This window comes from Lissotriton helveticus, chromosome 8 (genome assembly GCF_964261635.1).
Source record: "Lissotriton helveticus chromosome 8, aLisHel1.1, whole genome shotgun sequence".
In the NCBI taxonomy this organism is placed as follows: Eukaryota; Metazoa; Chordata; class Amphibia; order Caudata; family Salamandridae; genus Lissotriton; species Lissotriton helveticus.
Genome location: NC_136069.1, coordinates 1,387,448,214 through 1,387,592,392, shown reverse-complemented (window position 1 = coordinate 1,387,592,392; position 144,179 = coordinate 1,387,448,214).

Genomic DNA, 144,179 nt, shown 5'->3' with positions numbered 1-144,179 from the left:
GGAGTGGTCTGGAAGTGGTGTAAGGAGTCACCAGATCTCTAAAGATGGGGGGGGCTTTCCCGGTGAGAATTGTGTGCGTTAGACAGAGCGCCTTAAACTGCACTCTTTCTGTGACGGGCAGCCAGTGGAGCGATCTTATGGCTGGCATTCTTGTAAATACAGTGCATCCCTGCGCTTTGAAACTGGCGGAGCACAGCGTTACAAATTTTGGCTGAACACCGTGCTCCGCCAGTTTCTAGTCTATATGCCCCATTGTGCCTCTAGTATCAAGCCTCAAAGGAGAGTGCAAAGAACAGAAATGTGTTCTCCAGATCCTAGCAAGGTGTTCATTTAAGGTCTCATTCTGAGTGTCCCTGTGAAATGATGCCTCAGTACAGTGGGGAATACAGATGTCGCAAACTTCAATATTTCACCTATTAGGACAGCAAACTATTAGGACAGCAAATTAAAATAGGTTGTTACTATTGAATAGAAAAAAAACACAGGCAAAAACAATTCCCAGACATCTCTCATACACCTGTTCTTTTCACCCCACTTTTGAATCCTTTTTTCGCCCGGAAAATCCATTTCCTTTCTCTGCTTCCTTCTATTGCTTTCCCAAACGTGCTTCAATATCCTTGCACAACAGCTTGCATTCCATTATGCACTAGGAGCATTGCCATAGCTACATGCAGGATGTCGCTTTCCAATTTCCTTCATCATCATCAGGGTGCAGGTTATCTGGATTATGCGCTGCGAGGTTTGCTGAATATAATTGGTGTTTAGCCATGGGAACAGCGCCGCTCGAGGGCACACAGATGGGCTCCCACCAGCCTTAAGACAGTGAGCCTTGTTCTACCTGCAGGCAGCAACGCAGGTGCGTTGTTCTGATGGTGACGCTCCAAATGGAAAATACCACAGGTGATATTAATTAAGGAGTGAACGGGTACACAAAAGGCGCTCATTTGATTGCTGATGGTATGGAGCCAAAGGTTAGTGAAAGCCGAGTTTTCTGCTGGCCCTGGGCAGATAAGAATACAAAGGGCGCCGGAATGAATTTGAATACAGCACTTATCTGGGTGGCTTTTAAACTGCATTATGCTGCGCATAATGGCGTGCTTTTAGAAGTAAAATTGGGAGTTCACTCATGAATGTACTAATTTATGAACTTCAATTTGTGCCCCCATTTAGACTGTTTTCGTCTGTAGTTGAAAAAAAGAATGACCAGATAGGATTAGGGCAGTCTTAAGTGAGCTACAATTTAAATATAGTTAATTTGTGTGCTGCTCGAACGATTTCATATTTTGTGTGCTATATTTAATTCTTTCCATTATCAGGGAAATGTCAGCTTGAGTGAAATGGAAATGTGTAGAGAGCCGCGGAAATGGCTGCATAATCACGCTTCAGCGTTTTAAAATGGCGCCAAATAAACCCACCCAGATGTGTGCTTGTAGTTGCTTGTATTAAAATGATAGCATACAGAGTTCTAGAAAATGTAGTGTTTCCACAACAACAAAATGAATCATTATTTAAGGAACTCAGATGTTTGCGACCGGAAAATGTTAATAATGTTTAATATACTTATTTTAACAATAGCCTGCCGAAAATAAATAGAGGAAGGACAGCACCATACAGACTGAAAATAGAAAAACAAAAAAGCTACTCTACCTAGAAGACCTAGAAGCAAAACTACAGCCTTAAGCACAGGGGTATATTTAGTTCAAAACAAAATATCAACACGACATCTCCCCCCTCCATGCTGCTGGCAGAGTCAGAGATAACTGTCTACTATCCTTAATGCAATTATTTGTTTGCTTTGTATATATTTAATTGATTCATATTTGCCTAATTTGTTGAAATACAATCTTTGTTTAACTATATTAGCTCTTGCATGTCCAGGTGTGTTTTTCCCTAGCAGCCACTTCCTTTCAAATAACATGTTTGGCTATGTGGAGCTACCATGTATGTGCAGCAGCTCTGTATAGCGCGTGCCGGCAGAGCTCACATATGTACTCTTGAACCTGCAGCTTTTCAGTCAGGACATTGAGTACGTCCTTGCAGCCACTTCCTGTATCTCATGCCCAGGCCTCCTATCTCAAGAAGCATTTGTAAAAAACGCAATTTGTTACCACTTGTTGCAATTTGCCCAGTGGCGGCTGACTCAGATAAACAGTGTGTGTTTGTGTGTGTGTGTGTGTGGGGGGGGGGGTAATAATAAATACATAATGCCCATCCTATGTGTTTTACAGGAATTAGTCACAAATAATCACTTATCAGCCTGAAAGTTATCCATAACAATAAATTCAAGATTGCCATTACCCTCACAAACAAAAATCATCTTTGTGTACCCTAAGTGAAACAAAAATTCAAGCGTGTTGCTAACAATCAACAAAACAACCAAGTACTAAACAGTCTATAATTCCTGGATCAAGACTAGATTGAAACGATAAAATCTTGTAAAGACACATAGCAGCAGATCATGGATAAAAGGTAAAGTACTCAGAAGGTAGCTGCCACAACAATAATCATCCTATTCCAAAGGAAACTGCCCCATGGCTCCACAGTACTCTTAAATCCTCATGGAGACAGAATTAGAAAGGGTGGAAAGAGAGAGAAAAGAACAGAAAAGAGATAGATAATGTGAAAACCACAATGTTCATCTTGGTCACATAATGTTATCAGATGACCAAAAATAAAAATAAAAGTAATGATTACAGTATAACCCTACTCAGACAATTTTCCCAGATGTACATGTATCGCTTAATCCTGGTTGAGACCTCTGGGGTAATGACTGTTCAACTGGATGATATAGTCTGATTCAAGCAATCGCAAGTTGCAGTCCCAGTCCCTGCCTCGTTTGTTCAATGTCACCCTGTCAATTCCAAAAAAAGGAAATTTCGTCAGTGACCAAGGAATGCTGTCTGTGCCAGTGTCGTGCAATTCGATAATTGGGATCTTTATTTCTGATCACCCATTCAAGCATTCTTTTCTTCACAGGGAAGATATACTCCCCACATAATGTAACCCACAAAGACATACCAGGACATAGTTGACAAAACTTCTTTTGCAGTTGATACATTTCTTTATCTTCACCTCCCTGTCTGTGGGTAGTGTGCATGTCTTTTTATTTTTACTGTTGTGCATGCCCTGCAATTACCACATCTATAGAAACCTTGTTGTTCCCCAAGCCAGGACCCTGTACTCCCTTGATGGTCAATGAGGTAACTGTGTACTAACATGTCTTTGAGGGACATGCTTCTTCTGTATGTTATCTATGGACATGGGCTCAAGTAACATTGATGACATCATCAAGTGAGTGTAAGTGTTTTTATGAGTTTATGGGTGTTAAACATATATTCTAACCTACTATAAAAGTTAACTTAGTATACTAGGTGCACTACTACTGAGTGATACTACTTCTAACATATATTATGAGTGTGACTGTATGTATCCTTGTGTGTATGGGTGTGTGAATGGCTGTATGGGTGTATAAGTGGGTGTGTGAGTAGCTGTGTGTGTGAGTGAAATACTGTGTGAGTGGATGTATTGGTGGGTGAGTGAGTGTATCAATGGCTGTATGGGTGATTAAGTGGCGTTTTGATTGGCTCCATGGGTGGGTAAATGATGTGTAGTGACTGTAAGGGTGAGTGAGCGAGTTTCTGTATGGACTGTATCAGTGAGTGATCATCTGCTCATGGAAAGGAGTATTATGTCTTTGTCTGGTGTACTCAATCCCTTATTGCATTCACTAATAATCAAGTCCACAGGCAAGCTTTCTTTGTAAAAAGTTCTGTATTTTATTTGCAAACATATATTTTTCAAACAATTCGATCCAAGAACTTGTATGACATAAATTAAATCAGCCTACGCGTATCGTCCACATTTGGACGTCATGAGGGCTGAGAAAAAAACTGAAAAAATATACATATCAGTTTAAACACTCTTACTTGCTCAATACATTATTCAATTCCATTGAAGAGAACATTAAAATGTATAGATATCTTAAATCAAACAATTACAGAAAACTGCCTGCCTATATCCAATCTTCACAACTATCCTGAGCCCAAGATGTTACTTAAAATTCCTAAGACATCATGTTCTCATGTCATGTAACACTTGATTAATTACATAGACCAATTTTTATTAATATCATGTAATTCCTGTTATGGAACACCCTGTCTGTCCCCATTGTCCTTCTATTTTAGCGCATTTGACGTAATCACCAGGACTCACATCACTTTTCATAAATACTCCATACAGTAATTTGACATACCCCAATATTTATGTTATGTCAATTCTTTCCTTAAAAATATTCCTCAGTTGTTCTGCTCCTCCCAATCATGGTGGATTATTTCTATGTAAAATACATATTTTAAAAAAGGTTTTACCTTTCGTGGAATCATCCCACTGTAACACATTTACACCTGAATATTGTGTTCAGGTTAATCAAAAAAGCAACCACTTGGTTACCATTGGGTTCCTGCAGTACTGTATCCTGAACTGCCAAATTGCTTAAACAGTACACTTATTCCAATTATAGTACAAAAATATATTACCAGGCAATCCCTAACAGTCCATGCCCCCTGTCAAGCAGTAATTTCAATCCGCTAATAGTGAAACCCATGTTTGTAGTTGAGGGAAAAATGTACCATCTCTTTCCCATATCTAACTTCACAGCAAAAGTATTTAAAAAACGATCTAATAACACAATGTCACTCCCCATGCATGGCACTCTACCTAATAAGAATTAACAACTTGTGAGGTTTCTTCTGCGTTTTTACGTGGATTTGACCATTGTCGAGTAGGGCCAAGTCATGATTGGTGTAAGCGGTATCACATAATTGGCAGGCCAGGCCCAAAAGACAGGCAGGTCAGGCTAGCAACGGATTGGCTCACACAGTTAACTTCCTGGCATGTAGCAAGAAGAGAGGAATCGCTTCCGTAGCATACATGTTCATGAAGAACATTTCCTGTGGTGAAGGCTTATAGAATATGTTCTGATTGGTTAAACATAGAGGAGGACCAGAGTAGAAACCACGAACCGGGTAGGATAATGAGGTGTTCTCAAATACCGGTTTTTGATTGGTCCCTGATATATTTAAATAAGGACCAATGGCGGGAGATAGGCACACAGCGGGATTTATCAGACCGGCTGCGGCGCTGACGTGCAGAATGGCTTAACATGATTAAAGAGGTGACAATAGGACCCCACAAAGGTTTAATTGCCACTGCCATTTCTTGTTAATTATGCTCCGCTTCGAGCGAGCAAGAGCATTTATTTTGCTCTTGCTAGCTAGAAGCAGAGCGTTTGCATTTGCTTGGCAGGAGGGGTAAAACTCCAGCTAAGCCACAGCAACCTGCTGTGTCCCGAAGTTGGCACCCTGGGTCATAGCAGGAGCCGGCCCTGGGGGTGGCAGTCCCCAAGGCCATCTATGTCAACAGGAGGGGGCCTGTGCAGCCCTCCTCCTTTCTGATGGTGGGCCTTCCCCATGCAGGTAGCAGTCCCCGGGGCTGAGAATAGCCAGAGAGAGGGACCCCACAGCCCCTCTGCCATCTATATAAAAAAGAAGATGGCCCTGGGGAGGTGGTGGTCCCCGTGGCCCTGGGGGTGTCCCTGAGGCACTCATCGCAAACAGATCATGGCCCTGGTGAGGTGATAGTCAATGGGCTAGGGGGGGTCTGAGAGCCCGCCATAACAAAGGATTAGCCCCGGAAAATGTTGGTGGTCCCCGGGGCATTGGGTCTCCAAGAGGGCCACCACAATTTGTTTCTGACATGTGACCCTGGGGAGGTGGTGGTCCCAGGGTGTCTGAGAGCCCCCCATTTTAAAACAAAAAAGGCCCAGGGAGAAGGTGATTCCAAGGGCATTAATGAGACCCAGGAGGGTGAGCCCAAGCCCCCTCTCTTATTATCAAAATGCCCCCGGGATGTAGCCCACCCAGGGGCCGATCACCAACAAAGCGTGTGAGCCCATTCTTGGTTTGCGATTTTTTTTCAACGGGATCAATGTTAAAAAGCTTATTTGGCCCTGCAGGGTCCTTGTAGACCCCCACCCCCCCTCCAAGACGTCTAGGGGGTCAGGATATTTCTACTCTGCCCACTTTTCGTTTTTTAATGTTATTTTCTGGCAATCAGCTCAAGCTGAGTCCAAAGATGGCTGCCAAGACTTTCTGGTTTGAAGTGTTGGCAACCAATCAGGTCTCACAAAAGAATACTCCTGTCAGACCTATGTAATTTTTCTGGTGGCCTACAGAGGGCTCAACAGTAGGGCTATCCCACAATAATAAATCTTTCCATACAGGGATATACAAAAGTTAAAAAAATTTGATTTAATCATTTATTTTTTATATTCTTTTTGTAAGATCTCAATTTATGAAAATATTAAAATTTCTTTTTTGAAGATCTCAGTTTATAAAAACATATACAGACTTATGATGGACATTTAATTTTCTATCTGATATAATTGTCATGTACAAAATATATTATTCACAGATAAAGACATGGAAAGACATATACATGTATTCTAATAACGCACATCCGACCAATGAGATCTCAACACGAGATCGGGAGGGGATGCGGATCCTCCACGTCACTATTTATGCAATTGGAAATTTTGTTCAATAACTATGCAAAAGGTTCAGCAGTTCAGGCTGTAGCCATATCTAAAGTTCATATGGCAATGAACATGGGGAAAATGCATTTTGGAACCCCTTATTTTTCTCGGTCCCACTTGACAGATCACCCCGAAACTTTCAAGACTGTAGCTGAAGTGAGTGACACACTAGTTTTGAAAATTTCACGATAATTCATCAAACAATGCTAAAGTTTATGGCAAATGAAAAAACGCTTTTCCTATGGAACATACATCCTAACTATAACTACCTACTGGCGATATACATATATTATATATTATATATATATATATATTCATAAACAAATTCTTCCTGTAGTATTGCGCTCTTTGGCTCTTTGCACAGCTGGTGCTGGTGTCAAGGGTGGACCAGCCCTGGAAACATATGTCTTCACAAAGATATAGAAACACCACACTCCAGGAAGGTAGTTTTTTCAGCAATAATGTATTTACCAAGTACACTTCTCAACATCACCACCACCAACGTAATTCAACCAGAAAGGTCTTGCTCCCGGTAAAGTGAGTCTCTTGTCTATTTGTGCTTTTTATAGTCTCTCCCATTTCCACAAGTTATGAGGCATTATGGGATCTGTAGTTAATACATTTCTTTATAAGAATTTCAAAAAGACAGAAAAATACACAGAATTCCCAGGTAGTGGACCAGAGTTCATTATCCTTATTTGTATCTCTTATTTCTGCAAGTGGGCTGTCTGGTTATGGAAGGCCAGCATGTCCGGGCATTGTCTAAAACGAAATGCAGGAAAATCGGAGATTTTGCTTTTCGGTAGTGCACAGACAATTTGGGACAGTAGCTGGTGGCCCCAGGCGTTAGGCACAGCCCCTGAACCAAGGCAGGCTGCAAAGAATCTGGGCATCATCTTTGATGATGCCCAGATGATGCCCTATCTATGCAGGATCAAGTACGTTCACTGTACGGAAAAGGCTTCGCCACATTAAAACTCTTTAGAAGACTTTTTCTCTGGATCCCTTTGAATTGTAGGAAAACGGTGGCACCGGCACTTCTTCTGAGCAGGCTGGACTATGGCAATACACTTTATGTGGGCATGGCCGACTATCTTTTCACCAGACTCCAGGTGGTTCAAAACACTGCTGCTAAACTGATCTGCAATAAAAGTAAACACAGCTCAGCATCTCTCTGCATGAAGGAACAACACTGGCTACCAGTACACCAAAGAGCCAGTTTTTTTTTTTTAAATCTTTTTATTGAAAATTAAAGAAACAAACAAGGTAATAAACATGATACAGCAGGATATCAGTCCGAATGAGGAAGGAAAAAGCAATACTGCAAGGTATACAGACAATATTAGGGGAGGGAAGCAGGGGAGAGACGAGCTCCAGACAAAATATGCATAATACAATACAAGGAATGGCAGGTCAGGGGGAAAGTGGAACTTCAGGAATATCCACAAGAGGAGGAGTGCAAATGTCTTCACTGTAAATGTTCCAATGGCCCCCGATCTTACCCCATTTCCTGGCTCGCCCCCGTGCCACATAGACCGTCTTCTCCCTAAACATGCACCAATCCATGTTTTCCATCCATGCCTCGACCGTGGGCGGCCTCTGGTAACCCCACAACTGCGCTATGTCTCTCTTAGCTACCATATTTCCCAGGGTCGCCCACTGCATCTGCGTTACATCATAGTCAGTTGGTTCCCAAACATTCAGGAGACAACGTCTGGCCTCGGGCAGCAGGGCAACACCGGTAGCTTCCTCCATCTTATTGTGTATCCCAGTCCAAAAAGCAGCTACTTCAGGACACTCCCAAATTATATGCAGAAACGTCCCAAGCAGCCCACAACCACGCTTGCACAGACCGTCCTCTGAATAACCCATTCTAACCAAACGGGGGCCAGTCACATAAATTCTGTGTAGGATTTTGAGCTGCACCAACGGGAGACGGGCCGAAATCGCGACCTCCTTAGGAGAAGAGATCGCAGACTGCCAATCCTCATCATCCAATTCAAGGCCATCTCAGGTCCATACGTCACGGAGCTGCACCAACAGATCAGTCCTATCGTTAATCAGTTTTTTGTAGATCAAAGAGATAGTACTATCTGGCATATGACCATCCAGTATTCTATCCTCAAGCGGAGAGGACTCCGGAATCTCCACACCCTCAGGAAGAACAGACTGCAAGGCATGGCGGACCTGAGCATACCGAAAATATTCCCTTTCATTCAGTTGGAACTCAGCCTTCAATTCCTCAAAGGTTTTAATCTTGCCCTTAACCCAGAGGTCACTCACCTTACTAACGCCAATCATATCCCATTTCTCAAATCCTTTCGTTTTCCACAAGTTACCCAGCTTCTCGGAAGCAAAAAGCGGGGTCGCTCGGGTCAGTCGATCCTTCCAACCCATTGCACTATTTGCACAGTTCCATACCCGTACCGCAATCTTTGTGGGCCCTGAGAGCTTCCCTCCAGCCAATCTCGAATAGAGTGCTCTATAGTAATCGTCCCCCGGCAACAACCACCTGTCCATTGCAAAAGCGGGGTTCAATTCAGCACCATACATGCCATGATTAATGGCCCCCAATTGAGACGCCCACTAATATCGTTTGATGTCAGGGAGAGCGATACCACCATCATACCATGAAAGCGTCAGCTTGGCGAGGGCGATCGCCCATCCCAGATCAACTTCCTCTGGAGACCCTCCACTGCCCGAAAATAGCTTGCAGGAATTACATCAAAGGTGTTCTGGAGAGCATACAGAAAGCGTGGCAATGACATCATCTTAAAAAGCGCCGCACGGCCAAGCGGCGAAAGCGGCAGCTTGCGCCAGCCCACCACGTCTAGCTTCAACCGGTTTTAGCGGTGGGAGCAAATTCCGTTCGTATCGGAACAACCGGGTTCAACGATACATAAACCCCAAGACACTTAAATCCCGTCTGTGTAACCTGGATGGGACAACCACGGGGCAAAAGGGGGACATCTCCCGAGAGGAAGTATAAGTAAGATTTAGTCCAGTTAATAACTAGGCCAGAATTCCTACCAAAAGAGGTGAGGACATCAAACAAAACAATTAACGATTTCCAGGGCGACGTCAGGTACAACAGTATATAGTCTGCGTAAAGCGAGATACGATCTTCAAAGTCTGGGGTCCACTGAATTCCCCTCATCGACGGTTCCAATCTAATCCAGGCAGCAAGGGGCTCAAGAGCAAGGGCAAACTGGAGCGGCGACAAGGGACAACCCTGTTGTGTACCTCTCCCGAGAACGAAAGGCTCAGAGACCCGACCGTTCACTACAATCTGCGCCAACGGGTCCTCATAGAGGAGTCTCACCCAGCCAATGAAGCCAGGACCGAAACCAAACTTGGCAAGTACGGCCCACAAATACGGCCACTCCACAGTATCAAAAGCCATTGTGGCATCCAAGGAAGCCAAGATGGCCGGCTCACGCAATGACGCAGTCCTCGCGAGGACACCATGCAAACGTCTCAGATTCAGGGCCGTATTCCGATGCGGAATGAAACCGGATTGATCCGGATGAATCAGTCACTAATCACCTTTATTATACGATTGGCCAATAATTTAGCAAGAATCTTGGGTTCCGCATTAAGAAGTGATATCGGCCTATAGGAGGCACAGCGGTCTCTTGACTTCCCTTCCTTATGAATCACCACAATGGTCGCAAGACGCTGATCACGGGGAAGGGAGCCCCTATCTCGCGATTCTAGGAACATGTCACAAAGATACGGCGCCATTTTGTCAGGGCGCAATTTATAAAGTTCAATGGGGAGACCATTAGCACCCATCGCCTTCCCCGAACGAATGGAACGGATAGCGAGAGCCACCTCATCAGCAGTTATTACTGCATCCATCAACTCTCTATCGGAATCAGACAAACTGGGCAATGGAATGTCGTGCAATAATAAATGTGAATCTTCCTCCGGCCTATCAGATACGGGGGGAGTATACTTCCTGGAAATGCTCCGCAAAACTCTGGACTATCTCCTCGGGTTCAGTCACACGCATACCATTCACTCTCTCAATCACAGGAACCACACGACTCGCCCTCTCTTTCTTATCCAACCATGCTATCAGTTTACCCGCTTTATCCCCGACATCATACAATCGGCCCTGCTGCTCCCTGCACATGACTTTCGCAGCATCCGTCACCAAAGCCTTGATTCAAGTTGTTTAAGACGCAAAACATGCATCTTCCCACGGGTGACCCCCAGTTCCAGACCACGCTCCAGTTCGGCAATCTCTGCCTCAAGGCTAACCACCTCATCATTCTTACTCTTCTTAGCGCCAGCAATCAATGCCAACGCCTGACCCCAGATGACCGTCTTAAAAGCTTCCCAGAGCGACACCGCTGAAGACACTGATCCCTCATTCTCAACAAAATACTGGTCAAGGGATTTGACCAACGCAGCGCGGGTCTTAGGGTTACGGAGATACCATGGATTGATCGGGGCTACTCGCCCCTCTGCACCTACACGCGACTCCATCCGAAGCCACAGTGGGGAGTGATCAGAAATTCCCCGAGCCAGATGTCGAACCTCAGTAACGGAGGGGGCCTGCGCAGCTGGCATCAAGATGTAGTCAATCCTGGAAAGGCTACAGTGTGCACCCGAGTGGAAAGTGTATTGGTTCTGTGCCGGATGCAGCAATCTCCAACAGTCCACCAACCCCAGTGTATCTATAAAACCGCTAAGCCAATTCTGTGACCCTGTGAGGTCCCTGGGCGGGTGTCGATCTTCCCTACCAGAGAAAACCGAGTTAAAAATCTCCGCCCATGACCAGAGTCCCCTCAGGAAGTCCCAATACTACTCGCCCCAAGTCCGTAAAAGTTGTCAACTGTAAACCCGGGGGAACGTAGACAGAGAGGAAGGATACAGTTCTACCCCCCCACCGTCCATTGAGAGCCACGTAGCGCCCCCTATCATCCAGGACTGTTGCATCTATTTCCAAGGGGAGAGAACTCCTAACTAGGACACCCACCCCTCTGGATCCAGAGGAGAACCCCGCATGGGCAACCAGACGATACCCTCTCCGGTTCATGGCATGACAGGTGTTACCAATCAAATGTGTTTCCTGCAACAATACCATATCAGGGGAAAGCCGTTTCAATAGTTGTAACACAACCCCTCGTTTTATCCTGTCCCCCAACCCATTCACATTCCAACTCATTAGTCTCAATTCCCTACCCCCATCCCGAAAGTGAAAGCAGATCCAACCCCCCTCGGAGCTCAGCATCCAAATCAAATGATAGAACAATACGTTGCCTTGTACGGAAACAAAACACACCCAAATGAACACCCCCCCACCCCAAAACCAGAAACCCGTTCCAAACCCCCCCACCCTGCACCCCTGCGTAAGACTAAGTAGCCACCCCAACTTGCAGTGTGCCTGTCGCCCTGACATCAAACTAATCTACAAAAAGAACCCCAGAGGAGGAAAGAGTCCCACCAATCGCCCCGCCACCCCTGGGCATGACACATCAAATCACACAATAAAAGTCATCAAACCACAGTCAGGGCTATCGGCTAAGTTCAGAGACCGGAAACCATGCTCCTATTCCTGCTCCATCGGACCGCCCTACGCTCCTCCAGAATGTTCCTCACGGCCACGTTGGTGAGGCAAAGTGTCGAGCCAGTCTCCCACCACCTCTGGAAGATCAAAGAAATATGTCCGTTCCTCGAATTCAATGCGCAACTTGGCTGGAAAAAGCATTGCGTATTTCAGTCCCATCTCCCTCAGTCGTCGTTTAACACCCAGAAATCCTAGTCTTTGCTTTTGGACTGTCTGTGTAAAGTCCGGGTAGAAACTTACAGTGGTGTTTTCGTATTTCATGGGTCCACCCACCCGCGAGACCTGCAGGATAGCGTCTCTATCCCTGAAGTTAAAGATTCTGGCGATGATGGGCCGCGGCGGGGCACCCAATTTCGGTTTACCACCCGGTACTCTGTGGGCACGTTCAACTGCAAAGAACTTGCTCAGTCCTTTAGGTGCAAGTTGCTTAATTAGAAGATCTTCAACAAAAAGATCAGATGCCGGATCCTCCGACTTCTCCGGGACCCCAATAATGCGTACATTGTTACGCCGGGCCCTACTTTCAAAGTCCTCCAACCGGCGGGCAAAAAGATCACTGGAGGTTCGCATGTTGCGGACCTCTGTCTGCAAGTCGGACACATCACCAGTCAGGCTGGAAGTCTTCAGATCTAAAGATTTGACCTTCTCATTAGTGTTTGATAAATCCGTGCGGATCAAATTGACATCGATCGAAACAGTGTCCAGCTTGTGGGCAAGAGTCTCAAATTGTTGGCCGATGGAGGCCTTCATCCCGTCAAGGGCGCCCATGACGTCTTGCAAAGTCAATTCAGCCGATGAGGCCGGGTCCTCCCTAGTACCTTCAAGTGATCTACTCGGTCCACCGTGAGATCCTTTAGATTGGGCATACCGATCCATATTGTTTGCTTGGGTATAACCACCTCGCCGAGTGGTCTTGGACTTTTGCTTGTCTCCATCAAGTCAGGCCGCCATCATGAATAAGGAGACCCCCAGAAGCAGTGGGCAACGTGAGAAAATGGCCGCACTGGGAACCGCAACCAAACTATCAGCGGCAACCAGAGGGCACAGCCCATCCAGGCCCAATATACACACTCAGGACAGGACCCATGATCGCCACGCAGTCCAGTAGCTTTCTACTCGCATAGGCACGCTCTCAGACAGGATCAGACTGGAGCCTCAAAAGCGAAAGTGAAAGTCCAAATCAGTACGACAGTCCGTATCCCCTCAGGCCTCTGTTGTTCAACTTCTGCCCGGGCACCATGCCAACTCGAGCCCCGGGCAACTCCAAGGGGCAGGCCGCAATATTCAAATCGTTGTTATTCCGGTTCCTGAAGTCTGATTCAAATTTGGACAACGGTTACTGCCTCAGCTATGTCTCGTCTTCAATAACCCGTCAACGTAATCAGGATAATTGTCAGGATAGACGCGGGAGGTTGCGAGGGTCTCGGGAGCCCTGTGCTCACGCGGCCATCTTAGTTGCGCACGAAGCTCCTCTTCCAAAGAGCCAGTTTTAAGCTCATGTGCTATGCACATAGAACTTTACATACAAAAAGGTCCACATATTTTGCGAGGCTAATTATATTTTCATGTACCCTTGCTCAACCTAAGATCGTGCCATCAGGCCTTGGCAACAGTCAAACGTAGGACTAAAGTCAGGATGGGTGACCGTTCTTTCTCGAAATCGGCAGCGGTCTTCTGGAGCAAACTTCTACTGGACCTACGCCTGACAGATGACCATCTGATGTTCAGGAAAAAGTTAAAAACTTTTTTATTCCCTAGATACTGACCCACCAAATATTAGTCTTACAATAACCTGCACTGCGTTCAGTCTTAGCGCTGTGATATCCCCTTTGGGATGAATGTCGCTCTTTATAAATACAAACTGAATACATCCTGGGGTGGCTTCCTGTGAGCTTGCTCCCAGCCATTGTTCTCCAATTTGAGAGGTCCTCTCACACGGTGCACATACAGAAGTTCAAAAGTGCTGAAGTCAACCCCATTCTGCGGAACCTCCCTGTAGGCAAATAAAAGGCTCGGGAAGAGGACATCCCACTTACGCCTCATGGTTTCAGAGAGACCCATAATCATGCCTTTGAGAGGACTGATTAATCTTTCAGGCAACCAATTGGTTTGGGGGTGGTAAGCAGTGGAGAATTGCAATTTCCTATTATAATGACCAGAGAATCTGGATTTCATTAAAGACTCGGAGGCTAATATTATGCCTATTCTTTTAATGCAACTTCAAGTACAGCCACTTAAAAGTTACATCACAAAAGCAAAGCTCTAGAATAAACAAGTGCAACTAGGCAACAGCAGTACAGAGATCAGCCTCTTTAAATGCAATGAGAGTAAGGTAAAAGTTCTTCCAGAGGTAACAAAGTTAAAATCCAGGAACTGGTATCATGAACGAAGGAAAAGTCCTTGGTATCGAGGAAATAGAGGAATCTATAGTTGCTTGCAAGGGGTCGCGGTGGTGATCCAATTAAAAAGAAAAATCTGAAAAAGAGAGTATTAGGAGGTTTAACTTAATGCCCTATGTAAGGGAAAGAAAAACATTGGTAATGTAAATGACATATAGTCAGGACAAAATACAGTCAAAGCTGAGTTATAAAATAATTAAAGCGAAACAGTTTTCCTCGAAGGAAAAAAAGAGAATAACAATGCCATGCTGCGGTCAACTAACCCAACCCTCCCCGGGAGGGAGTCTGGAATAATGTTAGCCTCTGATTCTTTAATGAAATCCAGATTCTCTGGTCACGATAATAGGAGATTCGCAATTTCATTACAAGACCGAAGGCTACATTATGCATGTTGGTAGTCAAGGAGAACTGCATCAAACATGTGTTTGAAACGTTTACAGTAATGTTTTGCAAAGGTATAGGAGCTAGCCCAGTCTGCTGCTTTGAGAATGTCATCCAACTTACCTCCTTTCCAAAAGGATTGGCTAGCCATAGCCCCTCTTAGAAAATGAGCCTGAAACCTAAGGAAATTGATGCCTACTAACTGCATAGCCAGTTTGACCCATCTAGCTATAGATGAAGAAAAGACTGGTTTGAAGGGCTTAACAAAGGATATGAGAAGTTGGTTCAAACCAGGCGTGTGATGAGGATCCATCCTTGAATCATATTCTTTCATGCAATCCACAACACATACCTTTTTGCAAGCGTCGAATCTAGGGTAAAAGATCATATCTGACATGGTTTTAGTTCTTTTGATAATTTCAAATCTGACACCAAAGGCATCAAAAGATCTATTGGATATTTCCAAGGCCTTAACGTCCAAAACTCTACGGCAGGAAATTAAGCAAAGGAGAGAGGCTAGTTTGATGGAGAGTCTCTTATTATCGAGTAAGATATTATTGGGCCAATTACAAAAAAGATTAAGTAGTGGTTTAACATCCCATAGGGTATCGTATTTAGGTTTTGGAGGTCTTTTAAGTCTGATACTTTTCATAATTCTACAAATTATAGGTTTTAGTTCCAATAGTTCTACCATTTAAAGGGGAGTGACCCGCAGAGATGGCAGATATATAGCAGTTAATAGATCTATAAGAAGACCTCTATCAAATTGTCCGACAAGAAAATTGGCTACATGCACGATAGAAGCCTCCACAGAATCCAATTTCCTTTCCAGGCACCAACGAACCCATCTTTTCCAGATGCCTTTATATCTATAGTGTGTTTTGAGTGCCCAAGATTCTTGGAGGAGAGAAGAGGCTTGCGGCGAAAGACCAGAGATTTCATTTACTCGCCTGACACTTTCCAGGCAAGAAGGTTCACAGTCCCGTTCAGAAGAAGGGAATGAGCCAAACCATCTATGTCTCTTAGGAGGCCTGGTGAGGCAGGAAGTAGAAAGGGTATTTTGTAAGTTAATTCCAAAGTCGTTGGAAACCAGGCTTGGGACGGCCAAAAGGGAGTCACTAGGACTATTGAAGAACGCTCTATTCTCAACTTCTGAAGGACGATCTGGATCATTGCAAAGGGGGGAAGGGCATATCCCCGAATGTCTTTCCAATGTTGGAGAAAGGCGTTCACTGCCAGAGCACCGGGGTCTGGCATCCAACTGAGGTAAGTGGGGAGTTGGGAGGTGAGTCTGCTCCCGAAGAGGTCTTCTTCTAGGGGACCCCAGAAATAGTCTAGACTCTTGAATACATTTTCGTTTAATTTCCAATCGGTGTGATCTACAAGGAATCTGGAGTTCCAGTCTGCAGAGACATTCCTTAGGCCCGGAAGGTATTTTGCTCTTAGGGAAATTTGGTGTTCCAAGCAGAACATCCAAAAATTTCTTGGCTAGGTTGGAGAGGTCTGGTGATTGTGTGCCACCTAGGCGATTTATATAAGCGACGACTGACATGTTGTCCATCTTTAGGACGACTGACCTCCCCTGAAGAGATTGTTTGAAACTCATTAGGGCATAAAGCTCGTCGGTTAATTCCAGAAAGTTTATGTGATGCAAACTCTCAGAATAGGACCATAAAGCTCCCGTGTTCTGATACTGAAGAAAAGCACCCCAGCCATGAAGGCTGGCATCCGATTCCAGAACGTAATCCGGGGAAGACCCAAAAATGGCTTTCCCGTTCCATGCATCCAAGTTCTCTAACCAGCAAGTTAGTTCTGTCTCGGCTTCTGAATCTAAGCAAATTTTGTCTCAGTACCAGAGTCTGGAATGGAGGGCCCTGCCCTTCAGTCGTTGGAGGCTTGATAATGTAGAGGGCCCATAAAAATCACTTGAATAGAAGATGAAAGGAGGCCCAGTAATCTGGCTAGTTCCCTTAGGGTTAACAGATCTGATTTGAGAACATGACGTATCTCTTTCCGAATCTTAAATATCTTTTTTGCTGGAAGCAAATTCATGGACTTCACCGTGTCTAGCATGAAGTCCAGGAATTCTAAGGACCTCGAGGGAATCATGATAGATTTCTCCCTGTTTATGACAAAACCTGTACTCTCTATTAGGTTCATGGTGGTGTTTAAATCCTTCAGAATTTGAGAGTGGTGTTGGGACATAATAAGTATGTAATCTAAATAGATTATGAGACGGATGCCTCTTACTCTCAGGACTGAGGTAATGCCTTCATTACCTTGGTAAAGCACCAAGGGCCCGAAGAAAGACCAAAGGGGAGAGCTTGAAACTGGTAAAGATGGTTGTTCAAGGTAAATTAAAGAAAGGGTTGCGACTCTTCCGCCATAGGAATCGTGAAGTAGGCATCTTTTAGGTCCAGTTTCACTAACCATTCTTTTTCTAACAGCATGTCTATGAGAAGATGGATACCCTCCATCTTGAAATGATTGTAGGTGAGATATTGATTCAAATCTCTTAGGTTCATCACAGGTCTCCAACCTTCGTCCTTCTTCTCTATTAGTAAAATGTTGCTCAAGAAACCTTTGCGCTCCCAAGGAACTTCTACAATCGTGCCTTTCATTAACATAGAATTTACCTCCTCTGCAACAATAGATTGTTGTTCTAATGTCAGGATTAACGCCATGGGGGTTGAAATCTGAATGGGTTTTTCCGTGAAATCTATTTTGAAGCCTTGAACGGTTTGCAAAATCCAAGAAACGTGAGTAATTTGTTTCCAAACATGTAGAAAATGTTTTAGGTGACCCCCCACACACCGAGTTAGAAGGAAAAAGGGTACTTACTTGAGGTTTTGGAGGGGTTGAATCCTCTGCTTCTAAAGCCTCTTGAGCGGGAAGATTGACCTTATTGGGGGAAAAAAGAAGCGTTAGCCTGGAATGGGCGTCCTAAACCTCTTTGTCTTAGGAAGGGTCTCTGGAAGGGGTGGCCGGCAGAACAACCCCTTCTGCCGGCCCTGGCAAAAACACCTGAATTGAAGTCTCTGTGCATGTTGGTTTGCGCTTTATCTACGGCTGTTAAAGTTGCCACATACTTTCCCAGGCCTTTAATCATATCCTCGCCAAAAAGGAGGCCATTCGGATTGTTAGAAGATTCTTTCTCTGCCATATCGCAGAGCTTGGGGATGATTTTGGACAACACAACTTTCCTTCTCTCATTGTTAAGAGAGGCATTAACGTTGCCTAGGAGGATTAAGGTTCTTTGGCTCCAACCTCGCAAGAGGTCGATGTTGGGTTGCAACCCGTTAATATAGCTTTCCTCTATTAGATCAATCATGCGGCACAATGGGCCGAGCATATCAAGCAAGCGATCTTGACTGCATTTTAGGGAGCGTTCCATGCCTTTCCTAGGGTCTCTGCCCAAATTGAATAGAAACTTAATGAGTTTGGGGTCCAGGTTGGGTGTGAGGCTGTATTTATCCTCGATGACAGGACGTGGGTATTCGTCCTTCATAATGTTTCTCGCTTCTCTTTCAAGAGGGTGTTTGACTCATCTTTTGATAAACCTTGCCACGTATTGTTGTGGTCACCAGTGTGAGCTCCTAGGATGATGTATGTTATATGGGGAGACCATTTCCCCGCTGAGGGGATCAAAAATAATCTCCTTGGGAGAGGAAGGGAGTTCCTCCTCTGAGTGGTCGAGGTCAATGTCATCATCCGTTTGGTCTAGGTCAAGATGTATTCATTTAAGGGCTCATTTGAATCATCCTTAGATAAGATTGGACCCTTATTAGCACTCTGGTATTGTGAGCCGCGTAGGTCATCCAAATGGAATGTGCTGTTATTGGCATGCAGTCTTGTTGGTGCGCATAGGCCTCCCTTATTAATTGAGGCGCTTAGTCCTCCTTCAGTTGTTGAGACGCGTGGACCTCCCAATACAAACGAGGTGCTTGGACCTCCCATAGTGCTTTCATTATCTAAATTGTTGCTCTTTCTCATTTTTTTACCCCCACTCCTGATTATGTCAGTGGAATGCCCACTGAGGGGTGCAGATGGGTTGGTGGGGTTGGGAAGAGCTTTTTTCCTGTCAACAATCTTACGAATGGTCTCCCTCATGCAAGAATGTAATTCCTTGTGAATTATTTTTTTGATAAGCTCCTCATTAGACTTGGGAGCGGGGACCTGGGTCTGAGAGTCGTCGGACTCGACATCAGACATGATGGTATGAGAGTAATTGTCAATAGTAATTAGTTATTGAAGGAAGGAAAGGGTTAGCCCAGGTATATCAATATATATTTCAATATAATAAATGTGTGAGGAAGAAAGGCACGCAGAAAGAGATGGAAGAAGCCTGGAGAGTTGTCAACTGCCGTAGCGATCAGCTGTTATGAAAAAACGCATGCTAGGCAATCTAAGGAAGTATAATGAGCTCAGACATGATAGAACTCATTGCCAAGGGTCTTTCCTCTAATGTGAGCCCTTTGATCACTTCGCTTCCTCTCTTTACTAACTTTAAAAAAAAATTATAATACACTGAGGCATAGCGGGACACACAGCTGGTATTAGCGATGTGAGGGGGTGCGACGCGGCCCGCACTCTGTAAATTGGTTCGCGAGGTATGGCCGCAGCGCGCCCTGAGTAAGCATAGCGTTTGTCAGGAGAGATCGTGTAGCATGACCCAGCATGAAAGGTACTGAGCTAGGTTAAGCAATCACAGGGTGTAAGCCGAGTGGGGAAAGGCCAGTTTAAGGGCACAGCTGGTCTGGGGTGAAAGGTACCGGAAAGTCAGGCGAGCAGGGGGGTGCGAGCCGAGTGAGAAGAAGGCCATGGAATGGCAGAGTGAAATAAGGACGCTATTCGGAAGGGTAACGTTATTAAAGTAGATACGGAAAATGGGTGCCTCGCAGGTATGGTGAGCAGGGACCAGTGGTAGGCAGTATTCTGGAGGAATAATCAATAAATAGTAAGAAAGTGAGTATAAAGAGAGGTAATATATAATACAAGGTTACAGAGCATAAGAAAACACAACTTACCTATCTTGAAGCCGCATTTAAAAGAGGCTGATCTCTGTACGGCTGTTGCCTAGTTGCACTTGTTTATTCCAGAGCTTTGCTTCGTGATGTAACTTTTAAGTGGCTGTACTTGAAGTTGCATTAAAAGAATATGCATAATGTTAGCCTCCGGTCTTATAATGAAATTTGTAGGTTACTCCACATGCATTCCAGATGGCCTTCATGTTCAAGGACATGAAGTTGTTACCGCGATCAGATGCCACCACCTCATACTTCAAGGGATACACGCTCTGCGTGTTTTAACAGACTAGAACCTGGCTCCAAAAGTGCTAAAAAAATCAAAAAACACTCGCACTGGTTACTACACACACTTCCATATATGTGTGACACTTGTGTGCTCAATGGTTAACAAAAATCCTTACCAGCGCTGACTAATAGTCTTGCTGCACCTTCTTGGATATCGAACGCCACTGAAACAAGACTATGCTAATCAGTCCTGTACAAACACCTTACCTATGAAAAGAAACTATCAATCACAGGCATGTCTCCTTACCTAAAAGCCAAAGTACTTCAGTTGCGCGTTCACCAATAAACCAAAATCTGTCACTCCCGTTCCACACTACACTTTCTTTGATAGGCTTCGTCTGGGGCGTCTCTGGAACAAAGATACACTCTCAGTCTTACATCTACCTCCAGTCTGTTGAAACACGCAGAGCGTGTATCCCTTGAGGTATGTTATGGTCATTTAGACACTAACATACCACATAAGAGGTTGATATATTTTGAAACACTTGCAATAATCAGTGCACGTTTCTCTGATCTTTTCAGCACTCACTGAATTCAATGTTTCAGTTTGCGGAAACGCGCACAGCGTGTATCCATCAAGGTACGTTTTGGTAATGTAGAAAAATAGAGAATTAAGCACACCTTTTTTCACATAGATATATCAGCATGATTCTCATATTGCTCTTTTCATTTTGTTGAGCCCCTCTATCGAGTAGAGAGACTATCCTTTATATTAGGTAAGCAGAAATATATTGGATTATGTTGTTATTGGTGATGGTTACAATTGGTGGTCTTCACTTGACACTTGATTGTTCATTTGGTGCACTACATACTGTTGGGATTGCATGCTGTGGTTGACTCGCACATTGAGGCACTTGGCGCCTGGCATGCACAAGGGTGCTGGCACAAGCTGAAATCTGAGTGTTATGGTGTTTATGAATTACATTGTGTTATGTATGGTTATTGAAAATGACGCACATTTATATGTTTTTACAGATTCTCCCCTGACAAAGGGACAGGCGTCCCAAAATGCATTGGACTTGATTTACTTTGGAATTATGCATTAATTTACATTATTGAGTTTTGAGATTGTAACGCACATGGAAATGTTTGCTATTTGAATACGTCTTTTGTTAAAATAACATGACATCATGCAATGATTAAAATTGTATGAGGTGAATGACAAATTGTGTTTGTATTGAACGTTGTTAACTGTGAATATACTGATTCCTATTAGTATTAACCCCCCCTACTGTGCTTGTGTGTGTCCAGGCCGCCTTTTTGGGATCTGAACACTTCTGATTTTAATTCACATGTTTGGCTAACATTAGGCACAGGACGCACGTAAAACGAGTTAAACAAACAAATACTCAGGAAACCACAAGACACATTAAAAACGGTGTGCAAAATCCACACTTCTTTTTTCAAGAAGCACTTCATGAGCCATACCCAGTAGGAAGGTTCTGAAGTACTGGGGTACCACCAGCACATGGGCTGGCCCAGGCTCAGCAACCTTAGACTTGTTATACAAAAGATAATTCTCCCAATAGATCAGGTGACTTCCAGAGGTGTCACCAGCTGCCTGGGCATGCTTCTGAAGATCCACAAGAGTAATAATGATAGGATAATTTTTAAGCGCTTGGTTACACCACAACGGTGTGTTCACATGCTGGACCGTAGATCAAACTAGAAGAGGGGAACCCACAAAGGAAAACAACAGAACAGAAGACAGCGGACCTGATTAGAATTGAGCGAGATTGCTACAAAGCCATGTTTTCAGTTTTTTTCCTGAAGTCCGTTTCCGACGGGGAATCTCTGAGGGTCCTGGGAAGGGAGTTCCATAGTTTAGCCACTATGTAGGCAAAATATTTAGCTCCATTGCTCGCCTTCCTGATCTTGGGGTGTATGCCAGATTGGCATCAGAGGATCTGAGGTTCCGAGTAGGGACATAGGTTGAAACCAGGGAATAAAGGTAGCTGGGACCTTGTTTCTTTAGGTTGCGGTGGAATATGCATAGAGCTTTAAAGCTGATTCTTTTAGTTACTGGGAGCCAGCGTAGTTGGTCGAGGGCGCTAGAAGCTGACGATCTTTTGGGAAAATTCAGAATCAGTCTAGCTGCCACATTTTGGACTTGTCTAGAAAAAATGGTAAGGGGTTCTGTCCACCTCACCCTCCCGTACCTGAGCAGGAGACATCCAAGGATGAAAAAGTAGAGAAAAAATGGTACTGAAGGGATCAATTCACTTTTAATTATCGAACAAGAAACAATTAATTATCTTGTGATTGACGAATTAAACCAAGGAAGAGTATATATTAATTCATATACACATATATGAGCGGACAGCCAGAGAGGCACAACAAATAACAGTTTATATACAACACATCACATGTACATTATATACAAATATACAACACATTTACAATATCAAAAACACTTCTATGTACCCTCAGGACAAAGAATATATACAAATATATATATACACACCAATTTACATATGTACCTCCTCTTAAATTAGAGTGGAGTATACAACAAAAAGGTAGTCCCAAATGAAAAAGCACCAGGGGGTTAATACATCAACCCGGCCTACATTTGTGTTGGTGCATCTATGAGAAAATCAAATCTTTCTTGAATTTAACTAGGCGACTCCGTTCGAAGCAAGCGGTGTCGACGCAGTCACGGTCGCGTTTCAGCCAGATGATATAGGCTTCATCAGGACATGGGTACTCTAGTCTTCACGGCCCTGGCCCAATTTAGGGCAAGTCTCATCGGCCCACCCACACTACCACCCGGGGGGGTGGGGTAGGTGCCACCGTCTCGGCTCAAGTCTCGAGAACTCTCAATATTATAACTGTGTCCGCCCAGAAAGATATATAGAATATGTGTGTCGGAAGTGGCTCAAGTCTCACGATCTTCCTTAAATATCCAGCAGGATCAGCAACGCATTTTGGACTTGTTGCAACCGTCTGAGTTTCCCTTTAGAGGCACCTAAGTATAGTACATTCCCGTAGTCCAGCTGGGGGGTATTGAGTGCATAAACTATGGTTTTCCGCGATCTGGAAGGAACCAGATAGAGGATTTTCCTCAGAGTCTTTAGCGTGCCAAAACATTTCCCTGCAGTTTTTCTAATTTGATCTTCAAAGGTTAGTTTTAAGTCACAGATTACTCCCAGATTCTTGGCCTTATGTTTAGGGGCTGGGCGTTCCCCCAGGGACATTGGCCACCAGGCTGATGCCCAAATTGAGGGAGTTCTTCCAACCAGTAGCATCTACGTTTTACTGGCATTCAGTTTTAAGCAGTTGTTAGTCATCCAAAGATGCAACATTCCAGGGTTCTCTAATTCCGGAATCCTGAAGCCTTTGGATCAATATGTCATGTGACACCGGGTCGAAGGCTGCACTCAGATCGAGTAGTATCAGAGCAGAGATCTGGCCCATGTCGGCATTCTATCTCAGTGTTTCCTCAGGTAGGAGGAAGGCATATTCAGTTGAGTATGATGCCCTAAAACCAGATTGCATAGGCTCCAGCAAGTTACTGGATTCTAGGAAACTAGTCCGGCAGTTATTGACGTGCTTCTCTAATATTGTTTCCCCAAACGGGAGAAGGTAGATGGGTCTTAAATTGTCTAGTACTGAAGCGTCAATTGAGAGATTTTTCCTAATGAGGATTACCATAGCATGTTTCCAGTGTTTGGGTACAGTGCCAGATCTTATGGATAACCTCAGAAGCTCTTGCAGTAGAGGGGCTATCACTGATATCCCTGACTGCAAGATTCTGGATGGAACTGGATCGAGTGGCAAACCCGATTTGATGGATGAGTAGATCGTGCTAACCTTGGCTATAGAAAGGATAAGGAGATCCATCAAGTTACATGGTTGTTCTCTACACGAATCTATACCATCCTTCCTTAACCACATTGGTGCTAAGGCAATTCCCGCTGGGTGCTGATATTTTTCAATTCCCATTGTTCATGACAAGGTCAGCTCGTCATTAGCACAGCTCCAGTGTGCCTCATGACGAGCTGACCTTGTCATGAGCATGGAAGGGGTTAAAGATTTTGAAAAGGTTTCATAGATTTTAGGCACTTTGTTGGAAAAGACAGTAGCAATATCGTTACATAGTTCTCACAATGGAGAGATATTAGCTGAGGTGTGTTCAGAGTTTGTCAGAGATTGGAGGAGGGCAAATAGTTCCTTGGTAGGATTTTGAGCTGAGTCAATCATCTGAGCATCGTACTTCTTGCATTCTAATCTTATGCATTTATGGTAGGTTTTCAGGGCCTCTTTCAGGCGAGTGTGGCTAGTGGAACAATAATTCTTCCGCCATTCGCGCTCAAAACATTTACATTGTTTTTTCAACGTGGCCAATTGTTCATTATACCAGGGCGCTGAGAGTGACGCCCTCACATTCTGTCTCTCAGCTAGGGGCGTCAAGAGATCAATACTTTCAGTGAGCCATGCCTCATATTTTAATGTGGCATTAGCCTTCTGATCCGCCTGTTCAATGTTAGGTTTGGTTTTTCCCAGGGCGGTTTTAAATTTCTCAGGTGTAATTTTGGCCCAGTTCCTTCTATGGACGGGTGGGGCTAAGACGTTGACCAGGTGGCTGCTTATGGGGAACGAGAAAGGGATCAGGAAGTGGTCCGTCCAGGGTAGTATCATGGAGTCTTCCACCAGCATGGATGGCTCATTAGAGAAAATAGGATCAAGTGTATGACCTTTCTCATGAGTGGGACCCACGACTAACTGAATTAGCTGGAGAGTGTGTAAGTCTTTAGTAAGAGATAGGGCTGTCTGACATTCTTGAGATTCAAAATAAAGATTAAGATCCCCTAATATGATCAGTTTTTTATACCTCAAGGCCAGCAAAGTGGAAAGCTCCATTTGCTTGGAGATGAAATGCGTAGCAGGACCTGGAGGACGGTACAGCAGTAGACCGGTAAGAGACTGATTGCTGGATACATTCATTGAGAAATACGCCTTCTCACTACCCAGAGAGTCCATTTTTTTGAGGGAGGATTTCCAGATTAAAAAAATAATAATAATAGCAATTACAACCCCCTTTTGCCCTACTCGGTCACATCTAACAATGCTGTAACCCAAAGGTAGAGCATCCAGAATGTTCGGCTCAGAGCAATCACGCAGCCGTGTTTCTACTAAAAATAGTTCATCCGGGGTTTGCTCACTTAGTATGCTAGAAATATCAGCTTTGTGTTTCGGGAGGGAGCGACAGTTTAGCAAGAGACCTTTGAAACAGCCATTTTGCACACTTGATTTTACTTTGTATCTGGTCTTCTTAATCCCGCTCAGATCGATAGAGAAGTTGCAATGGCTACATTGTGCTTTACCTTAACTTACCTAGGTGGAGCCTTTACAGGCCTCTTGGGTTAAGGGGGTCATGTACCTAAGAGTGGCGAGGAAAACTGCCTCCGATGGCTACTGTAATGGGCATGGCGACAGGCCCCTTGCCCCGGACGGCCGCCGATGGGCGCAGATTGGCTAGCCTTTCGCGTGCCTTCAGCACATTGGCCATGATCAAATAGTCTCGTCAGAGGAGGCAAAGGGAATCCGGCCAATCACAGGGAGGCGTGCCGACCACAGAGGCAGGCGCCACCCAGCCGTCAGAAGAGCAGGTCTCTCGAAGCAGTCTTGTCAAGAGTGGTAAGGCAGAAAAAACAAGGGGGGGCAAAAAATCGGAGCCAGGAACCTCCCAATCACCCTAGGTGCCACAAAGAAATCAAGCTAGGGAGAAGAGAGGAAGGAGCTACGTGCCTGGGCAAGATGGCCGCGTAGACTCTTGGCTCCTCCGAGTCTGTCCACCGGCCCCAACATCCTGACTTTCCTCCTGCCTGCTGAACCCGGAAAACTGCAGCGGAGGGCGAGCGTTGCGCCTGGGGCTTGAGCTGGGGCTCCGGAGCGGCTCCATCCAAAAGTTATGCCCATTTAAAGAGTCAGGCCTGCCAGCAGCGGAGACCGGGGGCTGGAGTAGTGATACCAGCCGCCCCGGAGTTCATCAACACCGGGGACCCGAAACCAGAAGAGTCTGATCTGGTCCCCCTACAGACGGCACAGAATCGGCGGAGGTGGCGGACTGCACGGCCGGTGGGACGGCCTAGTGCCCCCCTCCTTGGCGGAGAGTTGAGACGGCCCTGGGCATCTGGAGCGGCCGCTTTTCGGGGGGGCGGCGGGGGGAAGGAGATTGGCACCGGGATATCGTTGGAGATGAATGTGTGCTGTGGGGCCAGCGCCCCCCCTTCCCTGATTGACTTTCTGTGCTCCGGAGTGGCCCTGTGAGATCGGGGTGTGGTGGTGTTGCACCCCCCGGTGGACTCCGGTGCACCACCTGTATTTGTGGAGATGCATTGAAGGGCCTGGAGTTGGCGTGGCTGGCCCGAAAGGAGAGAAGCGTAGCGGTGGATCTCCCAGACCTGGGGCACCCGGATGCAGCAAATTGGCTGGATGGGACTTCCCGAAGCATCAAACTAACCCCAGGGCGCCTGCATGGAGTTGCTGATGGGGAGCTGAATGCTATTGTACTTTAGGGCACTGCAGAGCCGCTTGGGGAGCCACCGTGAGGTTGACTGGGCACTAGACAGCTGGCGAAATGGCGTCTAGGCAGGAAGGGGAGAGACACTCCTCGAGAGTGCAGAGTCTTGAAGCCGATACAAACTTATAAACTGGACCGCTACACCCAGCCCCAAAATTTGCTATCCGGAGCTGGGTCTCCAATGGCGGCTTCTGGGACGCACTCGGACAAAGAGGGTGAAGTCACACTACAAGACATTATGGGTGCCATAGACGGGGTCAAAACCTCTCTGGGACAACAAATGGAAACTATGGATGCCAAGTTGGATACGGTCTCTATTGAAGTGAATCTTATATGGGCTGATCTCACTAAGGTGAACAAGAAGGTTAAAGCATTGGACATTAAGACATCCAGTTTGGTGGACGACGTTGCCCAGCTCCAGCAGGATGTACGCGTGCTCCAATCTTCCCATGAACAGGCGGAACGCAAACTGGACGAGCATGAAAGAAGGGCCCAGAGAAATAATATACGAATACTTGGAGTTCCTGAAAGATCAGAGGGGCCTGCTCCTGACCTGTTTGTGCAGGACCTAGTCCTCAAACAGCTCCAGCCCAAGGGCCTCAGTAAGCTTTTTACCGCCTAGCGGGCTCATAGGGTGCCCGGGGGAAAGCCGAAACCCGGGGCCCTGCCTCGCCCGCTGATCACTAGGATACTGAACTTTCATGACAGAGACCTTATTCTTCAGACGGCCAGGGTTGGAAGGCCTGTTTGTATTGAGAACGCTACCCTTTCCTTTTTTCCGGACTTCAAGCAGGCAGTGTAGAAGCAACGTCGAAATTTTCTGGCAGTTAAAAAGAAACTACGGGATAGAGGTCTGAAGTATGCCATGTTGTTTCCTGCACGCTTGAGGGTGGAGGATCGGGGGAAGGTTTGGTTCTTTGACAACACGGAGGTTGTGTCTGAATGCCTGGGGGATGAAGCGGAATCGCCGAACCGGTTGGAAGAGGAGGCGGGTCTGGAACAGGAGTGACACGCTTTTGGCCCCTCATGTGAACCTCTAACAGACCAATGTGCCTTGGGATGAACGAAACTGGATGGCTACTCGCCCTTCTTGAATTCTGTGGGTTGATTTGACTTGGGGCTCAGGGGGGACTTTGTTGTTGGGTGGGGTTCAGGGCGGGTGTGGTGGTGCGGGATCCTCCTCCATCGTTTATTTTCTTTCTTTGAAGTGTTGGGGCGGCAGGCACTCTGCAGGTTTCAGTGGGCAGTTTTGAGCCCCATGGGCAGGGCAGCGGGGTGGGGGGTAGTTAGGGGGTAATGTTCATGGTTAGTATTGTTCGAATTGTAGGTATCATCAGCATCAAGTATCGGTCAAATGAGCAGGATGTGGGGGGAGGCAAGCGGGGCTGGGTAGGCGATGGGGGTAGTGAACTAAAAGTGTTGAGTTGTAATGTAAACGGGTTAGGGGAAAAGATTAAACGTAGTGTTGTTCTTCATTTTCTCAAGAGGCAGGCACCAGATGTGGTACAACACTAGGGAAACTCAACTGGTTGACAATTCATGTAAGGCACTCCACAGAATGGGTTATAAGCTGATCGCACATTCAGGGTTCACCTCGGGTTCGAGAGGGGTGGGAGTGCTGATCCGTAACGCATTTCCGCTGTCTGTTGCCTCCGTATGGGAGGACCGACAGGGTAGATATGTTGGAGTTTCGGGCTTGTGGGAGGGTCACCACATCACCTTTCTTTCTATTTATGTTCCACCTGGGCTTCCAGCCACAACTTTCGCAGACCTGGGGTCGGTCCTCCTGTCTCTCCCGGAGGGTTTTTTGATTTTGGGGGCGAATTTAACACGGTTGTTTCAGGTGATATGGACAGACATCCCCCTCGGGAGTTGGGGCGGTTGGTGAGATGGCTATCTGACTTTATAGAGGCAGTGGGTCTGCTGGATTGCTGGAGGATATTGCATCTGAGTCAGAGACAATATACATTCCATTCTGGGGCGCATAATAGTCTGTCGCGACTGGACTATTGTTTGGTCCCTGCCGTACAGTTCTCGTATGTGGCGGAGGTCAGCCATTTAGCTAGAGGGATTTCAGACCATTCTCCATTATGGGCCCATTTTGTCGTACATCGCGGTTCACCATCTGTGAACACGCTGCTCCTGAGGCGACTAGCCGGGAGAGAGCTACTTTTTAAAATTGTATCTGTGTTATTTACTTGCTTTTAAAATTGACTGCACTCACCTGAAGCCGCTGATTTAGACAAGCGGAGCCCTTGATAAGTTCTAAACGGCGTGTAAAACGCCAGCGCCTCGAACCACCGGCAGGCCACGCCCCCCTGGGAGGCCACGCCCACCGCCCACAGTATAAGAGGGACGCTGATCACAAGCGCTCCCATCTGTGAACACGCTGCTCCTGAGGCGACTAGCCGGGAGAGAGCTACTTTTTAAAATTGTATCTGTGTTATTTACTTGCTTTTAAAATTGACTGCACTCACCTGAAGCCGCTGATTTAGACAAGCGGAGCCCTTGATAAGTTCTAAACGGCGTGTAAAACGCCAGCGCCTCGAACCACCGGCAGGCCACGCCCCCCTGGGAGGCCACGCCCACCGCCCACAGTATAAGAGGGACGCTGATCACAAGCGCTCCCATCTGTGAACACGCTGCTCCTGAGGCGACTAGCCGGGAGAGAGCTACTTTTTAAAATTGTATCTGTGTTATTTACTTGCTTTTAAAATTGACTGCACTCACCTGAAGCCGCTGATTTAGACAAGCGGAGCCCTTGATAAGTTCTAAACGGCGTGTAAAACGCCAGCGCCTCGAACCACCGGCAGGCCACGCCCCCCTGGGAGGCCACGCCCACCGCCCACAGTATAAGAGGGACGCTGATCACAAGCGCTCCCATCTGTGAACACGCTGCTCCTGAGGCGACTAGCCGGGAGAGAGCTACTTTTTAAAATTGTATCTGTGTTATTTACTTGCTTTTAAAATTGACTGCACTCACCTGAAGCCGCTGATTTAGACAAGCGGAGCCCTTGATAAGTTCTAAACGGCGTGTAAAACGCCAGCGCCTCGAACCACCGGCAGGCCACGCCCCCCTGGGAGGCCACGCCCACCGCCCACAGTATAAGAGGGACGCTGATCACAAGCGCTCCCATCTGTGAACACGCTGCTCCTGAGGCGACTAGCCGGGAGAGAGCTACTTTTTAAAATTGTATCTGTGTTATTTACTTGCTTTTAAAATTGACTGCACTCACCTGAAGCCGCTGATTTAGACAAGCGGAGCCCTTGATAAGTTCTAAACGGCGTGTAAAACGCCAGCGCCTCGAACCACCGGCAGGCCACGCCCCCCTGGGAGGCCACGCCCACCGCCCACAGTATAAGAGGGACGCTGATCACAAGCGCTCCCATCTGTGAACACGCTGCTCCTGAGGCGACTAGCCGGGAGAGAGCTACTTTTTAAAATTGTATCTGTGTTATTTACTTGCTTTTAAAATTGACTGCACTCACCTGAAGCCGCGGATTTAGACAAGCGGAGCCCTTGATAAGTTCTAAACGGCGTGTAAAACGCCAGCGCCTCGAACCACCGGCAGGCCACGCCCCCCTGGGAGGCCACGCCCACCGCCCACAGTATAAGAGGGACGCTGATCACAAGCGCTCCCATCTGTGAACACGCTGCTCCTGAGGCGACTAGCCGGGAGAGAGCTACTTTTTAAAATTGTATCTGTGTTATTTACTTGCTTTTAAAATTGACTGCACTCACCTGAAGCCGCTGATTTAGACAAGCGGAGCCCTTGATAAGTTCTAAACGGCGTGTAAAACGCCAGCGCCTCGAACCACCGGCAGGCCACGCCCCCCTGGGAGGCCACGCCCACCGCCCTCCTACTCACCTTTCTACAAGTATGTGCCTCCCCAGGAAGCGCAGCGGACGAGCGCAGCGGGCGCGACGATTGCGCGCCGAAGGCGCGCCTAAGGAAAGCCCGTCTGCGCCCGTCCGCGACCGACCGAGACCAGAGGCCATGCACCTTGCTGGCCCCATCCAATACTCTCAGGCGCAACTCACTACCCTTCAGGGCAAGTGGACATTACCGGCCGATACATTAGCTCGCATCTCCACTCTTGGACTACTAACTACGCAGAATCAAGTCTATACCAACACCCATCCCGAGGCCCCTTCCCCCACAGCAATTACTGTTATATATCTAAATACAAGATCGGCAGTTAAACACCAGCTCGATCTTTTCACTCTGCTTGACTCCCATAAACCAGATTTATTGTTTCTTACTGAGACCTGGCTCTCGGACAGCTCCCTCCCCGCCCTGTTAGCGATACTCCCCCCGGCCTATTATGCTATTCGAGCAGACCGCTCCTCTAGCAGGCCCGGTGGAGGGGTCGCTCTGATCGCCCGCAAGGAACTCACTTTCCAGCCTCTGGTCTCCCCCTCCATGGGAATCTCAGACTGCCTAGTGGTTCGCTCTCTTTCCTTCACCCCCCGCTAACTTGTGTCCTTGTGTACAGACCCCCGTCTTCCCCCCTAACTTTTCTCCCCAGCTTTCAAGACCTAATGGCGACCTTGGTTGTTAACCATGCCTCCATCATGGTCCTGGGAGATTTTAATTTCTGGCCTTCCGACCCCGCGGAATGCGCCACGTCCAAGGAGTTCTCAGACTCTCTTCTGTCGCTCAACTTCACATCGGTTGTCAATACCCCCACACATAGGTTGGGACACATCCTGGACCAAATCTGGCAACGCGACTGCCCGGTCAATTCCCTTTTGATCTCTCCATGTTCATGGTCAGATCACTCACTAATCACCTTTTCCCTATCCCCTGTTCCACCACTCAAGCCCACTTCTGCTAGGAATGTCTGGGCGCGGTCATGGAATCGGGTCGACATCAAAGCTCTATCGAACCTCCTCTCTTCCTCTAGCCCTGATCTGACCGCGTTGCCTTCCTCTGGGCAGGCAGAAGCTATTACCAACTGGCTCCGGGTCGGGTGCGATGCCATTGCTCCTCTAAAATGCATCACAACCAAACGCCCCAAAGATGCAAACCGCTGGTTCTCAGACGACCTAAAGATCAAAAAACTCACTCTCCGCCAAGCAGAACGACAATGGAGACGGAACTACTGCCCTACTGCTAAAAACCGTTATACTGAACTCCTCACTCAATACAAAAAAGCCATACTTGACACAAAGAAAAACTACTTCTCCTCTAAAATCCAACTCGCGGAGAATCGGCCAAGAGAAATTTTTTCTATCATCCAGGATCTTGCCTTCTCTGATAGAGCGTCACTCAAACCATCACCCTCTCAAACATTATGTGACTCGCTTAACCATTTTTTTCTGGACAAAATCAATAAGATCAAAAGTAAAATTTCTTCTCCATCCCAGACCTTCACTGACCCCCGCCGTCCTCCAGCTATTGCCCATTTGGACTCAATCCCCCCCCTCTCGACCGACTCATTTCTTTCCATTCTCCCGCTGGTCAAGTCTGGCTCCCCACGGGACCCTTGCCCCGCCTACATCCTAAAGCAGATTTTCACTTACTGCCCCTCTCCGCCTTTAGTGCTTCTAAACAGCTCGCTGGCTCAGGGCATTGTTACCCCGGTACTTAAATCGGCAGTGATCGTTCCGATCCTAAAAAAAACCGGCGCGGATCCCTCCGATCCAGTTAACTTCTCCCTTTTGCCTTACCTGGCTAAGGTATTGGAACGGCATGTGGCAAAAACCCTGAGCGAGTTCGTGGAAAGTCATGGTGTGCTGGCCCCAAGACAGGCCGGATTCCGCCCGGCCCACTCAACTGAGTCGGTGATAACATCGGTTTTGGACAATCTCCGACAAGGAATGGATACCAATCAACACCAGGCTTTGATCCTTCTAGACCTCTCCGCCGCATTCGACACGGTGGATCATACCATCTTACTTTCACGTGTCGAAGCGGCGGGAATCAGAGGAACAGCCCTATTATGGTTATCCTCCTTTTTGAGCGGCCGGACTCAAGCGGTTCGTCTGGGAGAGTTCTCTGCGGAACTCAAACCCATTCACTGTGGTGTCCCCCAGGGTTCTTCTCTATCTCCCCTTTTATTTAACCTCTACATTGCCCCCCTTATTTTTGCTTTACAGCAGCGGGAGGTCTCTGTGTATAACTACGCAGACGATCTCCAGCTCATTTTTTCCCTCTCCTCTACCCCGGAGTCTATGTCCAATGTTCAGTCCACTATGACCTTCATCCAGGACTGGATGAATTTCAACCACCTGAAGCTCAACCCCGATAAAACGGAGTTGGTGTTGACAGGTGGTTGTTCCAGTCCCTGGACCCCCTCCTTCTGGCCCCCCTCACTAGGTTCCCCCCCCACTCCTGTATCCTCTGCTAAAACCCTTGGATTCAAAATCAACAACGAACTCTCTCTGCATTCTCAAGTTGCTGCTGTGGTTTCCTCAGCTTTTCTTTCACTCAGGACTATCCGCAGAGTCTCTCGATTTTTCGCCCCAGACGCGCTCAAACTAATTCTTCTAGCCATGATAACATCTCGCCTAGACTATGGCAATATCCTTTTTCATGGCATGCCCGACTACCTCATGAGACGTCTTCAGCTTGTTCAAAACCAGGCCGCTAGGCTGGTTTTTAACCTTTCTAAGTCACACCATGTAACCCCTCTTCTTTTTTCCCTGCACTGGCTCCCGGTCCGGCAACGAGTCTTATTCAAGCTCGGTTGCACCATTTTTAAAGCCCGGACAGGCTCTGCCCCTTCCTTCATTAACTTGGCCATTCAACCCTACACCCCCTCACGAGACCTTCGATCCTCTTCTCACCACCTCCTTCTGGTTCCCCGCTTCAAACGGAAGAAGTGGGGTGGTTCAAAATTTGCTACCACAGGTCCAGCCTTCTGGAACTCTCTCCCTTTGGCCCTCAGAACCTGTACCCAGTACCCCCAATTCCGTAGAGACCTCAAGACTCTCCTCTTCACCCAAGCCTTCTCATCCTGAATGTTCTCCTCTCTCCCCGGCCCGCGTCGCTGAGTAGCTGTTGCCAGTAAGCGCCAAGAAACCGCCAGGTGCACGAGCGCTATACAAATCCTTTCAAATTCAAATTCAATTCAATTCAGCAGGGAGAGTGGCCTCTATAAATCCTTCGTATTTGCGCAGTCCCAAGATTCGTAAGGACCTTCTGGCTCAACTATAAGAATATTTTGTCACGAATGAGGGATCTGTCTCTTCTTCGATATCCTTATGGGAGGCGTTTAAAACTGTTGTTAGGGGTCAGGCTTTGTCACTGATAGGGGGGACTAAGACGGAGAAGCAGAGAGAAGTGGTGGAACTGGAATCTGAAATTGAGCGCATGGAAGGAGAGTTGGAGCAAGAAGTGACGCAGGCTAGGCTTCATCATCTAAGCTTTAAACAACATGATTATAAGGTGTTAGTCATGGATAGGGCGAAGGCACTTGGCAGGGAGCAACAGGGCAGGCTCTATGACCTGGGGGACAAGGCAGGAAAACTTATTGCTTGGCTGGATAAGAAGGAACTGGCTAGCCGTCTTGTCCCTGAATTGATCACGGAGGAGGGGGAAGGACTTACAGATCCTCAGTCTATTGCTGAGGAGTTCGCCAAGCACTTCCATACTGTCTATACCTCGTAAGCATGGGCGGATTTTGCGGATTGGCAATCCGCGAACTTGCGTATTTACGGATTCGCAATCCGCGAAGATCCGCGAACTCTAGCGGATTTGCGGATTTTTCCGTTTTTTGTGTTGGCGCGTGTTCGCGCCGATTTTGGGACAAGTTCGCAATTGCGAACTTACTTTTCGGCTTGCAACGGCCGCGACTATGTTGTTTCTACGTCTGGTTTATCATCACAGGTTCACAGCACCCTCTGTTTCACCACTGCCACCCTCTGGGACACCCATGCCACCCTCTAGTACATCCTCACTGGCACCTATTAGGTTTATTTATCACTGTAGATTATGGTGGTTGAAAAAAGCAAGCACACCTGCCCTTCTTCAACTGCCATCAATTAATTTGTGTTTCATTAATGTGTCAGTAATTTTGAAAGTTCCAGTCTGGCTGGCACCTGCTTCCTTCCTTATCTGTAATTTGCTTTTTGTTGCAGTGAAATTTTTTTTTCACAGGACCTTTATGGTGCTATTCTATGAGCCTGCTGTTTGGGTCATAGCAGGGTCATAGAATAGTTGCAAACTCTGGAGGGGCCCATCAGGAAGCACTACCTTGAATGTTACTAATGTTAAGTTTGAACTTTTGCACCTGCTCATTGCTTTCATTTTAGCTAAAATCGTTTTTTCTGCAATTTCGCGCGTTTTTTGGGGCGCGAATCCGTGCGAGATCGATTTCGGAAGCCGCGAATACGTGCGAATACAAAATTGTTTTTGTTGCGACGTGTATGTTCGCGTGATCTTGCGCGTGTTCGCGAGGCGCTTCTAGCTATACGTTTGCCAAGTTACCCTATCGGTCGTACACGGGCGCGGCCATCTTGTTGGCGTGACGTAATTCCGTTTCCGCCCGCTATGTGTAATCTCGCAAAGTGTGCTGCTCGCTAGTACAATTTCGCGCGTACTCGCAAGGAAAATCTCGCGCGAACTTACCCACGCGGTCGTGAACGGGCGCGGCCATCTTGTTTCTCATTCATTGCTATGGTTCTGGGCATGCTTTCTCTATCCTCTCTCAATCTCTGCCATCCTTTGCTTGTTTGAAGTTTTTTTGATCTAATTTTACTTATTATCTAACCCTCTATTTTTCTAGCTCTATATTTTTGTGTTTTCTGCAGCTTTTAGTTACTTTTAAACTACTTTTTTAAACTCTTTTCTTTTCTTCTTCACTATTCTATTTCTTCTTTATCATTTAAGTTTATTTCTGCCCAGACCATGGTAAAGGGAGCCGGGAAGCACCCTGAGAAGGGGAAGGGTCCCGCACCCCGTGCCCGGCTCCCGTGCGGGCGTTTAAGGGGGGAGCAAGTGGTCCCGAGGGAGATCTTCAGCGCGGAGGAAGTGGCGGCACTGATCTTCCACGTCCAGCGCCGCCTCCCCAAGACGATCCTGGGAGGCGGCAAGATCGCGACCGGCTATGGCATCCGGGAGCGCCGCCAGCGGTGGGAGAAGGTGTGCCGGGCCATGTACAAGATCTCTGGGGTCCGGCGCACATATAACCAGGCCACCCACCGCTGGACCGATGTCATGGACCGGGAGCGGGACTTGCTGGACGCGCTCGGCGTAGAGGTCCCCGGGCTTGGTGAGTAGTAGTAGTAGTACATTTACTACTCTGTTTTATCCTGCTCTGTTATTTGCAAATCTTTGTTCTTTACCAAGAACAATAATGCTGCCGATTACATTGAGGTAAATTATATTTCAAAATCTTCTATGCATTTCATTTTCAGGTGCACTGCTCTCCTTCTCAGTAGCCTTGCTTGCTACTATGCTTCTTTGTTTTGTATGTTGTGTTCAGAAGCATTTCATTGGCCTGAGAAATTATGTATGAGTGTACTGTAAAGAAAAGAACTGCGTAATGCTAGACAGTAAGGGTCATATTTTCAATTACCGGCGCATCCCTGCAAAGTAGCAGGGATGCGGCAGTAATTGTGTGCCATGCCACCACCACCCATTGGCCCAAAACGTCACAGAAGCCTTACGCATCTGTGCCGTAAAGGCAGCGCATTGCTGGAGTTGCGTGCCAACGATGGCGCAGCTCCAGCAATGCTCTGGGGTACCCTATCTCCCCAATGCTGCATCAAGCCGTACGTCGGCTTCAAGCGCGCAGGGTTTGAGTCATGCATCATTGTCCTAAAAGTGACTGATTGACATCTTGTAGATTTCCCTCAGCCACTTTTAGGATTCGTTCCTGCGCAGGTACGCCCTCCCTTGCGCCGGAACGCCCCCTGATGGCGCAGGGCTTTACAACGTGATGCATCGCCCATATGCCCATATGTGTTTTTTTTTTTAATATATACGCCGCACCAACACCATGGCGAGTCTTTTGTTCTGCCGCTGCGTCAGAAAAGGCACGCAACAATGGAGGAAAATCAGCCGCAACTTCCGCAAGGGACTTATAAATCAGCCCCAACAGACTGAAGTCCAGTCCTTCCTTTAGACAGTCACATGGCTATCAGAAGAAATAGTGGCGGTGGTGGCGGGTGGATTGATAGTTTGAGTATTCACTGATCTGCAAGCAGGATGGACTTTGTCTGTCACGTGTTGCGCACTGCTGCCTGCAGTGCCAGGCCTAGGCAAACCTCTTTAGTAGTCTGTTTATTGAGTTACATAGGAACTTTCTAAGTCAACGTTCCGCAAATCAGGCAATACGAATAACGTAGTATACCACATGAGATAGATCCCGTGGAATAGTTGTCTATCTATTTGCTATTTTTCCAAAATATGTTGTTATTGTTCTTTTGAAATGTTTGATTTGGTTGAAAAATCTCATCCATGTTTTCTGGTTTTTCTTTCTTTCATGTTGTACATCAGCTCCCCCCAAGGGCAAGAGGACACAGGAGGAGGGTGCTGAGGATGCAGGCCAGGATCGGGCAGGCGAGGGCTCCTTTGCTGGCCCCAGTAAGTTTACATTTTAATAAACAGTACATATTTTTTCCTAGCGTTCCTCATTCGATTTTTTCTAAATCGTCTTTGATCTTCTTGTAGACTGGATATAAATTCTTATCCTGCCTCGAATATGACTCCCTGTGGTATTACTAGACTATTCTTATTAGTCTGTCTGTGTAGCTAACTAAGATTGGACATTTGGCAATTCCATTGGACTCCCATTATATTCAGCAATACCACTATGCACTGTCTCCTTACTGACTAGATAGTGTGGCAGAGTCATTCAGCTCCCGAAGTCACCGATTATAGATCCCCAATGATCTCTAGATTATCGTACGCAGGACAAGAGAGTAGTACGGAGTCACAGCACAGTCAAGAAGTGTCAGAGGCACTCATGCTTGCAAAAATTCCAAAACCTTTAGCTCATCCACTCTAGTCTAGAGGAACAAAAACCACAGAGTCTATTTAAGTGTAAAAGCTTTATTAAAAGTAAACACATTTATTAAAATCTACTTTGTCATAAAACTATTTAACTGTAAACGGAAAAGTGGTTAGTGCTGACGATTAATTGGACACATTTCTTGTGGTCGAGCCGAACTCTCACCTAGTTTGAACTTGATCCTGGTCGTGTTCTTAGGACTCAGGAGTCAAGCTTCTGTCTGTAAGGAGAAAAAGTGGTGCGTGTTAAAAATCAAAAGCAAGCATTCATCAGTTGTGCATAAAAGTGCAGCAAGACAACAGCCTTCCCTGGAAAATGGGACATTTTTACTATGGAGTAGACAGTCACAAATTATTACATTGTATTCTGTTTTTTTAACATTTCTCCTAGACCAAATATTATATAGTAGTGAGTGGTGTATTCTAACATTCTTAAATGTACTTTGTAGGTGTAATATCTGGTGACGGGGCCAGAGCGGAGGTGGCTGTGTTGGACTTGGACTCGGAGGCCTCTGGGGAGGAGGCGGCGTTAGAAGAGCTGGTGGCCGTTCCTGTGGGGGATCAAACGGTGGTGGCGGAAACAGGTAAGCTATATATTCCTTACTTATTGAGATTGAAGACTGCATAGTGTGCTTTCTGCACGGGTGTATTACAATTACAAATCAACCAGGTAGTAGCCTCCTCGAAATGTACTTCGACTTAGCTGTGAAGTTTTTGGTGAGAAGAATCCCAATAAGTTCTTAGACGAACGTGATGGATGGGATGAACGAAAAGCGAAAGAAGGGTGTAAGTAAGTGGGACGCGAACTTGTATGATGGCTGGCAAAGAAGAACGATATGTGTTTGCTTGGACCCAGAGGTGGCTGGGAAGGAAAGAATATGGTATGGTGCATGGCTGGGTCAATGATGAAGCAAGGATGGGTGGAAGGACAGCAGCCTGGGTGGGTGAAACAGAAACTGTATGTGTGCGTATACTTTGACTGAATGGATGCCTGGAGCATGGTATTCTCTGACTCTTACATAGCACATGTGTATCTAGAGAGAGTAGATGGTCGCCAGGTGAAGTAAGTGTTACCTTGAAGAGCATGTACCACCGCACCCGCACGTCCGTCCCAGTGCAGGGAAGGCAAGGAAAAGAAATTGTAAATGTGTCCAATACTACCATGAATAGTAGCAGTACTTTGTATTGCGTTTGCATTCACAGCATATATCTGGTTATTACGGCGGACACTCCGTACCTCTCTTAATAACTTTAGTTTACTTGTAGTACGTCATTCATGTGTGGGTGTATCACTGTTCACTCAATATTAAGCAAAGCACCTAAAGTCATCTCATCTGTCATTAAATACGTCCCATGTGAAGTGATAGATAATCAAATTAGTTAGCTTCTTCAGTTTCCTTTTCTAGTACTCATTTGCACTGTAGGGTGAAAGGTAAATTAATTAAGCAGTAGCCCTTGTAACAGAGTATTCTCAGTGCCACCCGTAATAGAAAAGTAATAGCTTCACCACCTGCATGTACTGGACCGGTACAGTAACGCAAGTCTGTCTCCATCATCATGGTGTGCAACTTTTTTTCTCGGGTGCAACTTCACTGTGCTGTGTCCATGTCATTCTGCCGGCTTGCATAAGATAACGTACCCATTTCCCTAAACAAGAGAGAAGAAGAAGAATAAGACTGGTGTACTGTCATAGTCGACTGTAATGGAAGTCCATAGTGGTCGTAGAATTAGTTCATTAAACTACCACTACTGTTAGAGCAAGGATGCAGAAGTGGGAGGTTACATAGATACTGTCCTCAATAGTTATGTACTGTGCTTTCAATTTGCTACTTGTACTCTGTGACCCAACTTTCGGCTCAATCACTTTGTGTTATTAATAAGGAGCATTGGTTACAGACTATGTCTTTCTTTCTTCATATAGTTGCTCCTTCCAAATCAACAACAAGGAGGGAGCAGGCTAGATTGGCCCGGCAACGGAGGCTGGAGGCCACAGTCGCCGAGTATCGGCGGCTGGTGGCCCTGGAGGAGGAGGAGGACACGCAGTCGAGCGGGGCAACATCTTCGACTGTGACCACTGCATCCTCCTCCGTGACTAAGCCAGCGGGACCGAGCCGGGCTAAGAAAGCCGACCGCCACCGCCAAGCAACCGAAATACCAGCTGCCCCCCACAGGAGCTGCAAGGAACGCCAACGCCGCCTACGAGTCCGCATGTCCAACCTGGAGCAGGAGGTCCTGAGGTATAAGACCTTGGTTAAGGGCCTCCGCTCCGAGCTTGCCACCCTCCGCAAGGAGTATGATGCCCATGCCGCATCATGCACCAGCACCAGCACCCTCCAGTAGTGGAGTGTCCCTTGCCCTTTTTTTATAGACTTTTGGGGGGTGGGATTTGGGAGTTGGGATCGTTTTGGGACGTTTCAGAGACAATCGTTGGGGTTAGGGTGGGTGAGGGAGATTATTTTGTTAGGGATAAATAAATATATTTTTCAACTTTATCTGACCATACCTGTTTTTTACTGCTTTTCAGTCTGGTGGGTGGGGGGCGGGGGTGTAACAGTAACTTTGTTTTCCTGAACAGTCGTAGGACTTTAGTAGTACAACCGTCAATCTCTTGTCTACTCCGAAATAATACTCCATTATACTACCTCCCACCAAACGCTTATCTTACCTGTAATTTGTGTTAGAAATTAGGGCTAGGCCCAGGGCTGGCTCCAGGTGAAATGGGGATTAACGTTGTCATTCCTGGGCGGGTGACATTTCCTCATTGCGGTGGTACTAGTGGTGTGACACAGTGGCAGTTGCATGCCTATGGAAAAAAAGAAAACGAAACCTTGTTTGTACTCCTTACTGTAGCATTACAACGGTTACGGTACGATCGAGAAAATAGCAGGTGACAGTACACTAGAACAGTGCCATAATGTAGCCTAACAAATGGTAAAGTATTGCAAGTATAACTAGTACTTGCGTTGAATTTATTTGACATTGGCTACTACTACTAGAAGATATAGTACTGAAGCTGAGTAAGTCTAGAAGATATCCTCGTATTCCTTCACCAGCCTGTTGCTGCTATCACCTTATCCTCCCCAGCAAGTGTGTGGAATTATTGATGTCATTTTAGTCAGACATCAAGCAAAACAACACAGCCCGGGGGAAGAGGGTTAGGGTTTGTAAAATGGATGGGAATGGGGGTTTCTTTTTGGGTAGGTTTTGTTGAGAGAAGAAAAAAAAAGCAGAGCATGGACAAACAATAATTGAAGATACAGAGTTTACAGACAATCTTTGGTTACAAACTAAAGGTAAGCACATGCAGTCACACTCATAGAATAAAAGACAACAATGGATACTGTATCTGTATTGCGTATGTTGTTGGAGTTGTCCTGTTGAAATTGGTAAGTAAGTTGCATGCAGCAAACAATTCCTCTTATTGGCGGCACTCCTCCATTCCAGCTGACGCTTCGTCCATCAATGTGGTGGTGACCACTGACAGAAGAGACACCCTGTCCACTGCCTGCCTGGCGGATGTTGACTGAAACCCGGCCTGTAATTATTGAACGGAAAACAGGAAGTGCTATTACAATACCACTGATAAATAAATAAAAGGTATGTACGCTGTGTGGTTCAAAAAGTGACACTTTGATTTCCCTAATAGACAGTACAATATTTTTGAAATTGCGTGCTCTGTCTGAGTCACCTTTTTAAGGATCAATAAGTATGGCCAAAATATTATAGCGGATCTTTCCCCTCAAGGTGGGTGTACTACTGTGTTTTAGAACAAAATTTGACCTTCCCAGCAATGCTCCCACCAAGACCCTTACTAAAGCCAGTCTCAAAAATGTAGAAGAACCCAATCATATCTCCAAAAACGATGCCTAGCAGAAAAATGGTTACAAAACGTACTTTGAAAGTAACAGTAGACCCAAATACAGACCGTGGATTGTATTCAAACCACTTGCCTGCAAGCAAAAGTATCCATAGCCAGCATCGCTCCAACAGTGCTCTACAACAACAGAACCGCGTTGCAATAGAACCCCCCTAAACACATGCAATCCTGCTGCTAGGGCTAACCCTAACGAACCCTCACTTACAAAAAGTGCCAAAACTGGTGTTTCCTTATGGATTTTGTCCAACAAACTTCTAGCCGGTATTAGACCTTCCCAGGAATGCCCCAGGCAAGACCCGCCAACCCACCCGCAAAAAAACACCTGACACAACACCACCAAACAGCGAAAAAGCTAAATCTCATACTTACAATGTCTCTCGGCCTTCGGTCCAAACGCGGCGCTGTGCAGCTAGGTCGTCATCATCATCAATCATCATAACTCCTGTTTTCCACCACGGATTTCCTGAAAAGCAAATGCAATCAAGATTAGACTGTCGCAGCAGTGCTTCGACAGAGACCCCGGCCGCAACCCACCCACGAACAGCAGGAAGCCCCCCAAAACGCTACATTGAGCAAGATGTCTGAAGAAATGGCAAAAAAAAGGCTTTTCCTTAAGGATTTTGTCCAAAACACTTCTATCCGGCATTAGACCTTCCCAGGAATGCCCCAGCCAAGACCCGCCAACCCACCCGCAAAAAAACACGCGACAACACCCCCAAACAGCGAAAAAGCTAAATCTCATACTTACAATATCTCTCGGCCTTCGGTCCAAAGTAACGCGCTGTGCAGCTAGGTCATCATCAATCATCATAACTCCTGTTTTCCACCACGGATTTCCTGAAAAGCAAATGCAATCAAGATTAGACTGTCGCAGCAGTGCTTCGACAGAGACCCCGGCCGCAACCCACCCACGAACAGCAGGAAGCCCCCCAAAACGCTACATTGAGCAAGATGTCTGAAGAAATGGCAAAAAAAAGGCTGTTCCTTATGGATTTTGTCCAAAACACTTGTATCCGGTATTAGACCTTCCCAGGAATGCCCCAGGCAAGACCCGCCAACCCACCCGCAAAAAAACACCCGACACAACACCCCCAAACAGCGGAAAAGCTAAATCTCATACTTACAATGTCTCTCGGCCTTCGGTCCAAACGCGGCGCTGTGCAGCTAGGTCGTCATCATCATCAATCATCATAACTCCTGTTTTCCACCACGGATTTCCTGAAAAGCAAATGCAATCAAGATTAGACTGTCGCAGCAGTGCTTCGACATTAAGGAAGACCTCTGTTGAGTCATTCAGATAGTCCTGCACCATCGACTCAAGGTCATCAACTGTTCCTCCACTTTGCTTACTTTTTGCTGTGCCTGTGACATTTTTTCGAGAACCATACCCCATCAAACTTAGCCAATCCTCCTCCCCAGCCACTGTTAGTGTTGTCATTGTGTGTGGTGCAAATGATCCAGTTGCCGGTGTCTTTAACGGCTGAGAGGTCACTTGTGCCCCAGCCACAGGTGCAGAAGTGGATTCTTGTGACTGCGGATGGCCTGCTGATGCTGATGCTGATGTACTGGCTTCTCCTTCAATAACCTGCCGTTCTTTTTCAAACCTCTTGGCTGACCAGGCTAACCAATGTTTGTACTTTTGAACATCTGCATCAGCGAAAGGAAAGAATGCGTTGTCTGCCAGCGCCTTTTTGTAGCGTGGATCCAGAATAGTAGCACAAATGTAATGCTGATCTGAGTTGATGTTTTTAAGACGTTCATCACCACGTAGGCGATGTAATAATTTCTCAGACAAAATGAAATGTTTTTTTTTTTTTTCATCTTTTTGAAACTCAGAAGAAACCGCCATCAGTTGGTGCTCCAGTATGCACAACAATGGGATAGCTTTTCCCAAATTACAGTCCTCCTGGCTGACTGCACGCGTGAAGAACTCAAAAGGACGAAGCATGTCTGTCAGGCTTTTAACTATGGCCCATTGCGCCTTACTCATCCGCAGGTCCTCCTTCTGAGATGTAGCCTCTGTCAAGAAATAGTGATCGAGTACCGTATACTGCTCATACAGACGCTCAAGCATGTAGAAGGTTGAGTTCCAATGTGTTGCCACCTCCTGGATGAGTGCTTTCACTGGCATTCCACGTTCAAGTAGCAGTCTCCGCAGATGCTTCCGGGCCTTAAAAGAATGGCTGAAATGGTTGCACATTTTGCGGCAGGTGGCCATTACCTCGAACGCTGGACTCTCTTTATCACTCAAGAATTTTTGAACTACCAGGTTGATACAGTGCGCCAAACACGGCACTCTAACATGGTCACCAAGGAACATGGCCTTAACTACATTGGCGCCATTATCCGTGGAAACATAACCAATCTTGCGTTTTAGGGGGGATAGCATTGTCAAGACCTTTTTGTCAAACTCTTCCAAAAGGTTTTCTGCTGTGTGACTTTTCTCCAAGCCAAACATGGCTAGTGTTGCATGTTTCCGAGCAGCTTTGAAAACTTGGTCCGGGTCAACACCTGCGTTTAGCTTTGCTATAACACCTGAAAAAGAGACCCAGTGTGCAGTGATGCACATGTAATCATCGCCTGGGCCACTGGTCCACATGTCTGTTGTCAGATGTATTGTGTGAACAGCACTCTTCTGCAAAGCTGCCCCAATCGCCTGCAGCACATCTTCATGTAGTGCTGGAACCGCAACTCTGGCAAAATAGAACCGGCTCGGAACCTTCCATTTAGGGCAGAGCGTTGCAACTAATTCAAGAAAACCTACCGCTTCTACAAAAGAAAAAGGTAGAAGGTCCACAGCTAGCATTTTAGCCAGCTTAGTGTTATACAGACGCGTCAGTGGGTGGTTGCGTTCATATGGCACGTCTGAAGTAAGCATTGTTCTAATGTTGCCCTGGACCAAGCATTTACGGGCTGATAATGACTTCGTTGACCCAATTTTGCTCGCTGGTGAACTTTTGTGCGTTGGTGTCTCACTCGCTCCAACACTCTTAGTGTGCCTCACATTGGGTGTGCTGCTGACAGGGGTACTGGGTGTAAGGGAAGTGTTTGACACGTCTTCTTCCTGCTCGTCAACATCAGATGAAACATCAACGTTTCCTTGATTTTGGCCTTTCTTGATCGCAGCTAGGTGCGCAAACCATTTGACAGCGTGCTTTCTCTCAAGATGACCACTCTGGCCGCCGGTACCATAGTTGCTACCTGACTTACCACGACTAACTGCAAGCTTACAAAGGGTACAAATGGCAAACTTTGGATTTTTGGGACAAACAGTAAAGAAGTCCCAAACTGGGGACTTGAAGTGTCTGTGGGACCTGGAGGAGGCGGCGATACTGGTGGTGGTGGTCATGAAGCTAATGCCAGATGAAGTGGAGGATCTGGATTGCCCAACTTTTGTACGTTTTCCACTTTCACCGCCACTAATTAAGGTCGAGGTTGACGCAGGTCTCTTCTTGCCAGAAAGAAATATGGAAGCGGGACGAGTTGGTGTACTACTTAACTCCAATGATTGTGGTGTTTCCACTGCCTCCTCATCGACAACATCATCATCATCATCATCACGCGCAGCAGCTCTTCGGGCTAGGGTCAAAATGTCTGTTTGCTGCATGCCCGCTGGGGCTGCAGTGACCTTTATGATGACTGGGTCGTCGTTGGCAGAGTCTTCATCAGCAGCAGTATCCGCCACTTCTTGTTGAGCCTCATCACACTCCATAAGTCTGAGACTTTGGACGAGCTTCCTTTTACGCTTAAGTACCTTTGTTGGATCATGGTGTGCCTCACTCTCAGACGGCTGTGGTGCTGGTTCCCAAGTTTGATCCGTATCATCAGAAGGAGGTGTGCTTGAAGAGGATGTAGACACCACCCTTGATCTCTTCCTTGCTAGGGTTGTGGAAGACAATGAAGGATCAGCAGGAGGAGTGGCTTCCTCAAATGATACCTCGCCTTGATTGTCGATTTCCTGATGTGCCCCTACTTCGGGAGGAACAACTATTGTGGGCACTTGTGACCCTCCATGCACCTCTGCTTGCGCATCTCCTTGCGCTGCCTCTCCTTCCACATGTACTTGGGCTTGTACTTGCACATGTGATTGTTGTTGCGGCTGTGGTTGTTCAACACTCGTCAGATGAGCTACAACAACCTGTGTTGATTGAGGGACATTGCTGCTGCTTTCTTGCGATGAGCCAACATCACTGGTCGATGGTGATTGAAGAACTATACTGGCTGCCTCTGCAGCACTCAAGGGCTTGGACTTAAGTTGGCGTGGTGGTGGTGGTGGCACTGAGCCCAATGGAGCGGGGGGGGTGCTGCCAGCTTGGTCCCCAGCAGATCCCGCTGCTGCTGCTGCAGGCATACTTTTTTTTTTACTCCCAAAAAAAGGGGCGGGCGGCACACCAGTCTCCTTGGTAACTTGCTTCTTCTGCTCCTTACTGGCACCTTTCTTGCTAGAGGAGCTACGGGTTACTTTTTTTGGGGCCATCCTCTTCAGAGCAGGTCAGCAGGCAGCAGTTGCACGAGTTGCAGAGGGTTCTGTGTCCAGACGTGACGTCGCGTGACGTTATGCTGCACACACCGCTGCAGGACTTCTTCCTGGCACTGGTGGTTCTCTTGAGTCTTCTTGTGCACCTAAAAGCAATGGAAGACAGAGGAACATCAGTTCAGTTATACACCACAAAAATTCGACAAAACACAGAAAAATGAGCACAATCCCATGCCATCCTTGATGTTTACATTGAAGACACCCCACAGAAAGACTACGGACATGCAAGTATGCAACACTCACTACCCCTGGGCATAATGGATGAAAAGTAGGCAAAATAAGTGCAGGCCTCAGACACTGCCTCTCCTCAAAATGGCCCCTTACACCCCAGGCACATGTTGCCTGTACCAGCCAGCACTCAAGATGGCCACCACCACCACCCACATGGCCAGTCCACATCAACAGTACACCCCCAAAAAACAGAAAAACAGCCAGAAATCACCACAATCCAACGCCATCCATGATGTTTACATTAAAGAGAGTGAGACCACACCACAGGCACACTCAGTCCATGCACCACCCACCACCCCTGGGCAAAGGGCCCCACCAGCAGCCCCCCAAAAACGACAAAAAACAATAAAATAAGCACAATCCCAGCCCATCCATGGCCTCAATTATGTTTAAATTCAAGAAGACACCCCACAGAAAGACTAGGCCCATGCAACACTCACCACCCCTGGGCAAAGGGCCCCACCAGCAGGCCCAAAAAAACGACAAAAAACAATAAAATCAGCACAATCCCAGCCCATCCATGGCCTCAATGGTGTTTAAATTCAAGAAGACACCCCTCAGAAACACTAGGCCCATGCAACACTCACTACCCCTGGGCATAATGGATGAAAAGTAGGCAAAATAAGTGCAGGCCTCAGACACTGCCTCTCCTCAAAATGGCCCCTTACACCCCAGGCACATGTTGCCTGTACCAGCCAGCACTCAAGATGGCCACCACCACCACCCACATGGCCAGTCCACATCAACAGTACACCCCCAAAAAACAGAAAAACAGCCAGAAATCACCACAATCCAACGCCATCCATGATGTTTACATTAAAGAGAGTGAGACCACACCACAGGCACACTCAGTCCATGCACCACCCACCACCCCTGGGCAAAAGGCCACACCAGCAGCCCCCCAAAAACGACAAAAAACAATAAAATAAGCACAATCCCAGCCCATCCATGGCCTCAATTATGTTTAAATTCAAGAAGACACCCCACAGAAAGACTAGGCCCATGCAACACTCACCACCCCTGGGCAAAGGGCCCCACCAGCAGGCCCAAAAAAACGACAAAAAACAATAAAATCAGCACAATCCCAGCCCATCCATGGCCTCAATGGTGTTTAAATTCAAGAAGACACCCCTCAGAAACACTAGGCCCATGCAACACTCACTACCCCTGGGCATAATGGATGAAAAGTAGGCAAAATAAGTGCAGGCCTCAGACACTGCCTCTCCTCAAAATGGCCCCTTACACCCCAGGCACATGTTGCCTGTACCAGCCAGCACTCAAGATGGCCACCACCACCACCCACATGGCCAGTCCACATCAACAGTACACCCCCAAAAAACAGAAAAACAGCCAGAAATCACCACAATCCAACGCCATCCATGATGTTTACATTAAAGAGAGTGAGACCACACCACAGGCACACTCAGTCCATGCACGACCCACCACCCCTGGGCAAAAGGCCACACCAGCAGCCCCCCAAAAACGACAAAAAACAATAAAATAAGCCCAATCCCAGCCCATCCATGGCCTCAATTATGTTTAAATTCAAGAAGACACCCCACAGAAAGACTAGGCCCATGCAACACTCACCACCCCTGGGCAAAGGGCCCCACCAGCAGGCCCAAAAAAACGACAAAAAACAATAAAATCAGCACAATCCCAGCCCATCCATGGCCTCAATGGTGTTTAAATTCAAGAAGACACCCCTCAGAAACACTAGGCCCATGCAACACTCACTACCCCTGGGCATAATGGATGAAAAGTAGGCAAAATAAGTGCAGGCCTCAGACACTGCCTCTCCTCAAAATGGCCCCTTACACCCCAGGCACATGTTGCCTGTACCAGCCAGCACTCAAGATGGCCACCACCACCACCCACATGACCAGTCCACATCAACAGTACACCCCCAAAAAACAGAAAAACAGCCAGAAATCACCACAATCCAATGCCATCCATGATGTTTACATTAAAGAGAGTGAGACCACACCACAGGCACACTCAGTCCATGCACCACCACCCCTGGGCAAAAGGCCACACCAGCAGCCCCCCAAAAACGACAAAAAACAATAAAATAAGCACAATCCCAGCCCATCCATGGCCTCTATTATGTTTAAATTCAAGAAGACACCCCACAGAAAGACTAGGCCCATGCAACACTCACCACCCCTGGGCAAAGGGCCCCACCAGCAGGCCCAAAAAAACGACAAAAAACAATAAAATCAGCACAATCCCAGCCCATCCATGGCCTCAATGGTGTTTAAATTCAAGAAGACACCCCTCAAAAACACACTAGGCCCATGCAACACTCACTACCCCTGGGCATAATGGATGAAAAGTAGGCAAAATAAGTGCAGGCCTCAGACACTGCCTCTCCTCAAAATGGCCCCTTACACCCCAAGCACATGTTGCCTGTAGCAGCCAGCACTCAAGATGGCCACCACCACCACCCACATGGCCAGTCCACATCAACAGTACACCCCCAAAAAACAGAAAAACAGCCAGAAATCACCACAATCCAATGCCATCCATGATGTTTACATTAAAGAGAGTGAGACCACACCACAGGCACACTCAGTCCATGCACCACCCACCACCCCTGGGCAAAAGGCCACACCAGCAGCCCCCCAAAAACGACAAAAAACAATAAAATAAGCACAATCCCAGCCCATCCATGGCCTCAATTATGTTTAAATTTAAGAAGACACCCCACAGAAAGACTAGGCCCATGCAACACTCACCACCCCTGGGCAAAGGGCCCCACCAGCAGTCCCAAAAAAAAGACAAAAATCAGCACAATCCCAGCCCATCCATGGCCTAAATGGTGTTTAAATTCAACAAAACAGTTGTATCATGCACCCCTAACCAACCCTGGTCCTACTGGATACTGTGGCTACCCACAATATAATTTATTTAATGTTCTGAAAAAGTTCCAAAATTTTACTTGCAGCAACTGTAATGCCCCAAACAAACTTACTTGTGAAAGTTGATTTCTAATCCAAAAGTGATCCAAAGACAGTCAAAAAGGCCTCAAATCCAAATATCCAGCAGCACCCACAAAAAGTAATCCTTCCAGCTCCAGATCCAAATGAAAGTGACCAGGAGATGGACAAAGCACTGGGAGGAGCCTGCTGGACAGGAACAGGAAGTTGGAGACTGTGGGGCACTTCCTTCCTCCCCCCCCCCCAAAATGGACTCCTTGCAAAAAAAAAAAGCCATGCAAATGTCAACCTGAGGAGTGATTCTGATAAAAATCATAATTTTCTGAAGGTTTATCCTGTTTGCTGGTGATTTTCTTGTGCGAAATTGCAAAATCTCTATTTCGCAAGTGCGAGATTGTTCCTTTCCGCCGCAACTACGTGTTCGCAATTGCGAACTCTCGCGAGGTGTGCTGTGCAAGGTGGCAAGCCGCGAGTACGTATTCGCGGGCGACAAACTCCCGCGGGAACACGCAGCAAAATCTAAAATGGCGCGTCACTCGCAAAGAAAAACAACTCGGCAAACGCTAAAATGACGGAAAGTGAACGCCGTGCACCACGCCGCGCGCCGCAACCAAGCAAAAAATCCGCCGCGAGCGGATTCACGGATTTTCGACAAATTCGCGAGCGTTCGCGGATTGCGGATTTGCCGAAAATCCGAAAAATCCGCGAGCGGAGCGGATTTTACGCCCATGCTTAATACCTCGGTTTCGTCCAGGCCGGAGGCTGACCCTCATTTTTTACTGCGTGATATACAACACCCACATATCTCTTTGGAAGATAAAAATGTCATGGACAGTGACCTTACGGTGGACGAGGTCGCCCTGGCTATCCGTTCCATACGCTCTGGTAAGGCATCGGGCCCTAATGGTCTCCCTCTAGAACTTTACAAGCTTAGACCGTACCGCCTGGCGCCCTACCTAAGAGGAATGTTTTTGAAGTCTAGAGAAAAAGGAACCCTCCCAAGGGACCAGAGAATAGCATCAATTGTTGTGATACATAAAGAGGGAAAGGTTAAGACTAGCTGTGCTTCATAATGGCCTATCTCCCTACTTAACGCAGAGCCCAGAATTTTGGCCAAAATATTTGCAAATAGGCTAATAAAGGTTATTTCTGATCTGGTCCATCCTGATCAATCAGGGTTTATGCCTCATAGGAACACGGCTCTGAATCTGCTTAGATTGCATGGAGTTTTGGCTAGGGCACATACAGGCGCTACAATGGCTTTTGATACGGTTGAATGGTCATACTTGTGGGCGGTGTTGGCCAAGTTTGGGTTTGTCCCTGGTTTCATTGGCTGGGTGCGCCTCCTGTATTCGGAGCCCTTGGCTCAAGTGGTGGTGAATAATAAGGTCTCGGCCCCCTTTTTGCTGGGACGTGGCACCCGGCAGGGCTGCCCACTGTCCCCTCTTCTTTTCGCGCTGGCTATAGAGCCTCTGGCGGCCTGGATGCGCTGGGAGCCCTTGATTAGGGGGCTGCGGTGGTCCCCTGAATGGGAGGACCGCATCTCCCTATATGCAGATGATATTTAGTTGTATCTGGCCTCCCCGCGTAAGTCTCTCATTGTAGTGTGTAATGTCCTTGATTCTTTTGGCCGTAACTCAGGCCTCGATATAAATTGGTCCAAGTTGGTCTTATTTGTGTTAAGGTGTGATACTCCGGTACCTCCAAGGAATTGTCTTATACAGGTTTGTGTCGAAGGCTTGAAGAAATGTAATCTTCCTTCTCAGGGAATACTTACTAATAGAAAAAAGAACTTGGCACAGAAGCTGAAATATGAAAAGACATCTTTATTAAATTTAATAAGTGAGGCCACGTCACACAGAAGCCGTAGCAACTGAATGAGGTATTCTGAAGAATACAGAAAACATATGCCTTTTATATATGCTTAGGGTTACAAACTTCAGCATACAAGTAAGGGGCAGTCCTAGCTTTTGCAAGCATGCAAAATACCTAACATTCCTTCTTACACAAGCCGGACAAACCCATAATAAAAGGACCACAACCCATATCATAAACAGACCATAAAAGAAGGAACAGAAACAGATAGAAGTAGGATAAGGCACGTTTGTGTGCAGTAAAGCTTTATGATGTCCTGTGCTCTGATCCTTAATCTTGATCAGCTAAAGGGCAGCAACTGGTTTACCAAGGTCAGCTTAAGGCAACAGGGTCAGTTCACTCAGGTCAAACAGGAGTCAGCACGAACTCGAGCTAAGGTGTACATGTCCTTAAAAAGACTAGTTCAGCCACAATCATCGGCCTATGTGAGGGCAACCACAAAATGGCTGCCATACACAAAATGGAACCCACGGGTTCAGAATTCACAGAACCTCAGGCTGTAAATATCTCAGGATCTTTGTATCTCTGGATCCGTCGGTTAGGTTTTCTTGTAACCTTCTGCCCCCTCTTTGTCGACTCAGGAGTGATATATCCAATTGGAAGAAGCTCCCTCTCTCATTACTAGGTAGAGCGACATTGTTTAAAATGATGGCCCTGCCAAGCTTTCTCTACGCCCTACAAAACTCTTTAGATGTGGTGCCTTCAAGTTATTTCCGGGAAATTGAGAGCCTACAGCGAGGTTTGTTGTGGGAGGGGCCGCCACGGATTGCACTTTCATGGTACGATGGGGGCATCGACCTCCCGGATGTTAAGCGGTATTACTGGGCGGTCCATTTGGCTGCCATTAATCATTGTACGTAAGGTCGGATTGACGATCCCAGCTCCCTTCATTCCAGGCAGAGTGACTCCAAGGGTCAGGTAGCAGACCTCTTGATTTCAGCTAAAGGGCATCCAAAGGCCTCCCTGCAACTTCCTAGCTGACCTGCTGCAAATGGACCTGCACCTGGACCTGCCTGAACCCTGCTGGCCTCTCCTAGAGTCAGTCCTGATCCCCAAGAGGCACCTCTCCAGGGCCTGGGCCCTTATTTGGCATCAGAGTGCACTCCTCTGAGGAAAAGAGAGAAATCCTGAAGTTTTGGGCCCTTCATGATTACGAACTGACGTGTTCACACCAAGAGCTTGCCACCTGCGCAACGTGCCAATGTGAAACTCCGGTGTCCCCGAATTGTACAAATTATTATTGTTTTGTTTTCTTTTTGTTGAAAACCAACTCAGCAGAAGAGTTACTGTTTGCCTATGCCTAGATATTTACTAGTTTGTCTCAATTGCTCCTCTATCTCAGAAGATGATTCAAAGCAGGAATAGTATTGCAAGGTATTCGCTTTTTGCCTTGGTCTCTCCTCGGAGAACCACAACTCTCCAAACAACTCCATCTCACAACATTTTACAGAAAGTGGCAGTTTACCAGAAGTAAATAACGAACCGTTCGTCCAGTCCCACATTTTCTCCAAACATGAAACAAACCACAGAATAGCACATTTCTCGCTTTCATTTTGAATTAGGCCCAATTTTTATTTATACCTCCATAATTACAAAATTGTTTCTAATACAACATGGTGATTTCTCTGCCATTCGTATTGGTTAATTCATGTTTGGCCAAGGAAAAACACTAAGGCCATCCTTGTATAACACGCAGAATATGGGGTTCACTTATTTTTAAACATTTTAATTCTTTAAAGCAAACCAACTAAAAATCGATACGGCAAAGTACAATTCTAATAAATTATCGGTAACTACTTGCTGGTCCATATTTAATGCAGATAGCGCGAAAAAAGGTGTCTTTTTTCTGGCACTTGAAAATGTACGCTCTAATCTAGCAGTTGTAAAGGACTATTTATATGTATGAAAACACGAGGCGTTAAGTTAAATATACAGTAATTCACTCCGTGCTGTTTCCTACAAATGTATAGCTTTCATTTGCAAAAAGTAATAAAAATGTGTAATTATATTCACTCCAAAGATATAATTATTTGCGTTTTAACTGTTAGTTTTATTATTTGCGAATTTTATAGTTATGTATTGTCTTTGCCAATGAATTTGCGTGGAAATGCTGTTTTAGAAAAGCTATGCATTTATGTGCTTAGATTAAAGTGCAAATTGATTTTATGATCAATGACCATTAGCGCCCACCCATGTGTGGCTAGCTGTGTGCCAGTTATTAAAGAATTAGCGACGGATCCGAGTTTATTTAGTTTATTTCAAGATTAGATTAATAGAGCGCTACAAAGTTCAGTGGTCTGACTTTCTGCGAGAGTCTGTCACGTCACATTAGTGAAAGGCAAACTTGCTAGATGAAGCCACCGGTTCACCTTTTACTGTGTAGTCGGTAATGTGGCCTGCATTTTAAAGGAAGAGTCCAACGGCTGAACGCACTCACCTGCAGGGATATGCCTTGGAGTTGTGTGGGATACCCTATCTTCATGTTCAAGGGGTGCGTGCCCCGAGGGGGTGCACTGGCTGTGCTCCACAACTATGTGGTAAATAGTGCACCTCGTAATGGTCTGTTTCCTTCTACGCTAGTGTTTGTAATACGTCACAGACGCAGACAGCTTTCTCATTTGCATGTGGCCACACCCTATGGGGCTGACTTTGGAACTGGCAATTGGTGGCCGGAGCTACTTTAGGGATACTGAGTGGATGGCGGGCAGTGGAGAGGTAGAAAAATTGCAGTGTAGGTAAATGGGAGAGCTGGGGGAGCATGTTCTGCTGTCCCCAGGATACAGAAGGAGAGTGGTTTGTGGCTGGGCACAGCAGCTGCCCACAGTATCCACACACCCACACAAGGCTCTGGGTGTGGTGTTTCCAGGGCTTGGGTTGCAAGGCCTGGTGTTTTCAAAGTCAGTTTTCCTGGAAATGCCAGGCTATTCTGAATATCCTGGGTATGTATCAATCATCCTGAGACTACAGCTCCAGGTCACTCGTAACAAGGACGTTATGAAACAATTTGGTTCGTCAATCTAAAAACACAGTCATGCAGAACTATTATTGAATGATACACAGTTGTATCAGGTTCACCAAGCATTAGAGCACAATAAGATAGTCGAGCACACCCGTCAACAAATGCCAGACATGTCAATATACATCCACAAATACATGCAGAATTGAATCACAAATGCCAAAAACACATGAAAGTCTTGAAAGCCAGCAGGACCTGTGGTGGGAACAAAAAGACTGGGGGATATCCAATGAAAGGCCACTCACAACATTTCCAAGACTGAAGTGAGAGAAGGAAAGGTAAAAATAGGGGCTATATGTACAAAACCTTTTTGTGGGTTCATACCCTGTGATTCACTACATTACACAGTTTGTGGTCGTTAAATGGCTTTTTAGTATAAATTAACTGCATTATGAGGTTCCGCAAGTGCATACAGAATAGCAAAATGGGTTTCGAATTGCATTTCAGTTTGAAAGAGGCGTATTTAGAGGTTTCCTTCCAAATGACAATTTAAATGCTATACATCAATGATTTGCAACTGCAGTTTTGGAATTCTCAAAGTAGATGGCAACCCATCTGTAAAGGGGAAGGGTCCCCCTTCTACATGTAAAAAAAAAGGTTGATTTGAAGTGGGCAGTGGTCCAGGGCACTGCAAACTCTTAAACAAACTTTTGAAAACAAGTATTTTTTTTCTTGAACTTAGGTGCGTTTGCTTTAAGGAAAACATGCTGCATTATAAATACTTTATTTAAATGCTCCCACAGGCATGGTGGTCTTCTAATTCCAGTAGCCCACTAATCCTGATATAGTATCCAATCAGAGTGAGATGCAATTTGTGACCTACTTTATGAACAGTGATGAGGTAGGTCAGATTGCAACCCACTCTGAATGGTGATTTTGAGAACGGATCTGATAGCATGTAAAATTTCCAACTACTTTTGTAAATTAAGTGTTAGTACATCTGGCCCAGCATTTACTGAAGAAGAATTGGGAAGTAAGAAAAACTGAGAACCTGATTCACAGAGGTAAACATATACGTTTGTGTAAGTTTACACTTTTTCAGTATTCACAAAACTGAATTTTAATAGTATGTTTATGAGTGCAAAGACTCCGCAGTCGGGAACGACACACATAAAAATATAAGACAAGCCTATCTTTGTATGAGTGCAGTTCTCCGTCCCGACTGCACAGTCTCTAAACTGTAAACTCACTAATAAAATTCAGCTTTGTGAATACTGAACAAGTGTAAACTTACACACACGTGTAAGTTTACCTTTGTGAATCAGAACCTGAGTTGTTGATTGAGGGCCTGAACCCTTCTCAAGTAACAGCCATGATGGAGCCGGGTTCCATGTTCTAGACTTACTCTGGACCGATGGTCTTTGTTGGCTGCTTTGCAAGTGTGGAAGTGAAGAAAATCATTAGCCAATTATACTTTACCATTTCCCATGATCCCAAATGAACATAGACTCCTAATCCGGATTTTTGTATATCTATATCTATACTACTATTATAAAGAGAGAGCTGAAACCTTTGAGGCGGGTAAGCTCAAGAAGTAGAGCATTAATCACAACACCCAGTACAGCATTGTAAAGGGGAGTTGCAGCAGATGGACATAGGTTATACAGCTGCCCACCATATACATTACAAAGGTCAAAGAACCTTAGGGGTAAAGTATTCCCTTGTGGGCGTTGGCGTGGGCGTGTCAAAGTACACTTCACATTATTCCTTTGTGGGCGTGCAGCGTTGTCAGAGGGGCGTGGCACAAATAAAAAAGTTGGTGTGGGCGTGTCAAAGTACACTTCACATTAGTCCCATGTGGGCGTGCAGCGTTGTCAGAGGGGCGTGGACCAAATTATTAAAAAAAGGCCGCGGAGTTCAGTAGCGCAGCTTTCACAAGCAATGTGCGCGACCATTCACGCTCCACCTTGGCGTTGTGCTCAGTTATCACACGACCGTCTCCAAACACCAAGGTGCGCCGCATTCACACCCATTGACATTCAGGCGGCATTACTCATATATAGTGCGGCGCAACCTTTGTGGGCGTCAGCGTTGCAGAGGGGGCTGGACAAATTTTTTTTTTTAAACGGGCGCAGCTTTCACAAGCAATGTGCGCGCACATTCACGCTCCACCTTCGCGTTCTGCTGACTTCTGACATGGCCGTCTCCAAACACCAACGTGCGCCGCATTCACGGACCTTGCCATACTGCGTCGCAAATTGGAAACAAATACAAACCCTTACTCCTTTCTGGCCGTCAGCTTTGTCAGAGGGGGCTGCACAAAAAAAAATAATAAAGGGGCGCACAAGCGCGCCTTTCACTCAGCGTGGCATTCACGCTACAACGGCTCCGGCAGAGACTCAAAGTAGGCAGCGTACCACACGATAAAAGCCACTTCACAACTGAAATTTACTCCGGGGCTCAGGCGGGGCCTCAAAGCACTCAAACTACCAGCGTGAATCACACACGCATTCATCCCCGGACAACGTCGGGACGGGCTGCTAGTTTATTATAAAGCCAACAACAATTGGAAATATAAACACCTCAAAGCCAGAATGTAAAGATACATAGGTACTAACACAAACCCAAACCTACAAATAAAATTCAAGCAGTGCAACATGCACAGAATAACCAATTCCAAAATCAAGACACAAATTATTATAGAAACTACACCCAGAGCCTTCTTCATAGGTGGGTAATAAGCAAGAGCATTATCTGTCCCTACACTACTTCATCCCTACTTGGCATTCCCCCGACAGCCCTACTTGGCATTCCCCAGACAAGCTCCCAAAAAGGTGTCAGCATGTGAAGATTTCCTAAGAAGCACACTCACGTTGAAAGGGCAGAGTAGCGTAAAGCTACAAAGCTCGTTCTAAGATGCTTTCCCCTCTCCGGGTAAAGCAGAAGTCCCCTGGGCTCTGTCCCTATCCCAAATACAAAAGAAAAAAATTGCGCCCCCAATTACACCACTTGACCGCCTCATGAAGTTGAGCACCGCCTTGTAGGTAACTTTCCATGAACTAACGATACATCCAAACTCTTGCTCGATGACCTTGTTTCCCAGGCCTCACCAGACATGGAAGACATCCTCCTTCATTATCAGCTCCGCTTGTTCAAAGGCATCCTCTCCTCCCTATCTCTAACTAACTCCTGAAACAAAGATGTTATTCTAACTAACAAGGACAAATTCTTGGACCTGCTGCAGAGACATGAAAAGAAAAATGTTCCACAGACACATAAACCCTATTTAACAGTTTCAATGTACAAGCAAACAGGGAGAAACGAAAGTTAGGCCTATCAAGTTCGGCTAACATAAAAACAGTGCACACATATAAATACAAGCATATATGAGTCCTTATTATACACACATTATATGAGCTTTTATATGAAAGGTCATTAGTCATGAATACACTTCACACGTACATGATTCATCTAAACATACTACATTAATTCTTTGATTACATGAAGAAAATATCTAGCACTTCACTTACACGTTATTACAATTTATGTTCTAATACCCTAATGTTAATACAACAGCAGATTATATGTGGATGCAGACTAACCATGGTTATAATGCACCCCTACAAATAAAAGAACAACGTTGCACTCTATCAGCCGCAATCCTTGTCGGGTGAACCACAGCAAACATCACTAGATTAATCTGTGCTTAACCCTCTAGCTATCCATAAAAGCAGTAAGGCTTAACATAGGCTTAATTTAGAGGCAATGTGTCAAGTATTTATGCAGCACACAAACAGCAATAATTTAGAAAAATTGAGCAAAATGTAATCAGTTATTTGACACTAATAACATGAGTATAACCGGAGATATGCAATTTCAAAGATTTAGGGTAAGTATCATGCCTAAAAGCCCAAAGTGCCCTGCTTTGTTATCTGGTCGCGTGTGACCAGGTGAAGGTCAGAAGCAGGGGCCGACCCCAATGGAGTGCAGACCGGATACAAGGACCATGTTAGTCCCCCTGAAAAAGTTACATTCTAAAGTCCAGTGTGAAGAGTAATGTTTGCAATGGAGGAAGCAGAAACTAGCATAGAGAGCATCTTGGAAGGTTGTCGCTGTAGCGTGAAGAGCAGGATAGGTGACGCGGAGAGTAGTCGCTGTATTGCGAAGATGCTGTTGTGGAGTTGTGGACAGTTGTTGCTGGAGATTCACATTGGTGGTTCCCTCGGTCTGTCAGTGCTGTAGCACGAAGTGCAGACCTTGAGTTATCGGTCATTGCTGGCGGCCACTGTAGCTCAAAAAGCCAGGTTCGCTACGCATTGGCGGTATGCATGGGTGGCAACATCTTGGTGCAAATGACCCATTTGTGCTCGTGAAGAGCCCAAAACTTCAGGACTTCTCCTTTTCTTCAAGGAAGAGATCAACTGGTGCCACACAAAGGGTACAGGACCTCTTGAGGCACCTCTTGTGAAACAGGAACTCACTCCAGTGTAGGACAGCAGGGCTCAGGCAGGTCCAGTTGCAGGTTCAGATGGGTCCAGTTGCCGCAGGTCAGGTGGGCAGCTGCAGAGTTGCCTCTAGAGCTTATATCCCTGTAGCTCGGAACAGGAGGTCCGTCAACTGACTCTTGAAGTCAGTTCAGCATGGGATGAAGTGTGCAAGCCCAGTCTTCCTTCTAATCAAGCAGGGCAGGCCTCAAACTTCACGGCAGGAGGGAGTCCTTCTTCTGCAGTATCCACAGGTCTTGGAGTGTAGTGAAGAGTAGGTCTGAGGGTCCTCTTTTTATAACTGGTGCCCACTTTTTCCCGCTTCAGAGGTTTCTGGAATTTACTGCTTCTCTGTCCTGTTCACTGCCTGTCTGTGAGAACAATAGCCTAGAGTGAAGTCCTTTTTGTGTGAGCTGGGCAAGTTTCTTTGAACTGCAAGTGTGGCAGGTGACAGCTCTGTCCCCCATTCTGCTATGGCCGATTCTGCCAACATCCAGACCCTCTATTGTTATGCTGTCTTAGAGGAATACACAAAGGCCAACTACCAAATACACCTAGTCATGTGACCCTGGAACAGGCTGCAGGCACCAAATGGTTAGGACAAAGAAACTTTCTAAAAGTGGCATTTTGAAAATTGTCACTTAAAATCCGACTTTACCTGTAAAGAGGATTTTAGATTGCAATTCCTGAGACACCAAACATGACTTTCCTATCTGTTCCCAGTCAAAAGTTAATCCTAATGATATGTAATAAGGTAAACCAATGTTATCATATGGGAGAAATACACCTTTGAATAGTGGAAAATAAACTCAAGAGATTTTTGCTGCCAGAATTTGTAAAACGTAAAGGTACACTTTTAACTTTTTGTATACAATGCACCCTGCCCCAACTGTTTAGGGTGACATATGTATGAAAAAGGAAGATTTAAGTTTGCCAAAAGGTTTATTTCGCCAGGTCGAAATGGCAACTTCAAATTGCACACACATGGTGCACTGGCAGGCCTGTGACATATTATATAAGGCTATGTAAGTGGGTGGCCCAATCAGTGCTTCAGGCCAACTACTAACATTTAATTAACCAGCCCTAGGTACCTGTAGTACCAATTTACAAGGGACTTACAAATAAATTAAATGTGCCAATTGGGTGTGCACCAATTTCACCATGTTTAAAGGAGAAAGCACATGCATTTTAGCACTGGTTAGCACTGGTACAATGCACAAAGTCCAAAAAGGCAGGAAAAAACAGTTCAGAATACAGATGGACGAAGCTAAACAGTTTGGGGAAGGGACTGCAGTGAGGGCTTCATTTGAAGAGAAATGTTCTTTTGGGGCAAAAACACAAATAAATTGTTACATTTTTGACAGCGTTAAGTTTTTGTACCATCCAAACAAAAGCTGTATTCTAAAATGTCCGACCTAGAAATAGCATATTTTATTCACCCAAACCAAAACAATGGACTTTGAGTTAAAGATAACGTTTTATGACTTGAAAAAGTAGCAACGCTAGTGGAAAACAGATAATCTCCCCACATACCTGGTGTTATGTTATGTTGATTTATATAGTGCACTAATCACCTGTGAGGGTATCCAGGTGCTTGGTGCAGGCTGCCATTAGTTCCTTCAATTAAACTTTATCAATTATGCCATTGGTGGCATCCTTTATAACTTTATCTAAGAAGACCTGAGGCTATGAGCAGCGCATAGCAGGAGTTATCTCTATAACAGGTAAATTGAAGTGCATTTTAGATTTCTAAATGTAATAAGGCAAGGTTTGTGTGATCTCACAGAACACATTGCGTTGTGATCTTATTAGCCAAGATGTCTCTTTAATAAATGTGTTTTCTGTTGATATTACCTTGTAGTACTGTTCTATAGCAGGGGCTCCTAGCTATGTGTTACCAAGTTATGCTTCACATACTACAGAATATATTGTCGAATAATGCTATATTTGTGTATTGTGGTACAATCAGTCTCTCTGGTTTTTTGTAGGTCTTGAAGAGCTGAAGGTTTAATATATTGGCATTGGAGAAATGTGGTGGCAGGAAGCTGGCTCTCTATTTAGAGCACCACAATGAGCAGAGAGTCCAGTCAAACCCCAAAGGAATTCCAGAGGAACACATTACACCTCAAGGGCTCTCTTTTGTGGTAGTGTAGGTGAGCAGTTGGGCATATCAGAATGTAGTACTAAGCATTTATTGCACACAAAGGCAGTAACTGAGGCACACACTCCATAAAGAAACCCTACACCAATTACTAAAAATAACACATACTTTTATATATATATTTAGATACCAAGATCATCTGAATCTGGAAAGTACACTTCAATATATTATTTTTTACAATTTTCAAAAATGCACACAGTGCAATTTCTTGATTGGAAATGTTATCATATGGAGGAAAACGTGTATTACATTTGGGCATTTAGCAGTGACTTACAGGACTGTTCTTCAGTACTTTAGGTGAGTATGGGGCAAGGTCCAAGGCCACACTAACAGGTCCCCCCAGGAGGCTCTGGGGCGTCGAACTGCACAAGTGCGTCATGGCGTCGGGTGTCCCTGTCAAAAACTCTATACCTGAACTAGTGCCTCCATGGGAGCAGAAGGGCTGAATCACTGTGAGGATGATAGTTTCCCAACTCCCCATACCCGCTGCTCACCAGATACTCTTCCCACAGAGGGGAGGGGGAAAGGGCAATGGGAAGACAGAGAGAGACTGCCACTGTGGTGCACCTTGTGCTCTTCGGCAATCTGATCTCCTAGCACCTGTAATTACCAAACACAAATTACTCTGTATACTACTGTTGCAAATACATTCCCATAAAATCTAAACTTCTATATACCTGAAAAAAACAGTGGACTAGCTTCTCTCTTTATATACTTGTCTTAACTTCTAATGCTCTTAGCCAATGCAGTGCCACTAACAATTCTTCATTCTCCATGTCGCTCTAGACGATGCAGATGATGTACACGCCGGTAGAGATGGTAAGTAGAAATATATATATATTTTTGCATTTACTTGTAGACTAGATGGTAGAGCGCTGCATGTTAGTGGAGTTTTGAATTAGAGCTGCCAGTTAAAAAAGTCTATTGTGCCATTCATATTTTCTGACTGAAGAAAATGTCTCTGCGCAATAGTTCTTCAATTAGTACTGTTATGGAGCTCATGAATGAAAGAGATGACTATAAATAAAGAATGAAAGAACCAACAGAGAGAAAGAAAAAACTCTTCTGCTGAAGAAAAACGAGTTCAAGACTTTTCCTCTAAGTTGAAAGAATTTAAGTAACTGGAGCACTGACTAAATCTTTTCTTTCAAAAAATTACGAGCTCACCTAAGGGAAAAGATACCCAAAAATGCAGACTGAAGGAGAGAGTCTAAAGCCTTGACTCTCCCTCAAGTTCAAAGAAAACATACCTGAATGCTCCCTCGGCAGCGGTATAGGGAATCGCTTACAGACCTCAATTTCACACAAAGATGAGGAATTGCAGGAAAAGTGGGTGTAAAAAACCCTCGCAGAGATTCCTCTCAGGAAAGTGAAGCACAACAGAAAATACTGCTTCACTCGCGGAATGACCGTTGAAGTGTGAAGCGCAACAGGTGTGCGAGCACGATAACCGGCAAAGCTAAATTACCAGGCGGAACACTAGAATGCTGACTCAGTACCTAGTAGACGCCATGTTGGAATTTCTGCTGTAGCTACTTCACTGGCTATGGGCGGCAGCATGTAGTCTTTTGGCAACCAACTGACTCTACCTCAACAGACCTTGTCGGCAGCCAACTTTCCTCTTCAATCCAAAAATAGGTAAGAGAGATCTCTGCTTAAAATGGGGTAGCACAGACCTGGCAGTCCCATTTGCTTCACTGGGAGAATGGTACGGTCAGAAAGGGTCTGCAAGCTGAGACTGAAGGAAAAGTCCCAGTCCAGAGGGGGGCTCAATCGTTGAGATCCTCGGGCACTCAGCGACAACCTTGGCCACCCTTCTCCTCGGGTTGTGGGGCTTGGTGTATTGGTGTCTTTTGACATTGGATTCCGGTGCAGGAGTCTCTCGCATTTGGAGGGGGCTTGCAGGGGGCTGCAGGCAGCGACTGGGAGTCCAGTCTGGGCAAACCCAAGCATGGGCTTGGCAATTGTGGGTATGGGGACCCTGTTGGCACTGTCACCTCCCATGGACTCCGACTCTGGAGCACAGGTGCTTAGGTGCTTTGAGGCGTCGGGTGCTAGCAGTCATAGACTCATGTCTTTGTCTTTGTTTTGCTGCTGAGGGGCAAAGAGGACAGCTAGGCCACTCATTAAGTGTGTATTACTGTCTCTTGACATGCAGGTCAATCTTCCTTGGCGTTGATGTCCATGCTGGGCACAACAAGCCTTGGCTACTGCAAGGGGTCCAGGACCCTGGGTCTTGGTCCTATGTGGCTCAGGTTGGTCCTGGTGTCCTATCACTAAGTGGGAGGATACATCTGACCTTCAGGAGCACAGGGTCCTCTTCCTGGGAATCTGCTGTATTGGGCTGGCAGGGAGCGACAACTCTGTGGACCTCACCTTGCATCTTTGGCACCTGCACCTGAAGGGGAGTCGTTCCTCTACTCCAAAGGAGTTTCTTCAGGCAATTGGCAAAGCACTGGCAGCCCTTTGGGTGTCTTGGAGACGGCACAGCAGCCGGACAAGTCTGCTTCTACGATTGTTGGGGGCAGCAGTCAGACTGGCAGGGTTGGCACCAAGACAGTCGTTGCTCCTCGGTTCTCATGGCTGTACTCTTCTTAGTCCACCCCTTCTCTTGATCCATCGAAATCTGAACATCTGTTATCAGGTGTCCTCTAAATACTCCATTTAGGAGCATTATTGGGAGTAAGGGGTATTAGCCAATGGGCTACTTACTCCTGGGGTCACTACACCCCCTAGATGACCACTTCCTTTGGCGTGTAGGCATCATCCTGTCCCAGAATTACTAATTCCACCACACACAATACGGTGGAATTTCTAAAGTCAGGTGCACTTCCAGCAGGTCACCCCAGGGGTGTGTCCAGCCTGTCAGGGCAACACACCTCCTGCATAGCTAATTTTCCTGCCTGCCCAGGTGCCAAATGGCACTGAACAAAGGGGGGGCGGCATCCTCTCCTGTGAGGGAAGCCAGATTTTCCATCCTAAAGGCAATGGGATCTTTGAAGCTCCCCTGTCTTGGAATGCTAATCTACAGGTCATCCTGTGGGAGGGGTTGTAAACACCCTATGCCCAAGCAGGCTTTGTTTCTGACCTCTTGAGAGTCAAGGCCCTCACCCTTGAGGGTCAAAAACCTGTCTCTGGTGGCAAGCTGCCTAAAATTGGTCAGTTAGCACACCAGTAGCTGGTTGGGATGTTGGGGGCACCTGTAAGGGGCCCTCTGGGTGCATATATTAATAAATTCACCACTGGAATCAGTGTTGGTTTATTAATGCGAGGTGTCTGATACCAAACGCCATATTTTTCAGTAAAGCCATTATGTGGCTGGGGATATCGTTTTTACCAGTGCCCAGTACATACGTTAAGACGGCTCCTCTGCTCACTTGCAATATTTAGTAATAGAACTAGACATCACAGGGGCCCATCTGCTCATGCAGATATGTCATTAGATCAAATATAATTCACCCTGCCTTAGAGCTCAATGGTTTGCTGTAGGAGTGACTTACATATATTAGATGCAGTGACTTGGGCATGACACACAGAAGTGTGTCCTGTCATCTTTTCACTCATGGTTTATACCATGTCACGCAGCCTGCAATGGCAGTCTGTGTGGGTTTTTTATGTGTGGGTCCCTTAGGGTGGCATAAGATATGCTGGTGCCCTTGGGGACCCTCTTATGGTCTTATGGTCATGGTCTAGGTCCTGGGGTACCATTTACTAGGGACTTACAGGGGTGTTAAATTCCTCTGCCAATTGTAGCACAATTAGACAACACCTTGTTTTAGGAAAGAAACACTGACAATGAGGTCTGGTGAGCAGGCCTCAGTGCACTGTCAGAGCCAAAAATCAGCATCAAGTAGCTAAAAAGGGGGCAAAACATGGAGGGTAACTGCAACAAAAGCCCAGTTCTCTACAGTGGCTGGTTAGTTTTCAAATTGTTTGTGATTACTTTCAACTTTGCCACGTTCCTCAAGTCAAGTAGGTACAAACAGTGTAAAAGATGGGATCATTGGCATATGGCAAATTAGAGCTGTGTTGGATGCATATGTAGTGCTTTGTGATTCTGTTTTATTAAGTTTTGTATTATGATGTTTATACTGTTAGACCTGGTTTTCCAGCGGGTTTATCCCCAGACTTTTTGATTGTTGGCCTCCTGTTTTTAACTCTGTTTTTGTTGGTTTTAGGCCTCTGGGCACTTTACCACTGCTGATCAGTGCTAAAGTGCATATTCTCTGTGTGTAAATTGTTATTATGGATTGGTGTTTCTATGGTTGGCTTATTTGATTAACTAGTGCATGTGCCAAGGGCCTGTAAATCAAATGCTGCTAGTGGGCCTGCATCACTGATTGCAGCCTTGCAAAAGGTTCTCAGACCTGCCACTACAGTGCCTGCATGCAGTCTCTACTGCCATGTCGACTTGACAAGCACACCCACTTACCAGGCCCTGACCTTCCCTTTTCCTTTCATGACATGTGAGTCACCCCTAAGGGAGGCCCAAGGTACCCCTGTGGGCAGTGTACAGTGCATGTGAAAGGTAGGACATGTACAGATATGTGTGACATGTCCTGAGAGTAAACTACAGTGTATTTTGTTTTTCACTATGGGGAGGCTATCTGTCCCATAGGATAGAATGGGGAATCCTTTGTAAACATCTTACAAGTATAACTTCCCATTGGGACAAGATAGAGAAATATAGTTTAATATGCCTAAGGTGTGTTCTGCCTTTCCTGGATGAGTCAGGGCTGGGCTTAAGAGACCTGGGCTGGATTTAGAGTAGTGGGAGGAGATTTCCTTGCACCTGAATGGGCCTAGTCTGCCTTACACAATGCTGTCTCCACTCCCTGCCTGGAAGCTGCACCAGGAAGGACAGAACTGATTTGGACTGAGCACAGAGCATCTCTGCCACAAGAGAACAATGGAAAATGCTGTATAAATATTGGGGCCCAGACCCCAGACCTTTAGATTAGTTCTGAACTCAAGAAGAACCTCTGCCAAGGAGAAGAGCTGGGAAAGCTGAAGGAGAAGTACTGCCCCTCTGCTGTGTGCTGCCTGGAGTTGGCCTGCAGTGGCTGTTTTTGCTAAGGGGAAGACAAAGACTTTTCTGTGTATCCTGCTTGAAGAAGATCTCCAGGGGCTTGAAGTAGAGCTTGCCTCGTGTTCTGCAGACTCAGGGACACAAAGACTTCACTACCAGCTCCCCTGAACTTCCTTGCTGGGAGTTCTGACCTGCCAAGAGGTGCCTGTTGCTGTGTTGGGCCTCTGGAGGTTGCTCCTGCTGCTGGGAGCTGTAAAAGAGACGCAACTAAGAGAAGCGCAATGTATCTGCACTCATTTTCTAAGCATTTCCTCTGTGCCACTAAAGAAATCGATGCAGTGCCTGCCTGTGACTGGAGAGACCGCTGCATGCTGCATCCTGTGCAGTGATCTCCGAAGTTCGAGATCACTGCACCCATTCCGATGCAGGCTCTGATGTGTGGCTGCAAGAACCAACGCATCACCTCCCCTGAAGTAAGGAACAAGTGCATCACCTTCCCTGGGCTTAAGGAACTGATCCATCATTTTCCCTGCAGTTGTTTTTGTTTATGATTGTGAAGCATCCAAGGTGTTGAAAGTGTCACACCTATAGTTTGCTATGGACAGAACTGTTTTTAACATCAAATAATCACATTATTATTATATTATATTTTGCATTTTTGTCATTTTGGTCTTTTTTGGTTTAGATAAAGATGACTTATTTTGCTAAACGGGTTTTAATGTCCATTTGTAGTGTTTTCATTATTTTACTGTATGTGTGTACACATGCTGTACAGACTGCCTCTGAGATAAGTCTGTCTGCTCGTGCCAAGCTACCAAGGGAGTGAGCAGAGGTTATTTAAGAAGTGTATCGCCCTTACCCTGACTAATAACTATAAACATAGGCAGGAGCCTGTGCAAGCTCTTATTTCCATACATCTTACAATCCATAGAAGAGTTCCAAATATAGTGGAGGCCCAGTGTGAGTCCGGTTCAAACTGAGTGGAGGAAAACAATATTCAACTATTAAACAATAATAATTAACTTTGTTACTGCTTAAGTTGTTCTGTAGCCAAAAACATTTTGAGCCTGATTGAAAAAGGTGATGAAGATAAAGCAGGATTTATAAAGATCAAGGTGACCGCAGGCATCCCAGCACTGGTTGAGGAAAGGGACTGTCAACCGAAGCAGAGAAAGCATTCATGCACTGGGTCTTAAAGAGATGGTCTAAAGGTAAATATGCATGTGGACATCTACTACTTCACAAGTAGCTGTAAAATTACATGTCCCCACCCCATCAATTGAGAAGCTGGAGTCTTTTTTATCATATTTATAACAAATAACTTTTGGACTCTAATTTATGTTCTACCTTGTTGGGGTACAGGTTCACAACGGGGACTGAGATCTCCATCATAGAGATGAAGGTCTCACTGTGTTGTAAAGTATATGGACATTTAGTAAAGCTTATTATGTAAAAGTATTTATTGATAACCAATAACATTTAATAACACAGTAACTCATTAAATTAAATATATGTTAAATGATTTTTTTTAAACAGCCAATATGTTAAACCTGACACTCTTGGTATTAATTCTCTATGCACTTTCCCCTGCAAACCAGTGGTAAAGTGCTTGTGCTCTCTCCCTAAAACATGGTAAAATTAGCCTACACCTGATTGCTCAGTCCCTAATATATGGAGCAACATGTGCCCAGGGCCTGTAAACTAAATGCTACCAATGGGCTTCATTGTGCCGCCCACTATAATAGCACTGTAAAACATATCTCATGCCTGGCTCTGCAGTGCATAGTGCAGTTCTAAACTGCCATTTCCATGTTGCAAAATAACGTTTTGGCAGGTCTAAACCTTTCTTTTTAATATTTATAAGTTGTCTCTAAGGTAGGCCCTAGGGGCTCATAGGGCAGGGTGTGCAGTATTATAAACAGAGGTATCAGTAAAAAGCGGGAGAGGAAGAGGATATACTGGGTTCGATCTCCTGAACCAAATATTGTTACTACAAACAAGGAATCATCAATACAACGGGAGTATCAAGGGGAATACCAGAACAGCCAGCCCCCCACTCAATGAATTAATGTTAATAGTTAGCTGTCCCTACAGGAATACACCAAACAAAGTTTTCAATTAGCAGTCCAAAACGTGTCAAATCAATTTAAGACATCATTTTATATAAACCAATGAACTCAATTGGTCATTAGGCCGCAGTGTATCCTATTTCTAAAAAGAACTAAACCACCATCCACAAACCTTTCATCACAGAAAAAATGTGTGAGAAGGAAAGAAGGCACCTCACCTCACCTAACTATTGACATTACTACAAACAAGGAACCCAATAATGTTGCACTCAGTAACTCTCCACAATGGAAAATACAAAGTTTTTCTTGTAAACCCCCCACCCACCAGGGTTACCCCTTGGTAGCATACTTCATCTTTGGGTCCATTCTGATCCGCTGCCGATTGAGCGTGCTGCAACCTATGGACTACGTAGGAGCACTTATTGATCTTTATGTAATGATATAAGGAGGGGCGTGGGGATGATGTAGTGCTAGGGTGTAGTTTAAAAGTACCTGTTAGTAGGTATATCTAATTTTTATTCCTGCCTCTAGTCGGTACGGTTAAAAAAGATTTTTTGGGCAAAAACAAGGTTATAATGTCCCTGCAATCTTACAGGCCAACATATTTTGAGCCGTGCCCCTATTGACTCTTCTTCAGGACCTCGGGAACCTAGTTCCCTGGCACCACTCCTATTGGTTTTCACTGAAATCACACACTACTTGCATGCCATACCATAAATGTAACATATAAGTTTACCACCTAATTGGTGTTTCTTATCTGCTTCTCTATGGAAATGCAAGAGCTAAGGTGTATCAGCTTCCGGCTGTATGTAATCCTTTATAGTCATTGAACACCTCAGCGTGTAAAACCATGTACATTATTGCTAAAAAATACATATCATAGGTGAGCACTTCTGGTGTAGTTCTATTGAACGGAATGGATTCCCACGACCATGACTCAAAATCATTGAACAAACATGTAGTAAACAAAACAAAGAATCCACATTCATTTTAGATGCTATAATATCGCATCATGGTTCCACAGGGAGGAGAGGGTGGCCTGTTGTCACACTCTATGGGAAAACAAAAGGTGAGAGATGGGTTTTAGTGAGTTTGCTTAAGTATATTACAGCAGAAATTTTTATGTGGCTCCCTTTGGATCTGTGATGCACATCTATGTTAATGCAAAACATGATGTATCCTTTTTATTGTGATGTTGTTACAATCGGCGCTGACAAATTTGTCGGGGCAGGGTTAGAGGAACAGCTGCTCCTCTAGAAAGGTTCAAGCAGCAGCCGCTGCCGAGAGAGTTGCTTTCTGCATCAAGGCGAACTCTCCTTGTTTGCACCTACTGTGGCCTTCCTCCGATGACCGCATGGTGCCGATGCACGGTCTTCAGAGGTATTACCTCCGGATTGTTGCGTGCTGACAGGACGTAATTCTGTTCAATCAAACCCTTCATTCCAACTGATGACTTTAAATCAGTTGTGTAATCGTCAGTCCTATCAAGAATTGACTACGGTAATGACACCCTCACAGGTACTCCTAAAGTCCACCTTGCCCCTATCAAATCCGCACTTAACCTTGCAGCCAGGCTGATCACTGGCTGCAAACGTTTAAACCGCTTCTTCCCCGTTCTCAAGGACCTCAAATGGCTCCCGATTGAAGGCAGATCCGCCTATAAAACTGCCTGCATCACCTACAAAGCCGTACATCAAAATACACCATTGTACCTCACCGGAAAAACTCCACAAAGCGGGCTGCACCAGAGCATTGAGGAGCACCAATGCTCTTACCCTTATCCCTCCTCTACTAAAAAAGAAAACTACACAATCTCGATCTTTCTCTGGAATTGCACCCTCTCTCTGGAGTGCTCTCCCTAAAGAGCTACGCTGTAATCCCTCGTACCCCCGCTTCAAGAAAGAGCTCAAGCTGCTCCTTCTTAACAAATACTGGAGCTCTTAATTACTTGGTCACTGGCCCTCAACTCCCACTCTGCCTTATGCTGCTCTATACCATCCTATCACTCCCACTCTATTTCTTTGATCTGTTGTTTAATCCTTGATCTTACATGTTCTGCTCCTTGTAAAGCTCTCTGATACTCCTGGGTCCAGCCAGCGCTATATAAAACCTTTAAAATAAATAAAATAAAATACCATGGAACAATGTCCAGGTTCCATTGATGTACAGCGAATACAACATTTACAAAACAACCTGTAGAAAGGCCAATGTTTGAATAGTCTGGAGCTCTTTTTGTTTATTTATAATTTAGTAAGATGATGGTATACAAGTATTTACTCTTATTTATTCGAGTCAAAGCTGTGACTCAGACAAAATTAAGCAACAAAAACAGTACAGAGCAGAGCTGGTCAGTGTGCATGTTTATGTACACTATTGTTGCGATACAGGATACAAGAATATTTTTTCTGGCTATTTCAGCTAGTGAACTGGCCCCACAGGATATTATCGTTCAGGCCATCAAAATGTGATTTAAATTTGAACATCCAACATTGTTCTCTTTTGAATAGCCTTGTTTCTGAGTGAATTGTGTCCCTTAAATGTTGTAGGATCACCCATTGGTAGTCGCATGCTGTGTGCCTCATTTCTATATAATGAGTAGACATCTTTGTGGTTGTGCGGCTACACCTGAGGTTACTGCGATAATTACAGCTCCTAGTTTTATCTTCCTAGATGTCATCCCTACATAGTGTAGGTTGCAAGGGCAGGTTATCAGATATCCTACTCTTTGCGTATTGTAATTAGTTAAATTCCTAAGCTGCCATGCCATTTGGTTGTTGAAAAGCACAGCTTTATTGCTTTTGTGGGGTGGGAGACGCTGCAGGTGCCACAAGGGTAGTGGCCCATTGTTAATGTTATTTATTTATTTATTTTAAGAATTTGTAAAGCGCAACTGTCACCATTGCAGGCATCCTGGTGCTGATAAGATCAGAGGAGACGGAAATAAAATTCACAGGGAGTGAGAGCTTACAGGTGAGTTAACAGGGGAATAGCCAGGTTTTAATCCTTCTTCTGAATGGGAGGAGTTCAGTGAGGTGCCGAACCTCAACAGGGAGAGTATTCCATAATCTGGCAGCTGCCACCTCAAAGGATCTGCCTCCGGATCGAACTTTCCCGAATCTGGGCACGACTACCAATTTAGTCTCAGAGGAGCGAAGCTGTCGTGTAGGAGTGTACCAGGCAAATTTCGATTGTAAGAGGGCTGGGCCAGTTCCATGGAGAGCTCTAAAGACTATTCAGAGGACCTTGAATTGTATCCTCTGTCTTATGGGCAGCCAGTGCAGTTTTGCCAGGTTGGGCGGGCCATGAGATCTTCTTGGAAGCCCCAAAGCCAGCTTAGCAGCTGCTGATTGGACCCTCTGGAGCCTGTCCAGCAGGAACTCAGGGGACCCAAGCAGGCGGGCATTGCAATAGTCCAACCTGCTAAGGATGGTGCATCTAACTACTTGGGCGCGGGCATGGGTGGGTAGGAGGGGCAGAACTTTCCTTAGGGAACGAAGGATAGCAAAACAGCAGGCAGACGTCTTTTGCACATGCGACTCCATACTGAGCCTATGATCCAGCATGACCCCTAGATTGCGGACTGCTTCCGCCGGCCGTACATTGGACCCTATTTCCGGGGGCCAAAAGTTGGTTGGAAACGGTTGGGAAATCCTAGTTCCGGCACTAAAGAGCACCTCCGTTTTCCCTGCGTTGAACTGAAGGGAATTGTCTTGTAGCCACCGAGACGTGTCACGCAGACAGTTGTGTAGGACCTCCACAGAAGTTGAGTCCTCTCCTTCCAAGGAGAGGACCATCTGCGTGTCGTCAGCGTAATTGATAATCCTGATGTTAAAACTTTTGACGAGTGAAATTAGAGGTCTGAGGTATAAGTTAAAAAGTATTGGGCTAATTACTGAGCCCTGAGGTACCCCATGCGTTACCAGGGAGAAGGCTGACATGAAAGGAGGCATGTTATGGTACTTTGTGGATTCAGTGTGATTTTTTGTGTTGTACGTGGGCGTTTGTGTACTAACATATCCTTCAAGCTCTTTCCTCGTCTGTGGGAGAACATAGTTTGTGGTATCGACAGGCATCCACTGTTCAGTATGCACCAATGTTTTTGGATCATTTTTGTTACTGGATTGGACGCTATACTAAAAGTGGTGATGCATATTGTTCTTTCATCATTGTTTTGTTCTTGTTTAGGAGGTTCCAAAAGAGCATCTCTGTTATTGTTTTGTGCTAGATTTTTAGCCCGGGACACCATCTTCCTTGGGTACTTTCTAGCCTCCAGTTTTTTTGCGAGGTGGCTGGCTTGTGTCTTAAAATCGCTTAGCTCAGAAAAATTCCTCGTTATCCTTAGAAACTTGTCTGAATGGTAGATTCTCCCTTCAATGTCTAGGGTGGAAACTGTTGTATAGTAAGAGGCATTTTTTTGCAGTGGGGTTCTCATGAGTGTTGGCTTTTAGGGTCTCTTGGCTTGCTATTATGTTAAGGTCTGGAAACACCAGTTCCTTTCTGCTCATGGTGTTCATGAATCTCAAAAACTCATTCTGCCTGTTCAATCAGGTTAAGAAATTGTTTGCTGTAGTTTCCTTATCCTTCCAAGTTAAAAGAACATAATCATACCGACTAAAAGGCAGGAATAAAAATGTGATATACCGACTAAAAACTACACCCTAGCCCATGGGTACTCACAAACTTTCTCTCTGGGGCCAAATTTACAGTGTGGTTTGTGTCAGAGGGCCGCACAGGTGCGGGCGGGGTCGGTGGAGGAAGGGACGGGGCTAGAGCGACAAAAAAACTGTGACCATGAGGTTTAACACAGGTCCCCACAGGTCGGTCTCTCTCTCTCTCTCTCTCTCTCTCTCTCTCTCTCTCTCTCTCTCTCTCTCTCTCTCTCTCCCCCTCACTCTGTCTCTCACCCTCATCCCTCCCTCTCCCTCTCTTTGTCTCTCTCTGTCTCCCTCTCTTTGTCTCCCTTCCTCTATCTCCCTCTTCCCTCTGCTTTCCTCCTTCCTCTGTTTGTCTCCTTCCTCTGTCTGTCTTCCTCCTTCGGTCTGTCTCCCTCCCTCTGTCTGTCCTCCTCCCTCTGTCTGTCTTCCTCCTTCGGTATGTCTCCCTCCCTCTGTCTGTCTCCGTCTGTCTCCCTCCCTCTGTCTGTCTCCATCTGTCTCCCTCCCTCTGTCTGTCTCCGTCTGTCTCCCTCCCTCTGTCTGTCTCCATCTGTCTCCCTCCCTCTGTCTGTCTCTGTCTGTCTCCGTCTGTCTCCCTCCCTCCCTCTGTCTGTCTCCATCTGTCTCCCTCCCTCTGTCTCCCTCCCTCTCCCTTTCTGTCTCCCTTTCTCTGTCTCCCTCTCTCTGTCTCCCTTTCCCTCCCTCCCTCGCTCTCCCTCCCTCTCCCTTTCTGTCTCCCTTTCTCTGTCTCCCTCTCTCTGTCTCCCTTTCCCTCCCTCCCTCGCTCTCCCTCTGTTTGCCTCCATTTCCCTCCCTCCCTCGCTCTCCCTCTGTTTGCCTCCATTTCCCTCCGTCCCTCGCTCTCCCTCTGTTTGCCTCCATTTCCCTCCCTCCCTTGCTCTCCCTCTGTCTGCTTCCCTTTCCCTCCCTCACTCGCTCTCCCTCTGTTTGCCTCCCTTTCCCTCCCTCCCTCCCTCGCTCTCCCTCCCTTTCCCTCCCTTCCCCTCCCTCCCTTTCTCCCTCCCTCGCTCTCCCTCTGCCTCCCTTTCCCTCCCTCACTCGCTCTCCCTCTGTCTGCCTCCCTTTCCCTCCCTCCCTTGCTCTCCCTCCCTCTGCCTCCCTTTCCCTCCCTCACCTCTCCCTCTGTGTTTGCCTCCCTTTCCCTCCCTCCCTCGCTCTCCCTCTGTCTGCCTCCCTTTCCCTCCCTCCCTCGCTCTCCCTCTGTCTGCCTCCCTTTCTCGCCCTCCCTCCCTCTGTCTGCCTTTCCCTCCCTCCCTCGCACTCCCTCTGTCTGCCTCCCTTTCCCTCCCTCCCTCCCTTTCGCTCCCTCCCTCGCTCTCCCTCCCTTTCACTCCCTCCCTCGCTCTCCCTCTGTCTCCCTCCCTTTCACTCCCTCTGTCTCCCTCTGTCTCCCTCCCTTTCCCTCCCTCCCTCTGTCTCCCTCCCTCTACCTCGCTCTGTCACAGTCTTCATCGCACCCTGCCTATGTGTGCCCGGGATGAGACAGCTTCCGGGCACACACACACGCAGCCGCACCCGAGCACTTCACAGGTCTTTAAAAGACCATTTGTATGTTAATGAGGCTTTTGTATTTTAGTTTGTAGCACCCCTGCAGCTCCACTCTGACTATCACTGGAATGCCCGGCCCCCACAGAGCAGCAGAGTCTCTCAGAGTCGCAGCGCGCAGTGTTAGCAGACACTTTTTAATTCTTTATTTTTTAAACACAGATAAATTGTCTGCAAGGTCCGTGGGCCGCCGAGGAAGGCCGCGGGCCGTACTATGAGTACCCGTGCCCTAGCCCAACACCATCCCCTACTCCTCTCAGTATAACATCTTTTTTATCATCACATAAAGATCAAGAAGGGCTCCCATGTAGTCCGTATGTTGCGGCACACCCTAATCTGCAGGGGATCAGGGTGACCCAATGATGAAGCATGCCTCCAAGGGGTAACCTTGGTGGGTGAGGGTTTTACAAGAAAAACTTAGTTTAGTTTTTTCTATTGTGAACCTATTCAGTGGTGTAGCTAGACTAGTTTGTGCCCATGGCGATCCCTGTAGCGGCTGCCCTGCTGATGTATGTAAGAGCAGAGGGTACTGGCGATACCTGCGACTGCCGTGTGTAAGAGCAGGGGGATGCTGGCGAAGATAATTTCAATTAGAGATCATATAAAGAAATGCTATTTGCACTCAAATGAATTGCAATTTTAAATCCTCCTAAAAATTAAAGACAGCTTTTAAGTTACTATACTGAAAACTGCATTTTTAAAAAATCAGTATTTTCTGCCAAACCAAAACGTGCCTTCCCACAAGTAATATGACTGTGAATGGCTATCCTGCGTTGTTTTATGTATTCCTTCCAGACATGGGGACAAAGGGGCCTTAGATGTGAGGAAATGTGTTCACCTCCTTAGCAGGATGTCCTGGGTGGTTATACTCAGCCTTCCTGACCTTAGAAAGGACACACTCAGTGCTTGCCCAGCCCCTTCCTGACTTCCAAGAGCTCCCTGCAATGCCATTGACAAATGCAGATCGCACAGAGGGCTGCTGCCCTTTGTTGCCCTAGACAGTTTAGAGCCCAGCCCTGGAAAGGGGGAAGGTTAGAGAAATGGGGCATCCCGGACCCACAGGCTGGCACTGGGTTTAAAAGTGGTACCCTCAGAACCTCTCAGGAAAACAACCCCTGGACCTGTGAAATATTCAGAGAACAGACTGTTCTGCTTTCTAAAGAAGGAACAGTGGATCTGCTTGCCTTGTAACCAGGCTCCCCAGAAGTGACTCCAAGGGTCGGTTGGCTGGTTGACCTGTTTAAGCTACAGGTGCACAACAAGCTTCCAGAGGCCTCCCTACAATTGCTCAGTTGACTTAACACCAACTGGACCGGCCTAGACTTGCCTGAATCCTGCTGCTGGCCTCTCCTGATCTCCAAGAGGCTCCCACTTGGTCCTGGATCCTTAGTTTGCTTCAGAGCATACTCCTTCTGATCTCAAAACTAAGATACAAAGGTTTTGTGCTCCTGGTGACAATGAAGTGGCTTTTTCACACCGAGAAATGATTGCCTGCGCCGACAGCCAACTCGAGGCTCCAGCAAGACATCAACTTCCAACAGGCAGCGTCTGCCCACGACGACCATCAATGTGTACAGCAATGACTGGCTCTTTGCGCTGTAACAGTGACCATCTGCTATGAACAACATGCTCCTCATACTGACAATGACCTCCTCATAGCCCCCGCAAATGTCAGCTCCTTGGTCGGACTTAAAGAGAACTCTTCAGTGGGACGAACTTGGTCCCTGAGCAAACACGCACTGCTTTACTGTGGGCCTCAGCTTGTAAATTTACCTCGGTCAAGTGGGATTAGATAACAGTGAGTGGCGCTTTGTTCTGGTTATTTTTGCACACAAAATATTAAAAACTCATATCTCCAGTTGTACTGATTGGATTGTTATTATTTTTGGTGTAATTAAGTTTTTACTGGGGGCGGAGCTTGCCAGCGCCGATGTAGGAAGCGTGGTAGCCGAGCTCCGCGCTAATGCCATCAAAATCCTGTTAAATATCCTTGATCAGCGGAGATTACATACTCCTGGAGTGAGGGCATACTTTCCGGAAGCAGCGAGGAACGTGTGGGAAGCCGCCCGCTGTAATTTGATGAGATACAGAGGAGTCGGACCGCATGTGTGCTTGCTGCCGGACTAGGCCCTGAACCACGGCCTCGCCTGGATTGCTGGACGGTGTACGTAACACTGCGTGCGGCTGGTGAGGGAGCTGCAGCTCCGAGAACACCGGACGATCTCCGGAGCCCGTACTTGGCCGTCGAGGAGGAAAGGGCGCACAGGGATCGGAGGTGAGACAGCCCAGGGAAACGCTTGGAGGAGGCGAGAGAAACGTCTCACGACCCTGAAGTGCGGAGGAGGGGGCAGCGGGACTCGGAGCCATGTTTTGATATCCTGGAGCCGGCTGGCATCGGACTCACAGTAAGGGGTCGGAATCCGGTCTTTAGCCCCAAACACGAATTGAACTGTACCAAAGCTGGCCTGTGTAACCAAAAGAGGCAACCACCGAGGCTTTTGATACACAATTAGGGGCCGATTTGCTGGGACTATACCCCCCCCCCCCCTGCCCCCTGCACAGTCTGCACTGCACTGCAGAACGGGCCTGGACGCACAGCTTCTAAGGGGAATGAGGCCAATAAAAGACTGAGGGTGTGGGGGCTAGCCGGGGGAGATTGCAGCCATAGAACATACTGCGATATTTCAGCCACGGACCTAACGCAAGCGGTGGAACAGGGGAAATCCCCCCCCCCTCTCAGGCACCGAGCGGTCGTGTGGACGGACGGCGTGAACTGCAAAACCGTGGCAAAAACCAGAGTACAAGCGCCATCTCGGCGGCCTTTACCAGCCCGCCCAGCATAACACCGGCGTGTTTATAGAGAGGGGGACTGGTAGGAAGGGCTTCCCGCGTTTGGAGAAGTGGTCAAGTGGACTGCACTGAGGGACACTCTGGAGGGCAAAGCGGGCCAGGTTGCCCATTAAGGCCGTATCTGCACTATTGCCTTACGCCTCCGGACAAGCGGGAGGAGACATTGCTGAGGGCTTTCGGTGGCCCCTGCTGCCGGTGACAACTATAGGGAAGGCCTGGCTACTTGCGGAATGGGGAATGCTGCTCTGGAGCTGCAGATACAGGCCTAAACCAGCGGAGGCAATTGGCTGTAATATTAACCTCTGACGGAGCTACAACGGAACCCTGCTAAGGCATCCTCGGCAGCACTCGAGCGGCGGCGGATCGGGAGGGGAGCAGTGTTACGGCCTATACACGCTCGGGGTACGGTAAAGCGCTCTTTGGCCTACACCGGCCCACACTGTGAACTAGGGTGGTGAGCGCTGTATCCACTGGTGATCGGTCCGGGAAAGTGCTGTGGAGTGGGAACCACACTGTGACGCAGGGCCCGTCTGCACGGAATCGGTTGCTGGAGTATCGCTGTAGAAACCATCACTGTCCGCGTGTTGGGGGGCGAGTCGCCTCGGAACTGGACTGATCATTATGGGCAAAGGTGACAAAACTCAGTCCAAGTTAACATTTGACCAACAGAGAACTAAGACTCCGGAATCACAAGCGCCTGAGGTATCACTAAGGGACAGAGGCCCCGAGGGCTCAATGTATGCGGATATAAAGGATATGCTGGTGTCGATGGAGAAAGGACTGCAAGACAGCATGACGTCTATTTGTTCGAAGATTGACGCCCTCACGTACCGCATGGATCGCATGGCAGAGCGGGTGGACAAACATGCGGAGCGACTCGACATGTCCGAGAGAAGGCTCAGTGAAGTGGAGGAAGCGCAGACTGAATGGGACAAAGACCGCAAACAGTTCACTAGACTACTCCAAGTCATACAGGATAAATCAGAGGACTTGGAGGCCCGCTCGAGGCGCTCGAACATAAGCATTACGGGAATTGCGGAGACGACGCAAACTGGGAAGATGGAACTCTTTGTAGAAAAACTCTTGATTACTCTCCTGGGAGATGATGTCTTCTCACCGATGTTTATTGTGGAGAGAGCTCATCGCACATTGGGGCCTCGTCCACGCACAGGGGCGCCCCCGAGACCGATAATAGCAAAATTGCTGAACTACAGGGACCAAGATACGGCGTTGCGGATTGCAAGGGACAAGGGGAAGCTACAGTTTGAAGGTATGGATATCTCCTTGTACCCGGATTTCACTGCGAAAGTTCAGGAGAAGCGGCGGCACTTCGCCCCGTATAAGAAGCAACTCCGGGAACTTGGACTAGACTATGCTATGTTGTATCCGGCAAAACTACGGATAAATAGACAAGGTCACTCACACTTTTTCACGGACCCTAGAGAACTGCAAAAATCCTTGAAAGTGTGGTCCAAGGAGCAGAGGAATAGCCCGAGAAGTCCCAATGAGGAGCAGGATGAGAACAGTCACCTGGATGAGCAGGAATAATTGGGCTGGTGACACCCAGGTCTGCTCCCTACTGGAATTGAGGGAGACTGGAAAGAGTTGTAACAATGGGACCTCGCTATGCAAAGAACCCTGTGAGCGGTGAAGTGCTGCACCAGGGGCACGAAGGGGCCTGCGACTGGACTACGGTGCCATGGTTGGGTGAGATCTTTACACTGTATATGCGCCAGAAGGCGGTCTGGTAACATTCATAGACTATTTGCAGACGTGGTTTCAAACATACATCACAATGTATATGGTTATTGAACATTGATACTGCTGGATGTGCCATAAAGGGGGGGGGAGAACGGGAGATGCCCTTAGGAAACTCACTAAGCACAAACTTAGCCTCACGTTGATAGACACTTAGGGGGCATTGGCGCTGGAACGAATGCGAGGTACACTGTACTGTCGTACTGTTGTGTGTTTTTTCTGGCAACCTCTGCCCTAGTGCTTTTGGCTCTTCTGGTCCCTAGGGTGGCCGGATTTGGGGTTGTTCTGAACGGTTCCGGTGGGGGGTGGAGGGGGGGAGGGATTGGGCGCTGCCAGGCCAGGTTGGGGGTGGTCTGCTGTGGGAGGGAAGGAGCGGGGTGGTGGGGTGTTTTGTTCCGGGGAACGGAAAGCTGTTTGTTATGCCAGACGATGTGCTTCTTAGTTCAAATTGTCGAAGAGTAGTCCTGCTAGCTGATGTCCATTGGAGTGCGGCCCTAAGGAGCCGGAGAATCCCTAAAGATGACAATTGTACCTCACTTTGGAGATGACTGATTGTAGTGGAATGACTGACGAGGGTGCCACTGAGTCTCTGAGAGCGTTGATATGGAATGTGAGAGGTCTCAACGATTACCGCAAACTCAGGAAGGTACTAACTTATTTACACAGACACCACATTGACGTAGCACTTATTCAAGAAACACACCTCCCAACCACGAGCAAGATGCTATCGGCTAAGGGGCTGGTGGGTAACAGTGTGGCTGCAGGGTTTACCACGGTAAACATCACTTACAACGAAACTTTTACAACGCACTACCATTACAACGCAACCATTACAACGCAAACTATTACAACGCATTGCTCTGGGGGGCGCTATAGGATAGGGAATAGGTTCATTTACTATCCAATAACCTTCCCTAGTGTCCACGGGGACTGGAGTTGGAATAGTAAATTAAACTATTCACTATCCAGCACCTAAAATCACTATGCGTTGTAATGGTATGCGATGTAAAAACCGCGTTGTAAAGGCAGGCGTTGTAATAGCCTGCGTTGTAACGTCATACATCCGTTTACCACACATTCCAGGGGAGTGCTTGTCTGGGTGAATCCTAGATCCAAATTGCAGTTGACCATGATCAGGGCTGACTCAGAAAGCCGATACTTGATAGCCAGGTGTGTAGGTAAGGGACACGACCTTATAATGGTTAATGTTTATGGCCCCAACTACGACTCCCCAGAGTTTTATGATGACCTAGCCACGCATTGCCGACCTTATGTCAGCTCCAGAATGATTTGGGGGGGTGATTTTAATTTAGTGTTTGACCCGGAATTAGACAGGTCCACGGGGCCACCCAGACGACCAGTGGCTGCGGCTTTGCATATGAAAGCGGAGCTTGTTAATCTAGACATGGTTGATGTCTGGAGACATAGAAACACGACGAAGGGCGGATATATGCACTACTCTGCCTACCATGATACACATACACAAATTGACTACTGGTTGGCATCCCAGGCTAGTGTCAAACACATTAAGGGGTGTACGATACTACCACGTACCCTATCAGACCACTCCCCTCTGCTCCTAGTCTTGGAAACACCGATAAAGAGAATCCCCCCATTTACGTGGCGCTTTCCCCCATACTCCCTGCTGGATGAAGTCTTTAGAGGTGAACTGGCGGAGAATATAGATAGTTTTTTTTAAACTAATGTGGGGTCAGTCGATAGTTTTCAGACAGTGTGTGATGCATTTAAAGTATATATCCGCGGTATAGCAATGTCCAAACACTCTAGTGTTCTCAAGGCGATAAGGCAAAGACTGAAACATCTGGAAGCACAACTATCGACCCTGGAAAAACAACAGCAGGGTAATTCTGCGGCTGACACTGCAGAGCAAATTAAGACACTAATCTATGAATATAATGAGGAGGCAGACAGGGAAGTACAGCACATGGGCAAATACGCCACTGCACGCACATATGGCGAGGGGAAACGACCCGGCTGTCTGCTGGCTAGAATAATGCGTAACGAAAGAAGGCCTCAGGTGATAGATGAGTTGATATCGTCCACAGGGGAGGCACTCACAGGGGAAATGGAAATACTCGAGGAGTTCCGAGACTACTATACGGGACTTTACAGGTCGAGATCCTCTCGAGTGGAAGAGGAAATAGATGACTATCTTAGCTACATTAAAATGCCCCTGCTGACTGACTCCCAAAGAGAATTCTTGATGATGCCCATACAAAAAGATGAGATTATGGAGGCGCTGGAAGGGGTGCGATCTGGTAGCGCGCCGGGAGCGGATGGTCTGACGGTGGGTTTTTATAAGGCTTTTAAAGATAAAATAGTTCCACATCTATCTACTCTATTTGACGACATCTGTGTAGAGGGTAGAATGCCTAGATCTATGAGGGAGGCACTTCTTGTCACAATTCTGAAGCCTGGGAAGCCGTCGAATGCCTGTGGCTCTTATAGGCCGCTTTCCCTGATAAATGTAGATGCTAAATTGTATGCGAAAGTATTGGCCACGCGCCTGGCGTTACTCGTTCCAGGAATGGTTGCTCCGGAGCAAGCAGGATTTATACCTGCCAGAAACCTCACTTATAATATCCGTACGGTACTAGGGACCATGCAACACGTAAGACAGGAGAACAAAGCGTTAGCGATTTTCCTCGACATGGAGAAGGCTTTCGACTCTGTAGAGTGGCCCTTCATGCTGAGAGTACTTCGTAAACTGGGACTGGGGGAACCCTTTTTGCAGATGATAGGTGCATTGTACTACAAACCCACAGCAAGACTGCGAATGGGTGATCGTGTCACAGAAGCTTTTGAGATAAGTAGAGGTACTAGGCAGGGCTGTCCCCTTTCGCCCTTACTGTATGCGCTGGTGGCAGAACCGCTGGCGTGCGCGATTAGGGAATACCATAGGTTCGAAGGAATAAACTTTCCAACATACCAAATTGGTATCTCTACATACGCAGATGACACGTTGTTATATATCCGGTACCTGGAAACAAACCTCTCCTCAGTGCTAAGAGAAGTAGTACGATTTGGGGCCCTTTCAGGGCTAAAGGTGAACTGGAACAAATCAGTTGCGTTTCCATTAACACCCGTGATGTCACAATTTGATATGGAATACCCGTTACAGTGGACGACGGAACCGGTCAGGTAATTAGGGATTCAGCTCCACACGGACCCCGACGTTTTGATACGGGAAAATTATGGGGTTGCATTTTTGAAGTTGGTCGAAGATGTGGATGCATGGTGCAAGCTACCCCTGTCCTTAATGGGAAGAATTGCCATCATGAAGATGGTGGTATTACCTAGATTCCTGTTCCTGTTTAATACTATCCCAGTAGTCCTGTCCAAGGCCTTTTTCAAAAGCCTGACGCAGGTACTAGTTAAACTTGCCTGGGGCGGTAAACAGCCCAGAGTCCAGTGGAAAGTTTTAATACTTCCCTACGAGATGGGAGGGCTTGGTGCACCGGACATGGAAAAATATTACAGAGTTTCCCAGGCAGCGCACCTGCATACGTGGATACACGGGAATTCTGATATACCCAATGTGATCCTAGAGCGTTTGTTTGCAGACCCGACCCCCTTACCGGCCACTGTGTTTTACCCGGCGGATCACAGTGTTGGAAAGCTGGACTCGATTAGGACTACGCGTGGCATGCGCTACTACAGGACAAGGACTGTGAGCTGCTATACTCCCCACATATGCCGATAGAGTGGGCGGTGTGGCTTGCCCCACTGAAAGAGAAGGGAGTCACAGGTGCACTGCATAAACTAGGCATCGCAAAGACGGAGGACCTATTTACAGACGGGGTGGCAAAAACCTGGGAACAGGTCCTTTCCCCGGGAGTTGACGCTACACTACTATTACGCTTTCAGTTTCACAGGGTGCGCAGTGCACTGATGGAGCTATTGGGTGCAGATCTAACAGAACCGCCGGAAATCCCGGAACTCACTTACGTGATTAAAACTGCGCCCCCTCGCAAGCTGGTCACAAACCTAATTAAGATAGGAATGCAACAAAAGGAACAACATTACTCGAAGGCTAGGATGGCGTGGCAGCGCAATTTACACATGCAGATAGATGACACAATGTGGAAATACTGTTGCACAAACACGAGGAAGCTGTCTCTCAATGGAAGGCATAGGCTGATCCATTTCAAATACTTGCAGCGTGTCTATTACACGCCAGAGAGACTGCATAGATATGGGCTTCGGCGTTCGGCTGAATGCGAGCGTTGCTATGTGCAGGAAGCAGATTTCATGCATATGGCGTGGAGCTGTCCTGGTGTTAACAGCTTTTGGCAAGAAGTGTTCTTGGAAATGAGCGTGATATTAGAGATTGAGATGCCGGCTATCCCTGCACTGGCACTGCTGGGTTACTCCAAGCCATTTCCGGTTGCACTGTGACGTCTGGCAGATATGGGCTTCTTAATAGCCAGGCGGGTGGTCGCTATATGTTGGATGAGGGGACCGTTGCCATCTAAGAGGAGATGGGCAAGAGATATGCTGTATTGCTGCACACAATCGGAAACTTACAGTGAACTGCTTCCACCGAAGAGCCGCCCTAAGAATTTTTGGAGTCTGTATCGGACATATTTGCACACTGGGGATAGTGAGGAGCTACCACGGGGTGAGAGCGACTGCTGGACAGGAAGTGCACCCGGGGGAACGGGAGGGGACAACACAGAGCGAGGCAATAATGGACAGGGACTGATTGAAGAGGAGATGGGCGGGCTTAAAGGGGCGGTTATCTGAACTTAAGAGATATAGTGTATAGGTTGGAACATGACAGGAAGGGACTGCTGTATGTAGGGAGGGCGGTGGTAGGGACCCTGGATTTAATCTAGTGTATATACGGAGACGTGGAGCTAAAGGGAGAGCTGCAGTGCACTGACTTGCTCATTTTAGACGGACAGAACATAGAGTGGGTACGGGTTGCCTCCTGGGGTGAGATGGGTAGGGCGGTAAGTTCATCTGCTTCTAAGATGATGGGATAAGGAGGCTAATATCTGGCGAGTTAAGGGGGGGAGGGATGTTGGGGTTAGAATTTGTATTCTTATGTACCAGACCTTGGCTTAGGCCTGCATTGTAGTGGGGTAGGCGCAGCAATTGTTTTACTAGACGCTAAACACTTCTACGCTAGGGCAGTGAGGCGGGCCCAGACTGACGGAGCGGGAGATAAACTGGAGATACTTACCTTACATGTTATTTGGCTGCCGCCGGACCTCCGGGGTGTCGGCTTATTGGCTGTGTATGATGCTGATGCCTTGCTGCCTATGATTTGCTGCCGGCCTCCGGGCTGTAGGCTGTATGCCGTGTGATATGCTCAATACGTGAATAAAGGTTTTTGAAACTTCAAATTTTTTTTTTTAATTTTTACTGCATTTTACTCAGTTTTTTAAATTGTTTTTTTTTTTTCTTGTGTTGGGTTTTCACTTGGGCCCTGATTTCAAGTCTAGCCGTCCAAGCTCCGCCAGATTTGTGGGGGCATGGTGCTGGTGGTCCAGCCACTGTCGCACCGTCGGTCCGACCACCCTATTACAACTAAGGCGGTTGGATCTCCATTACACCGCCACAACCACCAAGGATCAGAGATCTCTGGCAGTGGGACAACAGTCTTGAGGCTGCAATATGCTTGTCGGGACCACCGCGGTCCCACCAAGCATATTACGAGTTTTCTCTCCACCACTTTTTGCCTCGGGGCATCAGGCTCATGCCGAAGCACACATTTTGTGCCTCCCCCCAACCGTGTGCATGCACCCCAGTACATGCACTACATGGAATGCACCAGTCCATGACATGCAGGTACTGCCTTTGATATTTCTATTGCGGTGCCTATTTCATAGGCATCACCGTGGGACTGCTATAGAACTTCTTGCCAGTGATTGTAAATGTCATAATCTTGCCGGCGGCGGTGCGCCCACAGGTATGGCAGTGCAGGAGGAGGGTGTCAGCGTGGCGGACCCCTCAATACAAGGGGGAAGCTCTAAATCTTGGTCGAAAGTGCACTGTACTGCCCTCAGGCCCATGGCCAGAAGTATATTTGTAGGGGGGCATGGCCCTCAGCTGTGACCAAACATTAAAGCTGTGCTATATAGGTGCATTATTTCCCAAATACTGGTACCACTAATTATCGACCCCAAGAATATTGTGTTACAAGAAAATCGACGACAGAATATTGAAAAGTAAGTATATATAGGGAAGTATAGATTTACTATTCCTAACTGTACATACCTTAATGATATTTGTATCGCATAGGTACATATATGTGGAGGTAGGTATAGAAAAAACAATATCACCTGTCAGCATTTTAGATTAATTGTGCTGTCTTTGATATTCTGTGCCTTCGATATTCAGGTGCACACAGTGTGCTTCTGTGTGGAGGAATAAGAGGCTTTTTGTAAGTTTTGTATTAAAGCACACTCAATCAACTTTTCACTATACACTTTAAATTCTATCAATTAGATGGGATTTAAAGTAGAAGGGTGCAAAGTTGTAAAGTTGGCTGACTCACAACTGTATGTATTTTCTAAACTGTTCAAGCTTTGTATAATGCAAAACTTATCAAGTTCATTTTTTTAAAATAAGGTGGACTCAGCTCAGAGCCCTCCCTCCTACTCACTTGTGGTAGAGGTTCAGCCTCCACACTCAACATTGTTTTGCTGGAGGATGTTCTATCAGGGATATTCTACCTCAGGAAATCATCACACCTGGAAGTCCAAAAAGGATAAACCTTACCTCACGTAAACCTAGGACATTTCATCTGATTTGTAAAGTGTGGAATTTTCTAACTCTGACCAAATTCTGAGGAGAAGTTTTAATTTAACTTTCCACAAATGTAAACTAAATTTACAGAAAGCTGAGAGCATTTCAATTCAGAATGCCCTGGGAAACTAGTCATAAACAATGTGTGTTAAGGCTGCAACAATTGTGGAAACTAAATAGAATTTAAATGTCATTTTACAGGTGATATTGGGAAGGTCCCACAATGAATTTCACTTTAAGGTTGTGAGAAAAGATTGATAATTCAATTATATTTAGTCAAGAGCACCAGTCAAAACGCATGGACTTGAAGCAGTCTATGACGTTGGCATACAACCCTCATAGTTACAGGCAGGTTGTGCGAGTGGTGTTGTACAAAATGAGACCTTCGTTAGATGTCCACCAGCAAGCCAGGTAGGCATGGTGAATGATATGTGATTGTGTGAATGTGAGATGGGTCCATTAAAGGCCTGGAGCCTGGCTGAGGATACTAGTTTCATCTCCAATTAGAGAAGCCATAGATTCGCAGGCAGCAGCATAATTATGGACATTCTGTACGCTTTCTCATGCAGGTGACTTTTTGCATAGGTGTGTGGCTAACATTGCTTGGACGAGCATGCACTTTTTTGAGTGGTAATGTAGGAAGCATGGAAGCCTGTCATTTCTGGAAAAACTTTAGTTGCAAAGGTATTTTTCTGCATTACTACAGGAGCAGATAAAAGTCAAACTTCCTGTTATGAAACAGTTAAGAGACTTACATCTTTAAATGTATGCTAGGAAGACAAATGAACCTGGAATTCTGAGCAAGTGGGTTGTCCTTTCCAATGACTATAGCAGCTAATGCAGACATGGCTGATATGCATTTAAAGAGAAAGTGGCATAACTTCTCACCAAGAGCATATGGTAACAAATAACAAGGGTGTGCCATTATTGATCAATTTGCAAAAAGAAATGTGGATCAACAAATAGTGGTTAGTATTTTAAAGACCAACAGACAAGGTTATTTTTGGGATCTTACACTAACATCCCTGCCAGAAAATAAAATGCAGAGGTGTGCTTTGAAATTAAATTGGGCCAAGTGAATTGGCGAAAACATGATAACTTATAAATTCCACTTACAATCTCCATTCACCATTACTCTACGTGTCTCTAGCTCTCCATCTTCTCCTTCAGTCTCTCTCTTACTTTCTCTATTCTGTCCCAATATCTGTCCCCGCAACCTTTTCCCCACTATCCCATTCTGTTTGCTGCTGCATCTTTCTATTCCCATCTCTCTCTTGCCTTTTCTATTTTCTCTCATTTCTTTCTCTCAATCTTCTCTCCTTTTCTGGAACGTCTACTCTATGTTTTCTTCAATCTTCTTTTTACTTCTCAATATTTGTTATTTTCTCTCTAGCCCTCTTCTCCCTGGACCATGTATGTCAGCGGAAACTTTCTCTTGGGTGTGCATGGCCATTAGCAGCACCTGCCACCTTACTTTGACAACTGTGCTTTTCGCTGTTCCCCAGTCCCAGAAGCTTACCACCCTGGTGGCCTCCTAGACCTAGAGAAGTCCCCTACTATCATGGAACAAAGATATTAGTGCAGTGTGGCCATTATATCCTTGGAGCCCATTGTCAATTCTCGATAGAAATCAGGCTGCATGGATTTGGTGGGTTTTAACTGCTTTAGGGCAGACGACGACCTGTTGACGTTCACCACACTACCATCACAGTGCAGTGGACTTCAACGGGTCATCCACAGTACTAGAAAAGAACAAGTTTCAGGTAAAAACACCAAAAATATTTACCTTTCCAAAATCAAAGTCAGCATGTAAAGGAAATGCTTCCCACAAGTCATGAGTTTGATCTATTGTTTTGCTTTATTGCGTAGCACAATTACACAGCAAAACAAAAGTGAAAGAAGACCACACTAATGAGGTCTATGGGGATTCACAATTGTCCTACCACACAGCATTCCTACACTTATGCCAGTAATAATAGTATCCCCCGTGTGTGACTGAGCTATCATCCATGAAAAGAGAGGCTCTCCAAGGCCCCTAATACACAAGGAGAGCTCAAATTTTGGTGATGTGGGTAGCTGCCGTATTTAGGCCAGGGCTCGTTTGGCATCCAGGAAAACCTGCCAGACATTTCTAAAAATAAGGTGCTTAGATAGTCCAGGTAGGTGTAATTTACATAGATCCGACTACCTTTTCTTAGCATGGAATGATGTGCAAACACCAAACTTTGACTTCATCATAGACATTCCCACAATTCTCCTATTAACAATCCCACCCCAAATGTTCACCAAATAATGTGTATTTAATGCATTACTTTAATAGGGCATCAAAACAGCACTTCATGGGCTATGACCATCAATTTGATAAAGGTAAAGCATAATTTCAAAGAATTAAATACATTTCAAAAAGCAGATTCACACTACACAGATCTTAAATTACAATATACTAAAACAAATGTTAGTCAGTTTTCTGTGGAATTGTGTGAAGAGACCAATTATAATACAACATTTTCCAGCCTCAAATGCCTTGATTATGGTTTCCACAATATTTGGTTCAAAGAGATGATTCCTCAGCGTGTTGAGCCTGGCAGGGTTATCTAGATATAAAACAATATTTGAACGAAAGTCTGTTATAGCAGCCCTTTGTGACAATACAGGCTATATTGGGTCATTTCAGATTCACACTACTGCTAGTTAGGGTATGTGCTGCCCTTTGAGACAGTTATATTAACCTAAAAAGTAAGCATGGGCGGATTTTGCGGATTCGCAATCCGCGAATTTGCGGATTTGCATATTTGCGGATTGCGAAAATACGCAAAATACGCGAATTCTCGCGGATTTTGCGGATTTTTTTGGGGGTGTGTGTTCGCACGGGTTTCTGCAAGTTCGCGAGGGTTTTGTACAATTTCGCAAATTGCGAACTTACTTGTCGGGTCGCCAGTTTTGCGAACTTGTTGTTTCTACGTGCCCAGCCTGTTTGCAAGGCTTTCTTCATCACTGCCACCCTCTGTCACCACTGGCACTCTCTTTGTTCACCCATGCCACCCTCTGGCTCACCCATGTCACCCTCTGTGTCATCACAGCACCCTCTGGTTCACCAGTGTACATTATTGGGGCAAAGCAAAGCACTGCCATCCTCTGTCAACACTGGCACTCTGGTTCACCCATGCCACCCTCTGGCTGGCACACCCATGCCACCCTCGGTGTCATCACAGCACCCTCTGATTGACCAGTGAGTGTACATTTTTGTGGCAAAGCAAAGCACACCTGCTAAGTGCTTTAAGTTTTGCAAACAACAACACCTGCCCTGCCCCAACTGACATTAATGAAGGCTGGCACCTGCTTGTCTGCTCCCTTTCCTTTTTGTTGCAATGTAAATTTTTTTTAACAGGATGCAATGGCATACTTCTAACTCTTCTGTGACTGTCAGAGCAGGGTCACACAATAGTTGCAAGTAGGCAACCGGATTCTGGAGGGCCCCTTCAGGAAGCACTACAGGGAAATGGTTACAAATGATGAGCTCGAACTTTTGCACCTGCTCGTTGGTTTTGCTTTTGCAAAACTCGTTTTTCGGTAATTTCGCCCTATTCGCGAGGCGGGGCGTCGTGCGAAATCGACCGTGGAAGCCGCAAACTCGTGCAGTTACCCCAAGGTTGAGTACGGGCGCCGCCATTTTGTTTGCGTGACGTATTTCCGTTTCCGCCCGCTATGTGTAATCTCGCGGAATGAGCGCCTTGCGAATGCAAGTTCGCACGAGTTCGCGAGAGAAATCGCGTGCGAACTTACTTACGCGCACGTGATCGGGCCGCCATCTTGTTTTTCATTCATTCCTATGTGTCTGGGCATGGTGTTTCTATCCTCTCTATATCTCTGCCATCCTTTGCTTGTTTTAATATTTTTTTGATCTATTTAACTTTTTTCTATCCCTCTAGTTTTCTAGGTCTATATTTTTGTGTTTTAGTCTACTTTTGTTTACTTTTCAACTACTTTTTTAAACTTTTATTTTCTTCTTCCCTAGTCTTATTATTTTTCATTTTGCCTCCTTGTTGCTAACACCTGCCCAGACCATGGTGAAGACAGCTGTGAAGCTGCCCAAGACGGGCCCCGCAGCACGTGCCCGGCTCCCGTGTGGCCGTTTGAGGGCGGAAATGGTGGTGCCCAGGGAGATCTTCAGCCCTGAGGAGGTGGGCGCACTCGTTTTCTATGTACAGCGCCGCCTCCCCAGGACCATCGCGGCAGGCGGCAGGATCGCTGGTGGCTACACCAACCGCCAGGAGCGACGGAAGCGGTGGGAGCAGGTGTGCCGGGCCCTGTTTGACATCTCAGGGGTCCAGCGCACCTACAACCAGGTGACCCACCGCTGGACCGATATCCTGGACTGGGAGCGCGACCTGCTCGACCTGCTGGGAGTGGAGGTCCCCGGGCTTGGTGAGTAGTAGTAGCAATTTTTTCATCACTCCCTACTCTGTTTTTTCTCCTGCTCTGTGTGTTATATTGCAAATGTTTGCTTTAACTTTTTTACAAAGAGCAATAATGCTGCCGATTACATTGATAGGAGAGGTAAATTAATATTTCAAAATCTTCTGTGCATTTCAGGTGCACTGCTCTCCTTCTCTGTGACGGTGCCACTGCTTATTTGTTTTCTATTTTGTGTTCATTTAATTGGGCTGAGGAATGTATGAGTGTACTTTACAGAACTGCGTAATGCTAGACACAAAGGGGCAGATTTACAAGCCCCTTGCGCCACGTTTATGCTGCCTTACCTGACGCACAGCGACGTAAACGTGGCGCATCCCTGCGAGTCATGTACAACGTGATGCATCTAGGGAGATGCGCCACGTTAAGGCCTGGGCCTGCGCCACAATGGGTGCGTTCCCACACAGGGGGTGGGGGGTGGCGGTCAGGCAGCTGTGCGCCTCGCAAAAGTGCCTGCGTGAAATCTACAAGATTTAACGCAGGCACTTCCGCGACGCTACTACGTCAATTCTTTATGCCTGCTTGCTTGAAGCAGGCGTAAGGACTGATGCGGTATGTTGAGTATTGTGCAGCCCTGAGCATTGCTAGAGTTGCATCGCGCCTGCGACGCGACTCTAGAGATGCGCCCCTCTTTCGTCACGAGATGCGTCACGCATCTGCCTACCCTTGCGCCAGGGTTTGCCGCATTGTAATTGCGGCGCATCTGCCGTGACGCAAGGTTAGTTTTGCGTTACGCATTTGTTCTGGTGCACCTCTGGAGGTGTGCAGCCCAGAACTCGTAAGTATGCCCCTAAGTGTCAGATTAGCAATTACCTGCGCATCCCTGCAAAGTGTGCGGCACGCCAGCACCACCCATGGTGCGCAGTATTTACAATGCGGCACACCATGGTCCCAAAACGTCACCGAAGCGTTACGCATCGGTGCCGTAAAGGCGGCTCATTGATGGAGTTGCGTTGCAACGATGGCGCAGCTCCAGCAATGCTGCGTCAAGCCTTACGTCTGCTTCACGCAGGCGCAGGGTTTCAGTGACGCATCATTGTCCTAAATGACTGATTGAAATTTTATATATTCCCCATAGCCACTTTTAGCATGCGTTCCTGCGCAGGAACGCCCTCCCTTGCGCTGGAACGCTCCCTTATGGCGCAGGGCTTTAGAATGGGATGCATCTCCCATATGCGTCACGTTGTTAATATACGCCACACCATGGCGCCTCTCTTGTTGTGGCTCTGCGTCACAAAAGTGACGCAAGAACGGAGCAAAAGAGCTGCAAGGGGCTTGTAAATCTGCCCCTAGAGTAGAGGCTCAGGTGCAGTCCTTCCTTTGTAGCCCTCTTTTTAGCTGAAATAGTTGGTTCTTGTTCTTTCTAAATGTTTGATTTGGTTGACAAGGACATCGACAAGCAGCAATCATCAATGTTTTCTGTTCTTTCTTTCATGTTGTACGTCAGGTTCGCCCAGGGGCAAGCAGATGGAAAAGGAGGATGTTGTGGCTCCAAAGGAGGAGGATGCAGGCCAGGGCGGCGAGTGCTCTTTTGCTGGCCCCAGTAAGTTTTCATTTAAATATAGAGGACCTATTGTTGTCCAAGCGTTCCTAATTTAATTTTTTCGAAATAGTGTTTAGATAGGAGCAAAATCCATAATACTACTGTTGCAGGGACAATTCTCCACAAACCGAACTATGGACACCAAAGACCAGAGTAATAATATTTCAGAGTGGCGTGTTTGGCACACTGTATAAACCTGGTAGTGTCAGCGGCACGGACTCCTCCTTGCAAAAATTGCAAAACCTTTCGCTCAGTCACTCTAGTCTGGAGGACCAAAAACCATAGAGTCTATTCAAGTTTAAAAGCTTTATTAAAAGTAAAAGTAAACACATATATTAAAATAAAGTTAGCTGGAAATGGAAAAGTGCTTGGTGCTGAGTTGATGAGTAATGGAACACATTTCTTGTGGTCGAGCCGAGCTTTCACCTGGTTTGAAGTTGATGTTGCTCTTGTCCTTAGAAGTCCAGCTTCTGTCTGTTCAGAGAAAAATGGTGTGTGTTAAAATTAAGCAAGCATTCATCAATTGTGACAAAAAAGTGCAACAGCCTTCCCTGGAAGGAGGGACATTTTTACTTTAGACTAGAGTAGACAGTCAATTACTTTTTCTGTTGTTTTCACATTTCTTCATTCCTAGACCAAATACTAGTGAGTGGTGTAATCTAACATTCTTAAATCTACTTTGTAGGTGGAACATCTGGTGGCGGGGCCAGCTCGGATGTGGTGGTGGTGATCGACTCCGAGTCCGAGGACAACTCTGGGGAGGAGGCGGCGCAAGAGGGCCAAGAACAGACTGTGAGGAAGCAGATAGTGGTGGTGGCGGGTACAGGTAAGCTGGATCATGGTACTATCTGACTCTTAGATAGCATATGATGTGTATCTACAGAGAATAGACGGTCACTGGATGAACTACGAAAATACTATGAAATGTTTCCAGGGGGGGGTGCAACATCATCACCATCTCCTGAGTCCTACTCCTGACATGATTGAGCACAAGTATTAAATACATTTTTTTGTAAATCTAACACGACATAGAGCTTAAATAAACAAAGAACCCCATAGGGGGAAGAGAAAAATCTTGTGCGGCACCACAGCAGACGACCTGGCAACTACATTAAAACAGAGGGAAAAACAAAAAATGCCACAAAAAAACAATTCAATCTAAATCAGGAGGATGTGGTTATAGAGCATGGGTCCTCACAAACTTTCTCTCGGAGCCAAATTGACAGTGTGGTTTGTGGCCAAGGGCCGCACTGAAGGGGGCAGGGTCAGTGGGGGAGGGGGGTGGATCTAGAGCAACAAAAAAAACTATGACCATGAGGTTGAACTCATGCCCCTGCAGCGGATGCCTTCGTCCACTGAGCCACCAGACCTGGCATACACATTACACACATCTTTCTTTCTCTCTCTCCCTCCCTCTCTCTCTGTCTCCCTCCCTCTCTCTCTGTCTCCCTCCCTCTCTCTGTTTCCCTCTCTCTTTCTCTCTCTGTCTCCCTCTTTCTGTCTCCCTGTGTCTCCCTCTACCTCGCTGTCTCTCTCTCTCTGTCTCCCTCCCTCACCCTCCCTCTGTCACCCTCTGGCTCCCTCCCTCTCTCTCTCTCCTTCTGTCTTCCTCTCTCTCTGTCTCTGCCTCTATCTGTCTGTCGGTCCCAGCCTGCTGTACTTACCATATTGTAATTTGTCACTGGGCCAGCACTGGATGGACCTGCGATCCAGGGGGGGGGCAAGCGCCCCCCCTTGCCCCTCCCTGCGGACACCCATGATACTGGCCTGAATAGTTTTGTACTGCGCTGGCTAGTTGCTAGTTGTACTGTGACTCAACTTCCTGCTGAATCATTTTGTGTTAATCATATTCTTAAAGAGCATTGGTTACAGAGATTATGTCTTTCTTTCTTCATATAGTTGGTCATACTAAAACATCAAAACCAACAAGTAGTATGCAGGCTGTACTGGCCCGGCAACGGAGGCTGGATGCTACTGTTGCCCAATATCGGCGGCTGGTGGAACTGGAGGGGGACGACACGCAGTCCAGTACATCGAATGGGACATCTGCATCCTCCTCCGTGACCCCACGTTCTGCCGGTCAGCGCAGTGCTCCGGCGAAACGGAGCCGTGCTGGCAGACGCCACCGCCGAGCAGCAAAGGCTGCCCCCCCTCACAGTACTCTAAAGGCTCGCTTGCGCTGTGCAATCCACAGAGTGTCCGACCTGGAGGCGGAGGTCCGGAAATTGAAAAAATATCAACATTTGTTGGAGGGCCTCTGCTTAGACCACGCCACCCTCCGGGAGCAGTACGATGCCCTGGCCCTAAGGCATGATGCCCTGGAGGCCAAAGTCAACACCATGCATCCCTAGAGTGTCCCTTGCCCCTTTTTTAGAGACTTTTGGGGGGTGGGAATTGGGAGTTGGGGTTTTTGGGGACTTTTGAAGGACTATTTATTTGTTGGGGTTAGGGAGGGTCTTGCGGGAGATTATTTTATTAGGGATATAAAAATGTACTTTTTCAAACTTTATCTGAGCATACCTGTTATTTACTACTTTTGAGCCTGGTGGGTGGTGGTTTTGCAGTAAATTCGTTTTACTGAACACTGTCATCGTGTTGGTTCACGTGTAATTGGTCAAATATTTTCCAAAGTAAATGCCTGTCACAGAGTTTGTTAATTCAAGAGTCCTAGGACTTTACTACTAGTACCACTGTCACTCTCTCGCCTCTCCTAATACTCCATTATACTACCTCCCATCCAAACGCTTATCTTACCTGTAATTTGTATTTGAGGGCTGGCTCCACCTGGAATTCACATTGTCCTAAAGCGTTCTGCAGCAGGGCCCCAAATGGAGTTTCCCGGCGTGGATTTTCTGCAAAACAAAAGCAATCAACATTAGAAATGTGGCAGCGGTGCTCAAAGACCCCGAAAACCTAGAAGCCCCACAGACAGCACCCCTAAGACAGGCAAGCGAGCAATAATAACGCCTAAACGTTCACGTGTAATTGGCCAAATGTTTTCCAAAGTAAATGCCTAACCAATTTCATCCCTTAATAGACCTTGCCAGCAATGGCCTAGCCAAGACCCGTAAACCCAAGCGCAAACAAGTTTGACACCCCCCAAACAGCCAAAAAGCAACTCGGGGAAAAAAAGTCACACTTAGCAAAATGTATTTAAATGAGGACTCACTACTTCCAGTCCCTCTTTAGGGGACTCGTCAACGTAAGTTTCTTCATTGTGCAGAATCCAGGCATCAGCATTACGGGAAATGGATAGGGTGAGTCTGGAGGAGGAGGATAGACGACCAGGACTGAGTTCTTGTCAACTAACTGTTGTGAACCTGAGGAATGCTGCGGCATCAAAATCAAGACAGTTTTGCTGATGGGCTTGTTGTTTGATTGGGTGATTACAGTTTTGTTGTGAATGTGATGAAGCACTTGCTAAATAAAGAAAGACAGACACACAGGAATAAAAGTGAATAAGGACGAAAAATAAAGTTAATGAATAATTGACTCATTTTCAGAACTCGCTGTCAGGGAAGCAGAGCTCGTCCTCAAACTCTGCAAATTGAGTCGGTAGTACTTCTGGTAACTGAGGAGAACTTTCCTCAGGTAGGTCGGTGTCCTCTTCTTCCTGCGTGCATTCTCGTACTTTGTAATCTGGTGGTATGAAGTGCTGGTTCATCTTTATCATGGTGAGCCGCTCCACATTTGCGGGCAAGAGGCGGGACCTTTTGCAAGTCACAATGCCACCAGCAGAACTAAAAACACGTTCTGAAGACACGCTTGCGAGTGGGCAAGACAAGTAATTGATAGCCAGGTTGGTGAGCTCTCGCCATATGTTTCTTTTCCCATGCCAATACGCCAATGGGTCCTCAGTAATATTGACCGCTGTTGAGTCATCCAGATAGGCCTGCACCATTGAAAGAATGTCCTCCCGGATTCCTGTACTTTGCACTTCTGTGTTCTTTCTGGGACAAGGATACCCTAGCTCACTTAGCCAATCCGCTTCAGACATATCACCTGGGCCTGGTGCAGATGATACGGTTGCTGGTGTGGTTAACGGCTCAGAGGAAAAGTCACTCACTTCTGCCACAGGCACAGATGCAGCAGTGTTTTTTTGGGACGCCTGATGGCCTGCTGATTCACTAGTAGTACTGTCTTCTCCTACAGTTTCCTTCCGCTCTCTTTCAAAACGAATGGCTGACTGAGCTAGCCAACCTTTGTACTCTGTAACATCTGATGTTTCAAAAGGAATTATTACTTTGCCAAACAATGGCTTTTTGTAACGTGGATCCAGAATAGTAGCACAAATGTAGTGCTGTTGTTTCTTGATATTTACAAGCCGTTTATTGCTAACTAGGCGTTGTAATAATCTCTGCGCCAACTCATATGCTTCATTCTTTCCAGCATCTTTTAATTCTGAAGACACCACTTTGACTTGGTGCTCGAGCTTCAGCAACAGTGGGATAGCTTTGCTCAAAGAACAGTCCTCCCTGCTGACGTCACGCGTGAAGACCTCAAAAGGACGAAGCATGTCTGTCAGGCTTTTAACTAGCTGCCATTGCTCCACCGCTAGCATCATTTCTGTCGTATCACCACCCAGGTTGTAGAAATACTCATTGACTACTGGAAACAGCTCATGCAGACGCTCAAGCATGTAGAAGGTTGAGTTCCAACGTGTTGCCACCTCCTGGATAAGTGCTTTCACTGGCATTCTACGTACATTTTGCTGGCGCCTCAGCTCCTTCCGGGCCTTAAAAGAATGGTTGAAATGTGTGCATATTCTTCTGCAGATGGTCAGTATTTTGTCGACTGCAAGTTCTTTTTTCAAGAACTTTTGCACGACAAGGTTCATACAGTGCGCCAAACACTGCACTCTGAAATAGTAACCGTTCTCCATGGCCTTAACTACATTGCTGCCATTATCAGTAGAAACATAACCAACCTTGCAATTTCTTGGGGGCAGCCCTTGCGAGACCTTTTTGTTAAAGTCATCCAAAATGTTGGCTGCAGTATGAGTTTTCTCCATGCCAAACATGGCTAATGTTGCATGTTTACGAGCACCCTTAAAAATCTCGACCAAGTCACCACCTGCATTTATCTGTTTTGCAACCCCTGAAAAAGAGACCCAGTGTGCAGTGATGCACATGTAATCAAGGGCTTGGCAACTGGTCCACATGTCTGTTGTCAGGTGTATAGTGTGAACAGCACTCTTCTGCAAAGCTGCCCCAACCAACTCAAGCACCTCTTTATGTAGTGCTGGAACAGCAACCCTCGCAAAATAGAACCGGCTAGGAACCTTCCATTTAGGGGCCAGTGTTGCCACGAGTTCAAGAAAACCCACACCTTCGACAAACGAAAAAGGGAGAAGGTCCACCGCTAGCATTTTAGCCAGCTTAGTGTTATACAGGCGTACAATTGGGTGGTTGCGTTGAAATTGCGCATCTGAGGAGAACATGTTTGTAATGGTGCGCTGGACAAATTTACTGGATGATGCTGATGCCTTCTTCGACCCACTTCTGCTCAGTGTTGACATTTTTCGCATTGGTGTGTCTCCCAGACTCTCAGTGTGCCTCCTTTGTGTTCCGGAGGGTGTGGTGCTGCCAGGGGTACTGGGTGCAACCGGACAAATGTCTGACGCTTCTTCTACCTCCCCGTCATCTTCAGATGAAACACCTAGTATGGGTATATTTTGGCCCCTTGCCCTTTTGGATTGCTTTCCCTTGATGTTTGCTAGGTGCGCAAACCATACGACAGCATGCCTTCTTTTAAGATGACCTATCTGGCCTCCGGTTCCATAGTTGGTACCAGTCTTACCACGGCTAACTCTAGTCTTACAAATGCAACAAACGGCTATGTTATCATACTTTGCATGGACACTAAAAAAGTTCCAAACTGGGGACTGGAAACTTCTGGTTTTGCCGCACGAGATGATACTGCCAATGCCAGATGAAGCAGTGGTGGATGAGCCTTGCAGACATCTACTGGGTTGTGCAATTATTGCAGCAACCCTACTTGAGGGAGTCGAGCTGGATGGAGTCCCCCTCTGGGGAGAAAATATTGGAGCTGTAGGTTTTTTTGAACTTGTTGTACTACTTGACTGCGTTGGTGGTGCTACCAGTGCCACGTCGCCAGGGTCACGCTCAGCATGACGTCAGGATAGGGTATAAATGTCTGTCTGCTGCATGGCCGGTGTGGCTGGAATGACGTGTGTGATGACTAGGTCATTGCTGTCATCATCCTGTTCAACAACATCAGAATGCACCACTTCATCAAGTCCGACGTTCGGATCCATAAGTATGAGCTTTCCGGGGCCCTTCCTTTTAACATTTGATACCTTTCGCAGCTCATGGTGTGCCTCCCTCTCAGACGTCGGAGATGGTTGCCAATCTAGATCCAGATCATCTGATAGAGCGGGGCTTGAAGAGGAACTTCTACACACACTCCTTGATCTTTTCCTTGCTGGGGAGCTGGGAGAAAATGAATCATCAGGAGGAGTGCCTTCATCTTCCTGACATGATACCCCGGCTCCAAAGTCAATTTCCTCCTGTGCCCCTACTTCTGGAAGAACAACCATTGTGGGCACTTGCACCGCTCCATGCGCCGCTACATGGGCCTCTTCACTGACCTCTACTTGCAACTCTCCATGGACCTCTCCTTCTCGGCCTTCTCCTTCTCGGCCTTCTCCTTCTCGGCCTTCTCCTTCTCGGCCAGCTCCTTCTCGACCAGCTCCTTCTCGACCAGCTCCTTCTCGGCCAGCTCCTTCTCGGCCAGCTCCTTCTTGGCCAGCTCCTTCTCGGCCAGCTCCTTCTCGGACAGCTCCTTCTCGGACAGCTCCTTCTCGGACAGCTCCTTCTCGGCCAGCTCCTTGCGCATGTACTTGTGCTTGTACTAGTAGCCCATGCAGTTGTTGTTGCGGCTTTGCTTGTTGAATAGTACTTGTGAGATGAGTTACAACCTGTGTTGATGGTGTGCTGCTACTTTCTTGCGATGAGCCAACATCACTGGTCGTTGGTGATTGAACCACTAAACAGGCTACCTGTGCAGCACTCATGGCGGGCCTTTGTTTTTTCCACAAAAATTTAGTGGTCGAGCCACCAGTCTCCTTGGTAAGTGGTGCCACTTGCTTCTTCTTCTCCTTAGTAGAGACATCTTTCTTGCAAGAGGAGCTACGGGCACCTCTTTTTGGAGCCATCTTCTTCAGATGTCGGAACAGCAGGCCGCAGCAGGACTTCTTCCTGGCACTGATGCTCAACGATGATGCGGAGTTATTGACTTTGTGCACCTAAAAGCAAACGAAGACAGAGGAACATCAGTAAATATATGTTGCATATGTAGCGCTTCAATAAATAGTTTGCAAGTAGGCATTTATGAATACACACGTGCACACCACACAATATGGAAATTTCAAAATTAAGAATTGCAAAATTTTTGGGAAACAGGAATTTAACATTGATCCAAGAGAGCACACACAGAGAGGGTTATAGTTTCATGTACCACTGACTCCCCCTGGGCACAATGGGTGAAAGCAAGGCAAAATGGGTGCAGGCCTATGGCACAAAGCTCACTGCCTGCCTTCAAAATGGCGGCTTGACCCCCATCAACATGGCCAGGACCATGCCTCAAAATGGCCCCCACCAACATAGCCAGCCCCCAACCCCTACTCCAAAAAGTCAAAAAACACAACACCAATCAAATCACCACAATCCAATGCCATCCATCAAGTTTCAGAAGGTTTATGCTGCCTGCTGGTGGTTTTCTGGTGCAGAATTGCAATTTTTGCAATTTCGCGAGTGCGAGATTGTTGCTTCACGACGCGAACGTGGCGAAAAACCAGCAAAATCCGCGAACAGACCGATTCTGGGCCCCCTGGGCATGATAAAATCACAGCACACTGGGTGCAGGCCTATGGCACAAAGCACACAAACTGGCTTAAAAATGGCCCCTAGACCCCCACCCACACGGGACCAGGCAATAAAATGGCCCCCACCCACATAGCAAGCCCCCAACACCACCCCAAAAAGTCGTAAAACACACAAAACTCACCACAATCCAATGCCATCCATGCCCTGGCCAGAATCATGTTAAAATTCAACAAAACAGTTGTATCATGCATGCACCCATAACTAAGCCTGGTAGTTTTCAATTCATGTGCAGAATTGTAATTTTTACAATTTCGCGAGTGCGAGATTGTTGCTGCGCGGGACGCGAGCAGTGCGAACACAGGCAAATTCTTTTTTTAAAAATCCGATTTTCGGGTAATCCGCGGGAGTTCTAGGCCCCCTGGGCATAATGAAAGAAATCAGAGCTTGACCCCATCCACATGGCCAGGACCTGCAGGACCATGCCTCAAAATGGCCTCCCACCAACATAGCCAGCCCCCAACCCCATCCCAAAAAGTCGAAAAACACACACAAAAATCACCACAAACAAACAACATCAACTGTTATCAACTTACTTGTGAAATCAAATTTCGAATCCAAAAGTAATCCAAAAGGCCTCAAAGCCAAATCTCCAGCAGCATCCACAAAAAGTAATCCTTCCCAGTCAAGATCGAATTCAAAGTGGCCAGGAAATGGACTAAGCAATGGGAGGAGCTTGCTGGACAGGAACAGGAAGTTGGAGACTGGGTCACTTCCTTCACCCCTCCCCAATTGTAATTTTTGTAATTTCGCGAGTGCGAGATTGTTGCTGCCCGCGCCGCGGACCGCGACCAGTGCGAACACAAGCAAAAAATCCGCAGCGCGCGGATTTGCAGATTTTTGCTACATCCGCGAGAGTTCGCGGATTGCGGATTTACCGAAAATCCGAAAAATCCGCGAGCGAACGGATTTTATGCCCATGCTTACTAAAAAGCTATCTGGCGCTTGCAAGCAAAATAATGATCTCTAGTGCAAATACATTATCTTGCCAGGCTATATTTCATAAGAGGTCAGTGGTGGCTAATGCAATGTCAGCCAAATGTAAGTCGTACCTGACGAAAGTCTACTCAAAGCACCATGCCATATTCGAATCAGGAGTTTCCTGATTGGAAATTGCTTCTGAATGATTGGGAGGTTTAGGTAGGGACAGCCACTTATGCATCTGGAATAGGAAATATTGTGCAAGTTATTGGCTTAAGAACAACATGACTCAATGTTCTCTACAGTAGTGTAATTTCTTCACAAGGCAAATGTTTGTTTGACATACCAAAAATTAAAGGTGAGAAAGGAGTTCTACTAATGCCCACTGAATTGTTGGCCTCTTAGCAGTGACAGTTAACTAGCGTTGGTACTACCTTTCATATCAGCTCTTCCCACACAACACTGTGGCATCCCACAGGGGTCAATCATATCCCCTCTATTATTCAGCATCTACCTAATCCACTTTCCAAACCTGATTAAATCATTCAACCTCAGCTGTTACTACCATGAATATGACACCCAAATTAAAATTATTGATGGTCTGTAAGACCTCTGCAACTTGATGACTGCCTTTGGGTCATACACACATGGATGACGAATAACCATCTAAAGCTAAATACCACACAGACAGAGCTTATGACTGCGGACAAAAATACCAACCTACTGCTGTATGGCCTAAGGAACATGGGGCCCCTCCACCAATGTCAAAAGAAGAAAGAAACCTAGAGGTAACCATTGGTTCTGACCTATATTTGATACCACATGTTAAAAAACATAAAACAGAGTGCCTTCTACACAATGAAAACTCTGTGTTCCATCCTCCCATACCTTGGATACCAACAGAAACTGAAGCCATCCTCTCACTCATAATCTCTAAATGTGACTATGCTGACAGCCTATATCTTGCAACAATCTGCATTCATCATATGTAAAATACTAATTATCCAAATATGTTGCTGCAAGTCTTGTTCCCTGCTTTCACCCAAGAGAGTAGATGACTCTAGTCATGCAATCACTCCACTGACTAAATATACCTGGAAGGGCAATGGTTAAGGCACTTTGCTTTGTTCACAGTTCATCCAACAAAAAAGAACCGGTACACCTGGGAGATAAATTCAAGTAATTCAAGCAAATCAGGACATTGAGCTCCAGGCTTGCACTACTTATCACCAATCCACCTTACCATAAGAAATCCGTAGAAGGCACTGCTTTCTCAGTACACGCTGTGAACCTCTGGAGCTCACTACCAGCCAGAATTCGAAGCATCCAGGAGCCTATACACTTCAGACAACAGTTGAAAACATTGATATTTTTCAGAAAAATTCGCCTTAAAGACTTCTTTTCCAATACTGAAAATAATAGTTTGGAAGAATATAAATCAGGCCTTGCACCAAAATCGATCTTTACTCCATCCTTAGATCAGGTAACACCAGAAATTCGTATCTTTGAACAAGTAGTGATGAATAAACTCAAATTGGCCACCAAATATGTACCCGACACTCCTTTTAATACTACTACAGAGGAATATAGAGCACTAAAAGAATTAAGAGAATCTACAACAACTACTATAAAGGGATGCGATAAGGGAGGAGGAATTGCAATATTGGATACGTCAAATTATGTACAAAAAATTGAAGAGATGCTAAATGACACTACATTTTACACCAAAATCATAAAAGACCCTACTGCCCAAATTAAACAGAAAATACAAAAATTGACATCTAGAGCATTAAACAACGTGACATCTGTACAAAGGAATTTGAATACATGAATGTGGATAAACCTAGACTAGCGAGCCTATACGGCATACCTAAAGTTCACAAAAATGAAGTGGATCCTCCTTTCCGCCCAATTGTGACCACTATAGGTAGTGCAACTGAACCTGTATCGAAATATTTGGACGCAATTTTACGTCCTCACATATCATCAATACCGGGATATGTGAAAGACACTAGTCATATTATAAATCTACTTGAAGATACACCTTTTAACCATCATAGACAATGGTTGGTGACATTAGATGTCGAAAGTTTGTATTCTAATATCCCTTATGAAGGTGCTATCAATGCAACCCGATGGTTCATTGATACCTATGAGATCGACTGTAATGTAAATTTCATTTTAGACTGTTTAAAGATAGTCTTAGAAGACGATATCTTTGCATTTCGGGGCACGCTTTATCGCCAGACCAAAGGCGTTAGTATGGGCGCTTCATGCGCACCAACTATTGCGAATATCTATGTTGCACATTTTGAAAATACCCACATTTTCAATGAAGTCGCCCCCTTTTTCGAATCCATTTTTTATTGGTCGCGATACATCGACGATGTGGTATTTATATGGGATGATAACGAAGACCTGTTAAATGAGTTTATATCATGGCTTAATACATGTGATAACAATCTTACGTTTACATCCCATATAAGCAATAAAGAAATGGAATTTCTTGATATGAAAATCAAACATGATCACGGCCATCTCTATACAGATTTATATGTAAAACCTAGTGCCCGAAACACTCTACTTCACTATCAAAGCTTTCATCCTCGATCTAAAAAAAATAGCATACCGTTCAGTCAATTTCTAAGATTGAGACGTAATTGTACTAAATTGAAAGACTTTGATGAACAAGCTATTTCTATGAGAGAAAAATTTGAGGAACGTGGATATCCTCACAGACTTATACGTGAATCGTTCAAGAGGGCAAGATTTTTTGACCGTCAACATCTTCTCCAAGGAAACAGAACACAAAAAGCTGATCACTTAGTGTTTGTAACTAGACATTCACTTCTAAATGACAGAGTACGCCAAATCATATACTCTAATTGGCATCTGCTTAACATCAATAGATCGGAACGAGAACAAATTCCTAGGCCTCTTTTTGCCTATAGAAGAAATAAAAACATAAAAGATCTAATAGTAAGATCAAGAATGCCAGGCCCCAAAAAATCTGTACAAAGAAGCATTACAGGTAACAATCCTGTTGTTGGAAATGTTAAATGTGGTGGCTGCAAAACGTGCCCACAAGCTAAAGAAGGTAGTGAATTAATATTCAATAATGTGAAAATTACAGCCAAAACTATGACTAATTGCAAGACACAAAATGTGGTCTATTTACTTATTTGCCCATGCAACAAAGGTTACGTGGGAGAAACATCACGAGCTATAGGAAAAGAATTACTGAGCACAAATCAGCAGTGCGACCTAAAAAGATGTCTGCACCACTGGTATCCCACTATATAGAAAAAGGACGTCTTCCAGAAGACTTACATTGGTTTGTCCTGGAAAATATACAACCAAGAGAAGGATTATGCCCAGATAAAATCCGAAAAAAACTAGGAGTAAAATGGATTTTTACTCTAGATACTGTGGCTAAGGGGCTCAATTTGGATATTGCATGGGAGAATGCAATTATTTAAATCATATGTCCTAAATTGTTCACTACCAGTATCAGCTGTCTAAATATATATATATATATATATATATATATATATATATATATATATATATATATATTTATGATAGGATGATCTAGACTTTATATCTACTTTAATCCTCCAAAAATATATATGAATGAGAAAACACAAATTTCCAATATCTAGTTACCTAAAATAGGTAATCTATTTCAATAAAATACTACAACCTTGTTTTCTTCACATTTAATATGGTGACCAACTGTAGTACTTCTCACCTTTATAACAAATATACAAAAAGTATTCCCAACTTTTGGATTTATTTTTCCTCTTCTGGATTCAATTTTTAGCCAATGATATATTAATTATAAATTATCGCTGGTTTCTTTGATAACAGCACTTGCTCTACATTACAATAAGTCCTCTCTCTATACAAACAACTATCGCAACACCATTGAGCATGGCTTTTTAGTTAACAGTACCTGCTCAGCATTCAATATGGCGACTAGCTGTGGTCCTTTTTTCATGTTTATAACATAATATAGTTCGTTAGAGATTGGCTTTAAAAAGTATTTTCAACATGTAAATTTATCTTTCCTTTTCTGGAATTAACTTTCAGCCAGTGATACATTAATTACAAAATCATCGATGGCTTCTAAGATAACAGTACCTACTCGACATCAAATCAAATTTCAAATTTCAAAAGCTTTATTCGATTTTTCACATGTTAAAATCATAAAAGCGATTCATACAAAAAAGTGTATCCATACAAACATGCATAGTGTTTTAAAAAAGTATTAAATCCATTAGTGTGATTCAATCAAATAGTTAATAATTCATAATATACTCCGTCGTTTCAGTACACTTTTTAAGAACATTGTTATTGTCATTATACAAAATGGGTTTCCCAGTAATTGCAAGTTCAAATATGCAGGCCTACACTGCCGCCAGCCCCCACCTCTCAGATATTGTTTTATCCATCTGGAGCGTTCGTTATTATACAATTTGCAAAACAAAACCAGATGAAAAGTGGTCTGGGATGACACCTTGTCACATGGGCAGGTAGCCAGAGTTCTGCTCCAGTCGTTTTTGTTTGGGAATGAAACTATGTGGTGAAAAATGTTAAACCTAAATCTAGTGAGGATAAATCGTTCAAACCCCAAAGTCACAAGGTTTAGGTAAGGTTGTATTTTATGGGTAGTCAGCAACAGCTGGTGATCAAGAACAGATTTTTTACTGACTTCACTTCCAAGCCTCAGTATATTGAAATGCTCCATGCATAATTTTTTCAGAGCTTTCTTCGGGATTTCCCCAATTGATTCTGGGTTATTGTACCATTCAGGCCTATCGATATCCAGAAGAACTCTCCTAACGTACTCCAGCCATTTAATACGTTTTACATTGTCTAAGGCCATCACGTCGCTAATTACTCCTCGGTTTAGGCCCAATTCTGGTGTCGTCCATACTCTACGCCAGAGCAGAATTGGCTGAATTCTAATTAAATCTGTAAGATGTTCCACTCCTAATTCTGCATGGCAATTGTAGACCGAGGTACTTTTCGGGAGGGCCAGGAGATATCTTAGAAAATTATTTTCTGCAATTTGGAGCGATGTTACATCTTGGTACCCCCATACGCCTGCACCATACAGTGCAATGCTTCTGCATTTTGCCACATATATGTTGAGCATAATTTCGGGTCGTTTTTTGCCCAGTTTGCTAGCAAAGTTTTTTATGGCCGCAATGGCTCGCTTAAAGGCTAGTGTTCTATTTTTCACCTCAGAAACCCAGGCCCCCGAAGCCTCAATTGTGATCCCTAGGTATGAAAATGTTTTAGTGGCTTGTACTTGAAGTCCTGCTATATCAAGTTTGTTAAATCTGGCTCCACTTTTACCACAACGCATCACAAAAGACTTTTTAGCATTGAGTTTAAGGCCCCTCGCTTCCATGTAATCTACATATTTAATTAAGGCCCTTTGAGCTCCGACCTTCGTTCTAGCCATTAATACGGCATCGTCCGCATACAGAAGTGAGAAAATCTGCCTACTTCCAATCTTTGGTGAATCAATATTGCAGGCTCCTAATTCCTTCTCTAAGCTGTTAGTATATAATGAGAAAAGAAATGGAGCCAGCACGCATCCTTGTCTCACCCCCTTTTGTATGTGGAACGACCCGGTACATTCCCCCCCCCAGTCCAAACCTAACTTTGGCGGTGGCATTTGAATATAACTGTCTTAAAAAGAGAACAATAGCTGGGTCCACGTTCATTTCCTCTAGGGTTTCCCAGAGCTTGGTATGTATTACGCAATCAAATGCAGAGGAGAGATCTGCGAATATTGCATAGAGACAGCCCTCTTTTGCTCTGGTGTACTTCCCTTGTAGCAGGACAAAGTTTAAGATTTGTTCAACTGTGCCCATCCCGGCCCTGAACCCGTATTGTACTGGTGTTAATATATCATTTTCCTCTGCCCAAGACTGTAATTTAGTCAGGACCACTCTGCCTGCGATTTTCATTAATGAATCTAGCAGAGATATGGGTCTATAATTTGATGGGCTTTCCCTATCTCCCTTTTTGTATATTGGAATTATTAATGATTCTGCCCATGTTTTGATGAATCCTTTTGAGCAACATGCATACAAAACCCGCAAACAAACTGGAGCCCATAGATCAGTATTCATTTTATAGAGGTCGCCAGGGATCCCATCTGGTCCCGGGGCTTTATAGTTCTTGGTGGAATTTATTGCCAGTAGTACCTCATCTAAGTTAAACTCGATTGGGATTGGGCAATGGTTGCTCACTGGTTGAAAATCCTCTTGGGTGTTACGATATACTTTTGAAAAGAAATCCACCCAAGTTTTTTCATCGATGGCTATTTCTATCCTTGCTGCCACTTTACTATTCAAAAACGGTAGATTAACTACCTGCCAGAATAATTTTGCATCTCTGCTCTCTGCTGCTTCCACTAGGTCTTTCCATGCTTTTTCTTTGATTGCCTTCTTTCGTTGGTATCTAGCTAATTTATACGCCTTTCTAAGTAGCCTAATATCAGCATGGTCCCTTGTTGTTTCACTCAAAGCCAATTTAAGGGCCTTATGTGTCTTAGTACATTGGGTGTCGAACCAGCCCGTGAAGCTGTCACTTTTTTTAGAACGTGTCCAGGTCAAGACACCCTGAATAGTACTAGTAATGTTACTAAAAGCCTCTAAGATTTCATCATTTGAGGACTTTTCCCCTAGACACACCAAAAAGGAGGGAAGAGCACCTTCCACAATTTCCTGAAGGGATTTTGCTGGATCTACCATACTCCATTTTAGGGCTATGCCATTTTGCCGCGCTACAGCTAGATTCTGCGACCATGCCAGGGTCTCAGTAATTGTGGCATTTTTTAAATCTGGGGCACTAACAAGAATTTTTAGCGGTAGGTGATCACTCAAACCAATCGTGAGGGTCTCGTAGTTTACCACCCGGCCCCCAAACATATTCTGCAGGATGATAAAGTCATTGGTTGAATGGAGTCCCCTCGCCAGAAAGGTCGAAGTGAACTTAACCTTGGGGAAGCAAAGCCTGTTTGCAAAGCCCAGGTCAAACTTGGCCATAATACCATTTAATATTTCCCCTTTATCATTATGTTGGAAATGACTACTATCCGCATGTTCCCCCTCCCCATATTCCTGAAAACCGCATATTTCATTAGTGCATAAGTTTACGTTAAAATCGCCTACCCAGACCCATATTTGTTGTTTCCCTTTCATAGGTTTTAACTCCCCTAATTCTTTTGTCAATTTTGACAGTTCTTCCTTAAACTTAGAGTTCTTGATGTTATTATAGAAATTTATCACTATTAACCTTTCGCTAGAATTCAGAGGAATGTTAACCATCTGGAAATAAGATGAAATTTGTCTTCCATAGCTACTACTAGTATCTAGGCGATTCGACACGTACACACATAGTCCCCCTTTGTGCCTTCCATGACTCGAGGGTACAGCAGGAACATGGAAAGTCTTAAAACCATCTATATGTAATTCTGTAAGTACCCAGGTTTCCTGAACACATAATATATCGATGTTATTTACAAACTCCCCCCATGCTGGTTCTTGAACTTTATTAGCAAGCCCACACACATTCCATGACACTACACTTACTTGGCGTTCGTGTTTGCCTTTATCTTTAAGTTTAGGTATGTATTTTTTGGTTGTTTTACACGAGGTCTTTTCTATCGTGTCGTCCTCCCTGGTTCCCCCCTCAATATAAATTTCCTTCACCCGAGTGTCCTTCCTCATCCTGTTTTTTTCCTTGGACCCCAGTTCCCTGGCTCTAGTTGTCAAAGTGCCGATTTTGGAGTGCATCTGCTCAGGTGCTGGATACTCAAATACGCCATTTTTACCACCCCCCAAATTGTTACCCAATTCAGAGGCAGGACAACTGAGTCAATCGTTTATGTCCATGCCTGAGAGGGGTTCAAAAAGACATTGTATCGGTACATTCCTGTAATCAGTCGGTTGTGTCGGGTAATGGGCATGGTCAAAGGGAGTACCAGCTCTATTTTGAGGTGGAAGAAAAGATTGATAGTTATTTGCATGGTGTCTTGTGGGAATAGGGTGTGGTATGCGGTTTAGAGGTTGCTGGTATTCGGGACGGGCCCATTTTTGGGGGTGAGTGCGAGGCCTCATCAGGGCTTCAGGGTAAAAGTAACATAAGTTTCTAGGAGATATCCTACCCTCCATTCTCCCCGAAAACCAGTCACAGATGTGGGTTACGACTCTGTGGTCTCTGAAATTTATTATTACCACATCTCCCTCTATATCTTTGTGTCTCACCCCTACCCAGTCACACCGTCTAACTGACGCTATATCCCCATTTAAATGAGGTGGAAGAGGTCTATTCGTCCGCAGCCAATGTATAACCTTGTTTTTTAGGCTGGTGTATGGTTCTACACTGCCCACTGTTATCGCAGGAACACCAGTCAGAATTACCGCATAATGTGATGATTCTGGAGGTAAGTCAACGTTTCCCTTTATTTTTGTTTTTACCCTATTCTGAGGTGGTGCATTTATTAACCTCGGGGCTGTGGGAACATTGGTTTTCAGAGGCACTGGGTTAGCCTTTCCCTTTTGTAATACTTGTTTGGCCTCTAGTTTATGGCTATTAATGTTAATCGTGGGGTTTTTCTTTGATCTGTCCTGTCTTGGAGTCATGGTGTTCTGTGCTGGTTGTATTTTTGAAGGACGAATTTCCTTTGAAATTTTTTCGTTCAGGGATATATTGGATGTTTGTGCTAGTAGGATGCGATCCATTTTTTCTCCTAGCTTTTTAACTCTTTCTAGTATCGGCAGCAGTAGAGATTTCAAAAGGCGCTCAATGTCTTCAAGAAGTCCTTTGGGCATCAGTGCTTCAGAGAACATACTCATGTGTACTGGTAGGTTGCTTAATCCATCTACATCTAGTTCCTTGCTAGTTTTAGTTAGGGGATTCTTTGTTAGTAAGGGTGAGTTTGTGCTTACAGTCTTTTTCCTTGGCACAACATTCCTCCTTTTTTTCCTTGGTGGCGAATGACACACTTGTTGACCTTTCCTTTTCTGTGTCTTTTTATTGGGAGGGCTGACTATTTGCGGTGATATAGTCTCCTTTTGTATATCCTCCACCAAAGATTGATTCACTACCCGGATTGATGGACTTAAATTATGATAAGAGGCGTGGTCCAACACTATAGGCGAGTTCAGATCAATTAGGCACTCAGAAGTTGATGGTATTTCATTGATGTTACTAGTATTTGTTAGGCCATTTAAAGTTGTTGGAGATGTTTCTTCCTGGAAGATCAGAGGAAGGTCGTCAGTATTAAATAAATCCACATCCGACTCTCCCATGGATAGAACATTTTTTGATGAAAGAGGTGTTAATGCCTCTTTTTGTACCTGGACTGGATGTTTATATTTGAGCAATTCAATGGAGAGGCGACACTCGGCTCGTTTCTCTGCCAGCATTATCTCTCTATCTATCTCCCTTGTTGCCCGAGCAAAATACTTGTCTAGGGGCGCTAATATAGTAACCCCAACAGTGGTAGGTAAAGACGAGTTTAGGGCGTCTGAAGACATGCTAATGCCTCGGGTCAATGTTGCAGAAAATGATTAAGAATCGTAGATAGTTTATGAACATAAAATGGTACAACACTCCAAAAGATAATCTTTATCCTGGGTGAATGTAGAACAGAAATAGTAGCAACTTACGTTTAGGTTACAATAGCCGAATAAGAAAGATTAAAGCGTGAGACTGATGTTGGAGGATGGACCCAGCCCAGCCTCCTTCGGCCCCCGACGGCCACAGACGGCCCGCCCTTTGCCCGGGCTTCGCCCCGGGCGCTCCCGCGTGCTCCCGCGCAGCTGGATTCACCGTTTCTTAAGGCATGATGGCGTGATTAGGCGGAGCGGGGCGGTCAGGGAGAGCGGGCCAGGTGACTCGGCCTCGGGATTACCGGGACTCCTGGGAGAGCGAGTCCCGGTCCCAGCGCTCGCAGCCCTGTCTCTCACCCAGCAGGAGCCCACACGCCGAATACACCACCTGGGCGATGCGGGACCCGCGAAGCGGGTTCCGCAAGAAGTGGAGTTGAATCCTTCAAAGGGCAGCAAAACAGAAGTCTTTAAGGCGTCCCTCAACATCAAAATAAATCCTTTCTCTATACCAACGACTATCGCAACACCATTGAGCATGGCTTCATAGATAACAGCACCTGCTCAACGTTAAAACAAGTCCTCTCTCTATACCAACCATTATCGTAACATCAATGAGCTTTTTGATGACGTCTAAATGCCAGTGACTCCAATTATCCCGTTTAGTTTTCCACACCGGTTTTGAATCAAAAATAAATTCATATATATAGACCCGTGTTTTGGAACATAGGTTCGTCACTCTATCCTTAAACGGTCAACGGGTTTTGTATCACGGAAAACCCAGCTACAGAGAATCTTTGCGATATCATGCAGGTGAGATCTTAAACTTAGGCACTTTAGTGTAAATCGACCCAGAGAACCTAACTTTTAAAACACTCTTGCCCTGTTTACTTGTCCCATAGATTCTCGCTCTTTAAAGATGGTTACCCCAAGACTTCGAATGCGGTAATTTAATTTTCGAATATAGGTTCGTCACTCTATCCGAAAACAGTCGACGGTCTTTGCATCACGTAAACTCAGCTACAGAGAATCTTTACGATATTATGCAGGTGAGATCCTAAGCGTAGGCATTTTAGTGCAAATCAACCTAGAGAAACTTACTTTTAAAATACCCTTTACCTTATTCACTTGTCCCACAGATTCTCGCTATTTAAAGATGGCTACCCTAAAACCTCGAATGTGGTAATATTATCCATAACCAACGTTCATCGCTATGTCTTTTAAGATATATGTGAACCTATCATTACTACTAAATACTAATATGGCTACATAAGATGCTGCCATCAGCAGATATCGTTAAAATTAGACATTCATATTATTTTTGATCTACATAGGATATCACCCCCATCTATTTAATTAGCAACATAGCCATTGGGATACCGCTCTTCTAAACGTCACAAATCTTGAAACGATATCACGTTTGAGGCATCACCATCTTATTTAAGGTATATGTCATTTTACCATTGGTATTGTATGATATTATTATGAATATAAGTCTCGCTAAAGTCAAGCTTCCATACTACTTTAGCTATATAGGATATTACATCAACCAGTTCGAACAGTAGAAATGCTGCCTGGATGCCATTTTTATAAAGCGCATAGCATTTGAACTGATATCATGTTCATCACCAATTGTGAAGTCAGTAAACCTATGATGAAATATCACTGTAAATAACTTATCTCAAATAATCTGCCATTTATTCCCAGATACCCTTCTCTGGTGATCTTTTAAAAAATATAGAAGAAAGACAAGTGGTCTAAGACAAAAAAAGATATATCACAGAAACGTTATATTCACCTTGTGATTTTGAAAGTAAGTGGTTGAACAAATGTATCTTTTTGCCCTGTATTAAGGCAGTATACAAATAATAGAAAGTTAAAGCGAAAATTAGATAGCAACCATCCAAACCTATTTTTAAATTTAGACCCTTATAGTTGGACATTGAATCTACATCCTTATCACACTATAGTGATATCTATATTATTTCATGCTTTGATTCTTTCTCTTTTCTTAATTTAAAAAAAATCTCACTTTTACCCTATAGCTCTGGTAAATAGGACTTTTTCAATATGTATTCATTAAAATGTTTACTAGTTTGCTATTGTGTCCAAAGTGTGACAATATGGTTTAATATTTCATAACTCAAAGTCCCAAGTATCAGTCAAAAATAGGAAAAATTTATCAAATGTATTAATACACAAATGTTATTATTTTCTAGTTGTAAATACAAACCTCAATTGTATAATATTATAGAAAATGTCTGGCTGCGATTTTTGTAAAAGAAGTATTACATCTATTGTTAAATGACCTAAAATAAGGACCATGCCTAGGGGTACTACATGAAATCTATTTGTAAATAATGTATAATAAGAATGTACATATTCACCTTTTTTGACAAATATATTTGTATATTTTTTTCAGTGTTGTCTATAAATGTATTATTGCAAATGACGGTCTCCTGATGAAGGCAGTAGCCGAAACGCGCGTAGTGTTCCAACCCACCGCTTTGCCTACTTCATAAGTCCCCAATATCTATCCTGTCATTTGAAAGTAATCTGTGTCTTTCTTGCTTTGGTTTTTTTCTGTGAATATAGTTTATTATATATATATACAATGTTAGCAATATCCTGAATAAATTATAACTGTGTAAAAAATATATATGATACAAACCAAAAAGAGAAAAATAGAAATAAAACTGATTATATTTTTACACAAATGATATTCTTTGATATTCATTATTGTCTCCTTATGTTGTGATGTACACTACATTGATTTAAAGTTTTACCCCATAGGAGATGGCATATAATATAAAATTTGTTTGCTACAGTTTCCTTTCTCAAATGATTGTTAAACCCTACTTGTAGCGAACGCACCATTAGTAGGGGTCCCCTATTTTTTCCAAAAGTTATTTCCAAGACAACTACATCACCCGCATCCCAGCCACAGATACTGGAAAGACAGTCACACTCTCAATCTCAATCTTTAGCTTTCATTTCACAGGCTGGGAACAACCTGACCAGCAAACTACTTTTGATAAACAGGTAAGTGAAGAAAGGCTAACCTATGCTTTGCCAGGGTACTATATAATTATGTAAGTTCATTCATAACATTTCTGGTCTGCACTACTACTAATGCCCTAAGATCCAGCGATCAGCAACCAACTGTAACTTAGACTTCTTACATTCATTTGAGCCATATTTGCTACGAAGGTTGTCCATCATCAGTCATATGCAGCCAATAAACCAGCCATCACTAAATGAAAAGACATGGAATAACTGAAGAGATCTGTCACATACCACCATCGTAAGACTTTAATCTAGTTAATGACTGCAGGTCCTAATTATTTATACACTATGGCCATTGCTTCGCTCTCAAAATGACTTTTAGATATGAGATGATAGTAACAATGCAGATCCAAGCTCATCTCTCCACTTCTCTCACCCTCCAACAATGCCAGCTCTGGCCAAGACATATACACTGGGAACAGATTTACAAAAATGTTGCGTCAAATTGTGATACAGCCCAATGCAAAGTAATTGTTTGTATTTATGAAGCTATGCAAAGCCGCTCTACATGGCGTTGCAAGTTTTAGAAAATACAAAGTAACGCAAGGCAGTGTATAGCGTTACCTAGAGTTATCTTGCATTGGGATGGCGTACCCTGGGTAGAGCATGGGCGTTTCCATGCATTCACCCATAGATTTTGCTGTCTCAGATTTACTAAAGATAGTAAACCTGTGCATTCATTAAAATGCTACGCCTTTCACCAGAAAGGCGTGAAGAGGAGAAATATCTTTAATTCTCCTCGTTAATTCATCTTTCAATTGTGTTCTACATACCGCTGTGCAGGAAGGTGCCCCTTCTGCACAAAAATAATCATGCCCTTAATGCAGGCATCCTTGTACCATGGCACATGAGTACCTGCATTGGTGCAAAGCAGCACACAGTACACCAACTGTAAATAAGATACATTACTGCTGCTTCCTTTTCACATGACGCAGCACAGCAAGTTGCCTTGCTGTGTTGAGTTGCGTGAAGTGTACGTAAATCTGTCTCTAAAGTACAGATTGGATAACCAAATGCAGTAACCAGCTATCAGACTATAATGATATACTACCGTAAAGAGACCTGCAGAGCCGCTCAAAGCTGCCAGCATACTGACAAAACATAAACTGTTCGTCTGTGTGTCATCATCCACCACACTGCTACAAGCTGCTACCCATAACACAATAGCCGCACCTTGGAGGCCATCACACATAGCATTGATTCATTTCCCCCATGCCAGATCTGTCCCATCCTCACATGAATGGTTTGGCCTTGGAAAGAACCTCCACGTTCAATTATCTGGGGATTACCCTGAATGATCGGATGGATTGGCGGTCCCATCTCGCCAAAGCACATTTAAAACTTGCACAAGTTTCAGGGGGTATTTTGAAGATATATAATGACTGCCCTCAAAAAATATTAGGCCCTCCACTAGAAATATACAAGGCCCAAGCAAGGGGAGGTGCGCTGTATGGAGTCGAGCTTTGGGGACATGTCAACGCCTCCTCCCTGGAAGCGATTGAGAATTGCTTTCTGAGACGTCTTTTACGTCTTCCCCAGAGCAGCCCCCTGCTTCCATTACGTTTAGATGTGGGCTTGACCCCAATTAGGGACACAATAGTTAATCACCCTCTATTTTATTGAGATGCCTCTGGAGTACCCACAAGCTTATTTACTTTAGGGAGGAATTGAAGGACTTCCTACTTATCCTGAGCGCAGGGTAGATCCCTTGGCTCATGCACATTAAACACTTATGTTACTCACTGAGAAGGGCTGCCTCATGGCTCACACCCGAACAGACATGTCCCTGTATCTCCCAAAAATCTCTTGCACTTACACTCAAGGAACATCATATGGCTAACATACTACAGAACAGTGCAATAGGGGTGTTAAGCTCAAGATTTCTGGAGGTTAAGTCTGCATATCGTTTTGAACAATTCCTGGACTGTATCCAGCCCCCCCTAGCAAAAAACCTTTATGTCCAATTCAGACACGGAACACTACCGGTAAGGGCCTCTACGAATAAGTGGGCAGGTGTAAACTCTTCATCTGAGTGATGCCCTGGTTGCAACGCCAGTGTAGAATCAGACATGCACGTTCTTCTATTCTGTCCTTTATATGTTAAAGCAAGAGCCAAATGGATTATCCAACTCTGTAAAAACCTAGGCATCAGGAACTATCAAGAAGTGTACCGTATCCTAAAATATGATTCCTCCCCTCTACTGGTATTTGTGACCTCTAGGTTTCTATTTTCCATGTGGTGCCTTAGAAGTGTTAAGCTTAAGGCACTTGTTATTGCTTCCAGCGCCTAGGTGGTTTCTACCTGTTAACAACAAGAAGGGGGCTGGCAAGTGGCCAGATCGATAAGTTCAGTCCTCCAGCTAGCATCTAAAGTCCTATTTCAGCAATCGAACTGCCCTGTGTTTATTTATCTTTATCAATATTTTAAACTCAATTTTAAGGCATTTTATCTGATTTTATCCTGTTCTAACTTTTGTGTCTCACACTAAAAATGTATTTTTTTTACACTTCTGTATTTGTGATCAGTCCAATGTGTTTTATTCTTGTATTGCTTTTATGGCCCACGGCCGATAATAAAGTATGATGACTGACTGACTGACTTCCCACATAGGATCACAAAACAAAGACACCACCTTTCCAACCACACACCACCCTATGGGATGTAGCTTGCTGCCCATGTAGGTAAGCGCTTCAGTACGACACATAGGGATAGTAAGTACTATACAAATAAAATACATTATTTATCTTTTGTGCATCACCACTATTTGTTTTTAGCCTATTAAAATGTGTGTTATCCACACACACTTCAGAATTATAACACAAAGGGGTCGATTCCGATCCGGTAAAATGCGCTCCGAATCGTCGTTCGGAGCGGTTTTTCCCCGTACGAATCGTACCCGTAAACGTCCCATACGTACGACAAAGTACGATTCGTACCAGGAGCCGAACTCCGTACGAGTCGTACAGGACTCCGTACGACTCAAATCTCCGTACGAGTCTCACTCGGAACCCTCTGTACGTGACATCACTACGGTTCGCGGCTGGTTTATACGACCCAGCAAGTACGATTCGTGTCGGGTACGCAACGTACGACCCTTTTCCTACGGGAGCTGAAAACAGTCGTAAACGCAGAGTTCGCGTCGAAACAGGTACGGAACGGCCCCCCCAGGTACGGGACGTACCCCCCATGATCGCAGGGGTACGCGCCGTACCCCTGCGATCATGGGGGGTACGTGCCGTACACCCAGCATACATGGGGTATGCACCGTACCCCTTGTACGGTGGGTGTACGGTGCGTACCCCATGTACGTTGGGTGTACGGCACGTACCCCCGATGATCGCAGGGGTATGCGCCGTACCCCTGCGATCATGGGGGGTACGCGCCGTACGGTGTGTAAGTGATTGTGCGCTTTTCCATACGAATCGCCCTTACCTGATGTGGACCGTACGAATAGCGTCCTGATCACCCGGTCTGGATCGTACTCGCCGAGTCGTACGGTGTGTGTACGAGTCGTACGGAAACGGCTCCGGATACGATTCGTACGGACGGGGATTTTACCGGATCGGAATCGACCCCAAAATGTGCTTCATTTGTACTTTCATAACTGTTGGTATATGTTGAAATATTTGAATAGTTCATTTACAGGTGTTTACATTTTTTGTGAATTAGAAACCAAATGACATCCTGCATTAATTTCTTTCACACTCCATGAACGCAAAGCCACTGGAATTATGTGATTATCTGTCATTTTTTGCATAATTATAAATGTACTGCATTTCCACTCATCCCATCATCTACGGTATAATCTGCAGACACAATAGACAAGGAGCTAGCAAGGAGGAGTGCTTAACAGGAAAGAAAGGAAAACAAAGGACACAGTTGTCTGAAAGTGAGTAACAAACTATATAAGCCAAATGGAAGCTAAGACAGAAGGAATAGGAAGATAGCAAACTAGGAACTTGAACTAAGTTAATGGAAAGGACAGAAACTGGGAAAAGGTTGAATACAGAAGGAGAGAATGTTGAAGGATCAAGGATGTGTTAAAATAGTGATGGATCATGAATCAGGAATAAATGCAGCACTGTAGAAAGTGCTAGCTCAAGAATCAAGTGATGACTAATGCTGGACTTTTAAGGAAACCGGCATTTAAAAGAACTCACTATGAACACATACCTCAGATGTGAGCTAGCACCTGTCAGCCACAATGTGTGCTGAATTCCTCTACCTATTCTTTGCACAGGTGGAGATGAAGCAGGGATTTCCCTGTATTGGAGCTTTTAGCAACAGGAGACTTGCTTCCACAAAACATGGCTTGGATCCAGAATGAATTGGAATTTCAGAATAGTGTCCCAAGAGACTGGAAGTCAATATATGCATACATTGGGAGGTCCAGAAACGTATTTGAACACTGGAAAGTTCTAAAGGGAGGCCCCTTGGTGGTGGGCACAAAGACTGCTGGGTACAAATCGTGATTGTTGCAAACACTAACTTCAAGCTCTCATTGTTTTCATCAATATGTGCAAAGAGTACCTACTGAATCCTGTTCTGGCAAGATCCCTCCTGGCTCACCAATGGTATCTTTTCCACCAAATTCAAAGGAGCTGTCTCTCAGTGCTGCAGTGACAGCAATCATGGCGGAGACCAGTGAGTCCAAAGTGGAATTATCATAGTATGATGAAACTTCTCAGGAAACCCAAAGACAACAAGAGATTAAGGCCTAATCTTCTTGTGGTAGGAGCAGGGCAAGAAGTTCAACTTGCTGAACATCAGAGTTTTGTGACTGCTCTTACAGCAGACACATTGTCTTCACCATCTCTGGTGCAATGAAAGACCACCATCTATCTTATTCAAATCCCCCTTCATTTGAAAATGATATGGAGTGGACCAACAAGGAGTGCCAGACAAGGGGAAAGGGTGATTCCAGACAGCTCAGTTTCAGTGAGGAAGATGAACCAGTGATTGTTCATGTTGAGAGTAACTCAGATGAAGAGCAGATGGCTTCCATTCATACTGCTTCTGTAACTCTACCATCTGCTTCCATCTTATCACCCGCCATGCACAGCATTGTCATCAATGATGCCATTTCAGATGTTGGGGTGATGTTATCAATGATGTCATAGAGCATGGCATGAGTGAAGTAATATGTGAGATAACTAGCATTGCATGGCAAGGCTGCAAGCTACAGGGATGTATGAAGTTACAACGCATACTTTTACATCGCATGCCTTTACAACGCGGTTTTTACAACGAAAACCTTTACAACGCATAGCGCTTTGGGGTGCTGGATAGTGAATAGTTTAATTGTCTATTCCAACTCCAGTCCCCGTGGACACTAGGGAAGGTGTTGGACAGTAAATTAAACTTATTCCCTATCCTAGAGCGCCCCCCAGCGCAATGCGTTGTAATGGTTTGCGTTGTAAACGTTGCGTCGTAAAGGCACTGCGTGGTAAAAGTTGCGTTGTAAAGGATGTTTCCCAAGCTACAGCTACTTCAGGGCATGAGTTATAGTTACGTGACATAACTATAACTGGTGAATTTCAGTGGTTTTGTTTTAATTTAAAGTAACTTATTATTAACAATTCATATCTATACCGTCACTTTAACATTTGGTTTTGTAGTGGATTTCTATGTTTTTTTTAATGTGAAGCAAGATGTCCATCTTTGTGCTCACTGCAGGGCCCCCTGCAGGTGCCCAACCCTGCACTACACATGGCCTTCAGCCAGGTCCTGCGCCTAAACCCCCACTAGCGTCTAACCCACTATAGCACAGACCCTTTGGCTGTGTGACTTGTTGGATTGGACACAGTTCCTGGCCTGAAGACAGGCCCTGTGCCCAACCCCCATGTGGGAACCCAAGTAGTGGTAAAATGGGAGATAATTAGCATTGTATGGTAAGGGTACAAGTTATAGTTACTTTAGGGTACAAGTTATAGTTACTTGAGATAACTGATGAATCTCAGTCATTTTGTTTATCTAAAATGGTATGTTTTAACTGACATTTTCACCTAACTGTAATGTCCCTTTTATCTTTGTGTTTTTCAGTGACTTTCTCAGATTTGTTTTAATGAGTACTATAGTATTATTACAATTCCTCACTATAACATCAGCTAAACTTTTTTGGGGGGTGAATTTCTATAGTTTTTTTATGTAAAGTATACTATGATGTCCATCGCTCACCCCATGTGGGTGCCCAACACACTGCAGGCACCCAGCCCCCCACCATGCATTGCCTTGGACAGTGTGCTCTGAGTAATTGGCCTAGTGTCCAAACCCCAGCAGGTGCCCCCCACCATGCACAGCTTTCAGCCCGTGGCCATGCCCTGAGACCAAACCGCAGGTGCGTGTAGCTTTGTCATGTAATATAAACAGTGTCTTTTTAAGTAAAGCAGACCTACCAGCTTTGTCAATGGGGCAAAACACCAAAATAAAAAAACAGGGGGGCTATTGGCTTTATCAAGTAGTCAGGGCATCAATATTTGCAAAATGAGACCTTTTGGCTTGTCAAAAAGTCACCACTAACTATAATCAAGAGTATATTTTTTACATTCACACATTGCAATGTTTAATAGTAGTGATTGTCGCAACATGTTTTGCAGCATTTTTTAAATAAAAATATTAAACATCTCTTCAAGTCTTTTATTAAAAATGTTCAGGCTATAAAGAACCAACTAGAAGGGGTCTCTGCACTCCAGCTGAAGCACATACAGCTCCAGCTCAAAGCAGCAGCTGCCCTTGCAGGTAAGAGCGATGGGGCGGTGGGGCCGGGGGGTGGGGGGGAAGGTTGGATTTCGATGGACAATGACAAGGGAAAATTAATCATTTTTTAAATTTTCACTTGTCATCGTTCGTTGAAATCCCCCCTCACCTGGCCCTACCGATCCCCTGCACTTACCTGTACGGGCCGCGGCTGGCTCAAAGTGCTTTAAAAACACATGGTAAGCTCTCCGAGGGCCATGGCTTCAATGAACCAGGAGACTTACTGTATTTATTAAAATTTTAATGGGGGGCGGCTGTGCTCCCTGCAGTCTCCTACAACATTTTTGAAAAAACTTGGTTATGCCCCTGCTTCATCTAAGGGCACCACAAAAGCCCTTGTTGGGAATTATGGGGCACTCCCTGGCAGGAGCAGGTAATATGAAATGAGTGTCTAATCTGGTCATTCCATGTTTCTTTTGGTTGTTTTGTTCTTTGGTTTCCTTGTTTGGGTGCCCTGGTCCCAACCAGGATGCACAACAACTATTTCAAATGCTGGGGGCTGAGGGTAGATGCCCATGGTCCGAGCAGCTCTGTTGGCTCCCTGCTTACGTGTCCTTGCTAACCCATGAGTGGGAGACAGTGACACCTTGTTTTTTTAAATGTATTTATTTTTTATGTGGGTGTCATGGTCCTACCCAGGGAACCTAACACCTATTGCCAACATTAAGGGCTGCGGGTAGAGGTTCACAGACCAAGGGTCTTCATCCCTTGCAGCCCCATCCATTATATCTTTGGGAAGGAGGGGGGTTCGGGCTTTTTTTTTTTCTCCTACCACTTGGGAGCAATCCTAAGTTCTCTGCCTGGTGGAGCATTGTATAGCTTTTTGTTCCCACCTTACAGGAGCCTTTCTGCACCCCTGGGCGAGAGCAATGAGATGTTCCATGCCTGCTCTTATGGGTGGCGAAAAACACAATATTCCATGGTATGGGTTCCCGGGACACTTTCTTCCTTCAGGCCCTGGGGAATGGGGTTCCTAGGGCCATTATGAGGCTTGGGGAGGGGGGACCCACGTCCTCTCCCCTAATTAATAATTTAAGGGGCTGTGGGGGATGGGGTCTCTCAGGCCATTACATGGCTCAAGAAGCGGACCCCATGTTCCCCTCCCCAAATAAAGTATGCATCAAGCCAGAGGGTGGGGGTCACCAGGGCCAATAAGAATCTCTGGGAGGGAGGCCTATACACGCCCCCTCCTGTATTTTCTAATGATGTTATTTAAAAACAATGCACTGACCCCACAGGGCCCTGGCCCACCATCGGGGGGTGGGGGAGGGGGGTTATAATTGAAAAGGGTAGGAATCCGTCCTTTAAAAAAAATATATACTGTGGTACTGCATCACTATCGCAGTATCACAGTATCTATTTTTTTGTTGTCCCCGGGAACCCCCCCCATGAGGCCCAGCTGGCCAGGCCCAGCCCTGCCCCTATACTATTTCTTCTTTTGTACTATGATGTAAGGACTGATTCCCTGAGTTCTGAACTAGTTGACAAACATCTTTGTAGATATTAATGGCACCAAATCAGATCTAACCTTTTCATCTGCTAGTTTAGTGGTATTACAGTGGCCTGAAATATGTATACGGTCTTCACCTTGATTTATAAGCAACTACTAGACCAAATCAAAAACAACACACTTTCTGTGTAAATATCCAGCATTGTGCCAAATTTGTTGTAATTCTGTCAAGCTGTTTTGGCTGTAGCACTGTTCAAAATTCCCTATAGAAATTGCATGGGGAAATTGCATTTTATGACCCCCCATTCTCTCAACCCCTGCTTGACGAATCACCCCCTAAGCTATCCATGAGCTTGGACGAAGTATTTTTTTTGTCAAGATTCGTCAAACGGCGCTAAAGTTATTAACAAAACAGAAAGCACTCTTCCTATGTAAAGTCTGTCCCACTTATAACTACACAGTGGCAAATGCACCGGTGTAGAACGTGTGCTGCAAGGTTGTACATCTCGCTGGTCATGGCGCTAAAATGGAGCCAAAATAAGGAGCAGGTGGCGCAGCACATAGAATATAAGTTCAGCCAAAGTCCAGCCACTTCCTCCTCTTCAAAAAAGTTGCGTGTCATTTCTGCACTGCTGGGATGGGGGTATAAGGGGTGACAATTTAAAAACAAAAGCAGACCATCAAAAAAATGAAATTAAAATAAATATGCCAAGGAAAAGCGCAAAGGCTTGTAAAAAGGATAGAAAGTGAAATATATGGGCAGGAGCCGGCTGGACTAGGGAATGTCACCCCCTGAACAAAATTGTCTCTTGTGTGCATTTCGTTGCATGTGATTTCTAGCTACATTTGAACATGTTTAGTTGGAATGGTATTTTGTGTCATAGTGGGTCCTTTAAATTTCATTTTTGTTCTTTTCTCTAAAATTTCCGCAAAGGAAACTTCGCATGTTCCGCCTGGGCTCACTAAAAGGGAACAGCTATGTGATAGTCATGCACGGCACAATTTGTATAAAAACAATTGAACGCACTGAGTTTCCATACCAAGAACACTATTGTAACACTATTTTAATTCTGTAACGGACTGTGATAGATCTTCAAGGAAAGTATCTGCTTCTCAACAGCGAAGGTTCACAACCCTGGGTGGCTCAGCTTGCGCAGTTTGTATGATGCTTCAAGCCATGATGCCAGTTGTTGAATGGCAACACTAACTCATCAAGACAGCGTCGAGCGGCCAGCTGCCCTTTTTCTCGCCATGAGTTGACCATAGGCTCAACCTGCCACTTGGTCCCGCCTTCACAGATGCAGTGTGCTTCCAGTGCTGCATCAAGTTGTGTGCTTTCAGTACTCCTTAGGTCAAGTTGCATCACTTCATATGTTCTATTGATACCCTTTAGCTGTTCTGTCATCGCATATTAAAAAAATATTCTGATCCGGGTCAAAGGTGACAATGTAGTTTTATGTTTTCTAACAGGAACCAGAGTTTTATAACGGCTCTTTCCTATAACAGTTTTACCGTTAACTAGAAGGAAACTGAAAATTGGCTTCCGGTTTCCAAATGATTCACACCAAAAATATATTTTCTTTTTATTAACTGAATCCATGAACTACTGTAGACAAAACGATACCGATATAGCCACAAACATGTATTAAAACATAACATCGCTTGGTTACCGGATTGCAATGGCTGATAATGGAAGAATAATTATAAGATGAACACGTCATTTCCAGTAAGAAGGATTAACACATTGCATATTCCAAAATGCAGCATAAGGTCATGACTCATGCTGTGAAGCTGAAATGTCAAAGCAAAGGATCTGATATTGTACTCATCTTTTATTACAGCTGCATGAACATCATTTTGCACAACTAACTCTGGCTTCATAGTATATTTTGAAAGACTGACAAATGCTTGATGTTTCTAAAGATCTTAAGATCTGTAGCAGGCAAGCAACTACCACTGACATTACTGACAGATTATAAACTGAATGAATAATGCAATGTGGTGATCTCGAAATAGATGTGATAATAAAATCCATGATAACAAGCCACAATTAAATAAATGGCAGTGTTGAAGTGTTGTGTGAGTTTGTAATGACAGATCTCTTATGGCTCCTGATGGACTCTGTAGAAATGTGACGTAAGCAATAGCGCGTAGTGAAGTGAAATGCAGGTTTAGAATGTTGAGTTCACGGTTACATGCAGAAGAATAAAGACGTGTTATACTAGGCTCCCTGTTTGGCGTAGTCATTGGTGAGTACCCGGGGCTGGGAGGACGTTACAACTGACGACAAGATAGGGAATAAGTAACCCGAACATCCACAGTGCTCTCCCAGAGAATTTGCAGTGGTCCAGCAAATTGCTCATGAGTGCCACATGTACCTGTGTCAAAATGTGGAATTGATGTCTCGCATATGTGGATTCAAAGCACTACCCTAGTTCCATGTAAAGCATCTGAGATAATAAAATAAAGCTTCACTGCAAAGTGTACACATCAGCGACTGAGAACCTGCTTTGAGGCCGCACAAGAGGTATTGAACTACTATGCCATGCAGGCGGATGCAACCTGGTTTAGAAATACCTGCAAAGTGCAAAATAACACTGCTAACAAAAGGGAAGCGAGGCCGAGATCAATCAGGTGTCAGCACAAAGAGACGCTTAAAGGCAAAGTGATGCAAGAAACAGTCATTGGCTTATCAATGCTGAAAGTGAAGAAGATGGTTGTGCTATGTCGATGTTTTCTTCAGAATAGCATGCACATGGTGGGTTGGCCGCCTGTGAGGAAAATCACTGGTCGAAGAGAAGTTGACATGACAAAGCACCAAAGTCCTTCAAACATTGTCCTAAGATCACATTGAAATTCAATAGTTGTGCAATACCTTACATTATTGATAGTGATGAGTCAACAAATATTATGCCTGAGGAGAAATATAATGAACTGTCTCAATTGCCCCAACTTACGCCACCAAAAACTAAAGTGTATACGTAGGCTGTATCAATGCCACTAAAAAGTCAAGGTTCCTTTGCACAAACGATGAAGCATAAGAAATCAAAAGTACAAACTCCCATTCATGTGCTTCAAGGTATGGCGTCTAGTGCCTGTTTACTGCTTCAGCACAGCGGCTGATATGGGACGGATATCCATGAGTTACAACAAGAATGCTCATCATCATTAATGTGTCTCTTAGATATTCCCAAGTCAATTCCCTTAGATGTTTCATGGGTTGGAAAAACGTAAGACTACGAAAGTCCAATTACACATTAATGATGATGTCCATCCAATTGCTCAAAGACAAAGTCGTATTGCCTTTCACTTACAGTTCATAGAGGCTGTCATGAATGCTTTCGATTATAGTTATGACATATTGGTTTTCTGAGCTACACATAAGGTCATGGCAAAGCTCTCACTCAAGCTTGTCAGTTGCTCACTGAGGCCGGCTTAACTTTGAATGCTGAGAAATAGGACAAAGTAAAAATTCTTTGGCCATATCTTTTCTGATGGGGGCATGACACCTAATCTGGCTAAAGTGCAAGTGCTGTCAACTACCAGTCCCCCACAAGACTATTCTATGTTGCGATCCTTCCTAGGAATGACCAACTACTGTTCGAGATACATACAAAACGTTGCTACTGTCAGTGCACCATGAAGAGACTTGACAAAATCAAATGTTTCTTTTCTTTGGTCAAATGTATGTGAGCAAAGCTTACAGAAAATCGAGCAAGCTGTTGAGAACGCTACTGAAATTGCGTATTTTCATCCAAAGCTTCATACTTAGGTTATTGTTGACACTAGCCCTATCGGATTGGGCGCCATACTTGCATAACACAGCAGACACCCACATGCTTGAAGACATATTATGCCTTAAGCAAGCCAAAGCTTGTCTCAAATGGAAAATGCTTATTCCCAACCTAAGAAAGTTAGTTTAGCAGTGTTGTGGGCTTGTAAGCATTTCCACATATTCTTGTATGGGAAGTGTCAGAACCAACTTACATTTCAGCAGGATCCTCATGCAAAGATGAAAAGTCCCAACCTCTCCTCGTCACCTATTGTACCCAACAAGGTCAAAGGACCAACAGTAACCCGGGAAAGAAGGGAAAAAGAACAAGGAAGGAGAAACTGTCCCCCTTCGCTCCCCATTCTAGGACAGGACCATTCAACCAGGAGCAGTCTGTGTTAACCAAAGAATAGAAAACATACGTATGCAAAGAATTATTAATCCTAACGTCTGTATGGTTATATATGTAATGCTAGACTACCTGGATAATTCCCTTCTTCTGTTAAGCCAGGTAACTGGTGTGAATGAAGGGGTATGCCCATCTACAAAGGTAAAAAGGAATATTATGAAAGAGGGATTTAGAGTTCAGGAATAACAAAGAAAGATATGAGGAAGAACACACTGAAACCCACCTCTGGACGTACAATGACTGTCTGTAATTTAAGGTCCTAATGTGAAGGGATAATAAAATATGTGCAGTACAATATAGGGAAGAAACCCACCTTAACATCAAGTGGACTTAAATGTAAATCCTATTCCTTCAGGACTTCTCTGGGATAAACTAAAACAGAAAAATACAGATCTTCAAGAACACAGAATTTGAATCAGATAAGTATTTTTTGTAAATACATAATAAGTTCAGCGCAGAAAGTGCCATTACCGTGAGGAATAAATGCAGCTTTCTTTATTCCTTTTTTGTTTTCAGCAGGAATGCAACATGTTGTTGCAAAGAGTCGGAGACTGTAACTGGAGCATAAGGAAAACTTTGCAGGGCGGCTGAGAAGGCAACTGGAGTCGGAGACAAAGGAACAACGGAGTGAGCCGGACTCTTGCAGCCCGACGCAGAATACGCAAGACCAATGACCCGGAAGTGCAGGTGAGACCCCAGAAGAGGAAACGCTAAACCAAAGCTGGAACGCGAAGCGACTCTTGACCCTGACCCAAGTAGGTTGCTCCCCCATGCAGCACAGCACCGCCTGTTTGAATGTGTCCCCCTGCTCTGTTTTTGCCTCTTGACTCTGTTGCCCTGTTGTTTGCCTTTTTGTTTTCTTGATTCTCTGTTCGGTTTTGTGCCCTTTTGTTTTCTTCCCTCTGTGCCCAGTTTTCCCGCCGCTGCATCCCCTGCGGCCTCACCCCCCTGCCTGCCCATTCGCTGCCTGCTCCCGCCTCCCACCTTCCCTCATTATGGTGGCCGCTGCACAGGCCACACCGCTGGCGCGCCGGAAGCGCCTAAGGCAAGCCCATCTGCGCCCGTCCGTGCCTGGACCACACTCGCACCAGGCCCCCTGGTCCCCGTGAACGCCACACCGACTGCCGCCACTACACCGCCAGCAGCCTCCTCGCACTCAACAGTGAACGACCACACACACCTGCTTCCTGGCTGCCCGAAGCACACCAGAGGACCCTTCTCCTGCCGGAGCTGCAGCTTCACCAGCCTCCGAGCCGAGAAGCCACCCACCGTGACAGAACACAACCACCTCAGATGCATACTACTGAACACCCGCTCCGCATGCAAAGACGCCATCGAACTCTGGGACGTGCTCGACACATCCTCCCCGGATGTCACCTTCCTGACAGAGACCTGGATGAAGGCCTGCTCGACATCCGACATCACCATAGCCATCCTGGACAGCTACAAGATCCCCTGCAGGGACCGCACCAACGGAGTAGGAGGTGGAACCGCCATCGTCCACAAGAACAGCCTCAGGGTCTCAACCAGCACTAACGACACCCTCAACACTGCCGAACACTTGTACTTCCAGATCCACACCGACCCCAACACCACCCTCAGAGGAACTCTCATCTACAGACCACCCGTACCCTGACCTCAGTTCAGCGACTCCATCTCCGACTTCATCAGCACCAATGCTCTTGTCTCCACAGACTACATCCTCCTCAGAGACCTGAACTTCCACCTCGAGAACAACAGCAACACTAACTCCACCACCCTGATTGACAACCTCGCCAACCTCGGACTCAGACACCTTGTCACAACGCCCACCCACTCCGCCGGCCACACGCTTGACCCCATCTTCTCCACAAGCATACACGTCACCTTCAACCACACCACCGAACTCCACTGGACCGACCATCGCTGCATCCACTTCACCTTCCAGAAACCCACAACGCACCACCGCACTCAACAGATCCCCCCCAAGTCACGGAAGACCAGCTAAACACCACCCTTGCTCGAAGCCCACCCGCCGACCCCACCGACTACGACACCGCTGCCAACAACCTCAGGCGATGGATCGACAACTGCGCCAACACTCTCGCCCGATTAAGAAACCCTCCAACAGATGCACCAACAAGAAAGCCAACTGGTTCACCGCGGACCTCCAGGCCTCCAAGCAAACCTGCCGAAAACTAGAGAAGAAATAGCACCGCGAACAGACACCGGACAACTACGCAGCCCACAAGAACCCCATCCGCTGACACCATCACCTCATCAGATCCGCCAAAAGGGCCTCCTTCAAGGACCGCCTCAACAACAACGCGCACAACAGCAAAGAGCTCATCAACATCATGAAGGAACTCTCCAACCGCAGCTCCAACACCAACGACATCCCACCTTCACAAGGCCTGTGCAACTCCCTTGCTACCTTCTTCCATCGCAAGATCGCAGACATCCATGACAGCTTCAACAACCGGGCCGCCCTGACTGCCACGGACAGACTCAGACTCCACGGCAACCACCCACATTGATCCCCTGCTCACCTGGGCCAACATAAACAACGACGACACCATCAAAATCATGAACACCATCCACTCCGGCTCTCCGTCAGACCCATGCCCACACCACATCTTCAACAAAGCTAGCGCCACCATCGCACCCCATCTCCGCAAGGCCATCAACATCTCCTTCGAGACCGCAATCTTCCCGGAGAGCTGGAAGCACGCCGAGATCAACGCCTTACTCAAGAAACCCAAGGCAGAACCGAAGGACCTCAAGAACTTCCGGCCCATCTCCATGCTCCTGTTCCCGAAAAAGGTCCCCCAACGTACAACTGACCCGCTTCCTCGAGGAGAACAACATCCTGGACCCTTCCCAGTCCGGGTTCCACAGCAACCACAGTACCGAAACTGCCCTCATCGCCGCCACCGATGACATCAGGGCCCTGCTGGACAACAGCGAAACCGCAGCCCCCTCCTCCTGGACCTATCAGCAGCCTTTGAAACGGTCTGGCACCACACCCTGCGCACACGCCTCAACAACGCAGGGATCCGAGACAAGGCTCTGGAATGGGCCACCTCCTTCCTCTCCGGTAGAACCCAAAGCGTCTGCCTCCCCCTTTTCGCTCCGTAGCCTCCGAGATCATCTGCGGCGTACCCCAAGGATCGTACCTCAGCCCGACACTGTTCGACGTCTACATGGCACCGCTCGCCCATGTCGCCCGACTGCACAATCTCAACATCATCTCTTACGCCGACGACACCCAGCTGATTCTCTCCCTCACCAAGGACCCCCTCACCGCCAAAACCAACCTCCACGAAGGAATGAAGGCCGTCGCCGAGTGGATGAAAAATAGCCTTCTGAAGCTGAACACAGACAAGACGGAGGTCCTCATCCTCGGCCCCACCCCCTCAGCCTGGATCGACTTCTGGTGGCCAACCACACTGGGAGCAGCACCGACACCCACCGACCACACACACAATCTGGGGTTCATCCTCGACTCAACACTCTCCATGACCAAGCAAGTCAACGCCGTCTCATTCTTCTGCTTGAACACCCTCCGCATGCTCCACAAGATCTACAGGTGGATCCCCACCGGAACAAGAAGAACGGTCACCCAGCCCCTCGTCAGCAGCAGGCTGGACTACGGTAACGCCCTCTATGCAGGAACCTCGGCCAAAGTCCTGAAAAGACTTCAACGCATACAGAATGCCTCTGCACGCCTGATCCTCGACATCCCTCGTAACAGCCACATCACACCCCACCTGAGAGACCTGCACTGGCTTCCCATCAACAAGAGAATCACCTTCAAGCTCCTCACCCGCACTCACAAGGCACGCCACAACACCGGACCGGCATACCTCAACAGACAACTCACCTTCTACACCCTGAACCGCCAGCTCCGCTCTGCCGACCTCGCCCTCGCCACCCTGCCCTGCATCCAAAGAGCGACCACCGATGGCAGATCATTCTCCCACGTCGCCGCCAAGACCTGGAACACCCTCCCCATCCTCCTACGGCAGACCCAGGACCTGCAAACCTTCAGGAGGCTACTCAAGACCTGGCTATTCGAGTGGTAGCAGCACCCCCCCACCCCCCAGCGCCTTGAGACCCTCACAGGTAAGTAGTGCCCTTAACAAATGTTCTGATTGATTGAAGCATTTCTGCTCAGGGGTAGCGAGGCTTTAAGCTCATCCGCCAGGATCCACGCATGCATGTAGTGGACCGGCTTACTGAGCCAGGCAAACATAACAGGAAGCCCTTCATGGTTGTGACCGATCATCAAGCATTATTGATGATATATGGAAATCCAATTACACTATTATGTATCATCCGAGGAAAAAGCAGAGTCCTGCTGTATACTTGTCACGTATTCTTCTACAGTGCCCTGGCACCCATATTAAAATGGCTGAAGCTTACATGAATTTCATAGTAAAATCAAGTACCCCAGCTGCCATTTCATTGGAACACATTGTCACTGCCACAAGTCAAGGTCCTATGCCCAGCACTTCCATGATGCTCCATCACTCTCTCCTGCTTTTTGCCTTATTTTACTGCTTTCTCCCTCCTTTCCCCTGATTTTACAAATCCTTCCTCCTGCTTTCTGCCTCATTTACTGCTTTTTCATTGTTTTTCTAAGTGCTTCCTCCTTCTTTCTGCCTTGTTTTTTCAAGGCTTTCCACTTGCTTTCTGCCTCATTTTTCCACAGTTTTCTCCTTGCTTTTCCGATTTCCTGCTTTCACCTGCTGCCCGTTTTCCTGCATCCCACCTAGCCCCACCCACAACCTCCCAGTGCCTTTCACTCCTCCCAGTACCTACTTAATGGAGGCCACAGCACAACCCCATTGAGCAGGTCCTAGCTCCAGCTCTTCCCTACTGCTGCATGACTCTCTTTTGCTTTTGCCTCATTTTACTGCTCTCTCCTTTCTTTCCCCATGTTTTTCCAAGTGCTTCCTGCTGCTTTCTGCCTTTTTCCTTCTTTTTCTAAGTGCTCCCTCCTGATTTCTGCCTAATTTTTTCACTCCTTTTCCCTTCTTTTTCCCAATGCCGCTCCCACCCATTTTCCTGCCTCCTGCCTAGCCTACCCACCACCTCTGAGTGCCTCCCCCTCCTCCCAGGACTAATGGAGGCCACAGTGCGGCCACATAGCTGGCGTGCCAAAGGCAAGCCTATCTGCGCCCATCCACGCCTGGACCGCACCAAGTCTCAGGACTCTTGTCCCTTCCATCCCTTGCGATACCCTGCAACTGACCTACGAGCCCTGACCTAAGATACTAAAACAACAACTACTGCAGTGCATCCCCAAGCACCTTCAGAGGACCGTTCTCCTGTCGACCATGCCATCTCACCTTCAGCATCAAAGTAGTCAATGACACCAGTGACACCGCAAGCACAGCCAAAGCTGCTGCACCAACCGAGACCACCATGTCACAACTCCAGTGCATCCTACTCAACATACGAGTTCTGGGACATGATCTCCTCCCTCACTCCAGATATCATCTTTCTCACAGAAACTTGGCTAAACCCCGCCTCTGCACCAGCCATCGCTACCACCATCTCCACAGGTTACAAGTTAACACACCGGGACCAAACCAACAAACACAGAGATGGTATAGCCATCATCTACAGGGACACCATCCACTACACAACATCGCCTGATGACACGACATCAGTAATGAAACAGCTCATCTTTCAACTCCACACATATGGAAAAAGTACCATCAGAGATACTCTTGGCTACAGACTAACAGGACCACGCATCGGCTTTTGCAATGTCATCCCAGAACTCATTACCCCACTCGCAATCGACTCCGAGCATTACATCTTCTTAGGGGACTACAACTTCTACCTCGATGACCCCAGCCACACCAACTCCACTGACCTCCTGGAAAGCATAAGGAACATCGGCCTCATTCAGCTCATCACCAATCCTACCAGATCGGAGGACACACCTTTGACCCCATCTTCACCTCCAGTGACAGAGTCAGGTGCATCCACACTACACCAATCACCTGGTCCAACCAACACAGCGTACACTTCACCATCTCTGGAGCCACCCACCCTGGCACCGTGCCCCCCAGATCCAAATGAAGAGACTGGAAAAATGTATCAGAAGGCCAGTGAAACAACACTGTCTGCTCCCAACTCCTAGACTCTACACATGACTCTGATCAAGCAGCTCAGAGATTCTCACAGTGAATCACAGACTGTGCCAACCCCATTGCCCCTACCAAGATAGCCAGGACCAAAGAACAAAGCAAAAGAGCAAGCTGGTTCACGGAGGAACTGCACTCCATCAAATGCAACTGCCAACAACTTAAAAGGAAGCGGTGCATTAGCAAAAAAACGGAAGACCACACCTCCTTAAGGTCCACTTTGAACCAGTTGCCACCGCCTCCTGAAAGACACCAAGAAAAACGCCCTTGCAGATATTTTCAAAGCCAGCGCAAAGCACAGCCAAGAACTCATCACCATCGTGAAGGAGTTGATTAACCTCGCAGCCACTGAGAACAACATCACTCCCTGCCAGGAACTGTGTAACAACCTTGCAGGTTTCTTCCACTACAATATCTCGGCTATCTAAGTAAACGTTGAACTCCAACCATTGGCCATAGACAGCATCAACCAGCTCACATCCACTGACTCAAACCCTGCACACCTTCACAACCTCTGGAAACTCCTCACCACACAAGACACTATCTCCATCTTGAACTCTGTGCACTCGGAAGCACCCACGCACCCATGCACCCCAAATCACATCTTTAACCCCGGAAGCAAGACAATCGGCGAGAAGCTCAGGAAGGTCCTGAACACCTCCGTTACCACAGCCTCCTTCCCTGAGAACTGGAAACACGCTGGAGTGAGGCCCTTCCTTAAAAAAGTCTGCTGACCCAGCCGAAATGAAGAACTACTGCCCATCTCTCTGCTCCCCTATTCAGGAAAAGTCATTGAGAAAGGGATCAACCAGCAACTTACCCAACACCTTAAAGACCACAACCTCCAGGACCCCTCCCAATCTAGATTTTGAGCTAACTACAGCACTGAGACAGCCCCGATCAAAGCCACAGGCGCCATACAAGCCCTCCTGGAAAGCGGAAAAACAGCAGCACTCATCCTCCTCGACCTGTACATGATGATTGACAGCATTTCCCACCACATCCTGATCAACATACTCCACCACATCACAATTCAAGGAAACACCTTCAAATGGATTGCATCAGACCTCACTGGCAGAACCCAAAGGATCCGCCTCCCACCATTCACCTCAGAGCCCAAAAAGAGCATCTGCATCCCAAAGATTCGTCCCTCAGACCGACCCTCTTCAAAACCTACATGACCCCCCTGGCAACCACCATCAGATCACACTGACTCAACATTATCTTCTATGCCGAAGACATACAGCTCATCCTCTCACTGTCTGCATATCCGTCCACCACTAAAGCTAATTTCCACCGATGCATGATGAACATCATGGACTGGATGAAGGACAAGTGTCTCAACTCAACACCGAACAACAGAAGACCTCAACTTTGTGAACAACACCTCGCCATAGACCAATGCGAGGTGGCAAGTGGAGCTTGGCACCCCCGTGCCCCAATCAATCAATAAATCAGGATTTATAAAGTACTGCTAATCACCCAAAAGTGTATCCAGGTGCTTGTAGGTCCCGTAGGCTTATTCGAACAGCCAGGTCTTGGGGGCCACTCAGAATTCCAGAAGTAAGGCGATGGTCCAGAGTTGCATGGGGAGGCTGTTCCAAGTCTTTGATGCGATGTGAGAGAAGGAACGTCCTCCACTTCTGCTTCAATGGATGCGGGAGTATAGGCAAGTGAAAGGGTGATTGATCATAGTCTTCTCCATGGTTGGTGGAAGTTCAGGCGGTTGTTAATGTATGTGGTTCCTTGGTTGTATAGAGCCTTGTGTGCATGGGTCAGCAGCTTGAATTAGCATCTCTTCTGTATGGGTAACCAGAGGAGTTGCCTGAGGTGGGGTGTGATGTGGGTTCATCGGGAAAGGCTGAGGAGACCAACAGACCACGCCCACAACCTCTGCATCATCCTCAATAGCAAGCTATCCATTGCAAAGCAAGTCAACAGAGTCTCATTCCCCTGCTTCCTCACTTTTCGGATGCTCCGCAAGATAGTAATGTGGCTCCCGGCAGACACCAGAAGGACTGCCACTCAGGCCCTTATCACCGGCAGACTGGACTAAGGAAATACGCTCTACATGGGAATCACTGCACGCCTCCCCAGAAAGACCCACATCTCAAGAACCTACATTGGCTCCTGATTCATTAGAGTTGCCAGATCAAGATGCTGCCCCAAAACTAAAAGGCCCTGCACGACAAAGGACCAGAATACATCAACAAACGCCTGACCCTACACCAACTAACCAGACACCTTTGATCAGCTTCTCTCTCCCTCATAGACACCCCATCGATCCATCAAGCCAACCGTGGAGGACGCTCCCCCTTGCACCTTGCAGCCAAAACTTTGAACAACCTCCCCCTGCACCTCAGGACTGCTTCGACACTCCAGAAATATGATCAAACTTCCACACAGCAACAAACAGCTTGAGTCTTGAGGTCTTCACAGGTTATTTGCTGCGCTCTATAAATGTTTGTTTGATTGAAAATGTGCAGAGCCTGAAAGGCATGATTATGAATCAGTCTTGATACCAGCACCCTCGACCTCTTACCAGTGCAAAAGGAAGGCATTATCCAGAGAGGTTTGAGAATTGTCATTCTGGAGAGACTGTACAACAGGTGAATAAAATGGCCTATGAAGAACATTGTGGGGGGAACATCCTTTACGACGTGGATGTCACCCCGCGCTACCATTACGACGCGTCTCTTACAACGCAAGTCGCAACCACGACTTGCGCTGGAGGGCGCTCAAGGACAAGGAATAGTTAATTTACTATTCCAACACCTTCCCTACTATCCACGGGGACTGGTGTTGGAATAGTAAATTAAACTATTCCTAAGTCCGCACCCTACAGCGCAAGTCGTGGTAACGACTTGCGTTGTAAAACACGCGTTGTAACGGTACGCGTGGTAATAGCCCGCGTCGGACCGTCATACATCCCATTGTGGAAGTGTTGCAACCAAACAAGCACTCTGAGATGAGCCTGGTTTCCACATCTCGACGAGAGTTGAAACATAATTAAAGGCCTGTCATTTATGCACCTGCCTGTCATCAAAAACAACTCAACACCTGTTAAACATGTCAGAGTGGACAATGCATTCATGGGAAAGAACTGCAGTGTACTTTTTCGGTCCTCTTGACAACAGACATCACCTGATGGTGATCAATGATGAATATTCCCATTTTCCATTGATCAAAAATCTCTCATCTATCACTCAAGAACATGTTATTGATAGACAAGCCAGCATCTTTGCGACCTGGGGTGCTCCAGTCATCTTAAAGTCTGGTAACAGCCCACGTTTCAACGCTCGGCAATTCAGAGACTTACTTAGTCACCTTAATGTGAAGCATCAGAAGAGCACCCTTCCAGGGCCACATGCCAATGGCCTTGTCAAATGTTTTTATGAATGCTCTAAAGAAAAGCTGTCCAGCATACTGTACTAGAGAACCTTGATCTTAAAGCGGTCTTAAAATTCACTATTCAAGCTTATTGCTCGACCCCTCACTCAACCACAGGTGAAATCCCTGCAACGTTGATATTAGGGAGAGCCATGTTGACCAAGTTACCTCAATGGACCAACAGAGGAGCAAATAAAGAGGAAGAAACACTCAAGAAAGCTTTGAATCGTAGAAGAAAGATGAAAGATTATGCAGACAAGCGTCGATATGCCAGAGATGTCACGTTTACTAGAGTATATTTAGTGCTTGTTCATCAGCATAGAAAACAAAAGTCTGATACTCCTTTTGATACTGAACCATTTCATGTTGTGATCAGCAAAGGACACATGGTGACTGCCTAACGTCCTGGGAAACCCATTATGCGAGACTCCTTGTATTTTAAAACATGAAGCTCGTCGCTCATCACACACTAATGTCATTGTAGAGAAGTAAAATTCACAAAGGAAAAGTGCAGGCAGAAGAGGAGAGGCTGCAGAGACAAAATAACCTACATAGTAGCCAAGTGCCATCTTGGTAATTTTCTCATTAGGATCGGCTCAGAATGTTTTCTTCAGCATGTGACCTATATCACAAGTGTCCTGATAAGGGTTCTACATGTTTCTTGAGGCTGCTTATCAGAATATTGTTAGATGATAAAGATATAAACAAAAAGCAGCTTTCATCATGAATGAGTCCCATTACCAGGCTATGGTAGAAGGAAAAAAAATGATGCCAATTGATAAGTAGTAGTGGGATATAAGCTTTTTGTATCAGCACCCCAGAGGGGAGACTTTCATGTAGCCTGTCATGACTGGACCCTGTTACTCCTGCGATGTGAATAATGTGCATTGGATTAGTGCTCGCGTACATGAGGGGTGGGGTACCCTAAGAGTGGGACTAGGAATTAACTGCTGTCTCTAGCTTCCATACCTACTCTCACTTCCGCTATACTTTTACCCACTTCATGCAGAACCATTGTAAAACCAAGTCTATGTATCTGGTGGTTAATAACCAAGCCTGTGGCACAGCTGGTGCGTCACTTTTCTTGACGCACCAGTGGCGCAGTGTGCCTGCCCATTTTTACAAGACCAAATAAAGCCACCCTGCACTGCTTTTCATGGCCTTGTAAATATGGCCCTCTTTCACTCATTACTCTGATTTAAAGAGATGTTCTTTGGGTGTTGCTGTCGGTGTTCCCAATCAATATCCATGGAACCTGATGCATTCCCAGGTTTAAAACGTTATGTAAACCTGGCAATGCGTAAGATTCCTACGGCATCCAGGGGAGGCGTAAGGCAGGCGCAACGAGGAGAAATCCCTATGTTTTTCCTCAATTTACCCTTTTCTATGTGTGCTGCATTATGCAGCACACATAGAAAGAGGAAAACATGTCCTGGTGGTTTTTCTGCAGGAAGGTATCCCTTCCTGCACAAAAGCAATCACACCTATATCGCAGACAACCTTGCACCATGGCACAATCGTACCTGCACAGGAGAATGGCAGCCAATTGTACACTAGCTCAGGGGAAAAGGACAGGAATCCGTATCTTGTAGATATGATGCATTCCTGCCCTTTTCTTTTGATGCACGGCAGGCAAGTAGGAAGGCGTGCTGTGCTGCCGTGTGTTAAAGTACTGTGAATGAGGCCCCTGGTTTGAAATTACAACAACTTGACAAGAGTATGAATGATTCTTCAGGCCGAATTCACACACGAAATTTTACATGTGTGCATTTACTTTGGTGTAAATCTACAAATGCACCTAGGTATACTTAAAATATATTGATGTGTAGAATAATTTTAAAGTAATTGAATGTTAATTAAACATTTTAATTTCATTTTAATCTTAAAATAAGTTTGTTATAGATTATTTAATTAATAATATTTTTTAACATTTAGCAAAATGCATACATTTATTTTAAAAGTTGAAATAATCGTATTTATTTAACATTATTTCCTATTGCAGCAATTTTAAGTCCCTGTCCACATCATTTTCCATTGGAGTTGTTGAAGTGCCTGTAAGTGGGCACACATGGTGATAGACTTACTCCAAGGCTGGACCCAGCCATTTGCAAATTAGTCTTTCAGTCTTGACAGTGCTCCAAAACGAACTGTCCTCCCCCATTTGCCAGTCAAGGACCGCCTTGAACCAGAACACAAGCAAACCAAGCCCAAACTTCCAGGCTAGGACTTCCCTGACCTGAAACAATAGCAACCGAAGACTGATTTTGCCCTGATTGGGGCTCGTCGGTGAGGTGTAGCTTAGCTTCAGTGCCACAGTGAGGACAGGATCCAGGTCTGGGCATACCCTTGCCAAACTGAGGTGACATGGTGGCCACCGCAAACAATTTCCTGGGGTTACACCTATTTGAAGCGTTCCTCCCATAACCTATTGTGTGTTTGATATACATTGTGCCCGTCACACATGGAATAATTGCTCTGCTACATTGCCCTGTTACTAGCAGGTTCTTGTATGGAAGCGGTGACAAATTAGCTAGAATAGGTTATTTAAAATGAAAACACAATCAGACACTAGAATCAGCAAATAGAAATTATACACCAAGTGATACAAAAGTGCAACAAATATAACACAACTATTACAGCTTATAATATTTCATTCTTAGAATATGACAGGCTTAGTATCACAGATAAACGCAGCAGGAAAGGGAATATTCAATGCATTTGAATATACACTATGATTAGCCTTACATGCACTAGTTTTACCTAACTTCAAGTCTTGTTTCTGGATTGGCTTCAATACTGAGCCACCAATACCATGAATGAAAGCTAGAGACCTTGACAAGTTAATATCACACTGTCTTTGTACATGAGGGTCTGTTAGTTTCCTTTACCAGTATCCCACCCGCATCCTGGTTGCATGAACCATAATAGCCTTGTGAGACCAAAGACTCTGTACCCAAGCAGTCTCTCTTACAAGAAGAAAGCATGTGCATCTCTTACTGGAATCCAGCTTAAATCACCCATCTGGAAACCAGAGGCCACTGAATTGCAGAGCAGGTGCCTGAGCAGAGGTGCCCTCATTAGCATGCGTTTATAGCTCCCTAGCATTAAACAATGATATAGAATATAGGAACGCTAATTAGTTTTAATACTGTACATATGTGTATTGATATTTATATATGTATGTAAACACACACGCACACACACACTCACACATAAAGTTATGACTGTTAATGGGCTCCCCTAAAAAAAGTTAACATTATTCATTAGACGGCCCCTTTAAGGTTTAGGCAATGAACTTGAAAAATATATATATTATTAGTTTCCTTTCATGCAATGTTCCATATGATGTAGATGCCCTGAGTGTAACTTTTGTGGAACTTACATAGGATATAGTGACTCCTAGTGTAGCGCCTTTAAAGTAATGACTTCCAGTGTTGAGCCCTTGATGGGATTACCCCTTGTGCCAAGCATTCTCTGGTAGCCTTATACTAGCATAAAATGTTGCTGTGGCAGGCTAGGGATGACAGGGAATTGTAATCAGAGAAATAGAGGTAATGGGAAAGATAAGATTCATGTTAAGGGCAAGTTAAGAAGCAAGGCATGCAACAGAAGAGAAAGAAAGTGAATTAGAACAGAAGAAGCAAGTTAGGTCTATATAGAGTAAGAGTCCTGAAATGGAAACTGCAAAGGAGGTCAACAGGAAGCATTTCATGCAAGGATAGAACTCACCACAGCCTTATATCACACAGAACAGAGGTTCTCATTTAGACTTTTGCAGGATGTTGACACCACTATAATTCTCTGTACTACTTCCCTGCCAAACTTCCATTTCCCTCACAACATGTAGAATAGAATGGGGGAACACTGCAGAGGTTTTGATGGTGGACCTTAATGTGATTCTACTGTCAGAAACTCTTAACCTGGTACTTCATCGCACATTGAACAGCCAATACACAGTAGTTGTCACTCCGCCTTATTTAGCTTAGGACAACCATCATTTTGTCCCTGCTTGAGTTTGCCATGTGAGACATAGCAGACATATAAGGTGAAAACAAATAGTAGCCCTAGTGCACAAGGAGTAAACCAGGAGGGGTCGGTCCTTGCTTTGGAAGTTTGTTTAAATAAAATGAACAAGAATTCAAAGCAATTCCAAACAAACATGGAGCCTGCTCAGTATTTCACTCTACCTCCAGGGGATTTGCTGCACTGTGGAATGCAGTTAAGGCCTACAGATGTCAATGCATGGTAAGCTATAGGGCCATCTACCAATTTAAAAATGACACCCTTAGTTTTGTCTACACCCCAGTGGCTGATGTGATTGATTGTGTGAATGGATATGAATTAGCAAATGAGAGCAAAATTAAGATGTTGTGTAATCTACAACACTGGTGTAGTTCTACAAGGTTTGCTATCCCACCCACGGGTGACATGGATTATCTCTGGTTTAAGTTACCAATGCTGAAGGTGAAAGACAGGTTATTGTAGCTTCTCAGAACCCTACACAATACATGGTTGAAGTGGAATCATTGCTTTTGGGCTGCTTTCAATCCCTAAACCGGGATCTGGGCACCATGGTACTGGAAATAGCCCTATTTTGTTCTTTACAATATAATATTGACAAGGCAAATCTGTGTTCTCAGCACAACTAAAATGAACACACAGAATATCATAAGAATAACAAATAGGTATGTTCTGAACAACAAGAATAACATGAATTTTTCTAACATAGTTAAAATGTCAGGCAGAATCTAACACCCTGAAACCTACTTTGATGCGCTATGTTAGAAGAGCATGGAAAGTAGAACTTGCAATCTGGGTGAAGGACCTCTCCCAAAAAATGGTCATAGGGCAGTCCTTATGTAATAAATCATGTCAAAGATTGGAGTTTCTGACATAAGTATAGGAATATCTGACATAGATTATTTGCATAAAGGTGTGCGCCACAGATGTATCCTCAATAAACATATAAGTTAAATGGATGTCAATTCAGACTACACTATTTTGGCTATATGTCTGTGTTAGCTCTTATTTGATCTTGACATTGTGATAACTAGACACATGTACCAGACTTAATGTTGCATCAGATGTGATAACTATGTTATTGTCTAAATGACTTGACACTTTTACAGTTCTTTGAATGATAAGGTCAGACAACATCTGCATCATTGGCAGGCATGACCATAATTCTGCATAATTTGAGAAAAATGGTGACTCCCATTACCAGAAATTGAGAAACTAGCGCACCCATTACCTAAGATGGAGTCGGGCCTACTTAAAATGGAGGTGGACCTTAGGGGCTTTACGTCAAAGAAACTAAAGGGCATATTTACAAGGAGCTTGCATCGCCGTTGCGTCATTTGTTTTACGCTTCAGCAGCACAGTCGGCACTCCATATCTACAAGGTAAGTATCTAGGCTAATGCATCACTTTTTGTCGCCCTGCTTAACTACGCCATGGAGCTTCTAATACTTCAACTAGGAGTAGCAGGGAGACCACCACCACCTCCACCACCACATAGGCAGCACAGAAGAAGGATGCGTGTGTATCGGCAGAGTACTACCCTCATTGACCTCAGGAAGGAGGAGGTCATCATCTACTACAGGCTCTGGAGGGAGTCCATCATTCACCTCTTGAACAAGATTGCACCAGGGCATTAGGCAACATCTCAGAGGTCCACCAAAATCCCTCTGAAGGCTGATCTGACAGCAGACCTCCACATGCTGGCATCTAGGTCATTCCATAACACCATAGCCAGAGTGATCCCAGCCACCTTTCTCAACCTTCCTACCCTCCGTCCTGGATGCCAAAATCAGACTGACACCTCAGTACCTCATGCTCCTCAACACAAAGCAACAACAACTGAACACATATCAAGGCTTCAAGGACATAGCTGCTTTCCCCATGTTTTGGGGGAAATGGAATGCCCTTTTGTGCAACTATTGCCTCCTGCTGCAACTTCACACCAGTACCGCAAAAGGAAGCACACATACTCCATCAATGCACAGGCTCTGTTCACCAATGTTGAAGCCAAGTACCCTGGGAGGGCTCATGATGCCTACATCTTCAGACACTCCATCATCAATGATTGTTTTGCGAATGTGAGATATGGGAATGGCCTACTGGTTGGTAAGTACATCTGAAGAATATAACAAACCTAATAACAGTAAATAATGTATGACAAAATTAGCATAGCTCTGTGTGCTACCTGAAACAGAGACCGAGCATATGTTGGTGGCGCGGACCTCATACTTGTAGCCATCATCAGGGCACATGTGAAATGCAGACACGCAAGTCAGCACTGGGGAAGACATGCTAAGGCACTGTGTGTTCCTATCATTAGTGGGAAGAACCTGACCAATGCAATGCTCGGAAAAATGCTGTATTGCAACACTGTGATGCAAGGAGAGCTTAGAGTCTTAGATTGAAAAGGGCCAAATGTGCTACTACGAGTCCTGTCCTTAAGAACGTCTTTGAGCCAATTTATGGCCATGGATCCCTATCTCATAGAGCCATTGAATCAAGATGGGATGTGACGCGGTATTAAATGCTGCTAACAGATTAAGAAGAACCAGCATAGCTGGCATGCCAGCATCCAAGGTTAGGCTGAGTGAGTCTACTACCACTAAGAGGGTAGTTTCTGTGCTGTGGGAGGGGCGCAAACCTGACTGGGCGGCGCTTGACAGGGTAGCGGTGTGATAAGTCTCCAGGTAGGATAAACGCTATTTATTAACATAGGACTCAAGCACCTTGACTATCGAGGGAAGAAGATGGATAGGATGATAGTTTGCCGGATCAGTAGGATTAGCATGCATTTTTTAAACAATGGGTGTGACATAGGCGGCTTTCCATTCCCGAGGAACTGCAGCTAAGGATAAAGATAAGTTGCATGAAGATTTAACTGATGGTGCAAGAGAAGTAGATAACATGGCTGTGATATGAGGGGGACACGGGTCACCCGGGGAGTGTTCTTACAAGAAGCGTTGGCAGGACAGATATATATCGGAGCCGTGGTAATATTGTGGAAATTGCTGTAGGTCTATTTTAGTTTCAAAATGGGTGGCTAAGGTGTCACAAGGTGTCTGGGAGGCCACTATGGCTGAGATGCTAGCACGAGGGTTAGTGTGTTCCTTTAAGGCCTTGAATAGGTCTTTAGTGGAGTGACCTGCTTGGTCAATTCTGTTGACAGTGTAGAGTCTACATGCTGTTTTAATTCTAGCGTGATGGGCACCTAGCACTATTTTGTATTGGTGTTTGTCGAGGGTGTCTTTAGAGGACCTCCATTTATGTTCCAGTCTTATACAGTTTGATATGTCGCTTCTCAATTCTGCAGTGTACCAGGGCCATTGGGTTGAGCAGATTTACAGATGTGTGATCTGTAGGGGGCGACTGTATTGAGTGCACCAGAAAAGGACTCTAGAAATGTAGACCAGGCTAAGTTAATGTCCGGTATGTTGTCCAGATCAGGGGCCCTAAAAGAAGATTGAAAGCTTTCAACGGTCATCTGCTTCCATCATCTTGATCTCACACATTTTTCAGTTTGAGGTTTGGTAGGGATGGAATCAAAGGGGATTTTAAATTTTATTAAAAAGTGATCTGTCCAGGTGAGAGGTTCAAGCAAATCAATGTGCATAAGCTGGGAGTTAGAGAATTGGAGGTCTAAAGCGTGACCAGCCGAATGTGTAAGGCCTGTTTTATCAGATGGAGATCAAGCATTTTAAGATTGAACAGTAGGTTAGAGACATCTTGGTCAGTTGCTATATCAGCATGATAATTAAAATCTCTGATTAGAGGAAAGTTTTGTGTGGATATCACATGAGGAGCTATTTGTTCTATCAATTTAAAGCTAAAATCTTTCAGAGGACAAGGGGACGATACACTACGGCTCTTTTTCATGTATCACATGGGGGGGGTGGTACAACTTTGAATATCACTAACTCTGCCCAATCGCTAAGCACTGAGTCTAGTATTTGTACTTCAAGAGTGTCCCAGAAAGTTACAGCTACTCCCCCACCTGGCCTTACTTCCCTGTCCAGTCTGATCAATTTATAGTTGTCAGGGAGCGCAATGGAAATGCATGGAAGTGCCAGAGAATGGAGCCAGGTCTCCGTGATAAAACATGAGTCTGGTAGCAGGTTTGTGCGCAATTCCCACATTTCTATTGCGTGTTTAGGGATGGACCTAGCGTTAAAATAAAGGTGATTTAGCATGGAAGAGCTTGGCTGTTGTACCTTAGGTTGGTTGCTGCTGTATGAAGGTGAGATATTTGAGGTGTTAGATTCTAAATTAATGGAAGTAAAACTTTGGCTAGTACTAGAAAGAAAAGTTACATGGCCTGAGGAGCAAGAGAATTTACATTTTAGGCAAGAGAAGGGCCCCTCTGGGCAGGGTGGAGGCTGAAGGAAGCAATGCTGACAGTTGGTCCTAATGTTTTTAATAATATTGCTGGCATAACTTATCCTGGATGATGAGCTTAACTCTAGGGGCAAAGATGCAGCGCTTCTGGCAATGATTGGGAATGGACGGGCGCAGACGGGCACAGACAGGCTTGCCTTTGGCATGCCTTTGGTGCACCCACTGCTCGCGTCTGCTGCACGCGTCCGTTGCATGTGTCTGCTGCGTATCAGCACCACGATCGAGATTTAAGTGCAGGGGAGAAAAACAACTAGATCACCACCATTCTAAGATAACAGCTGCCGTCGGAAAGGAAAGAGAAAACAATCAGCACTAAGCAATGCTGAGGCGGCCCGAGGAGCAAAGAAAAGATCAGATGGAGAGTCAGCAGCAGACTGAGTGTCGGTAGGAATTTTAAAATTATTAAAAGTTATGACAGTCCTCTTAAAACTCAGAATTATTTAAACAGTTCGTACCGTACATTTGAGAAATCTGATCTCCGTGAGAGGACAAAATAGCTGCTTCAGTATATCGCTGTTGTCTGTGTGTCCACATGTAATTACCATGGTTCAGGAAACATGTCATGCATCACACACCAGGGAAACTGTGAAATCCATCCAAACAAGTGGCCTCCCCAGGTTACATGTCCCATGAGAAAATTACTCAAATCATCCAACAAATCTGAGCCACCTAAGTGTGATACTGTCCTTGGTGCATAGACAATCAATCCTCTAAGCATTCATGCCATGCAGGAAAGTGGCCCCTCATGCACAAATTAAATCACACATGAAATACAGCCACACAATCGCGGTGTTAAA